This window comes from Oncorhynchus tshawytscha, linkage group LG22 (genome assembly GCF_018296145.1).
Source record: "Oncorhynchus tshawytscha isolate Ot180627B linkage group LG22, Otsh_v2.0, whole genome shotgun sequence".
Taxonomy (NCBI): domain Eukaryota; kingdom Metazoa; phylum Chordata; class Actinopteri; order Salmoniformes; family Salmonidae; genus Oncorhynchus; species Oncorhynchus tshawytscha.
In genome coordinates, this window is record NC_056450.1 from 18,318,296 (window position 1) to 18,462,474 (window position 144,179).

The 144,179-nt window shown below is 43.1% G+C and overlaps 2 protein-coding genes across 9 annotated transcripts in view; both read left to right on the forward strand.

Moving 5' to 3' along the window:
* The first annotated feature begins 15,702 nt into the window (after window positions 1-15,702).
* LOC112221988 (vitamin D3 receptor A) lies at window positions 15,703-113,395 on the forward strand. 5 transcript variants are annotated; one of them, XM_042303878.1, is made up of 12 exons: window positions 15,703-15,927; window positions 16,325-16,461; window positions 26,908-27,105; window positions 49,671-49,699; window positions 80,210-80,357; window positions 87,456-87,586; window positions 101,361-101,545; window positions 101,780-101,879; window positions 105,417-105,600; window positions 108,737-108,891; window positions 111,560-111,676; window positions 112,514-113,395. In XM_042303878.1, the coding sequence occupies exons 3-12, from the start codon at window positions 26,972-26,974 to the stop codon at window positions 112,765-112,767; spliced, it is 1,437 nt and encodes a 478-aa protein (XP_042159812.1). In that variant the 5' UTR covers window positions 15,703-15,927; window positions 16,325-16,461; window positions 26,908-26,971; the 3' UTR covers window positions 112,768-113,395. The 5 variants fall into 5 exon arrangements, with proteins under 5 accessions (XP_042159812.1, XP_024240257.1, XP_024240259.1 ...); XM_042303879.1 differs by lacking the exon at window positions 15,703-15,927 and adding an exon at window positions 15,961-16,218; XM_024384489.2 differs by lacking the exon at window positions 26,908-27,105 and having other exon boundaries at window positions 15,706-15,927; window positions 112,514-113,394.
* Window positions 113,396-143,076: 29,681 nt separating this feature from the next.
* The window catches only part of LOC112221537 (histone deacetylase 7), a 66,709-nt gene continuing 65,606 nt past the window's right edge, over window positions 143,077-144,179 (forward strand). For 2 of the 4 annotated variants that reach the window (XM_042303881.1, XM_042303884.1), the window contains exon 1: window positions 143,078-143,380. In XM_042303881.1, coding sequence (XP_042159815.1) covers window positions 143,362-143,380 — 19 coding nt within the window. In that variant the 5' untranslated portion in view covers window positions 143,078-143,361. Of the gene's footprint in view, window positions 143,381-144,179 lie in introns of all 4 variants that reach the window. The other 2 variants (XM_042303883.1, XM_042303882.1) reach the window with 2 other exon arrangements.

Consider the following 144,179-nt stretch of genomic DNA (forward strand, 5'->3'; position numbering starts at 1 on the left):
GCGTAATGCAGCAAGAGGTTAGAATAAGTGTTATGATTTATGAATAGGTCATTTATAGTGAGTATACAAAACCATGCTCTTTCCATGACATAGATTGACCAGGTGAAACCTATGATCCCTTAAAGATCTCACTTGTTAAATCCACTTCAAATCAGTGTAGATGAAGGGGAGGAAACAGATTGAAGAAGGATTTTTAAGCCTTGAAACATGGATTGTGTATGTGTGCCATTCGGAGGGTGGAGGCAAGGCAAAATATTTAAGTGCCTTTGAATGAGGTATGGTAGAAGGTGCCAGGTGCACCTGTTTGTGTCAAGAACTGCAACGTTGCTAGGTTTTTCACGCTGAACAGTTTCACGTGTGTATTAAGAATAGTCCACCACCCAAAGACCATCCAGCCAACTTGACATAACAGTGGGAAGCATTGGAGTCAACATGGGCCATCATCCCTGTGGAATGCTTTTGACACCTTGTAGAGTCCATGCCCCGATAAATTGAGGCTGTTCTGAGGGCAAAGAGGGGTGCAATTCAATATTAAGAAGGTGTTCCTAATGTTTGGTATACTCAGTGTAATTGATGATGATTGTGGTAAATTATCACTTCTATAACGAATAGAGCCTCGATTCCACTTCATTTAAAGCTTACTACATTCACTCAAGATCAAGACTGCATTCACAGGCCTGGTCAGTGGCCTTTTATTTGCTTTTCCAGCTAGACTCACAGTGGTTTTTCTGGCTTTTTAAGTAGGACAGTCTGGGATATGTGCCCCTGTGGTGATCACAGTAAAAGTAGAACAGTAATCATGGTGGACTGAAAATGGCAAAATTCCATTGTGCATCATCCTTTAAAGCTTTAATATGTCACTTTTTGGCGACCTGACCAAATTCACATAGAAATGTGAGTTATAGATCTGTCACTCTCATTAAAAGCAAGTCTCAGAAGCGGTACATCTGCCCTACTGTATGTGTGCTATTTCTATGCTTCCCGTTGTTAAGGTACGTTTTTGCATCTTTTACTTTCAGTTTTCTACACCAGTTTTCTACATACTTTTCCAACATCTGAAAAAACAATATTTTGGGTTCTGGAAAATATATTTCACAGCGGTTTAGATGGTACAATGACTTGCAACACTGTTTGTTTTGTCACAAACTGAAATTAGACAAACTATTAGAATTTTAGCAACCAGAAAATGGGGGAGCAATTTATGCATATTGCACCTCTAATACAAATTTCACTTGCCATCAAGAGCACTGGGCAAATGGGAATTTCCACCGATGGAGATGAATCCAGAGGAAATGTGACTCCAGTGGAGTCTGCATTTGGGAGAGAGGGAAGCCTTGTGTATGGAGGGGGTGTGAGCATGAGGTGTGCATGAGGTGTCTCCTGTTCCTCAGTTGCACTGTGATTACACAGCGGACACACCCCTGACCCAGGCACCAAGACACACTCCCACATACATTGATACACCCATGAAACACAAACCCACAGTGATGGCCTAGATTCAGGCCCGTGCAGGAGCATGCACATAAAGGCACAGGGAAAATATTACACATGCCACATATCCAGACAGATGTTCACATAGACATTCACACATAGCAAAATAGCGTTCATGCCAGATTCTCACACACACACACACACGTCATCTGCAAAAGTGCTTTGTGAGAATGAGAGTTCTGTTAGGTTATTTGAGAGACACACCCAGGTCACAGAAAACTGCCCGAGTAGGGCCCATGTGGCCATACAACAACACTCCTTTCCAATGAGTGAGCTACTGTTCACAATATGACTTTGAGGAAACACTTGGTTCCTTTCTGACAAAAATAAATAATAGGTCTACCACTGGTCAAAAATGTGGGTCTGGTTTCAAGGTCTGACATGTCCCAGCTCAGCTCACAGCCCCACACATGATCACTGACAGACAAAGAGGCCAGACTGTCCAGACTGTCTCCCAAGTTAAGCTCTAACTCAACAACACTGGGCTGCGTACAGAATCAGTTCCCCTATAACCTGAGAGAGAGACAGAGAGATGCTTTGATTATATATCATTCATAACTAGACACATTTTTGTATCCCAATTGTGAATGTCTCAATAGAATCATAGCTCGCTGTAGAAATTCAACAACATTCTCTACGTCCCTTTTCAGTCATCATAGACACATCATTCCAAAACTTCACAAATGCTGAATTGTTTACCTCGTCTTAGCTGGTTGACTCTGATGTCAGGACACCCACATGGCGCAGAGGCAGTTTTAACATGTGAATCTTGGTGGGGCAAACTTAACCTTTTTGCTTTTTAGATGCATGCCAGCAAAGCCACTACACAACATTTAACAACACATTAGTTGTACTATAACGGTGACAAACGGTTCCCACAAACTGTTAGGGCCTACCTAAAGATGGCCCAACAGCAGAGCTTTCTTTTCAGCACCATAGAGTGAATCCTTACCACTGCTACACCTGGTTATCAGCAGCGCCTTGTCTGGCAGTGAAACAGTTCATTCAGCCTCATTTACTGCCGTTTTAAAAACTATAGCTGATATGACTGACTTGCTTAAACAAATATGGTTACTACTGACTCCTTGTGGATTTGTTTAAGTCGATAAGAACCGCATTCTCCTTCAATTATAACGTATGCCAAAATGAGTTTTGAACCTTACACAATCAGTAAATTCCTAATGTTTATTCTTATATCATTAACACTTAGCTGTAAGTGTAAGCAAGTGCAAGCAAACAAGCTGCGACGGGGGAAGCCTTTTTGTTCAGCACTTTCAAAATGGACACAGAAATTCAGATAGGTGTTAGGTCAGATACATTTAGCAAGATGTTGAAGCCTTAACTTTGCTCTTCTTGAAGTCATCACACAGAGAGAGATGGAGGGAGGGAGAGGGAGAGGGAGGGAGAGGGAGAGGGAGAGAGAGAGAGAGAGAGAGAGGGAGAGGGAGAGAGTGAGAGACTCTGTTAGCCTACCATTTGAATAATTTTATTAGGCCTGTTTGGTCTAAAAAATAAGGAAAATACAAACATTGGGATACACTTTTATATACAATATACGCAAACAAAACAACCCTCGCAATATCAACTGGAAATGCATGGATACTGAAATACTGAACTTTTTGAGACTGTCACTGGCAAACATGGTTACAGACAGAACAACATCATTTAGAATCTCCTCCTCATCAAGAAAAGTACATGAGCTAATTATAATACACAAAGTAAGCAAAACAATGAAATCATTCCAACATTGCCTTAAATGATTAATAAGATATTAATGAGATAGACCTCTATAAGCAATAGGCCTCTAACAATTGAGAGGTACTATCTGTTGCATAAGGGAATGATGAGCAGATAACAGGCAATCCGTGACTTTGATTAAGACATTAATGAACGAGCTAAGATGGATGTAGTCAATAAAACTATTTGTTCAGTACTTTTGAAATGTACAGCGACAGAATTCAGAACATGGGTCGTTCTTACAGTATTCTCCCTGTACACCAAGTCAGAACTGTAGGATCAATAAAGGGGGAATATAAGCAGACAAAGGAAGCTCTTACAATATTAGATTATTACATTTATCTAAAACAGGCTATAGTCTACATGTGTGCCACCAAGTCAGAACAGTAGGTTAAGTTATGAGGGGGAAAGGGTGAAAGGGTTATTAGGGTGAGGCACATGGGCTACTAACAGCCTATTACACAACATACACTTAGTATTACTTTCTTAGCTACTGTATACATATCCCCCTGGCATATTATGTCATTTTTGCAGCAGGCTACAATATATTTTTGGACTTACCGTTGTTGTGCTGTGTTAATTTGAACAGGAAGGTGGCGCGGCGGTACTTGTCATCAAACTTTGTCATCAGTCTGGCATTCTCTGGATTTATGGTGCTTTCAAGACAACTGGGAACTCTGAAAAAACAAGGTTGGTGATCTAGAAAGAGGCCAGAGTTCCCAACTTCGAATTCCAAGTTGGATGAATGTTCAAAACGTATTTTCCCAGTCAGAGCTTGTTTTTCCCCAAGTTCCCAGTTGTCTTGAATTCACTGAAGTCTGAGATTTCCCAGTCCCTAGTTGTTTTGAACACAGCAGAAGTCATGATGGATTGATGGATTTTCTGGGCCCCTGGTGTTGCGTGTGAAAGTTTATCCTTTTAAGCTTGGAAAAGAGATCCTTTCAGACAGATGTTTTATATCCTTAAACCCAGACTTGGACCACACACTCTCCACCGAATAGCAGGCAGGGGAAGCAAAATAGTGATTGCTTTGCAATGCTTGCAGTTAGCCACTGATTCCTTCCAAACCTCTCATTGTTGAATTTGCGATTTCCGACATGTTGTGTAATGTTTATGTCCAATGGCCAATGAGCACCAATACGTTTTATCTATAATTTCTCTTCATATGACAAGGATTTGCCAGTAGATTGTCGACGTGATTCATGATGATTTCTTGTCTAGCTTGCTAGCTAAGATTTTGAAAGTATGACATTAACATGATCAGTCCGACAAAAGCTACCGGTGAAAAGTGTAAGAACACCTACACCTACTCATTCAAGGGTTTTTCTTTATTTTTACTATTTTCTACATTGTAGAATAATAGTGAAGACATCAAACTATGAAATAACACATATGGAATCATGTAGTTACCAAAAAAGTGTTAAACAAATCTAAATATATTTTATATTTGAGATTCTTCAAAGTAGCCACCCTTTGCCTTCATGACAGCTTTGCACACTCTTGGCATTCTCTCAACCAGCTTCACCTGGAATGCTTTTCCAACAATCTTGAAGGAGTTCCCACATATGCTGAACACTTGTTGGCTGTTTTTCCTTCACTCTGTGGTCCAACTCATCCCAAACCATCTCAATTTGGTTGAGATCGGGGGATTGTGGAGGCCAGGTCATCTGAGGCAGCACTTCATCGCTCTCCTTCTTGGTCAAATAGCCCTTACACAGCCTGGTGGTGGGTTGGGTCATTGTCATGTTGAAAACAAATGATAGTCCCACTAAGCCCAAACCAGGCAGGATGGCGTATCTCTGCAGAATGCTGTGGTAGCCATGCTGGTTAAGTGTGCCTTGAATTCTAAATAAATAATAGACAGTGTCACCAACAAAGCACACTCACACGATTTATATTATTTTATTTAGCCTTTATTTAAACTAGGCAACTCAGTTCAGAAGAAATTCTTCTTTACACTGATGGCCTACCCAAAACCTAACCCGGACGATCTTGGGCCAATTTTGTGCCGCCCTATGGGAATCCCAATCACGGCCGGTTGTGATACAGCCTGGAATCGAACCAGGGTCTGCAGTGACCCCTCTATCACTGAGATGCAGTGCCTTAGACCACTGTGCCACTTGGGAGTCCGAGTGGTGCATAACACCTCCACCTCCTCCAAGCTTTACGGTGGGAAATACACTTCATCCATTAACCCACACCGCATCTCACAAAGACACGGCGGTTGGAACCAAAAATCTCCAATTTGGACTCCAGACCAAAGGACACATTTCCACCAGTTTAATGTCCATTGCTTGGTTTTCTTGGCCCAAGCAAGTCTCTTCTTCTTATTGGTGTCCTTTAGTAGTGGTTTCTTTGCAGCAATTCGACCATGAAGGCTTGATTTACACAGTCTCCTCAGAACAGTTGATGTTGAGATGTGTCTGTTATTTGAACTCTGTGAAACATTTATTTGGGCTGCAATTTCTGAGGTTGGTAACTAGGGTTGCAAGAGGTCAGAAACTTTCTGGGAAATTTCTGGAATTATTTAGGAAATTTGGGAATTATGCATAAATTCATCAAAAAAGTTAGTTTATAACAGTGAACCTTTTTTGTTGGATACACATAAGGCAATTCTAGGTCTTGTGGCATATTTTGGTTAAACTATCCCCAATTCAATGGAATTGCAACCCTCTACATTAGAGGTCGACCGAAACGTCGATACCGATTAATCGGCCGATTTTTTAGTTTTACATTTGTAATAATGACAATTACAACAATACTGAATTAGCACTTATTTTAACTTAATATAAAACATAAATAAAATCATAAATAAAATTTAGCCTCAAATAAATAATGAAACATGTTCAATTTGGTTTAAATAATGCAAAAACAAAGTGTTGGAGAAGAAAGTAATATGTGCCATGTAAAAATGTGTGCCATGTAAAATATGTGCCATGCATTTTAATGGAAATACCAAAAGCCCAAAATAGTGAGTGTCCATTTGCCAAAACATTGAAAATATTCCATTGTCTCTGTCAGGTCCACATTAGGTTAGACATTAGACATCAATACAAAAATAAGAAATGACTATGAAATAATATAATATTTCAGTTGTGTATATTACTTCGTTTTTATTTAATGACTTAACTGATTTTCATTCTTTAAAGTCACTTCATCTCTGTTCAGGCAGTAGCAGTCTGCCAGCCAAACCTAACGCAAACTGGCCCTAACCAGACTAGGAAAGAGGGATGCTGGCCTTGTAGGCAGAGTTCCTCTGTCCAGTGTCTGTGTTCTTTTGCCCATCTTAATCTTTTCTTCTTATTGGCCAGTCTGAGATATGGCTTTTTCTTTGCAACTCTGCCAAGAAGGCCAGCTTCCCGGAGTCGCCTCTTCACTGTTGACATTGAGACGAGTTTTACGAATACTATTTAATGAAGCTGATCTTCAGTTTCTTGGCTATTTCTCACATGGAATAGTCTTCATTTCTCAGAACAAGAATAGACTGACAAGTTTCAGAAGAAAGGTCTTTGTTTCTGGACATTTTGAGCCTGTACTCGAACCCACAAATGCTGATACTCAACTAGTCTAAAGAAGGCCAGTTTTGCTTCTTTAATCAGAACAACAGTTTCCAGCTGTGCTAACATAATTGCAAAAGGGTTTTCTAATGATCAATTAGCCTTTTAAAATGATAAACTTGGATTAGCTAACACAACGTGCCATTGGAACACAGGAGTGATGGTTGCTGATAATGGGCCTCTGTACGCCTATGTAGATATTCCATAAAAAATCTGCCGTTTCTCGCTACAATAGTGATTTACAACATTAACAATGTCTACACTGTATTTCTGATCAATCTTATGTTATTTTACTGGACATTTGTTTGTGCTTTTCTTTCAAAAACAAGGACATTTCTAACTGACCCTAAACTTTTGAATGGTAGTGTATGTCTCAAGTTTTGAGGGAACGTGCAATTGGCATGCTGACTACAGAAATGTCCACCAAAACTGTTGCCAGCGAATTTAATGTTAATTTCTCTACCATAAGCCACCTCCAACTTTCTTTTAGAGAGTTTGGCAGTACGTCCAACCGGCCTCACAACCATAGACCACGTGTAATCACGCCAGCCCAGGGGCTCCACATCCGGCTTCTTTACCTGTGGGATCATCTGAGACCAGCCACCTGGAAAGCTGATGAAACTGATAAGTATTTCTGTCTGTAATAAAGCCCTTTTGTGGGGAACAAATGTATCTGATTGGCTTGGCCTGGCTCCCCAGTAGGTGGGCCTATGCCCTCCCATGGCTGCTCCACTGCCCAGTCATGTGAAATCCATAGATTAGGGCCAAATGAAAATGAATTTCAATTGATTTTTTTTCCTTATATGAACTGTAACTCAGTAAAATCGTTGAAATTGTTAGATGATGGGTTTATATTTTTGTTCAGTATAGGTTTCATAATTGCTTAATGAAAATTGAACAGACTTCGGTCAATCAGTTGTCCATGCGCTGTCAACAGGATTGCCAGGTATAGCTCAAATTTGGAGCTCAATTACCCGTGAAAACCCACCCACAAGGTTTGAAAACTAGAGAGGAGTTGCCACATTTATCAATTAAACCCTTTTTCCATAAGTTATTGAGTGAATTAAGAGGAACATCCACATCATTTATAGCATAGGCAAAGAAGCTAAATTCAGGTTTCCATCAAAATAACAATTATTGCAAGTTTAAGAATATGGTGCAAGAGAAAAGATACATCACCATTATTTTCCATTAATGGATGTCTATTTAACTTGTTTTGACTCTTATGATTAAGCAATTTTGCCTGGGGAGGTGAGGTATATGGCCAATATACCAGGGCTAAGGGCTGTTCTTAGGACATAGCCCTTAGCTGTGGCTAATAACAGCCCTAAGCCGTGGAATATTGCCCATATACAGTTGAAGTCGGAAGTTTACATACACCTTAGCCAAATACATTTAAACTCAATTTTTCACAATTCCTGACATTTAATCCTAGTAAAAATGCCCTGTCTTAGGTCAGTTAGGATCACCACTTTATTTTAAGAATTTTGAAATATCAGAATAATAGTAGAGAATTATTTATTTCAGCTTTTATTTCTTTCATCGCATTCCCAGTGGGTCAGAAGTTAACATACACTAAATTCTTATTTGGTAACATTGCCTTTAAATTGTTCAACTTGAGTCAAACGTTTTGGGTAGCCTTCCACAAGCTTCCCACAATAAGTTGGGTGAATTTTGGTCCATTCCTCCTGACAGAGCTGGCGTAACTGAATCAGGTTTGTAGGCCTCCTTGCTCGCACACGCTTTCTCAGTTCTGCCCACCAATTTTCTATAGGATTGAGGTCATGGCTTTGTGATGGCCACTCCAATACCTTGACTTTGTTGTCCATAAGCCATTTTGCCACAACTTTGGAAGTATGCTTGGGGGTATTGTCCATTTGGAAGACCCATTTGCGACCAAACTTTAACTTCCTGACTGATGTCTTGAGATGTAGCTTCAATATATCCACATATAATGCCATCTATTTTGTGAAGTGGAACAGTCCCTCCTGCAGCAAAGCACCCCCACAACATGATGCTGCCACCCCCATGCTTCACGGTTGGGATGGTGTTCTTCGGATTGCAAGCATCCCCCTTTTTCCTCCAAACATAACGATGGTCATTATGGCCAAACAGTTCTATTTTTGTTTCAAAGGCCAGAGGACATTTCTCTAAAAAGTATGATCTTTGTCCCCATGTGCATTTGCAATCCGTAGTCTGGCTTTTTTATGGCGGTTTTGGAGCAGTGGCTTCTTCCTTGCTGAGCAGCCTTTAAGGTTATGTTGATATAGGCCTCATTTTACTGTGGATATAGATACTTTTGTACCTGTTTCCTCCAGAATCTTCACAAGGTACTTTGCTATTGTTCTGGGATTGATTTGCACTTTTGCATCAAATTACGTTCAATCTCTAGGAGACAGAACGTGTCGCCTTCCTGGGCGGTTTGACGGCTGCATGGTCCCATGGTGTTTATACTTGGTACTATTGTTTGTACAGATGAACGTGGTACCTTCAGGCATTTGGAAATTGCTCCCAAGGATGAACCAGACTTGTGGAGGTCTACAATTTTCTTCCTGAGGTCTTGGCTGATTTCTTTAGATTTTCCCATGATGTCAAGCAAAGAGGCACCGAGATTGAAGGTAGGTCTTGAAATACATCCACAGGTACACCTCCAAGTGACTCAAATGATGTCAATTAGCCTATCAGAAGCTTCTAAAGCCATGACATAATTTTCTGGAATTTTCCAAGCTGTTTAAAGGCACAGTCAACTTAGTGTATGTAAACTTCTGACCCACTGGAATTGTGAAACAGTGAATTATAAGTGAAATAATCTGTCTGTAAACAATTGTTGGAAAAATTACTTGTGTCATGCACAAAGTAGATGTCCTAACTGACTTGCCAAAACTATAGTTTGTTAACCAGAAATATGTGGAGTGGTTGAAAAACAAGTTTTAATGACTCCAACCCAAGTGTATGTAAACTTCTCACTTCAACTGTACCACAAACCCCTGAGGTGCCTTACTGCGAATATAAACTGGTTACCAACTTAATTAGAATAGTAAAAAGTAATTTGTCATTCCTGTGGTACACAGTCTGATATACCATGGCTTTCAACCAAATTAGGGCACAAACAACACCGTTTATAATTGTAACTAAATCCTGTTTGCGCATGCGCACAACTATATTTAAATCTGACAGGAGAGTTTGAGTGATGAAAGTTGGACAGAGGATCTCAATCTCTGTGCAAGAAACACTTGGATGAACTTTAAAAACTGAATGTTAGTCTATTTCTGGCAATCGTGCCATTAATATGTGCCAGATGTTAAGACTACGAACAGTTATAATGGACAATTTGCAAGATTGACTTGTTATTTGAAGAGGCATATGCTACTGACTAAAATCTGGGTTTATAATTGCAATTTAACTTTGCCATGGTTTTCTGGGCTAGATGCAGACAGCCTATAACCCCTGATAGGCCAACATCTAATTTCAGGTTAGTCCACAATGAAATTGACATTAAATGTGGAGAATAATGCATTTGCAATAGAGCTGTAACCATGATCACAATTGATTACTTCCAATTTAATTAACTAAACATGGCCATTAATAATTGCATAATTATTAAATATTTTGCCAGCTCCTGGTAGGCAACACAAGTGGCACAAATTGATTTGCAATGACTCCAGTGAAATCTTCCTTTCAACATATTTATTGCATCAAATGGTAGGCTACAGTAGCCTACAATAGCATAGAAATTAATAAACTACTTCATGGCCAACTGATGCAAATGTAGCCTATCATTTTCCACATTTAATGCAATTGTGAACTTTTTCCCATAACAGAAGCACGCGAGGGTGTTCCATAACTTCCATTCTAAATTCTACATGCGCATCGCTCCAGACACTAGAACTGACCATGAGTAAAACACTAAGCTTGATACGATTATCCATTATTATTTACTTCACCTTTATTTAACCAGGTAGGCTAGTTGAGAACAAGTTCTCATTTACAACTGCGACCTGGCCAAGATAAAGCAAAGCAGTTCAACACATACAACAACACAGAGTTACACATGGAATAAAAAAACATACAATCAATAATACAGTAGTAAAATCTATATACAGCATGTGCAAATGAGGTAGGATAAGAGAGGTAAGGCAATAAATAGGCCATGGTGGCAAAGTAATTACAATATCGCAATTAAACGCTGGAATGGTAGGATGTGCAGAAGATGAATGTGCTAAGTAGAGATATTGGGGTGCAAAGGAGCAAGATAAATAAATACAGTATGGGGATGAGGTAGATTGGATGGGCTATTTAAAGATGAGCTATGTACAGGTGCAGTGATCTGTGAGCTACTCTGACAGCTGTTGCTTAAAGCTAGTGAGGGAGGTAAGAGTCTCCAGCTTCAGAGATGTTTGCAGTTTGTTCCAGTCATTGGCAGCAGAGAACTGGAAGGTGGGGCGGCCAAAGGAAGAAATGGCTTTGGGGGTAACCAGTGAGATATACCTGCTGGAGCGCGTGCTACGGGTGGGTGCTGCTATGGTGACCAGTGAGCTGAGATAAGGCGGGGCTTTATCTAGCAGAGACTTGTAGATGACTTGGAGCCAGTGGGTTTGGCGACAAGTATGAAGCGAGGGCCAGCCAACGAGATCATACAGGTCACAGTGGTGGGTAGTATATTGGGCTTTGGTGACAAAACGGATGGCACTGTGATAGACTGCATCCAATTTGTTGAGTAGAGTGTTGGAGGCTATTTTGTAAATGACATCACCAAAGTCGAGGATCGGTAGGATGGTCAGTTTTACGAGGGTATGTTTGGCAGCATGAGTGAAGGATGCTTTGTTGCGAAATAGGAAGCTGATTATAGATTTCACTTTGGATTGCAGATGTTTGATGTAAGTCTGGAAGGAGAGTTTACAGTCTAACCAGACACCTAGGTATTTGTAGTATTCCACATATTCTAAGTCAGAACCGTCCAGAGTAGTGATGCTGGATGGGCAGGCAGGTGCGGGCAGTGATCGGTTGAAGAGCATGCATTTAATTGTACTTGCATTTAAGAGCAGTTGGAGGCCACGAAAGGAGAGTTGTACGGCATTGAAGCTCATCTGGAGGTTAGTTAACACAGTCTCCAACGAAGGGCCAGATGTTTACAGAATGGTGTCGTCTGCATAGAGGTGGATCAAAAAATAACCAGCAGCGAGAGCGACATCATTGATGTATACAGAGAAGAGAGTCGGCCAGAGAATTGAACCCTGTGGCACCCCCATAGAGACTGCCAGAGGTCCGGACAACAGGCCCTCCGATTTGACATACTGAACTCTATCGGAGTAGTTGGTGAACCAAGCGAGGCAATCATTTGAGAAACCAAGGCTGTTGAGTCTGCCAATAAGAATGTTGTGATTGACAGAGTCGAAAGCCTAGGCAGGTCAATGAATACGGCTGCACAGTAATGTCTCTTATCGATGATGGTTATGATATCACTTAGAACCTTGAGCGTGGCTGAGGTGCACCCACGACCAGCTCTGAAACCAGATTGCATAGCGGAGAAGGTACGGTGGGATTCGAAATGGTCCGTAATCTGTTTGTTAACTTGGCTTTCAAAGACCTTAGAAAGGCAGGGTAGAATAAATATAGGTCTGTATATAGGTCTAGAGTGTCTCCCCCTTTGAAGAGGGGGATGACCGCGGCAGCTTTCCAATCTATGGGAATCTCAGACAATACGAAAGAGAGGTTGAACAGGCTAGTAATAGGGGTTGCAATAATTTCGGCAGATAATTTTTTAGAAAGAGAGGGTCCAGATTGTCTAGCTCGGCTGATTTGTAGGGTTCCAGATTTTGCAGCTCTTTCAGAACATCAGCTATCTGGATTTGGGTGAAGGAGAAGTGGCAGAGGTTTGGGCGAGTTACTGTGGGGAGCGCAGGGCTGTTGAGCGGGGTAGGGGTAACCAGGTGGAAAGCATGGCCAGCCGTAGAAAATTGCTTATTGAAATTCTCAATTATTGTGGATTTATCGGTGGTGACAGTGTTTCCTAGCCTTAGTGGGCAGCTGGGAGGAGGTGCTCTTATTCTCCATGGACTTTACAGTGTCCCCGAACTGTTTTGAGTTTGTACTACAGGATGCAAATTTCTGTTTGAAAAAGCTAGCCTTAGCTTTCCTAACTGCTTGTGTATATTGGTTCCTAACTACCCTAAAAAGTTGCATATCACGGGGGCTATTCGATGCTAATGCAGAACGCCACAGGATGTTTTTGTGCTGGTCAAGGGCAGACAGGTCTGGAGTGAACCAAAGGCTATATCTATTCCTAGTTCTAAATGTTTTGAATGGAGCATGCTTATTTAAGATGGTGAGGAAGGCACTTTTAAAGAATAACCAGGCATCCTCTACTGACGGGATGAGGTCAATGTCATTCCAGGATACCCCGGCCAGGTCAATTGGAAAGGCCTGTTCGCAGAAGTGTTTTAGGGAGCGTTTGACAGTGATGAGGGGTGGTAATTTGACCACAGACCCATTACGGATGCAGGCAGTGATCGCTGCGATCTTGGTTGAAAACAGCAGAGGTGCATTTGGAGGGTGAGTCAGTTAGGATGATATCTATGAGGGTGCCCGTGTTTACGGATTTGGGCTTGTACCTGGTAGGTTCATTGATAATTTGTGTGAGATTGAGGGCATCAAGCTTAGATTGTAGGAAGGCCGGGGTGTTAAGCATGTCCCAGTTTAGGTCATCTTGCAGCATGAGCTCAAAAGATAAATGGGGGGCAATCAATTCACATATGGTGTCCAGGGCACAGCTGGGGGCAGAGGGTGGTCTATAGCAAGCGGTAACGGTGAGAGACTTGTTTCTGGAAAGGTAAATTTTTAGAAGTAGAAGCTCAAATTGTTTGGGTACAGACCTGGATAGTAAGACAGAGCTCTGCAGGTTATCTTTGAAGTAAATTGCAACACCGCCCCCTTTGGCAGTTCTATCTTTGCGAAGAATGGTATAGTTAGGGATGGAAATTTCAGGGTTTTAGGTGGTTTTCCTAAGCCAGGATTCAGACACGGCTAAGACATCCGGGTTGGCAGAATGTGCTAAAGCCTTGAATAAAGCAAACTTAGGGAGTAGGCTTCTAATGTTAACATGCATGAAACCAAGGCTTTTACGGTTACAGAAGTCAACAAATGAAAGCATCTGGGGAGTAGTAGTGGAGCTAGGTACTGCAGGTCCTGGATTAACCTCTACATCACCAGAGGAACAGAGGAGAAGTAGGATAAGGGTACGTCTAAAGGCTATAAGAACTGGCCGTCTAGCACGTTCGGAACAGAGGGTAAAGGGAGCAGGTTTCTGGGCACGATAGCATAGATTCAAGGCATAATGTACAGACAAAGGTATGGTAGGAAGAGAGTAGATTGGAGGTTAACCTAGGCTTTGAGTGATGAAGAGAGAGCTATAGTCTCTCGAGACATTTAAACCAGGTGATGTCATCGCATATGTGGGAGGTGGAACAACATGGTTGGTTAAGGCATATTGAGCAGGGCTATAGGCTGGCTCTACAGTGAAATAAGACAGTAATCACTAACCAGGACAGTAATGGACAAGGCATATTGATATTAGGGAGAGGCATGCGTAGCTAAGTGATCGTATGGTTCCAGTGAGTGGTTGGGCTGGCTGGGGACACGGCGATTCAGACAGTTAGCAGGCCGGTGCTAGCAAGCTAGCAGTTAGAAGGCCGGGGCTAGCAAGCTAGCATAAGAGCCTTAGAGGCGATGGGGAAAAGTCTGTTTTTGCCTCCTTGTGCGGTGACGTCGATAGACCAGTCGTGGAATTAGTAGGGTTTCAAGTAGCAGAGGGGTCTAAGTCCAATTGGCAAAATGGGTATAGTGGTCCAAGAAACTGGCCGGTGGATCAGCTAACAGTTCAATATGCTGTAGATAACTAGCAGGCCGCGGTTAGCAGAAGTCGACATTAGAATGCATTTTACTTTAAACCACCTCTGAGCGAATTTACCTAAACAGCTCTAGTGCACCTAAAGTCCTTTTCCAATGCTTTGCCGACTTAATATCAGTTCTAGCACTTTAATATATATATTATGGAAAATGGGTGTCTCTTAACGATCAAACTAAATAGCCTACCTACAAATAGTAAAAGGTTGTCACTAACAAATGTATTTATAAAGCCCTTTTTACATTAGTAGGTCACAAAGTGCTATACTGAAAACCAGCCTAAAATCCCAAACAGCAAAGCAATGTACGGCTTGTGCTGCTCTGTCTCAGTAACTCAGCTGCCTCTCAATCAGTGCTCTCAACGGGCGCACACACCCCTCCCTCCCCAGCATTCAGTCACCTACTCACTGCCTGATAGTCAGAATCAGCAGGTCACAGAGAATGTTTTTTAAATTTATTTTTAAAGAGAAATGCCAAGGCGGCTGCAGTGCAATTTAGAAGTAGCCCAAAAACCCGCTACCAAAACACTTTCACCCGCGACACCGTTTTCAAAAAATAAAACCGCCAACATGGCAACCCTGGTCTTCAATGGGACGCGCGGTGCATTTTGGACAACATTAGCATGAATTTCGTGAACAAGAAGTACAACATCACACATATTTTCACTGTAATATCCTATCGTTTTGGAATCGTGACATTACGTACTTAAGAGGAAAATAGGCAGATGTCTCGACGTGTCTCGACACGTTCAGATGGTAGTCGAAACAAATGAGCAAGTCGGAAATGTCCGAGTTTCTTTGGTCCGCCTAGCACGTTAACGCAGCATCATACACTGCCTTTGGGAAGGTGTTGCGTGACGATAATTTAGCAACCTTGTGACGCACCATGACAGCCGGAACGCGATTGGTCGACAGTCTGCAGGGTGGAGCGTTATACGCATTGAATTAGGATAGGAATTAGAATACTAGAATAAGTTATACGTTCCTCCATTCATTGCCCAATGGGATTTCCTTCTCCTCCTTTCTCTAATATCGGGGGTTCTATTCGACCAGAAAAGTGAGCCTGTAATGCTCCTGTCCAATTAAAATAAAATACTATTCTTACACGTTAGTTATGATTGGTTGCTGGCGGTGATATGTATAGATGTGCATTTTCTGCTGAACTATGGGGCGGGACGAAGCAGAATGGTGTTTATTCAGGAATAGACTAAAGACGTGCCTCTTCGTACTGATTGATTACCGTGAGTTGTTTTGCGAATGAGTTTACCATTTGGCCTTCATAACATGCACGTTTCAAATACATTTGATAACGAGGCGCTGGCTGAGCAATGTGTTTTTGTTGCGTTTGAGACTGAAATGATTGGCTCGCGTAACGCTGTACGCTTGAACAGCGCGGCTAGCGCTCTTGCTAATGTTGACAGAATAACTGTCATTTTAGTGCGATCAATTTGGTTATGTTAAATGGTGTATTCTAGCATTGTAATAACTACGTAGCAAATATGGTTATTGATGGAATATCAGAGTAATGTTAGGTAACTTTTGTTATTATACATAAATGTTGCTTTGATTTATCGTATCCTACTCCTAGCTAGCCGATTGACGTTAGCTTTGTGTAACCCATTGTCATTTCTTTCACAGTTAAACACCAGAAAAGTTTCCATTGAACGAAGAATACGTTCACCAGATAACGTTACCAAACCTTTAGAGAATTCTTGAACTGGCTTCAAGTTTCAGTCCAGATACCCAGCAAAGTAAAGGGCGATATGCCACATCAGGTAAGACAATTGCTTTCAAGTTAGCTCGCCAGCTTGCATAAGGATAGCTAACGTTAGTTACTCAACTCGATTACTTCACAGCAGAGACTGCAAGCCAGCCACAGCTAGCTTTGAAGCTAGGACCCTTGGTAGCGCATGAAAACCCTTCTGTATGTCGTGTTTTCAGTTGTTAGCTTCGCCCACCGTTGGCTGCGTGTGAACAACTTCTTCGTGTGGCTTTCTGGCAGACTAGACGCTAATTCTTCTTCTGTGGGTTTTTTGGCAGACTACAACCCCCAAAAGTTTATTACCTCCACCAACTGGACGGGGTTAACAAACCAAGGTAAAAAGAAAACCCATATGTGATAAGGAACCTAATTTAATCCACCCAAAATAAAGCAATAAAATAAAGTCCCTTCAAATCTCTCTCACTTCTCAGGCTCTATGACTTACTTGAGGGTGGTACTGCTTGTGACAATACTCCATGCAACTCCTCGGCCGAGAAGTCTTTCAGTCCCAGGAACCGTTCCACTGCATCCACAATTTATATATATTTCCTGGACTTTCTCTCCACCTTGGCAGTGCCATTAATCATCATAGCTTTAAAGGCCACAAAGTCCACCTTCTTAACCTTGAACATATCTGGGACCTGCTGTTGGAAGGGCAGACAGTGAAGGTTTGTCTTTGGACTCTTCAGGCGCACCATTCGAAACCTCAACCATTTTAACAGCCGCTGCATATGAAATGCTCTGGACAGCCCTGACTTTGGTCACCTCTTCTCTTTTACCCTTGTTGGGCATTCCAAAGCCATGGCTTCATGGTTCCCACCAGAATTGCAACATGTCACATTCATCACTTTTAAAATGAATGATATGATCTTTTCCACAACTTGGACATCTCGGCTTCTCCCTTCTGCAAAAACTTGAAACATGTCCAAAAGCGTTACAATGATCACACTACGTTGGTATTGGAACAAGTTCTCTGACTCTCTAGTAAATATTATAATATATATTTTTTAACCTTTTATTTAACCAGGCAAGTCAGTTAAGAATAAAATCTTATTTTGAATGACGGCCTAGGAACGGTGGGTTAACTGTCTGTTCAGGGGCAGAATGACAGATTTGTACCTTGTCAGCTCAGGGGTTTGAACTTGCTACCTTCTGGTTACTAGTACAACGCTCTAACCACTAGGCTACCCTGCCACCCCATATAACCCAACTGCACTTGAGTAGGGAGAGACTCCATATAAAAAACAGAAGAACAGATACTCTTAACTTTTTCTGGATTCATCTGACAAACATGAATAATTCCAGGAATATTTTCATGTCTGCAACATCAAATTCCCACGAAACGCCAGATATTACCCATCTGAGGGGTGCCCTGTTCCGAAGAGACACACAGAACACATCAAACATCTCAAATCGGGTGAGACGCAACACACTTCTGATACTCAGATTATTCATGCCCCTTGACTTATTCCACATTTTGTTATAGCCTGACTTCAACATGGATAAAATATTTCTCACCTATCTTCATGCAATACCATATAATGACAAAGTGAAAACATTATTTAAAAAAAACATTTTTGCACATTTATTGAAAATTAAATACACCAATGTCTCATTTACATACTGTAAGTATTCACACCCTGAGTAAATTCATGGTAGAATTTTCTTTGGCAGAGATTACATCTGTCTTTCTGGGTAAGTCTAAGAGCTTTGCAGACCTGGATTGTGCAATATTTGCCCATTTATTAGTTTCAAAACTCTGGCACTCCGGAATGTTCATTGTCTTCTTGGTAAGCAACTCCAGTGTAGATTTGGCCTGGTGTTTTTAGGTTTTTGTCCTGCTGAAAGGTGAAATCATCTCTGTGTCTGGAACACAGATTAAACTGGGTTTTCCTCTAGGATTTAGCCCGCTCCATTCTGTTACTTGTATGACCTGTGAAACTCCACAGTCCTTAACTATTACAAGCATACCCATAGCATGACGCAGACACCCACCAATATGCTTGAAAATATGGAGAGTGGTAGTCGGTAATGTGTTGGATTTGCCCCAAACAGGACAACAAGTGGATTACTTTGCCATATTTCTTGCAGTATTACTTTAGTGCCTTGTTGCAAACATGATGCATGTTTTGGAATGTTTTATTCTGTACAGGCTTGCTTTTTTTCACTCGGTCTATTACATTAGTATTGTGGAGTAACTACAATGTTTTCTCCTATCACAGCTATTAAACTCTTAACTGTTTTAAAGTCAGCGTTGGCCTCATAGTGAAATCCCTAACTGTTTTCTTTCCTCTCCGGTAACTGAGTTAGGAAGGATGCCTGTATCTTTGTAGTGATAGGGCGTATTGATACACCATCCAAACTGTAATTAATAACTTCACCACACTCAAAGGGATATTCAATTTTTTTTTTTTTACCCATCTACCAATAGGTGCCCTTCTTTACAAGGCATTGAAAAACATCCCTGGGCTTTGTGGTTGAATCTGTTTGAAATTCACTGTTTGACTGAGGAGCCTTACACAACTGCATGTGTAGGGTACAGAGATGAGGCAGTCATTAAAAAAATAGTGTTAAATACTTATTGCAAACAGTGAGTCCATGCAACTTTTTTACTCCTGAACTTATCTAGGCTTGCCATAACAAAGGGTTTGAATACTTATTGACTCAACACATTTCAGCTTTACATCTTTATTTAATTTGTCAATTTCAAAAAACATAATTTCACTTTGACGTTATGGGGTATTGTGTGATTATCCTTGATGTTTCTACAACTTGATTGTAGTCCACCTGTGGTAAATTCAATTGATTGGACATGATTTGGAAAGGCACACCTGTCGAAATAAGGTTCCACACTTGACAGTCCATGTCAGAGCAAAAACCGAGCAATGAGGTTGAAGGAATTGTCCATAGAACTCCGAGGCAGGATTGTGTCGAGGCACAGATCTGGGGAAGGGTACCAAAACATTTTTGCAGCATTGAAAGTCCCCAAGAACACAGTGGCCTCCATCCTTTAATTGAATAAGTTTGGAACCTCCAAGACTCTTCCTAGAGCTGAGCCAAACTGAGTAATCAGGGAGAAGGGCCTTGGTTAGGGGGGTGACCAAGAACACGATGTTCACTCTGACCGAGCTCTAGAGTTCCTCTGTGGCGATGGAGAACATTTTCAGAACGATAACCATCACTACAGCACACCACCAATCAGGCCTTTATGATAGAGTGGCAAGATGGAAGCCACTCCACAGAAAAATGCACATGACAGTCCACTTGGAGTTGGTTAAAAGGCACCTAAAGGACTCGCAGACCAGGAGAAACAAGATTCTCTGGTCTGATGAAACCAACATTTAACTCCTTGGCCTGAATGCAAAGCATCACGTCTGGAAGAAACCAGGCACTATCCCTACGGTGAAGCATGGTGGTGGTAGCATCATGCTGTGGGGGTGTTTTTTTTTCAGCAGCAGGGATTGGGGAAGCTAGTCTGGATCGAGGAAAAGATGAATGGAGCAAAGTACAGAGGTCCTTGATGAAAACCTGCTCCAGAGCGCTCAGGACCTCAGACAGGTGAAGGTTCACCTTCCAACAGAACAACGACCCTAAGCACACAGCCAAGAACTTAGGAGTGGATTTGTCAAAATGTCCTTGAGTGGCCCAGCCAGAGCCTGGACTTGAACCTGAATGAAGATCTCTGGAGAGACCTGAAAAAAACTGAGAAACTCTCCAAATACAGGTGTGCAAAGCTTGTAGCGTCATACTCAAGGCTGTAATCGCTACCAAAGGCGCTTCAACAAAGTACTGAGTAAAGGTTCTGAATACCTATGTAAAATTTATAATATATATTTTTTTGTAATATTTTTTTTGTGCAAAAATATCTAAACTGTTTTTTTGCTTGGTCATTAAGGGGTGTTTATGTTGCTGAGGAATTTGTTTTAATACATTTTAGGATAAGGTCTGTAATGTAACAAAATGTGGAAAAAGTCGAGGGGTCTGAATACATTCCGAATGTACTGTACCTCAGCCAGCTAAGCCTTTGTAGTTAACATTTAATTGAGAAGGTTGAGGAAAGTATTTCCAGAAGCCCACGAAGCTTATCAAATCAACTGGCCACTAGTAATGGGCATTCTGTGTCTTTCTGTGAGCTGGATCATTTTGCTCCCAAACTGCTCTTTGCTAAGTTAATGCTTTGAAATTGACCCAAAATCATGAAAAAATACTCACTCTAAATTTTAAAGCCTAAAACGTTGCCTACTATTATGTCAGATCATAAAATGTGAGTTCAAATACATTTTTACCGTACCACATTATTAGATGGCATGCAAAAGAAAAAATGAAGACAATGAGTCTCTTCTCACTATTGTTCATGCGCTGAGGAATTACTATCTTGAGACAAATTATAAAAACAATCTCCTGATAATCGATGTCTGGAGCTCAAACCGCAGTAGTAAAAGTATGCATATCAGGGTGCTAAATGAAGGGGTCTTTTTACTATGTGATTTGGTTCCCGTCTTTCACCAAAAAGTTGTTATTTCGAACCACCAATCACTACTGGCTACTCACAGACAAATGTCTGCAACACACAGACCAAAAGGGGCAATATTGCTGGAAATGATTAGCCAGATATTGTGTGAGGTTTGGATTTTTAAGGCAATAGTGGCTAACCAGGGTGGGACAAGGTACATTTTTGCATTGGTTAGATGGGAGCTTACGGTGTCTGATCCTTAAGAGATTTGTTTATGACTCGTTTTGTTGGAACACATGAAAATTGCATGTACTTTCAGAATAGTTTGGTGGGCTACTCTTAGGTGGTCTGTGAGCTACTGGTAGCTCGTGATCGACCTGTTTGAGAGGCCCCTGTTCTAGTGTGTTGGGGGTCCAAATGAAACTTTGGTTCTGGTGTTATACTTTGTATTCCATGTTTTCTAGAGATTCTCAGGGACACAACACTATTTCATGAGGATGGAACTTTATTTTGTGGGGTAAAATGACTACGGTACCTGTAGTTTAAATAATTATGCATATTCCTAATTCAAGTCCTGGATTTTCACTCGCATTGGCCAATCCACGATTCATTCTGATCTATACTCCAACCCTCCGATGTCCACAGAGTAACCTGTCTTTCCTAGTATAAGGCCATTTCTATTTACAGTTCATCCCTCCATTTTAGTATGATATCTTACGAGGGTCCTGAACCTCCCTAATTTGTAGCACTTCTACCAATATTGCTCTACAAATAAATACTTTACCCAAGTCTATAAAGATATTATGCCCTAACAACCATTCCTGGACCTGACTCTAAATGCAAGCCACTGATGGACAATACCAGTAAAGATGTTCTATTGGGACTGTGGCTGAGACGGCAGATGTTCTGACTTTTTATACATTGCACTCCTTGAGAGAGGTAGTTAGCAAACCAGGCCAGAGACCTGGTTTGAGACACCAATACTCCTTAGCCGGCCCACAAGAATGGAATGGTCTACCGTATCAAAAGCTTTAGCCAAGTCAATAAAAATAGCAGCACAACATTGCAATGGTGACATCATTTAGGACCTTTTTTGAGGTTGCAGTGACACATCCATAACGTGAGCGCAAACCAGATTGCATACCTGAGAGAACTATAGACATCAAGAAAGCCAGTCAGTTGATTAGTGACTCAATTTTCTGGACAGAAACTGATAAATGTAACTAAGGCTGGGAATGTCAATACAATCAAACTTAGCAAGGGCAATGATCACAAGGCAGTCATAATGTAGCTAATAGGCTAGCATATCTATGTAGCAAGCTGAGATCACAGAGCCTAACGTTAGCTAGCAAGGTGTAAGGAGGGTGTCATGCCATTGGAGGAGTGGGTGAGTGACTGACTTTTTCCACTCAGTTTTTTCGGTGGCTACAGCTAGAGATGCCAGTTTCATTTGGTTACCAAGAACTTGAATGATTGTTACAGTTAGCATGTCTTTTGCATTAGCAAATTCACTCTGGCTATGTACTCTGGTCTGAATGTGCCAAACCACAGAACTGATGCATTTTACGACCTGCTGTGTCAGTAAACCTAGGTTAAAAAAAGTAATAGTTAAGAACGCTCTAGATAACATGTAACCAGCTCTGCTTCAGCAAGTAAAATGGCCAGAGTAAGGTGTTCTCTCATTTGTGACTGGAAGTAGCTTGCTAGCTAGCCAGTTTGTCTGGGTGCTTGGTTGGGACATGCAGAAGGACGAGGAGGCTACAATACCCCATCGTTTATTAGTGCAATTTTGACAGCCAATTAGGTGAAAAAGTTTGGTTTGTCAAATGTTCCTTTTTTCTCCCCAATTTTGTGGTATCCAATTGTTAGTAGTTACTGTCTTGTCTAATCGCTGCAACTCCCATACGGACTTGGGAGAGGCGAAGGTCGAGAGCCATGCGTCCTCCGAAACACAACCCAACCAAGCCGCACTGCGCCCGGGCCTGCCACCGGAGTCGCTAGTGTGCGATGAGACAAGGATTTCCCTGCCGGCCAAACCCTGGGCCAATTGTGCGCCGCCCCATGGGCCTCCCAGTCGTGGCCGGCTGCGACAGAGCCTGGGCTCTAACCCAGAATCTCTGGTGGCACAGCTAGCACTGCGATGCAATGCCTTAGACCACTGTGCCACTCGGGAGGCCTTGTCTAATGTTCCTTAATGAGAATTTTAGCTCATCTTGCTCTAACATTAGTTAATCTTGTTGATATGCATAACTGTGGGAGAGAGAGCCTACCGTTTCATGGTTGTTTTATCAATAGGACTGCGAAGTTCTCAAATATAAGAAGACTCCTGTGGTGACATATTTGCAGACATCCATTCAAGTATATTTTGTGACTTTTGGCGAATGCGTTCTAATGATCTAAAGTCGCACTGTTAGAACTGCCTGTAAACACAGTCCAGTTCAAAGTGAATGATGGCTGGCCCGTGTGGCAAATGGCTTGTTGGTGTAAAGGTCTACTGTAGCTCTGATTGGCCATGGCACACTGGTCTGTGTAGACTCCAGTCCTGGACAAGACTGCTGTTTTATTTACTGCAGTGCCTAATTGTCCAAATGCACGGCCGCTTTCCCACTCTATTGCGTTTGGAGAGGGACAATATATTGTGTAAATATCGGCTCGTCGTTCTGTCAGGTGGCAGCCAACTTGTCGGGTGAAGGAAGGACGGGGAAAAATGACAGCTTATAACACTGATATCGAAATTCTAACAACGACAATGTGTTCAATAGGCTTATTTGTAAAAAGTTAAGGACGGGGGGACATGACTGAATGGCGGCATAGGTTCATAAAAATGTTCATATGACACTTCTATAATTAATCCACAGATAACAAGGATTCTCCTTTTTAAATCATAGATAATCTTTCCTCATTCATCTTTCAAGTACCCACTTTGGTTTGTATGCTCTTGAAAAACGATGAGTTGATGGGAGAGGCAGGACTTGGAGCACATCTCATTGAACCAAGCGGGATGTTTTTTCTCTTGAGCTGATGGTCGTGGGGCGTCAAGTGTTCCTAGCTCATCTGAGTTATTTCCTAGTAGCTGTAAAAATACATAGTAAGCTTAAGCTACAGCAGTTCCCTGGTTTGTGTTGTACAGATTAGCTTTCTCTTGACAGCTCCTAGATGGTCAAGGCTTGTGAAATATTCCCATGTACATGCTTTGAAAACAGAACTGAAGGTGTGTCATTCGTTGTGTTCCCTCTACCACCCATTGGGGAAACAAATGGCATGCTGTACTGGCGTGCCCCTGACTCACAGCGAGTGACACGGGAGATCATTTGACAAGATGAAAAACGTTTTAAAAAACGACGAGTAGAGACCCATGCCATTTAGTTCTACATGATTACCCTTTGCCTCACTATCTCTTGCTATTTTCCTTGAAGATTGAGTTTAGGTATAAGTATTTCACTGTTGTTCAATCACTACACCCCAGTAGCCTTGCAGCCTTAGTAGTGGTACCATTTCTTTAAAGGTGCTAATGGTTTCCTCGAGTGTAATTGCAATGGAACAACATAAGTGTAGGTATAATTCAGGCATTTAAGAAAAAGCTTGGAAGTTATGGTTTTGTGATTTTAGGCCTAAGGGGCTTTGTAAGGAGTTGCCGTGTTTGTAACCGGCAGGCCACTTGGCTTGCTGTGGTGGATCTGGACACCTTGACACTGTCTGTCTCCAAGCACATTGACAGAAGCCACATGGCTGGTTAATCATGTGCTAGCATTCAATGCTGACAAAAAAAGTTGAAGTACTCCACTGAGAACAATTGAGCGTTCACTTTGTCCAGCTTGGCTTAGTGATTGAAGATATCAAGTCAACTATCTTTTTTTTTTTTCTTCTCATTTCTGCATTTATTTTCAGCAAACTTAACGGGGGAATGGAAACATCCTAAACTAGCCATGGGACTCACCCTGAACAAAGGGGGGTCCGTAATCAACAGGTCCCAGACGTGGCTCATTTGCCATGGGTTTGAGAGTTCATTTCGAGCTCTTCACAGGTGGCTCCAAGCTCTTCACACCGACATTCCTGTCTTGCAGGAAATCACGCACAGAACGAGCAGTATGGTTGGTGGCATTGTCATGCTGGAGGGTCATGTCAGGATGAGCTTGCAGGAAGGGTATCACATGAGGGAGGATGATGTCTTCCCTGTAACGCACAGCGTTGAGATTGCCTGCAATGACGACAAGCTCAGTCCAGTGATGCTGTGACACACCGCCCCAGATCATGACGGACCCTCCACCTCCAAATCGATCCCGCTCCAGAGTACAGGCCTCGGTGTAACACGCATTCCTTCCATCACCCCTGGTGAGACAACCACGACTCGTCAGTGAAGAGCACTTTTTGCCAGTCCTGTCTGGTCCAGTGACGGTGGGTTTGTGCCCATAGGCGACGTTGTTGCCTTTTGAGGACCTGCCTACAAGCCCTCAGTCCAGCCTCTCTCAGCCTATTGCGGACAGTCTGAGCACTGATGGAGGGATTGTGCGTTCCTGGTGTAACTCGGGCAGTTGTTGCCATCCTGTACCTGTCCCGCAGGTGTGATGTTCGGATGTACCGATCCTGTGCAGGTGTTACACGTGGTCTGCCACTGTGAGGACGATCAGCTGTGATGTTCGGATGTACCGATCCTGTGCAGGTGTTACACGTGGTCTGCCACTGTGAGGACGATCAGCTGTCCTTCCTGTCTCCCTGTAGCGCTGTCTTAAGCATCTCACAGTATGGACATTGCAATTTATTTCCCTAGCCACATCTGCAGTCCTCATGCCTCCTTGCAGCATGTCTAAGGCATGTTCACGCAGATGACCAGGGACCCTGGGCATCTTTCTTTTGGTGTTTTTCCAGAGTCAGTAGAAAGGCCTCTTGGTGTCCTAAGTTTTCATAACTGTGGCCTTAATTGCCTACCGTCTGTAAGCTGTTAGTGTCTTAACGACCGTTCCACAGGTGCATGTTCATTAATTGTTTATGGTTCATTGAGCAAGCATGGGAAAGTGTTTAAACCCTTTACAATGAAGATCTGTGACGTTAATTCAGAAAAATGCAAATATCTTTGAAAGACAGGGTCCTGGAAAAAGGGATGTTTTCTTTTTTTGCTGAGCTTATTAGATTTCACTCACCCGCCCTCGGCCCGGTAACGCTCCTTCCTTCCCCTCATTTTTGTAGCTAACTCAGCCTGCTCTCTTTTACCATCAGATGTGCCCAGCCTTCAATCTGTAAGTCTGCTTTTGATCTGCGGTTATGTTGTTGGTTGACCAGGCTAAAAGCTAGTTTGCTCAATAGCTAATGTTAGCTACCTGGCTCGCTGGCTTGGTAAGATCACTGCATATAGCGAACATTCTTTGGTAACTGGTTAGATGGCGTTATGTATTTCCAAAACATTGGTTTACTTTAATGCAGCTCTAGCTAGGTATTGATTGCAACTGGCTGACTCCTGCAGTGCTAACGTAACGTTAGCAGGCTGGTAGTGCTAACGTTAGAAGGCTAGATGGCCACCTTGCAAATACTTCAAATGTATTATAAGTTGGAAATGGGAGGGATTTGGTTTAATTTGAAGGTATACATTTGAAGTTATTTCAGTTTATAATATAGGGAATAGGCTGGCTTGTCGGGCCCTCCATGTTACCATCGCACTCATCGCACCCGTAAAACATTTTCTAACATGACTTAGGCTTTCTTTTGATGTGTGTAGTAATGGATGAGGTTACGTTTATGCTACCTACCCTTTTTAATATTTTTACTGCAACAACAATTTCTGGTAGTGCCACTACTGCTCATTAAGCCGTAATGGGCAGTGCTGATGTGTAAAGTGTGTCATTGGGCTCTGCAATGCAGGTGTTCACATGCGTTTCCCCTGCGCAGTGCTTTTGAAAAGCCCTCTTGGTTTAGCTCTTTCTGACCGGTTGTCATCGCTCTCAGAGGCCCAGTGCTTGGGGGCTATCCACTCCCCCTCCCTCCGCTTCCTCTCTCTCCCTTCTCTCTCCTCAGCTACTGCTGCAGCTCATGGATCGAGTGGATCAGGGAGGGACTGGGTGTAAACCGAGCCCAATGGATGGGATTGGTTGAGAGACCACAAGCCCCCCATTGTAGCCCCCTCCCCTTTTCATCTGCTGTCATGCGCCCCCTCCCACTGCCACTGCTGCACAGAAGAGCTGCAGACTCCTGTGGAGCCTACAGAACACAGGGGTAAGCCCATGGGACAGGACCAAGCACGTTTAGTGTTTCCTTCCTCTCCGGTCTCCTCTCCTCCCTCCTTTTTTGAATGGTTCTGTTTTTCATTTTGTCGTTTGTCTCAAATGGAGGTGTGCAATATGAGATAGCTTGTGAAAACATTCTCACTCTCTTATATAATTATGGCAAGTTCATTATTTACATTGTCAAAGTATATATAATAAATAAATTGTGGGACCAACAGCAATAGTAGTAGTTGAAATGGGATTACCATTAACCGCAACTACAACAACAATATTGATGAGAATAACAATGCATCAAAGCAAGTAGTAGACCAGTCTCAACATGACTGAGAAGATGCATGACATGGTATGAACATGTTCAATTTGGTTTAAATAATGCAAAAACAAAGTGTTGGAGAAGAAAGTAAAAGTGCAATATGTGCCATGTTAGAAAGCTAATGTTTAAGTTCCTTGCTCAGAACATGAGAACATATGAAAGCTGGTGGTTCCTTTTAACATGCGTCTTCAATATTCCCAGGTATGAAGTTTTAGGTTGTAGTTATTATAGGAATATTTCTCTCTATACCATTTGTATTCCATTAACCTTTGCCTATTGGGTGTTCTAATAAGTACTTTAGTATTGCCAGCCAAATCTCGGGAGTTGATAGGCTTGAAGTCATAAACAGCGCAATGCTTGAAGCATTGTGAAGAGCTGCTGGCAAACACAATAAAGTGCTGTTTGAATGGATGCTTATGAGCCTGCTGCTGCCTACCACCACTCAGTCAGACTGCTCTATCAAATCAGACTTAATTATAACATAACACAAAGAAATACGAGCCATATGTCATTAATATGGTCAATTCTGGAAACTATCATCTCGAAAACAAGACGTTTATTCTTTCAGTGAAATCCAGAACCGTTCCGTATTTTATCTAACGGGTGGCATCCATAAGTCTAAATATTGCTGTTACATTGCACAACCTTCAATGTTATGTCATAATTATGTTAAACTCTGGTACATTAGTTCGCAATGAGGTTGGCAGCCCAAACTGTTGCATATACCCATACTCTGCGTGCAATGGACGCAAGAGAAGTGACACACGTTCCCTAGTTTAATATTGCCTGCGAACATGAATTTCTTAACTAAATATACAGGTTTTAAAAAATCTACTTCTGTGTATTGATTTTAAGAAGGGCATTGATGTTTATGGTTAGGTTTTCTGCAAATGCGCTTTTGTTAAATCATCCCCCGTTTTTGTTGAAGTTGGTTCTCTTTTGTTAGGAAGAAATGGTCTTCACACTGTTCGCAACGAGCCAGGTGGCCCAAACTGCTGCATATACCCTGACTCTGTTGCACAGAATGCAAGAGAAGTGACACAATTTCCCTAGTTAAAATAAATGAATGTTAGCAGGCAATATTAACTAAATATGCAGGTTTAAAAATCTATACTTTTGTATCGATTTTAAAAGAGGCTTTGATGTTTATGGTTAGGTACAAATTGGTGTAACGACAGTGCTTTTTTTGCGAATGCGCTTGTTAAATCACCTGTTTGGCGTAGTAGGCTGTGATTAAATGATAATTTAACAGGCACCGCATTGATTATATGCAACACAGGACAAGCTAGATAAACTAGTAATATCATCAACCATGTGTAGTAAACTAGTAATAAGATTGATAATTTTTAATAAGAGATGTTTAATGCTAGCTAGCACCTTACCGTGGCTCCTTGCATAACATGTAGTCGGCCTGCGTCGCAGTCTCCTCATGGTGTGCAATGTAATTGGCCGTGATCGGTGTCCAAAAATGCTGATTACTGATTGTTATGAAAACTTGAAATCGGCCATTCCGATTAATCGGTCGACCTCTAATTTAGTCCTAGAAACGTGTCGTTTTTGGTGTGTTCTATTAGAATTTATATTTGTCATCCTGATTTCCTGACCTTTTTTGGATGATCATTTATTTATTTTTAGATTAACGGTCAGAGCCCAGGTCTGACAGAACCTCTGCAGATGATCTAGGTGCTGCTGCAACTCCTCCTTAGTGGGAGACTGTAGCACCAGGTCATCTGAATACAGCAGACACTTGATTTCAGTGTTGAGTAGGGTGAGACCAGGTGCTGACGATTCTTCTAATGTTTTTGCCAATTCATGAATGTAGTTATTAAATAGTGTTGGACTTATTGGGCAGCCATGTTTCACTCCACGTCCTTGAGAGAAGTCTGTTTGCTTGTTGCCAATTTTAACATCACATTTTTTTTTAGTGTACAATGATTTAATAACATGTTTTCCCTCCAATACCACTTTCTATTAGTTTATAAAAAAATACCTTTCTGCCAAATTGAATCAAATGCCCTCTTAATCTACAAAACACAAGTAGATTTTGACTTCGTTTTGGTTTACTTGTTTGTCAATTAGAGTGTGGAGGGCGTAAAAGAGGTCTGTTGTACGATAATGTTTTTGAATTCCAATCTGGCTCAGGATGTTGTTCGTTAAGGAAATTATGTAGTCTGCTATTTATAATACTGCAGAGAATTTTCCCCAAATTGCTCTTAATGCAAATTCCTCTAATTATTTGGGTCAAATTTCTCTCCATTTCTATAGATTGGTGTGATCAATCCTTGGTTCCAAATATCGGAAAATACCTGCAGTGAGGATAATGTTGAAGAGTTTGAGTATATCCAATTTTAATTTGTGGTCCTGTATATTTCATATTTTCATTTGAAATACCATCAGCACCACAGACCTTTTTGGGTTGGAGTGTGTATTGTCTTTCCAATAATTATTTTGTAATTGGGGTATCCACAGGATCCTGATAGTCTTTGACTGCTGATTCAGGGATTTGTAATTTTTCTTGATCTTTTTGTTCTGGGCTCTTTGTTATATTGCTGTAGAGGTTTGCAAAGTGATTTCTCCACATATCCCCATTTTAGATTTACAATTCTCCCAGATGTGGTTTGATTCTATGAATTCCTCAATTCCATTGAGGGGTGGTCTGTGCTGCGCTGGCTGTGGTGGGCATTGAGGTTGGTGGCGCTGTGGTCGTGGGTGGAGGGTCCGGGGTGTTTCGGTGATCTCGGAGGGGTGGGGAATGCTCTGCTGTTCGGGCTACGGTTTAAATAGAGGTTGACCGATTAATCGGAATGGCCCATTAACTAGGGCTGAATTCAAGTTTTCATAACAATCGGAAATCTGTATTTTTGGACCTTTTTTATTTAACTAGGCAAGGCAGTGAAGAACACATTCTTATTTTCAATGACGGCCTAGGGACGGTGGGTTAACTGCCTCGTTCAGGGGCAGAACGACAGATTTTCACCTTGTCAGCTCGGGGGATCTAATCTTGCAACCTAACAGTTAACTAGTCCAACGCACTAACCACCTGCCTCTCATTGCACTCTGAGGAGACTGCCTGTTACGCGAATGCAGTAAGCCAAGGTAAGTTGCTAGCTAGCATTAAACGTATCTTATAAAAAAAACAATCATAATCACTAGTTAACTACACATGGTTGATATTGCTAGTGTGTCCTGCGTTGCATATAATCGATGCGGTGAGTATTGTTGCTCCAATGGGTACCTAACCATGAACATCAATGCCTTTCTTAAAATCAATACACAGAAGTATATATTTTTAAACCTGGTTAGCAGGCAATATTAACCAGGTGAAATTGTCACTTCTCTTGCGTTGATTGCACTTAGTCAGTGTATATGCAACAGTTTGGGCCGCCTAATTTGCCAGAATTTCACGTAATTATTACATTGAAGGTTGTGCAATGTAATAGGAATATTTAGACTAATGGATGCCACCCCTTAGATAAAATACGGACCGGTTCCATATTTCACTGAAAGAATAAACGTCTTGTTTTCGAGATGATAGTTTCTGGATTCGACCATATTAATTACCTACGGCTTGCATTTCTGTGTGTTATGTTATAACTAAGTCTATGATTTGATAGAGCAGTCTGAGCGGTGGTAGGCAGCAGCAGGCTCGTAAGCATTCATTCAAACAGCACTTTAGTGCGTTTTGTAAGCAGCTCTTCATTGTGCGTCAAGCATTGCGCTGTTTGACTTCAAGCCTATCAACTCCCGAGATTAGGCTGGTGTAACCGATGTGAAATGGCTGGCTAGTTAGCGGGGTGCGCGCTAATAGCGTTTCAAACGTCACTCGCTCTGAGATTTGGAGTGGTTGTTCCCCTTGCTCTGCATGGGTAACGCTGCTTCGAGGGTGGCTATTGTCGTTGTGTTCCTGGTTCGAGCCCAGGTAGGAGCAAGGAGAGGGATGGAAGCTATACTGTTACACTGGCAATACTAAAATGCTTATAAGAACATCCAATAGTCAAAAGGTTAATGAAATAGTCTTATAATTCCTATAATAACTACAACTTAAAACGTCTTACCTGGGAATATTGAAGACTCATGTTAAAAGGAACCACCAGCTTTCATATGTTCTGAGCAAGGAACTTAAATGTTAGCTTTCTTACATGGCACATATTGGACTTGTACGTTCTTCTCCAACACTTTGTTTTTGCATTATTTAAACCAAATTGAACATGTTTCATTATTTATTTGAGGCTAAATTGATTGATGTATTATATTAAGTTAAAATAATTGTTCATTCAGTATTGTTGTAATTGTCATTATTATAAATAAGAATCGTCCGATTAATCGCTATCGGCTTTTTTTGGTCCTCCAATAATCGGTATCGAATAATCATAATCGGTCGACCTCTAACAGAGACAGACCGAGAGAAGCTCCTGATATATTTCATATTTTGTTTTTAGAATGAGAAACACTCGATTCAAAAAATAATTCCAGATAAGTGATGAACAACTCTTTTCAATCAGAATAGAAAAAATTAACTTTGCGCATCATGTTAAATAAACCTAGCCAGCAGACTAACAAGCTAGCCAGACAAATTGAGCTAGAACAAACCTAGCAAGGGGAGTCAATACAACAAAACTGATCGAGTATACCAAAAAGCAGCACTAACTTTAAACATAACTTCTGCTTTTTTGTGTAACGAATTGTCACTTTTTGTTGTTGGTTTTTGAACTAAATTAGAGCTAGCTAGCAACCGCAGCAGACAAACAGGTTGCCATGGCAGCAGAACAGATCAGCAGCAGTAGAATCAATCATCAAATCAAATTTATTTATATAGCCCTTCGTACATCAGCTGATATCTCAAAGTGCTGTACAGAAACCCAGCCTAAAACCCCAAACAGCAAGCAATGCAGGTGTAGAAGCACGGTGGCTAGGAAAAACTCCCTAGAAAGGCCAAAACCTAGGAAGAAACCTAGAGAGGAACCAGGTTATGTGGGGTGGCCAGTCCTCTTCTAGCTGTGCCGGGTGGAGATTATAACAGAACATGGCCAAGATGTTCAAATGTTCATAAATGACCAGCATGGTTGAATAATAATAATAAGGCAGAACAGTTGAAACTGGAGCAGCAGCACGGCCAGGTGGACTGGGGACAGCAAGTAGTCCTGAGGCATGGTCGTAGGGCTCATGTCCTCCGAGAGAATTAGAGAGGGCATACTTAAATTCACACAGGACACTGGATAGGACAGGAGAAGTACTCCAGATATAACAAACTGACCCTAGCCCCCCGACACACAAACTACTGCAGCATAAATACTGGAGGCAGAGACAGGAGGGGTCAGGAGACACTGTGGCCCCATCCGAGGATACCCCCGGACAGGGCCATGGGTAGGCAGACCATTCCATAAAAATGGAGTTCTATAGGAGAAAGCCCTGCCTCCAGCTGTTTGCTTAAAAATTCTAGGGACAATTAGGAGGCCTGCGTCTTGTGACCGTAGTGTATGTACGGCAGGACCAAATCAGAGATAGGTAGGAGCAAGCCCATGTAATGCTTTGTAGGTTAGCAGTAAAACCTTGAAATCAGCCCTTGCCTTGACAGGAAGCCAGTGTAGGGAGGCTAGCACTGGAGTTATGTGATCAAATTTTTTGGTTCTAGTCAGGATTCTAGCAGCCGTATTTAGCACTAACTGAAGTTTATTTAGTGCTTTATCCGGAAGAGCCCACAGGTACCACGTCTCCACTCCCCCTCAGTCCATTCTTCACCCTCCAGAGGCCAAAATTTAAAACAAGGAAAGCTTTAAAACAGAAACTACTAAAGGGGAGGCCAGACACTCTTTTCGCAGACCTCTACAACAACGGTGATGTTACCAGCCAAATGCATGGCGCTCCGCAATGTGCTCTCACCAGCCATCCTTAAAGAAAGAAGGAATATGTAATGGGTGGAAGCTGAAAGTCAGAGTGAACACCCTGACAGCACCATGATGACAATCAACCTCTACAAGACTGGGACTATCATTGTGCGTAAGGTAATATTAGGCTGTTTGAAACAGACTTTCAGACCATTAAGGAGAGGGCAGAGAGGGGGAAGGACACCACCAGTGACAAGCCCTAACACAAAACAAACTCCACCAGCCTCACCCCAACTATCCCCACCCAAAAAGGCACATCCTGCACCTCTCTTCCCACCATAGTGGAGGACACGCCCCAGGAGGAACGCAACCCCCTCAGTGCAGAGCAGGCTCAGGCCATCCTCACCACCGTGGCTGCCATGAGGGATGAGTTCACCAAACTGGAGGGGGAGGTGGTCCTGCTCAGGGAGGGCGTGAGTAAACGGCAACCTGAAAACCACACCTTAGAGCTCCTAACCAAGCTGCGGACAAAGCAGGACAGCAGCCTTGCAACACAGCTAAAAGAGGTTCAGCAAGAGCGAGACTGACTCAAGATAGAGCTCCAAAAAGACAGGCTGCAGGAGGGAAAGAGAACAGGCTGCAGGAGCAGCTCAATCACCACTCGATGACCAGCCTTCACACAGCAGAGCCCACCTCAACCAGCCAGACCTCCCCAGCCCTGCCTGCCGCACGCCTCCCCCACAGAACAGCCTTCCACTGACAACGGGACCAGCACAGACCGGCAAATTAGGCGGTCCAAACTGTTGCATATACACTGACTCTGCGTGCAATGAATGCAAGAGAAGTGACACAATTTCACCTGGTTAATATTGCCTGCTAACCTGGATTTATTTTAGCTAAATATGCAGGTTTAAAAATTGTATACCCCTGTGTTGATTTTAAGAAAGGAATTGATGTTTATGGCTAGGTACATATTGAAGCAACGAATACGCACCGCATCGATTATATGCAACACAGGACACGCTAGAGAACTACACATGGTTGATGATATTACTAGTTTAACTAGTGATTATGATTGATTTTTTTATAAGATCATTTTAATGCTAGCTAGCAACTTACCTTGGCTTACTGCATTCGCATAACAGGCAGGCTCCTCGTGGAGTGCAATGTAATCGGGTGGTTAGAGCGTTGGACTAGTTGACTGTAAGGGTGCAAGATTGAATCCCTGAATTGACAAGGTAAAACATCTGTCGTTCTGCCCCTGAACAAGGCAGTTAACCCACCGTTCCTAGGCCGCCATTGAAAAAAATGTGTTCTTAACTGACTTGCCTCGTTAAATAAAGGTGTAAAAAAAACAATCGGTGTCCAAAAATACTGATTTCCGATTATGAAAACTTAAAATCGGCCCTAATTAATGGGCCATTCCGATTTAATCGGTCGACCTCTAGTATCTGTCTTTCTCTCTGTATGTTTTCCTGGTGTTCTTGTCCTTGGAAACCACTGTTTGGTTCGGGAGTGTGATACGGGCAACCCTGAGGTCTTCTCTGGTCAGATTTGTTTTGAGTGTGCTTGTAGCGCACCAGCCAAAGTATGCAGTAAAACACACTGTGCCCCCTTCTCCCCCTCCTTCCCTCTCTTAGTAATAACTCTGTCAGATCAGAGTGGGAAGTAACGCAGACTATTACAGTGAATGAACGTGCTAGTTATTATTTTTGTGTTTGGTTTCCCCTTGACATGTGGGGTTCCCTGTATTACAGGTTACATTTACACGCTCCCTGCTCTGTGTTCACCTTTCATCCCAGCACATGCATATGGAAAACTTAAAAACAAATACAATGAGTGTATGCTCATATTGTGAGAACTAAGAACATCTCAGAAATGTATGCTTCTACTTTGGTGCCGCACAATAGAAACAAGGAAACATCAGCTCTGTGGGTGGATATTGTCTCTGTAGAGAAATGTCATAGTCTCATGAATCATCTCAAATGACGGCATGTTATTTAATGCTCATTTGTAGTACTCAAGTCATACTGATGCATGGTAGGCATGCACGCTATAGAAGACACCATGTGAGCAGGGAGGCAGTAAGGCCCCAGGATGGCTCTGACTGATGCCGCAGGGAAGTGAGGTATTTTAATTCCCCTTGGCCACAAAATGGAAGCCTACAATGGACCCGCGCTCATAAGTCTGTCCTGCGTGCCAGCTGGGCCTGCTCAGCTTCAGGAGATAGACTGTAGTAGTGGGTGACATGATAGCAGAACACTCCATAATAGCAGTGTCAGCCAATAGCCAACACAACTTTGTGCCTCTTTATCCTGTGCACTCAGAGTTCTACACAGGGGGTACTGCTACTACCAACTTTTTCAGTTGGTGACACCAGTACAAGATTGTAGGTTGGGAATGACCTGGCCCATGTCCCATAATGTGTATTTCATACAGAACCAGGCTAATAATGACTAATCATCTATCAAATTAGCATGCCCTTTTGTTCTTACATTGCTTTGGATAGATTTACTGTAACAGCAAAGAAAAGAGACTGTTAAAGTGCAACACTTACACTGCTCAAAAAAATAAAGGGAACCCTTAACACAATGTAACTCCAAGTCAATCACACTTCTGTGAAATCAAACTGTCCACTTAGGAAGCAACACTGATTGACAATAAATGTCACATGCTGTTGTGCAAATGGAATAGACAACAGGTGAAAATTATAGGCAATTAGCAAGACACCCCCAATAAAGGAGTGGTTCTGCAAGTGGTGACCACAGACCACTTCTCAGTTCCTATGCTTCCTGGCTGATGTTTTGGTCACTTTTGAATGCTGGCGGTGCTTTCACTCTAGTGGTAGCATGAGACGGAGTCTACAACCCACACAAGTGTCTCAGGTAGTGCAGCTCATCCAGGATGGCACATCAATGCATGCTGTGGCAAGAAGGTTTGCTGTGTCTGTCAGCGTAGTGTCCAGAGCATGGAGGTGCTACCAGGAGACAGGCCAGTACATCAAGAGACGTGGAGGAGGCCGTAGGAGGGCAACAACCCAGCAGCAGGACCGCTACCTCCGCCTTTGTGCAAGGAGGAGCAGGAGGAGCACTGCCAGAGCCCTGCAAAATGACCTCCAGCAGGCCACAAATGTGCATCAAATCAAATCAAATTTTATTTGTCACATACACATGGTTAGCAGATGTTAATGCGAGTGTAGCGAAATGCTTGTGCTTCTAGTTCTGACAATGCAGTAATAACGAACAAGTAATCTAACAATTCCAAAAAAACTACTGTCTTATACACAGTGTAAGGGGATAAAGAATATGTACATAAGGATATATGAATGAGTGATGGTACAGAGCAGCATAGGCAAGATACAGTAGATGATATCGAGTACAGTATATACATATGAGATGAGTATGTAAACCAAGTGGCATAGTTAAAGTGGCTAGTGATACATGTATTACATAAGGATGCAGTCGATGATATAGAGTACAGTATCTACGAATGCATATGAGATGAATAATGTAGGGTAAGTAACATTATATAAGGTAGCATTGTTTAAAGTGGCTAGTGATATATTTACATCATTTCCCATCAATTCCCATTATTAAAGTGGCTGGAGTAGAGTCAGTGTCATTGACAGTGTGTTGGCAGTAGCCACTCAATGTTAGTGGTGGCTGTTTAACAGTCTGATGGCCTTGAGATAGAAGCTGTTTTTCAGTCTCTCGGTCCCAGCTTTGATGCACCTGTACTGACCTCGCCTTCTGGATGACAGCGGGGTGAACAGGCAGTGGCTCGGGTGGTTGATGTCCTTGATGATCTTTATGGCCTTCCTGTAGCATCGGGTGGTGTAGGTGTCCTGGAGGGCAGGTAGTTTACCCCCGGTGATGCGTTGTGCAGACCTCACTACCCTCTGGAGAGCCTTACGGTTGAGGGCGGTGCAGTTGCCATACCAGGCGGTGATACAGCACGCCAGGATGCTCTCGATTGTGCATCTGTAGAAGTTTGTGAGTGCTTTTGGTGACAAGCCGAATTTCTTCAGCCTCCTGAGGTTGAAGAGGCGCTGCTGCGCCTTCCTCACGATGCTGTCTGTGTGAGTGGACCAATTCAGTTTGTCTGTGATGTGTATGCCGAGGAACTTAAAACTTGCTACCCTCTCCACTACTGTTCCATCGATGTGGATGGGGGGTGTTCCCTCTGCTGTTTCCTGAAGTCCACAATCATCTCCTTAGTTTTGTTGACGTTGAGTGTGAGGTTATTTTCCTGACACCACACTCCGAGGGCCCTCACCTCCTCCCTGTAGGCCGTCTCGTCGTTGTTGGTAATCAAGCCTACCACTGTTGTGTCGTCCGCAAACTTGATGATTGAGTTGGAGGCGTGCATGGCCACGCAGTCGTGGGTGAACAGGGAGTACAGGAGAGGGCTCAGAACGCACCCTTGTGGGGCCCCAGTGTTGAGGATCAGCGGGGAGGAGATGTTGTTGCCTACCCTCACCACCTGGGGGCGGCCCGTCAGGAAGTCCAGTACCCAGTTGCACAGGGCGGGGTCGAGACCCAGGGTCTCGAGCTTGATGACGAGCTTGGAGGGTACTATGGTGTTGAATGCCGAGCTGTAGTCGATGAACAGCATTCTCACATAGGTATTCCTCTTGTCCAGATGGGTTAGAGCAGTGTGCAGTGTGGTTGAGATTGCATCGTCTGTGGACCTATTTGGGCGGTAAGCAAATTGGAGTGGGTCTAGGGTGTCAGGTAGGGTGGAGGTGATATGGTCCTTGACTAGTCTCTCAAAGCACTTCATGATGACAGATGTGAGTGCTACGGGGTGGTAGTCGTTTAGCTCAGTTACCTTAGCTTTCTTGGGAACAGGAACAATGGTGGCCCTCTTGAAGCATGTGGGAACAGCAGACTGGTATAGGGATTGATTGAATATGTCCGTAAACACACCGGCCAGCTGGTCTGCGCATGCTCTAAGGGCGTGGCTGGGGATGCCGTCTGGGCCTGCAGCCTTGCGAGGCATGTGTCTGCTTAAGCGGTCAGGAACAGACTCCATGAGGTTGGTATGAGGGCCCGACGTCCATAGGTGGGGGTTGTGCTTACAGCCCAACACCGTGCAGGACGTTTGGCATTTGCCAGAGAACACCAAGATTCGCAAATTTGCCACTGGCGCCCTGTGCTCTTCACAGATGAAAGCAGGTTCACACTGAGCACATGTGACAGACGTGACAGAGTCTGGAGACGCCGTGGAGAACGTTCTGCTGCCTGCAACATCCTCCAGCATGACCGGTTTGGCGGTGGGTCAGTCATGGTGTGGGGTGGCATTTCTTTGGGGGGCCGCACAGCCCTCCATGTGCTCGCCAGAGGTAGCCTGACTGCCATTAGGTACCGAGATGAGATCCTCAGACCCATTGTGAGACCATATGCGGGTGCGGTTGGCCCTGGGTTCCTCCTAATGCAAGACAATGCCAGACCTCACGTGGCTGGAGTGTGTCAGCAGTTCCTTCAAGAGGAAGCCATTGATGCTATGGACTGGCCCGCCCGTTCCCCAGACCTGAATCCAATTGAGCACATCTGGGACATCATGTCTCGCTCCATCCACCAACGCCACGTTGCACCACAGACTGTCCAGGAGTTGGCGGATGCTTTAGTCCATGTCTGGGAGGAGATCCCTCAGGAGACCATCCGCCATCTCATCAGGAGCATGCCAGGCGTTGTAGGGAGGTCATACAGGCACATGGAGGCCACACGCACTACTGAGCCTCATTTTGACTTTAAGGACATTACATCAAAGTTGGATCAGCCTGTAGTGTGGTTTTCCACTTTAATTTTGAGTGTGACTCCAAATCCAGACCTCCATGGCTTGATAAATTTGATTTCCATTGACAATTTTTGATTTTGTTGTCAGCACATTCAACTATGTAAATAAAGTATTTAATAAGGATATTTCATTCATTCAGATGTTCTGTCATTTTTCACCGCAGATGTGGAAGTGCGACATCGGCGGATTTGGCATCCAATGCAATTAAATTAAAAAAAAATCCTATTTAGATGTTACTTAGATTTACCAGTGCGTCTGAATCTAGGGGGTTAAACCACATCAGGGGACCATTTACTGAGGTGTGAAAAATCTGAGAAATTTCAACATTTTGGTGGTGGTTGCCCTTTAATTCAGGTGCACACCTGCCAGACTGTTCTGTTTAGCTAGCTGTGTTGTAGCGCACTTGTGATGGAGTTTTCAAAAGAAATGGCCAATGAATTCGGGTGCTTTGTAGGTAACTTTTTTTTTAAATTGCCTGAGCCTAACCATTTTTGGATAGATGCAATCATTAGCAACGCTAATTGTTATGTCTCGACATTCAGATAAATTTGCCAGTGGCACACTGGGTCACGAAAGCTACTGGCCCGAATGGGGGAGGGGGTATACATGCTGTCTTGCTCATAATAACCACACAGTTTTACCGCAACACTCTTCAATTGAAATGGCGGGAAACAAACAAAAGTGCTGACATCTCTCCATAAAACTGATCAGAAATTATATCAGAAATGATTTAACCAAGATGGCGTAGCAGTCAGACGTGTCTTTGTCTTATCCCGTGTAAATAGTCGTTATTTTCCCCTGTATTTATTTTTATTTCACTTTCTATCTATGAACTAAATATACTTTCCTGCAACCCGCCCCACCCAATGTGGGATGAATCTGCTATTTTTATTCCTTATAACTGGAACCTCCAGGAGCGAGCCAGCTTACTAGCTATCAGTATTTGTTAACTACGGCTAGTGGTCTTCACATTAAGCTCGGACACCAGCCAGCTTTAGCTCGGCAATACCTGCCAGTCTGCACAGCGTGATATCACCCCAGAGCATGTTGGACTGCTTCTCTCTACCACATCACCGGATTCCTGCCTCAATTGCTGGACCAATACACCGGCTCATCTCAGCTAGTTAGCTGCAATCGAGTGGCTTCTGTTAGCTAATGCCTCTGTCCTGATGAAAGCACCAGTTAGCCTTGAGCTAGGCCCATATACCAGCTAGCTTCTTAGCCTACAATGCCTCTTTTGCCAATTGTCCCGGACCCTTTATTGTCGACACAGAGCCCCGCCGTCGTAATCGTCCGCTGTGGTTTCAACAGGCTTTTCAGTTGCGATGTCACTGAAGAACCGGCTCACTAGCTTTCTGAACGCCGTGTCTCCCGCTCGCCTAGCATAGTAGTGACTACCGAATTGCTCCCCGACTCACCCATTGCTACTCATTGGAGCCTATGATCACTCGGCTACACAGCTGATGCCTGCTGGTCTGTTCATTAACACTGTACCTCATTTGGTTTATCTGTTGGCCACAGCCTCAAACTCAGGTCCGGTATGTGCCCAACTGACCCTCTCAGCCCGTTCATCGCCATTTACCCGTTGTTTTAGCTCTCCCGACCAACACCTGTGGTTGCCTTATTGCCTATCTCTAATGTCTGTCTTGTCGACTGCTGTTTCGGTTAGTTGTTTTATTTCACTGTAGAGCCCCCAGTCCTGCTCAACATGCCTTAGATAGCTCTTTTGTCCCACCCCCCCATGCAGAGACCTCACCTGGCTTAACTGGTGCCCCCAGAGACGCAACCGCTCATCGTCACTCAATGCCTAGGTTTACTTCCACTGTACTCCTATCCAACCATACCCTAGTCTGTACATTATGCCATGAATCTTTTCTACCACACCCAGAAATCTGCTCCTTTATTCTCTGTCCCAACGCACTAGATGACCAGTTCTTATAGCCTTTAGCCATACCCTTATCCTACTAATCCTCTGTTCCTCTGGCGATGTAGAGGTTAACCCAGGCCCTGTAGCCCCCAGTCCTACACCTATTCCCCAGGCGCACTCATTTGACTTCTGTAACCATAAAAGCCATGGTTTCATGCATGTTAACATCAGAAGCCTCCTCTCTAAGTTTTTATTTTTTATTTTCTGCTTTTGCACATTCCGCCAACGCTGATGTCCTAGCCTTGTCTGAATCCTGGCTTAGAAAGGCCACCAAAAATTCTGAATTCTCCATCCCCAACTACAACATTTTCCGGGACGATAGTAACTCTACCCCCTTTGGCAGTTCTAAGACAGAGCTCTGCAGACGATCCAGGTCTGTGCCCAAACAGTTCCAGCTTCTACTTTTAAAAATCCACATTTCCGTAATAAGTAAGTCTCTCACTGTTGCCGTTTTGTTATAGACCCCCCCCATCTAGCTTCAGAGTTCGTACTGTTAGGTGACCTAAACTGGGATATGCTTAACACCCCGGCTGTCCTACAATCTAAGCTAGATGCCCTCAATCTCTCACAAATGATCAAGGAACCTACAAGGTACAACCCCAAATCTGTAAACATGGGCACCCTCATAGATATCCTGACCAACTTGCCCTATAAATACACCTCTTCTGTCTTCAACCAGGATCTCAGCGATCACTGCCTCATTGCCTGCGTCGGTAATGGTCCGTGGTCAAATGACCACCCTTCATCACTGCCAAACGCTCCCAAAAATACTTCAGCGAGCAGTCCTTTCTAATTGACCTGACCCGGCTATCCTGGAAGGATATTGACCTCACCCCGTCAGTCGAGGATGCCTGGCTATTCTTTAAAAGTGCTTTCCTCCCCATCTTAAATAAGCATCCCCCATTCAAAAAAATGTAGAACAGATTCAACCCCTGTTTGACTCCTTGACTGCCCTTGACCAGCACAAAAACATCCTGTGGCGTACTGCATTAGCATCGAATAGCCCCCGCGATATGCAACTTTTCAGGGAAGTCTGGAACCAGTATACACAGTCAAGAAAGCAAAGGCTAGCTTTATCAAACAGAAATTTGCATCCTGTAGCACAAATTCCCAAGTAAGTCCATTGAGTATTAGATCACCCCCTCCCAGCTGCCCACTGCACTGAGGCTAGGAAACGCTGTCACCACTGACTTTAAAACTGCGATAATTAAGAATTTCAAAAGCACTTTTCTACAGCCTGCCATGCTTTCCTCCTGGCTACCCCTACCAACAGCTCTGCAGCCTCCGTAGCAACCTGCTCAACCCCCCCACTTCTCCTTCACCCAAATCCAGATAGCTGATGTTCTGAAAGAGCTGCAAAATCTGGACGCCTACTTATCAGTTGGGTTAGAAAATTTGGACCCTCTCTTTAAAAAATTATCAGCTGCAATTGTTGCAACCCCTATTACTAGCCTGTTCAACCTCTTTTGTTTTGTCTGAGATCTATAAAGACTGGAAAGCTGTTGCGGTCATCCCCTTCTTCAAAGGGGGTGACACTCTAGACCCAAACTGTTACAGACCTATATCCATCCTGCCCTGCCTTTCTAAAGTCTTCGAAAGCCAAGTTAACAAACAGATCACTGACCATTTTGAATCCCACAGTACCTTCTCCGTTATGCAATCTGGTTTCCGATCTGGTCATGGGTGCACCTCAGCCACGCTCAAGGTACTAAACGATATCATAACTGCCATCGATAAAAGACAGTATTGTGCAGCTGTCTTCATCGACCTGGCCAAGGCTTTCGACTCTGTCAAACACCACATTCTTATTGGCAGACTCGACAGCCTTTGTTTCTCGAATGACTGCCTCGCCTGGTTCACCAACTACTTCTCAGAGTTCAGTGTGTCATCGTAGTGCCAGTTGTCCGGACCACTGGCAGTCTCTATGGGGGTGCCACAGAGTTCAATTCTTGTGCCGACTCGCTTCTCTGTATATATTAATGATGTCGCTCTTGACTTTAAGGGCAAAATTGTCTATAGGAAGTATCTGATTTTTCCAAGACTGAAATACCTAGTTTGCATACCCATTCCTACCTTAGCATTTACTGGTAGATATCATAAATTAGTACTTCTCATCCTACCCCTTCTGCTGTCGGTTTTCGCTCCACGCAAGAACCAGCTGCTTGAGAGCTGAGCAGGCTCTCTTCCTGACAGATTATTTATAGGTTAAATGTGTGCAGCGCACGTGTGATAAATAATTAACATAACGAATAACTTCAGTAATCCATTTTTAAAAAATGCATTATTACAAACGGGCCATTGGTGGAGATGAGGCCTGACAGACACCGACCAGGCATTCCCATGCCGTTGTTGCCTATTCAGAAAGTTGGTTGATTTTTGGTCAGTTGCTGTTTTGAATAAATCATGATAAAATAATGGAAACCAAAAATGAACGTGACCAGAAAAAATATCACTGGCACCCTTGCGACCAATTAGAAATGTGTGCCGCACTGCCAAGTCAAGCGGTTGCAAATGCGACTATTTTTGTTGAAGTATCAAACCCTGTGTGCTGCTTTTGCGTTAACAGACCATCAGTCAGACGCTTTGTTTCTGAGGGTGTCCTTTTACTGAAGGAGGGAGCAACACTAGGCCAATACCAAATAAAAGTGAGGTAATGATTTTCGGAACTGCCCCTCTCGTTCTTTTCCCCATATGGACTTGGTTGTTGTATTTCCTCCCTCAGTCGGTAACATGTGGGAGAGACTTCCTGGCTGAGGAATACAGAGTGAGATACCTCCAGCTCCACCCTGGACTGGAGGGACAATGTAGCTGTGTGTGCTTTGCCAATTATCTCCATAAGGCCTTGTTTACACTTCCGTTCGATAGAGGTGGTGTACCAGATTTTGAGATTCGATAATTCAGCTTGACTGTGAAAAAATATTTTGTACTGTGACATGTTAAGATTTTAAATATGATGGATAAATCTGATTTAATGCTTCTGTTATAATTCTCAGTGATGGGGAACTTTGGCTCAGTGGCAGGCAGCAGTGTTAGCCCCCAGGCCCTGTGGTCAGATCCACCTGTGTGTGTAGTTTGGGGCCTGGATTTGTAGAGCAGATGGCAGCTTTCCCTGCAGGTACCACCCACACTGTAGACTACTGCTGGCTCTGGCTGTGTGGGAGGTATTTTCCTGCTATACTAATCAAGTGTTGTAAGTGCAGTGAGTGGGTCTTGAATTAGTGGTGTTAATGTGCCCCCCCCCCTCCACTTTTCCTCTTCCCAGTTCTCCTATAAATCTGCATGTTGGCGTCTCGACTCGCTCGCACTTGCTGTTAGTTCCTAGAACAGGCTGTAGATTTGTGGCTTTTTTTTAATTTAACAGATGTAAGGAGCGATGGATGAGTAATTTCCTCCGTTACACTTGAGCCTGTTTTCTACGTTACACGTGAGCCTGTTTTCTGCTTTTTTGTCATTAATTGACACCATGGTTGCATGGTGGAAGGGGGATTATTTTGGGGGTAATTTTGTATTAGTGAAGCTGTGTGGCGGGAGTTTTAGGGCATGTTGAATCCCTGAGTGGCGGTGGTGTGTCTGTCCATACTGGACGTGTGGGATTGGACACGTGACTCCAGGAAAGTTTAATATCAATTGAACTCTGCACACTGAGTGGAAAGGAAAGGGGATTAACCTCGCTGAGATATGTGGGACGTCCCACCTGGCCAACATCCAGTGAAAATGCAGAGCACCAAATTAAAGCTACACTTGTTGTGAATCCAGCCAACGTGTCAGATTTCAAAAATGCTTTACGGCGAAAGCAAACAATGCTATTATCTGAGGACAGCACCTCCGTAAACAAAGAGAAAAGCATATTTCAACCCTGCAAGCCTGACACAAGGCAGAAATAAAAATATTGTTAATGCCTTACCTTTGACGAGCTTCTGTTGGCACTCCAATATGTCCCATAAACATCACAAATGGTCCTTTTTTTCGATTTAATTACGTCGCTATATATCCAAAATGACCATTTATTTGGCGCGTTTGATCCAGAAAAACACTGGTTCCATCTTGCGCAACGTGACTACAAAATATCTCAAAAGTTACCTGTAAGTATTGTCCAAACATTTCAAACTACTTTTGTAATACAACTTCAGGTATTTTTTAACGTATATAATTGAAAAAATGTAAGACTGGATACACTGTTCAATACCGGAGGAAAACAAAGTGGAGTGTGCTTTCAGGTCACGCGCATCTAACAGAGTACACTTCCCTGGAGCCTCATTCTGAACAGTGTTACTACATCATTTCTCAAAGGAAAAACCTCAACCAATTTCTAATGACTGTTGACATCCAGTGGAAGCGATGGGAACTGCAGGAAAGTCGATTAGAATGAAAATCCATTGAAGAGTGACCTCAAAAAATAAAATAAAAAAATCTGAACCGTTTGTCCTCTGGGTTTTGCCTGCCAAATAAGTTCTATTATACTCACAGACATGATTCAAACAGTTTTAGAAACTTCAGTGTTTTCCATCCAAATCTACTGATAATATGCATATCTTAGCTTCTGGGTCTGAGCAGCAGGCCCGTTTACTTTGGACATGCATTTCATCCGGATGTGAAAATACTAGCTCATCAGCATGCTTTCTGAAAAAGCTTTTTGTAAATCCAGATGCCCTGATATTTATAAGTGGGGACAAGATCAATGAGGGCACCATTCAATGTACTTATGCATACAGCAAATAATTATATTTAGAAGAGAAGATTCGTATTTTTTAGTTTGATTGAATCGTTTAGCTAAGCTGTGTGATAACAAAAGATCCTCTAGACTACCACTCCTTCAGTAAACCAGGCAGAGAGAACCGGTTTTTCTGGTTGATCGCCAACGCTGGTGGGGGTTCCTGCTCAGCCCAAGCCGTGTTACAGCTACATACTTAGCTGTCTAGATGGAGGGTGTGATCATAGTGCTCCCACAATCATTACAGTGGTGATACTTAAGGTGATGTTGGGACGGCAGGTACCCTAGTGATTAGAGCATTGGGCCAGTAACTGAAAGGTTGCTAGATCGATTCCCCGAGCTGGCAAGGTAAAAATCTGTCGTTCTGCCCCTGAACAAGGCAGTTAACCCACTGTTCCTAGTCCGTCATTGTAAATAAGAATGTGTTCTTAACTGATTTTCCTAGTAAAATAAAGGTTAAACATGTTTTGCCATCATTACTCTCAGCAACGGTATTGGCAGCAATTGATGGGATTAATTATCCCGGCCTTCACACGGTGTCTGAGTTAGGTGAAAGAATCAGGAGGCAGGAATCTGCTGTGTGTGGTGTGACCCATCCGTCCATGTTTGCGCCGTACTTATGTTTGTTGTATTTGGGTACCCAAATATGACTGTGCCTGAAGCTGCTCTTCTGTCCTCAATGTCCTTCCCAGTGTCTGTTCATTCAGATATGGAGGAAAAACCTAAACCTTCTGACTGTTCCTTGGCGTTGCATAGCTACCCGTTGGACTGACAGTGGCACTAAAAAGTATGTGAACCCTTTGGAATTACCTGAATTTCTGCATAAATTGGTCATAAAATTTGATCTGATATAGACAGTCTGCTTAAACCAATAAAACAAACAATTAAACGTTTTCATGTCTTTATTGAACACAACACATTATTTATTGAACAAAACATTGTGTAGGGTGGAAAAAGTATGACTGGTTGACCCTCCTTTTGGCAGCATTGAACTCAACCCAATGTTTTCTGTAGTTGCGGATCAGACCTGCACAACGGTCAGGAGGAATTTTGGACCGTTCGTCTTTACAAAACTGTTTCAGTTCAGCAATATTCTTAGGATGTCTGGTGTGAACCGCTAAATCGGGTTGAGGTCAGGACTCTGACTGGGCCACTCCAGAATGCTTATTTTCTTCTGCTGAACACACGAGTTCAGGGGCCATTCTGTTGTTGATTTTACTACTGTGTTTTGGGTTGTCCTGTTGCATCACCCATCTTCTGTTGAGCTTCAATTGGCGGACAAATAGCCTTACATTCTCCTGCAAAATGAATTTTAAAAAAGCCCCAAAAAATGATGCTCCCTCCCATACTTTACAGTTGGGATGAGGTTTTGATGTTGGTGTGGTGTGCATTTTTTTTCTCCACACATGGCGTGTTCCAAACAACTCAACCATAGTTCCATCTGTCCACAGAATATTTTGCCAGAAGCGCTGTGTAACATCCAGGTGCTCTTTTGAACTTCAGACGTACAGCAATGTTTTTTTTGGACAGCAGTGCCTTCTTCCGTGGTGTCCTCCCATGAACACCATTCTTGTTGAGTGTTTAATGTAACATAGACTTGTCAGCCGTGATGTTAGAATGTTCCAGAGATTTCTGTGTCTTTAGCTGACACTCTAGGAAACTTCTTAACCTCATTGAGCGTTCTGCGCTGTCCTCTTGCAGTCATCATTGCAGGACGGCCACTCCTAGGGAGCGTAGCAACAGTGCTGAACTTTCTCCATTTTATAGACAATTTGTCATTCCGTGGACTGATGAACATCAAGGCTTTTATAGATCCTTTTGTAACCCTTTCCAGCATTATGCAAGTCAACAATTCTTAATCTTAGGCCTTCTGTGATCTCTTTTGTTCAAGGCATGGTTCACATCAGGCAATGCTTCTTGTGAATAGCAAACTCCAATTTTCTGAAGAAAAAAAAAATTGTATAGGGCTAGGCAGTTTGAACCAACATCTCCAATCATGTCTCATTGATTGGACTCCAGGTTAACTGACTCGACATCAATTTAGCTTTTGGAAAAGTCATTAGCCTAGGGGTTCACATACGTTTTCCAACCACAATGTTTAAATTATGTATTCAATATGACAAGAAAAATACAATTTGTTATTAGTTTAGGCACACTGTGTTGGTCTATTGTTGTGACTAAAATGATCAGATCAAATTTTCTTGACTAATTTATGCAGAAATCCAGGTAATTCCAAAGGGTTCACATTTTCTTGCTACTGATACTGTACTGTTGGCTTCCCCTCCACACAAGATGACCAACTCACCATAGCTCACCTGAGGTTATCTAAGTAGGTCATGTTTTCCCCAATACATAGTAGTCTGAAGTGGACTGATATATGGGTCTTGTTAACCAGGGTTATGTGTTTTTCACGGAGAAAGGGAAAGATCAATCTTACTGCGTCTTATACAGTTGAAGTCGGAAGTTTACGTACAACGTAGCCAAATACATTTAAACTCAGTAAAAATGAATGTCCTAGGTCAGTTAGGATCACCACTTTTTATTTTAAGAATGTGAAATGTCAGAATAATAGTGATTTATTTCAGCTTGTATTACTTTCATCACAATCCCAGTGGGTCAGAAGTTTTCATACACTCAATTAGTATTTGGCAGCATTGCCTTTTTAAATTGTTGAACTTGGGTCAAATGTTTTTGGTAGCCTTCCACAAGCTTCCCACAATAAGTTGGGTGGATTTTGGCCCATTCCTCCTGACAGAGCTGGTGTAACTGAATCAGGTTTCTGGGCCTCCTTGCTCGCACATGTTTTTTCAGTTCTGCCCACACATATTGAGGTCAGGGCTTTGTGATGGTCACTCCAATACCTTGACTTTGTTGTCCTTAAGCCAATGCTTAAGTATGTATGCTTTGGGTCATTGTACATTTGGAAGACCCCTTTGCGACCCAAGCTTTAACTTCCTGACTGATGTCTTGATGTAGCTTCAATATATCCACATAAATTTACTCCTCATGATGCCATCTATTTTGTGAAGTGGACCAGTCCCTCCTGCAGCAAAGCACCCCCACAACATGATGCTGCCACCCCCGTGCTTCAGCTTGGGATGGTGTTCTTCAGCTTGCCTCCCCCTTTTATCCTCCAAACATAACGATGGTCATTATGGCCAAACAGTTCTATTTTTGTTTCATCAGACCAGAGGACATTTCTCCAAAAAGTATGATCTTTGTCCCCATGTGCAGTTGCAAACCGTAGTCTGGCTTTTTTATGCCGGTTTTGGAGCAGTGGCTTCTTCCTTGCTGAGCAGCCTATGTCGATATAGGACTCGTTTTACTGTGGATATAGATACTTCTGTACCGGTTTCCTCCAGCATCTTCACAAGGTCATTTGCTGCTGTTCTGGGATTGATTTGCACTTCTTGCACTAAAGTACGTTCATCTCTAGGAGACAGATCGCGTCTCCTTCCTGAGCGGTTTGACGGCTGCGTGGTCCCATAGTGTTTATACTTGCGTACTATTGTTTGTGCAGATGAACGTGGTACCTTTTTTTAGGCATTTGGAAATTGCTCCCAAGGATGAACCAGACTTGTGGAGGTCTACAACACACAGGTACACCTCCCTATTGACTCAAATTATGTAAATTAGCCTGTCAGAAGCTTCTAAGGCCATGACATTGTTTTCTGGAATTTTCCAAGCTGTTTTAAAGGCACAGTCAACTTAGTGTATGTAAACATTTGACCCACTGGAATTGTGATACAGTGAAATAATCTGTCTGTAAACAATTGTTGGAAAAATGACTTGTCATGCACAAAGTAAATGACCTAACCAACTTGCCAAAACTAGTTTGTTAACAAGAAATGTGTGGAGTGGTTGAAAAATGAGTTTTAATGACACCAACCTAAGTGTATGTAAACTTCCGACTTCTACTCTGTAATGTCAGAAATGAGCACTGAATGCTGCTGATTCCTTCCTGTCTCTTCTCTTTCAGGAAGCTTTTTAGAAGTGAAGTGATGGAATGTAAGTTCTTTGCATCTTTAGTCTGTCTCTCCATTGATAGAAGCTCTGCAGATGTATTGTTTTCAGTTACATTTTAAGCTTTTCATTCCATAAAGCAAGCTTTTCCTCTCCCTTTGCACAGTTTCACTGCATTTGTGAGATTCATCTATTTTTATTCAGTTTATCAATACATAATCAAATCTCTGCACCTCTGCATGCATTCCTCCCCATCTGAAATGGGCTCCGCAGCAATACTCCTGGAAAGAGTAACCTTGTGTCAGTGTTACCCCACCACTCCAGCTCAAAACCGCTAGTCGGGAAAATATGATTGATAGAAAAGTGATTTATGACGAAGCCAAAGTGTCAAATGCCAAGGTCTCCAGAAGACTACTGTGGACATGTAGGACCGCTCAGTTCTCTGGGTCCTCATGCTAACCCAAATGCGCCTACAGGATACAATGTAAATCTTCTATCAATGAAATAACTGCACATGACCAACTCTTTAAATTAAAAAAAAAAATGAATACACTATTTTCATTTGAGTAAGACCTACAGTGCCTTAAAAGTATTCACACCTCTTGACTTTGTTTGTTTTACAGCCTGAATTTAAAATGGATTCATGTGTTTTTGTCATTGGCCTACACACAATACCCCATAATGTAAAAGTGGAATTATGAATTATTTTATACAAATTAGTTAAAAATGAAAGGCTGGAATATCTGAAGTCAATAAGCATTCAACCCCTTTGTTATGGCCAGCCTAAATAAGTTCAGGAGTAAGAATGTGCTTTGTTATGGCCAGCCTAAATAAGTTCAGGAGTAAGAATGTGCTTTGTTATGGCCAGCCTAAATAAGTTCAGGAGTAAGAATGTGCTTTGTTATGGCCAGCCTAAATAAGTTCAGGAGTAAGAATGTGCTTTGTTATGGCCAGCCTAAATAAGTTCAGGAGTAAGAATGTGCTTTGTTATGGCCAGCCTAATAATTTCAGGAGTAAGAATGTGCTTTGTTATGGCCAGCCTAATAATTTCAGGAGTAAGAATGTGCTTTGTTATGGCAAGTACGTCACAAGATGCATGGATTTACTGTGTGCAGCAGTGTTTAACATGCTTTTTGTATGACGACCTCATCTCTGTACACCACACACAGTTATTTGTAAGGTTCTTCAGTCGAGCAGTGCATTTCAAACACCGATTCAACCACAAAAAAACTGGTTTTCCAAGGCCTCGCAAAGAAGGGTCCCTATTGGTAGAAAGAAAAGCCGACATTGAATATCTCTGAGCGTGGTGAAGTTATTACTTACACTTTGTATGGTGTGTCAACACAAAGATATTCATCCTTTCTAACCAATTTGCCAGTAAGGGATTTCACTGAGACCAATGTTGACTTTAAAACAGTTTGAGTTTAATGGCAGTGATGGGAAAACTGAGGATGGATCAACAACATTGTAGTTACTCCACAATACTAACCTAACTGACGGAGTGAAAAGAAGGAATCATGTACAGCAGGTATTCCCAAACTGGGGTAGGGGGTACGTGCGCATTCTTGGCATTTCTTTTCTTCACATTTTCAAACTGTACATTTTATATTTTACAACAGGGCTATACATTTGGGTGAGTTTTTTTTTTCTCTCGCCGGTGTAGCCTCTTTTCCCTGCCAAAAATAAAATGAAACCAAACGCAACAGATACCATTTAATAAGAAGGGGCTCGAAGAGTCTTACTGTATATGGTGAGTGGCTAGAACAGTCAAGCTCCATACTATTGTGGAGGGCTTAATTCTTCCTGCTGCTGCGGATATGGATGGGACAATGCTGGGGGAAGGCCCAAAAAAACTACACAGACAATTCCTTCATCAAACAACACTGTTTCACGATGCGTCAGTGACATGGCAGGAGATGTTTTGAAACAATTACTGCTTTGCATATAAGCCAGTGAATTATGTGTTACAGCTGGATGAGTCAACAGACGTGGCGGGCCTGGCACAGCTCCTGGTATATGTCGGTTATGTTTATGGGGGGGGCAATTAAGGGAGACATCCTCTTCTGGAAACCAGGACAACATGAGGATATTTTTCAAGTACTGGACAGCTTTGTGACATCAAATGGACTTTGGTGGTCAAGATGTGGTGGTATATGTACTGATAGCCCAAAAGCCATGACAGGGAGACACAGTGGAGTGGTAGTGTGCATTCACACTGTAGCATCCAGTGTACCCAAGACACTACAGTGAAAATGGTTAACTTTGTTAAAGCAAGGCCCCTGAACTCGTGTATTTTCTGTATTATGCAATGATATGGGCAGCGACCATGTAACGCTTCTACAACATACAGAAGTGCGCTGGTTATCAAGGGGCAAAGTATTGATACGTTGTTTTGAATTGAGAGACGAGCTTAAAGTTCTCTTTACTGACCATTTTCACTTGTCTGACCGCTTGCATGATGACGAGTTTCTCACACGACTGGCCTATCTGGGTGATGTTTTTTCTCGCCTGAATGATCTGAATCTAGGATTACAGTGACTCTCCAACTATATTTAAATCAAATGTTGTGTCACGTACACATGGTAAGCAGATGTTAATGTGAGGCTATGATTAAGAAGTTGGAGCTCTTTTCTGTCGGCATTAACAAAGACAGCACACAGGTCTTTACATCCATTGTATGATTTTTTTTTTTTTGTGTGCAAATGAACTCAAGCTTACGGATAATGCCAAATGTGATATAGCGAAGCACCTGAGAGAGCTGTGTGCGCAATTACGCAGGCACTTTCCCGAAACGGATAACACAAACAACTGGATTCGTTATCCCTTTCATGCCCTGCCTCCAGTCCACTTACCAATATCTGAACAAGAGAGCCTCATTGAAATTGCAACAAGCGGTTCTGTGAAAATTGTATTTAATCAGACGCCACTGCCAGATTTCTGGATTGGGCTGCGCTCAGAGTATCCTGCCTTGACAAATCACGCTGTTTAGACACTGATGCCCTTTGCAACCACGTACCTATATGAGAGTGGATTCTTGGCCCTCACTAGCATAACTAAATACAGGCACAGACTGTGTGGAGAAAGATTTAAGACTGAGACTCTACAATACAGAGTAATGTGCATCCTTTAAAGCACACCCTTCTCATTAACCTGTGGTTATTTAGTCATCAAAAATTGTGAATAACTCAAGTTTTATATGTAAGATGGCTAAATAAAGAGCAAAATTATTTATTATTATTTGCCCTGGTCCAATAAGAGCTCTTTGTCACTTCCCACAAGCTGGATTGTGACGACAACTCTTCTCATTCTCATGTTTAATAAATGTATTGTTTAGTGTGTGTGGAAGGCTTACAATGATCGTAAAACATTTGAGTCCACTGACCCTGGTTCTAGGGGGATTACACAACTGGAGGTTGAATGTTTTTAAGGGGTACGGGACAAAAAACGTTTGAACCACTGCTATTCAGAATCAAAATATTCCAAAACATGTATCCTGTTTGCAACACGGAACTGACGTAATAATGCAAAAAAATGTGGCAAAGCAATTAACTTTTTGTCCCGAATACCAATACAACTCATTACTGAGTACTACTCTCCATATTTTCAAGAATGGTGGTGTTTGCATCATGTTATGTGTTTAACTTGCAGTCATTAAGAAATGTAGTTTTTCAGGATGAAAAATAAAGGGTATGTGCAGGCAAAATTCTAGAGGAAAACCTTGCTAGTGGCAGGTAGCCTAGTGGTTAAGAGCATTGGGCCGGTAGTCGAAAGGTTGCTGGTTCAAATCCCCGATACAACTTGGTGAGAAATCTCTATGCCCTTGAGCAAGGCACTTAACCCTAATTGCCCCTGTAAGGTGTCTGCTCAATGACTATAATGTAAAAATGTTGTCTGCTTTCCACCAGACGCTGAGATGAATTCTCCTTAACTTAAAACAATAACTTAAAACACATGGCCACATCTAAGCTGGAGATGATTACCACAAAGACTGAGTATGTTCCTGTGAATTGCTGAGTAACAGTTTTGACTGCTTGAAAGTATATGGTGAGACTTAAATGATTGTTTTAGTAATGATCAATAACCAATTTGACAGAGCTTGAAGAATGCTGAAAAGAATAATGGGCAAATATTGTACAATCCAGGTGTACACAGCTCTTGGAGACTTAACCAGAAATACTCACAGCTGTAATCACTGTCAAAGTGATTCTAACATGTATTGACTCTGAGGTGTAAATACTTATGGAAATTAGATTTCTGTATATAATTTTCAATACATTTGCAAAAGATTCCCAAATGTTTGCACTTTGTCATTATGGGGAAAAATAATCAAATTTGGAATTCAGGCTATATCACAACAAAATGTGCAAAATGTCAAGGGGTGTATGAATACTCTCTGAAGGCACTGTAACTAGGCCCCTACATGCAATGTACAGCAGATGGTGCATATCATGCCCTACAAGTCCAATCACATTTATTTATATAGCCCTTCGTACATCAGCTGATATCTCAAAGTGCTGTACAGAAACCCAGCCTAAAACCCCAAACAGCAAGCAATGCAGGTGTAGAAGCACGGTGGCTAGGAAAAACTCCCTAGAAAGGCCAAAACCTAGGAAGAAACCTAGAGCGGAACCAGGCTATGTGGGGTGGCCAGTCCTCTTCTAGCTGTGCCGGGTGGAGATTATAACAGAACATGGCCAAGATGTTCAAATGTTCATAAATGACCAGCATGGTTGAATAATAATAATAAGGCAGAACAGTTGAAACTGGAGCAGCAGCACGGCCAGGTGGACTGGAGACAGCAAGGAGTCATCATGTCAGGTAGTCCTGGGGCATGGTCCTCTGAGAGAGAGAGAGAAAGAAAGAGAGAAGGAGAGAATTAGAGAACGCACACTTAGATTCACACAGGACACCGAATAGGACAGGAGAAGTACTCCAGATATAACAAATTGACCCTAGCCCCCCGACACATACACTACTGCAGCATAAATACTGGAGGCTGAGAGAGGAGGGGTCAGGAGACACTGTGGCCCCATCCGAGGATACCCCCGGACAGGGCCAAACAGGAAGGATATAACCCCACCCACTTTGCCAAAGCACTGCCCCCACACCACTAGAGGGATATCTTCAACCACCAACTTACCATCCTGAGACAAGGCTGAGTATAGCCCACAAAGATCTCCGCCATGGCACAACCCAAGGGGGGGCGCCAACCCAGACAAGATGACCACATCAGTGAATCAACCCACTCAGGTGACACACCCCTTCCAGGGAGAGAGCCCCAGCAAGCCAGTGACTCAGCCCCTGTAATAGGGCTAGAGGCAGAGAATCCCAGTGGAAAGAGGGGAACCGGCCAGGCAGAGACTGCAAGGGCGGTTCGTTGCTCCAGAGCCTTTCCGTTCACCTTCCCACTCCTGGGCCAGACTACACTCAATCATATGACCCACTGAAGAGATGAGTCTTCAGTAAAGACTTAAAGGTTGAGACTGAGTTTGCGTCTCTGACATGGGTAGGCAGACCATTCCATAAAAATGGAGCTCTATAGGAGAAAGCCCTGCCTCCAGCTGTTTGCTTAGAAATTCTAGGGACAATTAGGAGCCCTGCATCTTGTGACCGTAGCGTACGTGTAGGTATGTACAGCAGGACCAAATCAGAGAGATAGGTAGGAGCAAGCCCATGTAATGCTTTGTAGGTTAGCAGTAAAACCAGTTCAAGACTCAAATTGGGTACATTTTGTTATGCTTAATGAAACTCAACCAATTTAGTAATTGTTCAATTATCTACAAAGACGCAATGAAGGGGAATTCTTGAAGGGTAGGTAGCATAAACGTAACATGGATTGCATTAGAATATGCATCAAAAGTCCCAGAACAAAGTTGCACCTCATTTTTCTATTTTTCGAGTTATTACATAAAAAGATCTTTATTCCAAAGAAGTCATATCGGAAACGTTTTTTTCCAGGTGTGATATAATATGGAGGACCCGGCAAGCCAGCCTATTCCCTATAATGCAGGGATCAACTAGATTCAGCCACGGGCCAATGTTTTTGTTTTTTTGTTATTCTTGAGCGTGGTGGTCAGGGGGCCGGAACATAATTAAAAATATTTTGTAGACTGTAAGAATCCCAAAGAGATGTAATATTTGACTAAAACATTAAAATGTCAGACCTTGCTTACATTTGTCTTTTTATTATGCCTGGAAATACTTGACACAGATTTCCCAAATTGAAATCACTTGTTGCTGATTTCCTGGTGTTGAAAATGAAAATTCAACAATTGTATTTATTTTTTTGCTTAAAACCGGTCTGGGGGTCGCCCGTTGGGGAACCATGTTATAATGTAAACTCCAAAAGAAATAACTTCAAATTAAACCAAGTCGTTTGCACTCATGGTTTCAATTGAATTTGCAGCCAACTTTTAATTTATTGTTACAAATCAACTTGCGAGGTTGCTAGCCAGTTAGCCTGCTAATGTTAGCCCTACCAGACTGCTAACATGACATTAGCGCTGCATGAGTCAGCCAGTTGCTGTCAACATCTAGCTTACAGCTACAATAAAATAAACCAACATTTTGAAATATATAACACTATCTAACCAATTATCCAAGAATGTTCGCAATAAGCTGTTAGACTATATGACCAAAAGCTTGTGGAACATCTCATTCCAAAATCATGGGCATTCATTTACAGTTGGTCCCCCCTTTACTGCTACAACATTCTCCACTCTTCTGGGAAGGCTTTCCTCTAGATGTTGGAACATTGATGCGGGGGCTTACATTCAGCCACAAGACCATTTGTGAGGTTGAGCACTGATGTTGGGCAATTAGGCTTGGCTTGCAGTCTGCGTTCCGATTCATCCCAAAGGTGTTTGATGGGGTTAAGGTCAGGGCTATGTGCAGGCCAGTCAATTTTTTCCGCACCGATCTCGACAAACCATTTCTGTATGGACCTCACTTTGCGCATGGGGGCATTGTCATGCTGAAACAGGAAAGTGTCTTCCCCAAACTGTTGACACAAAGTTGGAAGAGCAGAATCATCTAGAATGTCATTGTAGGCTGTAGTGTTAAGATTTCTTGTCATTGCTCGGGCTAGGCTCCTTAGTTCCAATGACAAACATCCCCAGACCATTATACCGCCACCAAACTTTACAGTTGGCACTATGCATTGGGGCAGGTAGCGTTCTCCTGGTATCCACCAAACCCAGATTTGTCTGTCGTACTGCCAGATGGTGAAGCATGATTCATCACTCTAGAGAATGCGTTTCCACTACTCCAGAGTCCAATGGCGGCAAGCTTTACACCACTCCAGCCAACGCTTGGCATTGCACATGGTGATCTTAGGCTTGTGTGCCGCTGCTCGGCTATGGAAACCCATTTCACGAAGCTGACGTTGCTTCCAGAGGCGAGTTTGGAACTCGGTAGTGAGTGTTACAACTGAGGACAGACAGGCTTCAGCAACAACGCTTCAGCACTCAGCGTTTCAATTCTGTGAGCTTGTGTGGCCTACCACTTTGCAGCTGAACCGTTGTTGCTCCTAGACATTTCAACTTCACAATAACAGCACTTACAGTGAAATCGGGGAAGCCCTAGCAGGGCAGAAATCTTACCCCATTGAAGTTGACATTTTTTAAATGGTTAGGGTAGGGTTTAAGTGTAGGGACGTCCCAAGGTTCCCAGATAGCACTAACCCTCTGTAAATAGCGTCAAGCACTCGTCATGGAAATGGCGGTGGTGAAACGTGAATTTGGACCAGTCCCTGACAAGTGACAATCCATACACAAATGTTGCTTCAAAGTGCTATTTTGTAACCTGCTATGTTTTTTTTGTGTCTCTGAAAATATTTAAATGACAGAGCTTGAGGAATACCCTACGCAAAGATCAAATTTAACGCACCATATTTTGCGGCCTTCAATAAAGGGCTGTAGTCAACATTACCACAGAGATGAACGTTTAGCACGGCACTTGCTTTTACATTTTGGCATAGCATCCATGGTTTGCTACGACACCCCACACCCTACCATGACACTTCACGTAACTGTATATAGCCAGTGCACATTTTTGGCACTGTTGAGCTGTCAAACTTCTATCTACTCGGCACTCACCGTAGAAGCACCATCAGTTTGTTTGCAGTAGTTCACTCCTCTTTGACTGTGGTGATGTGCAGTAAGCGAACAATTCATTATTTTTGAACGACTCTCTTTACTGACTCGAGAATCCTAATTAGTTTTTTCTGAGTTACTTGTTCATTTTAGTCGTTTGTCTGACCTGCTGGCGAGCAATGCATTCCGCCAAAAGTTGTTCACAATCCAGTCCAGTTGCGGCCTCTACTAGACCCAGTAATCAACAAATGTACATTGTTTTTAAATTACACTTTTACAAGTGTCAGTCACATGACAGCTCCAATAAGCCCTTTATGGCAGAGATATGTATATAATGATGAGATGGTCATGTCTCCACCTTAACAATGGGAGTCGTTGGCGGGAAGGCAGGCGACAAGTTTATGTCCAAAATATTTGGGGTAGATTTTGGCGTGAATGAAAGCACTAGCTTCTCCTATTCCTCTCTGCTTATGGTGAATGAGAGGCTTGTAGAATCAAATCAAATCAAATTTATTTGTCACATACACATGGTTAGCAGATGTTAATGCGAGTGTAGCGAAATGCTTGTGCTTCTAGTTCCGACAATGCAGTAATAACGAACAAGTAATCTAACTAACAGTTCCAAAAAAAACTGTCTTATACACAGTGTAAGGGGATAAAGAATATGTACATAAGGATATATGAATGAGTGATGGTACAGAGCAGCATAGGCAAGATACAGTAGATGATATCGAGTACAGTATATACATATGAGATGAGTATGTAAACCAAGTGGCATAGTTAAAGTGGCTAGTGATACATGTATTACATAAGGATGCAGTCGATGATATAGAGTACAGTATCTACGTATGCATATGAGATGAATAATGTAGGGTAAGTAACGTTGTTTAAAGTGGCTAGTGATATATTTACATCATTTCCCATCAATTCCCATGATTAAAGTGGCTGGAGTAGAGTCAGTGTCATTGACAGTGTGTTGGCAGTAGCCACTCAATGTTAGTGGTGGCTGTTTAACAGTCTGATGGCCTTGAGATAGAAGCTGTTTTTCAGTCTCTCGGTCCCAGCTTTGATGCACCTGTACTGACCTCGCCTTCTGGATGACAGCGGGGTGAACAGGCAGTGGCTCGGGTGGTTGATGTCCTTGATGATCTTTATGGCCTTCCTGTAGCATCGGGTGGTGTAGGTGTCCTGGAGGGCAGGTAGTTTGCCCCCGGTGATTCGTTGTGCAGACCTCACTACCCTCTGGAGAGCCTTACGGTTGAGGGCGGTGCATTTGCCATACCAGGCGGTGATACAGCCCGCCAGGATGCTCTCGATTGTGCATCTGTAGAAGTTTGAGTGCTTTTGGTGACAAGTCGAATTTCTTCAGCCTCCTGAGGTTGAAGAGGCGCTGCTGCGCCTTCCTCACGATGCTGTCTGTGTGAGTGGACCAATTCAGTTTGTCTGTGATGTGTATGCCGAGGAACTTAAAACTTGCTACCCTCTCCACTACTGTTCCATCGATGTGGATGGGTGGGGTGTTCCCTCTGCTGTTTCCTGAAGTCCACAATCATCTCCTTAGTTTTGTTGACGTTGAGTGTGAGGTTATTTTCCTGACACCACACTCCGAGGGCCCTCACCTCCTCCCTGTAGGCCGTCTCGTCGTTGTTGGTAATCAAGCCTACCACTGTTGTGTCGTCCGCAAACTTGATGATTGAGTTGGAGGCGTGCATGGCCACGCAGTCGTGGGTGAACAGGGAGTACAGGACAGGGCTCAGAACGCACCCTTGTGGGGCCCCAGTGTTGAGGATCAGCGGGGAGGAGATGTTGTTGCCTACCCTCACCACCTGGGGGCGGCCCGTCAGGAAGTCCAGAACCCAGTTGCACAGGGCGGGGTCGAGACCCAGGGTCTCGAGCTTGATGACGAGCTTGGAGGGTACTATGGTGTTGAATGCCGAGCTGTAGTCGATGAACAGCATTCTCACATAGGTATTCCTCTTGTCCAGATGGGTTAGGGCAGTGTGCAGTGTGGTTGAGATTGCATCGTCTGTGGACCTATTTTGGCGGTAAGCAAATTGGAGTGGGTCTAGGGTGTCAGGTAGGGTGGAGGTGATATGGTCCTTGACTAGTCTCTCAAAGCACTTCATGATGACGGATGTGAGTGCTACGGGCGGTAGTCGTTTAGCTCAGTTACCTTAGCTTTCTTGGGAACAGGAACAATGGTGGCCCTCTTGAAGCATGTGGGAACAGCAGACTGGTATAGGGATTGATTGAATATGTCCGTAAACACACCGGCCAGCTGGTCTGCGCATGCTCTGAGGGCGCGGCTGGGGATGCCGTCTGGGCCTGCAGCCTTGCGAGGGTAACACGTTTAAATGTCTTACTCACTTCGGCTGCAGTGAAGGAGAGACCGCATGTTTTCGTTGCAGGCCGTGTCAGTGGCACTGTATTGTCCTCAAAGCGGGCAAAAAAGTTATTTAGTCTGCCTGGGAGCAAGACATCCTGGTCCGTGACTGGGCTGGGTTTCTTCCTGTAGTCCGTGATTGACTGTAGACCCTGCCACATGCCTCTTGTGTCTGAGCCGTTGAGTTGAGATTCTACTTTGTCTCTGTACTGGCGCTTAGCTTGTTTGATAGCCTTGCGGAGGGAATAGCTGCACTGTTTGTATTCAGTCATGTTACCAGACACCTTGCCCTGATTAAAAGCAGTGGTTCGTGCCTTCAGTTTCACACGAATGCTGCCATCAATCCAAGGTTTCTGGTTAGGGAATGTTTTAATCGTTGCTATGGGAACGACATCTTCAACGCACGTTCTAATGAACTCACACACCGAATCAGCGTATTCGTCAATGTTGTTGTCTGACGCAATACGAAACATCTCCCAGTCCACGTGATGGAAGCAGTCTTGGAGTGTGGAGTCAGCTTGGTCGGACCAGCGTTGGACAGACCTCAGCGTGGGAGCTTCTTGTTTTAGTTTCTGTCTGTAGGCAGGGAGCAACAAAATGGAGTCGTGGTCAGCTTTTCCGAAAGGGGGGCGGGGCGGGGCCTTATATGCGTCGCGGAAGTTAGAGTAACAATGATCCAGGGTCTTTCCACCCCTGGTTGCGCAATCGATATGCTGATAAAATTTAGGGAGTCTTGTTTTCAGATTAGCCTTGTTAAAATCCCCAGCTACAATGAATGCAGCCTCCGGATAAATCGTTTCCAGTTTGCAGAGAGTTAAATAAAGTTCGTTCAGAGCCATCCGATGTGTCTGCTTGGGGGGGGATATATACGGCTGTGATTATAATCGAAGAGAATTCTCTTGGTAGATAATGCGGTCTACATTTGATTGTGAGGAATTCTAAATCAGGTGAACAGAAGGATTTGAGTTCCTGTATGTTTCTGTCATCACACCATGTCACGTTAGTCATAAGGCATACGCCCCCGCCCCTCTTCTTACCAGAAAGATGTTCGTTTCTGTCGGCGCGATGCGTGGAGAAACCCGCTGGCTGCACCGCTTCGGATAGCGTCTCTCCGGTTAGCCATGTTTCCGTGAAGCAGAGAACGTTGCAGTCTCTGATGTCCCTCTGGAATGCTACCCTTGCTCGGATTTCATCAACCTTGTTGTCAAGAGACTGGACATTGGCGAGAAGAATGCTAGGGAGTGGTGCACGGTGTGCCCGGCTCCGGAGTCTGACCAGAAGACCGCTTCGTTTCCCTCTTCCCTTTTCTGAGTCGTTTTTTTGGGTCGCTGCATGTAATCCACTCCGTTACACTGGTTGTAAGGCAGAACACAGGATCCGCATCACGAAAAACATATTCTTGGTCGTACTGATGGTGAGTTGACGCTGATCTTATATTCAGTAGTTCTTCTCGGCTGTATGTAATGAAACCTAAGATGACCTGGGGTACTAGTGTAAGAAATAACACGTAAAAAAACAAAAAACTGCATAGTTTCCTAGGAACGCGAAGCGAGGCGGCCATCTTTGTCGGCGCCGGAAGTAGTCATGACTCTTTAGAGTTTTCAGTTCATTGTTCGCCGGTAAGGGGTCCTCCATGCTATGTGCATTACTTTCTCAAATTAGCGAGATTAGTCGAAAGATGTTATTTTGACTGAAGCAGTCTCAGATCAGTCAGTAAAAAGAGCCAAACTTCCCATCACTATCTGACTGGTGTAGTTGTGTTCGATGGTAGTGTCAGTCTTACTGTAGCGTGCCAAGACGAGATGTGTTTATAGCCATGTAAAGAGCGCGCTCTTCAGGAAAAATGTAATGCAATTTCTTTTAAATTCTATTAAAGACAGCGTTTTCTACATCTTTATGTAGGTTATTTTTGGTGGATTAAACGGAGACAAATACATCCATAAAAGGCTAATATCAGCATATTTTGTGTTTTATTATGTTGGTCTACTGATAAATTGGTCAGGCTAGTTGAGATGAGCAAGATGCAAGTCTGCACTCACACAGTATCTGCAACATGGGTTTGCTTCACGCTCTTCAGTGTGGTAGCCACAGGACCAAAACAGTGGAGAAGTTGAGCCTCATTCTTCAACGCTCTTAGTTGCGGAAATTGACCCGCTATGTTGTTTACTTTCTGCATCTACATCCTATCACGGAGTCTACCTTTTTGAGTGGCTGAAGTGAAGATGAATGTGTTCTTAATCATACATCTCATCAAGTTGTCTATAGGGCTATTACTGCCAGATTAAGCATATTTTATTTCAGCAGGCTCATATGTTTGTTTGGCTTGGTGCCTTTTTTGCTTAATGTGAAGTTTTGGGAGAGTGCAAAGCTCAGATCTAAATCTGTTCCCCTTTTTAAACCAAGTAAACCTCAATGTTCTTGTTGGGTCCACCCCATTAGACAAAGTTGAGGTCTTTGTGCTGTCCAGAGAATGTGACATTGGGGAGTTTTCCAAGTATGTTTATAAGAGACTCATCACCTGATTGTATCTTTTGAAGTGCTCATCCTCTGCCCCGTCTGTCTTGAGATGGTGTGCACTCCCCTACACTTTCCATAATCTGTTTTGTTTTTCTACTACTGTGCTGTAATAAAATATAAACCTTCCTTTTTAGTGAAGTCAAGTACCTACTCTTGATTTAAAGGCTTGTCGCTTAACTGTTGCAATTTCACTACCTAGCCTTCCTTTGCCAATGGCCATTTATTTAGATTAATGGAATTACATGGCAGTTTTATGAGCATACATTTGTACGGTCTTCCTATGTTATTAGCACATTTGTCGTCCTAGTCTCCTATGTTGGGGTAAAAGTGGGCCGCTCTCTTTTCTCCATACCAGTTCTGGAGTTTGCCCTGCTGACCACATGAGTATGTTAAACATTAGCTATCACCACTCACCCCTCTGGCTTCAGTATTGAACAGGTATAGACTGAGACATTACTGCAGCTGAGGGTAAAGAAGGAGAGTGGGTGAGGGTGAATAAGAAAGCCACTAAAACGAGGACGAGGGAGAGAGAAGAAGACAGGGATTTTCTCTCTGACCTTGGGGTATTTTGACTGGAGCCTGTCTGTATTTTCTAATTGAGGAAATGGATCCACAGACCCCTCTCTGAGTCGCTCAGGTCAGTGCTGCTTTATCTTACCCTGTTTGACGAAGTCTGACTGGCTTATCAAGACGATCTTTATAGTATACGGAACAAAAATATAAACATGCAACAATTTCAAAGATTTTACTGAGTTAGAGTTCATATCAATTCAAATGAATTCATTAGGCCCTAATCTAATTAATTTAATTAGACTGGGAATACACATATGCATCAGTTTGTCACAGATACCTTTACAAAAAAAAGGTAGGGCCATGGATCAGATAACCAGTTAATATCTGGTGTGACCACCATTTGCCTCATGTAGTGTGAAACATCTCCTTCGCATAGAGTTGATCAGGCTCTTGATTGTGGCCTGTGGAATGTTGTTCTACTCTTCATTGGCTGTGCGAAGTTGCTGGATATTGGCGGGAACTGGAACACCCTGTTGTACACGTCAATCCAGAGCATCCCAAACATGCTCAGTGGGTGACATGTCTGAGTATGCAGGCCATGGAAGAACAGGGACATTTTAAGCTTCCAGTAATTATGTACAGATCCTTGCGACATGTGGCCGTGCATTATCATGCTGATACATGAGGTGATGGCGGCGGATGAATGGCACGACAATGGGCCTCAGGATCTCGTCATGGTATCTCTGTGCATTCAAATTGCCATCGACAAAATGCAATTAGGTTTGTTGTCCATTGCTTATGCCTGCCCATACCATAACCCCACCTCCACAATGGGGCACTCTGTTCACAACGTTAACTTAAGCAAACCGCTCACCCACACGACGCCATACGCATGATCTGCGGTTGTGAGGCCGGTTGGACTTACTGACAAATTCTCAAACTATATTTTTTTCTAGGCGGCTTATGGTAGAGAAATGAACATTAAATTATCTGTTGGATGGATTATCTTGGCAAATGAGAAATGCTCACTGATGAGGATGCACGCACATTTGGGTGCAGAATTTGAGAGAAATAAGCTGTTTGTATGTATAGATAGTCTCTGATCTTTTTCTTTCAGCTCATGAAACATGGGACCAACACTTTACATGTTGTGTGTTTATTTTTGTTCAGTATAGTTTTAGGTTGTCTTGTGGTTTCTGCCTAACAGGGCCTATGTGAGGTGCTCTACCTTTTATTTCAGCAGATTTATTTTTACGCTTGGTCTCTTCAGCAGTTTCTTTGGGAGCTTATCTTGTTTGTGCATTGGGCTATTAAACAAGCCTGTTTTCGATTCCCAGCCAATGAATGTGTGAACACAAGCTGTCGCCCAACAAAGACCACCCGGTGAGCTATGAGCGGTGAGCGTGGTGAGTGCTCATTGACAGCTCCACTCGCTGAATGCTTAGTGAGCCCTTCTAGTGCTGGAATGTAAGTGCCTAGCTTCTTGGGTTTTAATGGGCATGTTAAATGTGACTCTTCAAGGAAAAGCCTAAATAAAATCTTAGCTTATTTTTATCATTGCCGGACTTTGCTGCTCAACATTAGCTTTAGTTCAGTTTATTTGTTCATGGACTGTGGCTGCCTGCTGGGTGTTTCATTGATGTTTGGTTCTATACTGCAGTTCCATAATTGACAGAATTCTATGGATCTTTGCTGGATCTCGACTCAGCAGATGAGTTCTCACTTGGGTTGAAGTCTGACATGAAGAGACCCCACATGACTTTCCAGTTTAGGTGGCATTGTTGTTCCCCACAGGAGGATCCCTTTACTACGACATAGGCCTACTTTTGTATTTTGGCAAATCCCTGTCAGGTGTTTTGTTTAACATACAGTGCCTAGTGAAAGTCTACACACCCCTTGCACAGTCTTCACATGTTGCAGTTTTAAATTAGGATTAATTGGGATTTTGTGGTTGTTCATTTGGATTTTTTCCTACCGTTCTACACAACCTACTCCACATTTCTTTAACATATTTTTTTTAATAGAAAAAAGACCCCCAGCAATAAAAGATTGTGTACAGTACCAGTCAAAAGTCTGGACACCTACTCATTCAAGTTGTTCCTTTATTTTTACTATTTTCTACATTGTAGAATAATAGTGAAGACATCAACACTATGAAATAACACATATGGAATCATGTAGTAACCAAAAAAAGTGTTCAACAAATGTAAAATATATTTGAGTTTCTTCAATGTAGGCATGCTTTTCCTTGACAGCTTTGCACCCTCATTCTCTCAACCAGCTTCATAAGGTAATCACCTGGAATGCATTTCAAATGTAAAAGTACATTTGTTGAATTACTTTCCTTAATGCGTTTGAGCCAATCACCTGTGTTGTGACAAGGTAGGGGTGGTATACAGAAGATTACCCCATTGGTAAAAGACCATGTCCATATTATGGCAAGAACAGCTCAAATAAGCAAAGAGAAACGACAGTCCGTCATTACTTTAAGACATGGTCAGTCAATACAGAAAGTTTCAAGAACTTTGAAAGTTTCTTCAAGTGCAGTCGCAGAAACCGTCAAGCACTATGATGAAACTGGCTCTCATGAGGACCGCCACAGGGAAGGAAGACCCAGAGTTACCTCTGATGCAGAGGATAAGTTCATTAGAGTTACCAGCCTCAGAAATTGCAGCACAAATAAATGCTCCACAGAGTTCAAGTAACAGACACATCTCAACATCAACTCTTCAGAGGAGCTTGCGTGAATCGGACTTCAGGGTTGAATTGCTGCAAAGAAACCACTACTAAAGGACACCATAAGACGAAGAGACTTGCTTGGGCTAGGAACACAAGCAATGGATATTAGACCAGTGGGAATCTGTCCTTTGGTCTGATGAGTCCAAATATGAGATATTTGGTTCCAACTACCGTGTCTTTGTGATACGCAGAGTAGGTGAACATATGATCTCTGCATGTGTGGTTCCCACCGTGAAGCAGGGAGGAGAATGTGTGATGGTGTGGGGGTGCTTTGCTGGTGACACTGTCTGTGATTTATTTAGAATTCAAGGCATTCTTAACCAGCATGGCAACCACAGCATTCTGCAGCGATACACCATCCTGCCTGTCCTTCAACCCAAATATCTCCAAGCCTTATGAGCTCTTTTCTATGCTATATAAACAAATGTGTTGAAGGACAGGTGGAAACACATGAGGTTTGCCAGACTTTTACAGGATTGCACAGGCGTTATAACAGCAAAAACAAGTAAAAAAAAAAAAAAGTCCTGTTCTAGGATGATGGTCTAGGATGTGAAGATTGGTGTACATTATTAGTCCGTATCTTGTTATACTATAGCTACCCTCCTGGCAGATGTGAATCGGAACGAATATAATTTAAATCAATAATATGAACACATTTAGTATGGGGCTATGAGAAGATAAAGGATTTCTACAGTAGAAATTGTTAATAAGTTGTCCTAGGTTCCACACTACAGTATACGTTCCTATTTAAAAATCTCTCATCCTTTTTTGGGGGGTACTAAGCTAACATACAGTATGGAATTGTTTTAAGATCGTCATATTATGGATTATTTAGGTATTTGATTTTGAATTTTAGGACCCCTTTACGTATCATTTTTCTTTTGGATTTATTTGATAAAACATTTAATTTAGCTTTTAGCCCATAGATACGCATTGAATTAAATGTTCATAAATGGCTAAAAAGACAGTCAAAAAATAAATAATAAGGAATATGTTTTTGAAGTGTCTGTCCTATATCTAGGAGATCAGGTCAGGATTTGTTATTTTTTGTTGACACATTTAACCCCTTTTTTTGTGGGGACACAAAAACCCTAACCCAATGGGTTACCCTGAGATGACTCCCGTGACACTTGTGGGGGTCGTAGAGCACAACGGAGAACACTGTTCGAGTTTTCCCTTTCCATGGTGAGGTCATATTAGTTGGTAGCTCAAACGGTTCAGACGCTACAGACCGAAGTTGGCACAGCATTAAACTCCAGACGAGTCCTGTGACACTTGTGGGGATCGTAAAGCAAAATGTAGAACACCACCGTGTGGTCATATTAGTTTGTAGACCAAACTGTTCAGCCGCTACAGAAGTTTTCGTGAGAAGACCTATGTCTCATGGTCTGACAAACACTGCTGCAGCTCGGCAACGTTCCACTGCAGATGCTGATGGCAGACATAGGCGGATGCGGTGGATTGCAAAGAACCTGATATCTGTAGTTTAAACTGACAGATTTGTATTATACTATTTAGATTGACTCATGGGTGTGTCAATGGATGTTAAAGGATTAAAATTGCTGTCACTATTTTAACTTTATAAATGTAGTTTAGGAATGTAAAGGATTTCACATTGTTCCGACACGCTCGCTGCTGATAAATATGCACTGGGTTAAACTAATGGTAGACCGACTATATCAGTAGAGCCAATATAATAACTGGCTTATGAAAACACTTCTCTCAGGATGCAATGTTTAAAAAAAAAAAAAAAAAAAATTTGTGATCTTAAAGATGTATCTATGCTCCCCCAATCTTTCTACCCCAGGTCCTCATCAAAAAAAACAGCCCGAGCTATAGGTTGGCGACACGGGTGATTTTTTTTTTTTAAAAGGAATGTCCTAGAAAAATAATTTAATTTGGTAAATTTGCAGTTGGCCTGAATGTGGTTATATGTGTATGCATATTCGCTGCAGTGTACAAAACATTAGGAGCACCTGCTCATTCCATGATAGACTGACCAGGTGACTCCCGGTGAATGCGATTATCCCTTATTGATGTCATCTGTTAAATCCACTTCAATCCGTGTAGATGAGCCCTGCGACGTGGACTGTGTGCCATTCAGAGGGTGAATGGGTAAGACAACAGATTTGAGTGCCTTGAAAGGACTGGACTGATATGTCAACCCTTAGGGGTGATTATCAGAATGGGACTAAGTGAACCTCAAATGTCGTCAGTCAAACCTGTCTAAGATGGCTGACGTATCAATCTTACTAGGATTAACAAAATGGCTTGCTGCTCTAAATTTATCACACGCTATGATAATCTGTCAGCCCAATGGGCTATACCGTTGGACATGTCTCACGCTAGTTTTGATCCTAAAGGTTAGGTGCCAGTCTGTTTTTGTTAACTGTGTTCTGTGCTTATCTGGGATATCAAGAGTTCAGTCAATAATTTCCACAGAGAGGAACTCTGACTTTTACTGTGTGCTAATCTGATTTGCATGTCTGTGTGTCGATCCTCTGACCGCTGTTCTCCTCTGATGAACTTTGAACTATGAGGGAAGGCAAACAGAGGATGGGCTGAATGCACATTTTTGAAAGCTCATTTTGGAGATGGGACAGGATGGGAGATTAGATTTTGTGGTCCCAACTGTCATCTAGTTAGTGGTAACAGATGATGCACCTTGACCCCGGTCTGAGCTACCATACTTCATCCTGTCTAGTTTTGGAGACCATGAAGACTACAGTTCTGTTTTTAGTTTGCTCTTAAATGTATGTTATCTGCTAATGTAATGTCATAAAAGCTTGATCAAAGGGAGAGATCCTAATATATGTATGTACATACAGTGGGGCAAAAAAGTATTTAGTCAGCCACCAATTGTGCAAGTTCTCCCACTTAAAAAGATGAGAGGCCTGTAATTTTCATCATAGGTACACTTCAACTATGACAGACAACATGAGAGAAAAAAATCCAGAAAATCACATTGTAGGATTTTTAATGAATTTATTTGCGAAAAGTATTTGGTCAATAACAAAAGTTTATCTCAATACTTTGTTATATAGCCTTTGTTGGCAATGACAGAGGTCAAATGTTTTCTGTAAGTCTTCACACGGTTTTCACACACTGTTGCTGGTATTTTGGCCCATTCCTCCATGCAGATCTCCTCTAGAGCAGTGATGTTTTGGGGCTGTTGCTGGGCAACACAGACTTTCAACTCCCTCCAAAGATTTTCTTTGGGGTTGAGACCTGGAGACTGGCTAGGCCACTCAGGCCCTGAAATGCTTCTTACGAAGCCACTCCTTCGTTGCCCGGGCGGTGTGTTTGGGATCATTGTCATGCTGAAAGACCCAGCCATATTTCATCTTCAATGCCCTTGCTGATGGAAGGAGGTTTTCACTCAATCTCACGATACATGGCCCCATTCATTCTTTCCTTTACACGGATCAGTCGTCCTGGTCCCTTTGCAGAAAATCAGCCCCAAAGCATGATGTTTCCACCCCCATGCTTCACAGTAGGTATGGTGTTCTTTGGATGCAACTCAGCATTCTTTGTCCTCCAAACACGACGAGTTGAGTTTTTACCAAAAAGTTATATTTTGGTTTCATCTGACCATATGACATTCTCCCAATCTTCTTCTGGATCATCCAAATGCTCTCTAGCAAACTTCAGACGGGCCTGGACATGTACTGGCTTATGCAGGGGGACACGTTTGGCACTGCAGGATTTGAGTCGCTTGCGGCGTAGTGTGTTACTGATGGTAGGCTTTGTTACTTTGGTCCCGGCTCTCTGCCGGTCATTCACTAGGTCCCCCCGTGTGGTTCTGTGATTTTTGCTTACCGTTCTTGTGATAATTTTGACCCTACGGGGTGAGATCTTGCGTGGAGCCCCAGATCGAGGGAGATTATCAGTGGTCTTGTATGTCTTCCATTTCCTAATAATTGCTCCCACAGTTGATTTCTTCAAACCAAGCTGCTTACCTATTGCAGATTCAGTCTTCCCAGCCTGTTGCAGGTCTATAATTTTGTTTCTGGTGTCCTTTGACAGCTCTTTGGTCTTGGCCATAGTGGAGTTTGGAGTGTGACTGTTTGAGGTTGTGGACAGGTGTCTTTTTATACTGATAACAAGTTCAAACAGGTGCCATTAATACAGGTAACGAGTGGAGGACAGAGGAGCCTCTTAACCTGTAGTGACGCCCAACCCGAGAACGGGATCGTTATCATCATCTGACACTAATTAGCATAACGCAACGGACATAAATCTTCCTAGAAAATCTTCCTATTCGTGAAAATCACAAGTGAAATGTATATGGAAACCAGCTTAGCATTTTGTTAATCACCCTGTCATCTCAGATTTTCAAAATATGCTTTACCATAGCATTATGCCTTGCTAGCAGCAGGCAAACTTGTCATGGAAATCAGAAAAGCAATCAAATTAAATCGTTTACCTTTGATGAACTTCGGATGTTTTCACTCACGATACTCCCAGGTAGACAGCCAAAGTTCATTTTTTTCCCAAAAGATTATTTTTGTAGGCGAAATAGCTCCGTTTGTTCTTCACGTGTGGCTGAGAAATCGCCCGGAAATTGCGGTCACCACAACGCCGAAAAATATTCCAAATTAGCTCCATAATATCGACAGAAACATGGCAAACGTTGTTTAGAATCCATCCTCAAGGTGTTTTTATAATATCTATTCGATAATATAGCCGTTGGGACAATTCGTTTTTCACTAGGACCGATTGGAATAATGGCTACCTCTGTATTTTACGTGAGAATCTCTCTCGGAGCCACCATGTGACCACTTAAGCAATGTGGCCGCCTATGGCTATTCTTCAACAGAAATGCGTAAAACTACGTCACAATGCTGTAGACACCTTGGGGAATACGTAGAAAGCGTAAGCTCGTTGATGGGGCACTTCCGGATTGGATTTTTCTCAGGCTTTCGCCTGTAACATCAGTTCTGTTATACTCACAGACAATATCTTTACAGTTTTGGAAACTTTAGTGTTTTCTATCCAAAGCTGTAAATGATATGCATATTCTAGCATCTTTTCCTGACAAAATATCCAGTTTAAAACGGGAACGTTTAAAAAAAAAAAATGAAAATACTGCCCCCTAACACCAAGAGGTTAAAGAAGAAGTTACAGGTCTGTGAGAGCCAGAAATCTTGCTTGTTTGTAGGTGACCAAATACTTATTTTCCACCAAAATTTGCAAATAAATTCATAAAAAATCCTACAATGTGATTTTCTGGATTTTTTTCCTTCTCATTTTGTCTGTCATAGTTGAAGTGTACCTATGATGATGAAAATTACAGGCCTCTTCTTTTTAAGTGGGAGAACTTTTCTAATTGGTGGCTGACTAAATACTTTTTTGCCCCACTGTACATGCATGCACTACCGTTCAAAAGGTTGGGGTCACGTAGAAATGTCCTTGTTTTTTTAAAGAAAAGCCTTTCCCCCCTTTTTCTGTCCATTTTAAAGTAAGATTAAATGGATCAGAAATACACGTTGTGTTAGCTAATCCAAGTTTATCATTTTAAAAGGCTAATTGATCATTAGAAAACCATTTTGCTGTCATGTTAACACAGCTGGAAACTGTTGTTCTGATTAAAGAAGCAATAAAACTGGCCTTGAGTAGTTGAGTATCTGGAGCATCAGCATTTGTGGGTTCGATTACAGGCTCAAAATGGCAGGAAACGAAGAAGTGTCTTCACTGTTGACTGGTGTTTTTGCAGGTACTATTTAATGAAGCTGTCAGTTGAGGACTTGTGTGGTGTCTGTTTCTCAATCTAGACACTCAAATGTAATTGTCCTCTTGCGCAGTTGTTCACCGGGGCCTCTCAATCTATTCTGGTTAGAGCCAGTTTGCGCTGTTCTTTGTGAGGGAGTAGTACACAGCATTGTACAAGATCTTCAGTTTCTTGGCAATTTCCCACATGGAATAGCATTCATTTCTCAGAACAAGAATAGACTGAGTTTCAGAAGAAAGTTATTTTGTGTTTAGCCATTTTGAGCCTAATCGAACCCACAAATGCTGATGCTCCAGTTACTCAAATCTAGTCTCACTTTTGTCAGCCTGCCAAAAACACAAACACGTCTTATTAATTTCCAGCCAATGTTGAAAACAAGGTCTAAAGTTCAGTGGCTCCAGTAGTTTGGATCTGGGGCAAGGGCTTTTTTTCAACCAGGGATAATGCAGACTTAAATTGTTTTAAATAAAATGTATGAGCAAGATGATAATACAAATTATCCAGTTTCAGATGCCCATATCCAGGGCTGCATAGGGAAGCCTGGTGATTTCATTAGTATATCTGTTTGTACAGCTGGGCATGTGTTGAACCCTGCCCACTGTGCCCATGGCTAAACAACCATGTCTCTGCTCCAGAAGTGCCCAGGATTGATGACATGGCCTGTATGCTAGGTTCTGCACAATTAATCTATTTCAGATCGAAATTGCAGTATTGTCATGTGCAACATCCATATCACGAGGCTGTGATTTTATTTGACAATCCGTTAAAGCTGCAGTATGTAACTTTTTGGGCAACCTGAACAAATGTACATAGAAATATGTGTTATAGATCTGTCACTCATTGAAAGCAAGTATAAGAAGCGTATAAGAATCTGTTCTTAGTGCGTTATTTCTATGCTTCCCGTTCTTTAGTTTTAGTTTTTGCATTTTTTACTTTGGGTTTTGTACACCATCTTCAATCAAATCAAATCAAATTTTATTTGTCACATACACATGGTTAGCAGATGTTAATGCGAATGTAGCGAAATGCTTGTGCTTCTAGTTCCGACAATGTACTAATAACCAACAAGTAATCTAACTAACAATTCCAAAACTACTGTCTTATACACACAAGTGTAAGGGGATAAAGAATATGTACATAAAGATATATAAATGAGTGATGGTACAGAGCGGCATAGGCAAGATGCAGTAGATGGTATCGAGTACAGTATATACATATGAGATGAGTATGAAAACAAAGTGGCATAGTTAAAGTGGCTAGTGATACATGTATTACATAAACATGCAGTAGATGATATAGAGTACAGTATATACGTATACATATGAGGTGAATAATGTAGGGTATGTAAACATTATATTAGGTAGCATTGTTTAAAGTGGCTAGTGATATATTTTACATTTCCCATCAATTCCCATTATTAAAGTGGCTGGAGTTGAGTCAGTGTGTTGGCAGCAGCCACTCAATGTTAGTGGTGGCTGTTTAACAGTCTGATGGCCTTGAGATAGAAGCTGTTTTTCAGTCTCTCGGTCTCAGCTTTGATGCACCTGTACTGACCTCGCCTTCTGGATGATAGCGGGGTGAACAGGCAGTGGCTCGGGTGGTTGTTGTCCTTGATGATCTTTATGGCCTTCCTGTAACATCGGGTGGTGTAGGTGTCCTGGAGGGCAGGTAGTTTGCCCCCGGTGATGCATTGTGCAGACCTCACTACCCTCTGGAGAGCCTTACGGTTGTGAGTGGAGCAGTTGCCGTACCAGGCGGTGATACAGCCCGCCAGGATGCTCTCGATTGTGCATCTGTAGAAGTTTGTGAGTGCTTTTGGTGACAAGCCGAATTTCTTCAGCCTCCTGAGGTTGAAGAGGCGCTGCTGCGCCTTCTTCACGATGCTGTCTGTGTGGGTGGACCAATTCAGTTTGTCTGTGATGTGTATGCCGAGGAACTTAAAACTTGCTACCCTCTCCACTACTGTTCTATCGATGTGGATAGGGGGGTGTTCCCTCTGCTGTTTCCTGAAGTCCACAATCATCTCCTTAGTTTTGTTGACGTTGAGTGTGAGGTTATTTTCCTGACACCACACTCCGAGGGCCCTCACCTCCTCCCTGTAGGCCGTCTCGTCGTTGTTAGTAATCAAGCCTACCACTGTTGTGTCGTCCGCAAACTTGATGATTGAGTTGGAGGCGTGCATGGCCACGCAGTCGTGGGTGAACAGGGAGTACAGGAGAGGGCTCAGAACGTGTGTGTTGAGGATCTGTGTTGAGTGTGTTGAGACCTGTGTTGAGGATCAGCGGGGTGGAGATGTTGTTGCCTACCCTCACCACCTGGGGGCGGCCCGTCAGGAAGTCCAGTACCCAGTTGCACAGGGCGGGGTCGAGACCCAGGGTCTCGAGCTTGATGACGAGTTGGAGGGTACTATGGTGTTAAATGCCGAGCTGTAGTCGATGAACAGCATTCTCACATAGGTATTCCTCTTGTCCAGATGGGTTAGGGCAGTGTGCAGTGTGGTTGAGATTGCATCGTCTGTGGACCTATTTGGGCGGTAAGCAAATTGGAGTGGGTCTAGGGTGTCAGGTAGGGTGGAGGTGATATGGTCCTTGACTAGTCTCTCAAAGCACTTCATGATGACGGCCGTGTCAGTGGCACTGTATTGTCCTCAAAAGCGGGCAAAAGAGTTATTTAGTCTGCCTGGGAGCAAGATATCCTGGTCCGTGACGGGGCTGGTTTTCTTTTTGTAATCCGTGATTGACTGTAGACCCTGCCACATACCTCTTGTGTCTGAGCCGTTGAATTGAGATTCTACTTTGTCTCTATACTGACGCTTAGCTTGTTTGATTGCCTTGCGGAGGGAATAGCTACACTGTTTGTATTTGGTCATGTTTCCGGTCACCTTGCCCTGATTAAAAGCAGTGGTTCGCGCTTTCAGTTTCACGCGAATGCTGCCATCAATCCACGGTTTCTGGTTTGGGAATGTTTTAATCGTTTCTATGGGAACGACATCTTCAACACACGTTCTAATGAACTAATGAATCAGTGGAATCTACAATATTTTGGGTTATGGGCTCGGTATTTCACAGCGGTTTAGATGGTACAGTGATTCTATACACTATACCTGCTTGTTTTGTCTCACAAACTAAAATTAAGCTAACTATTGCAATTTTAGCAACCAGGAAATGGCAGAGCAATTTCCGCATAGTGCGTCTTTTAATACATCAAAAACTATACTATGGTAACTCCTCCAATGAGATGCGCTACTAGACTCTGTTCATTCACTCTCTACATGCACAGAGGATGCTGACCAATCACAAGCGGGCGCTCACTCTGCATGGCACGCACATGCTGGCCAATCACAACTGTCCCTGCATGCTGGTGAGAGAGAAAGGGTATTGGTCGTGTTGGAAACATGAGTGCTGCTAGTGCTAACGAGAAGTCATTGGCACCAAATCGAAGGGCGCATCTTCATTGGAAATAGCAGTATTTCGGCTACAGGCCGATGTCAACCAAATGCAAGTGTTGTGCTTGATTGATTGCCAATACATTTTCAGGCTCAAGTAAAAGGGTCTGCAAAAAAAATATATTTTGCCCGCGCTACAGACTGATATACCGGTCCGCTAATACAGGACTAGTAACGGCCCAGTGCACGACTTTAGTGAAGAAAAAATTCAGGAGGTGCTGCAACACCCACAGCAACCCTACTTCCTGCTGCCGTGCAAGTCTCCATCCCAACGCTGTATAACAAAATTAAGGGAGAAGTTGAAACATGCTACTTTGAAGGAATGGACCAGACTACAATGTTTTGGACACAGGCTGCATCTTGCAATCAGTAGGCTACATAATACATGTTTTTCAGGTATTTTGATTTATTTCAATTATCATAATGATTGAGCCTACAATCATAATCTTCTTATTCCATCTACAGCCTATGGCTGCCTGAATAAATAATTAACTTAGGTTAATAGCACACTATATTTAGATTTTGTTTGTGGGCCTCCCGAGTGGCGCAGTGGTCTAAAGCACTGCATCCCAGTGCTAGCTGTGCCACTAGAGATTCTGGTTCGAGTCCAAGCTCTGTCGCAGCCGGCCGCGACCGGGAGACCCATTTGCCCAGCGCCGTCGGGATTAGGGGAGGGTTTAGCCGGCAGGGATTGTCTTGTCCCATCGCACACCAGCGACTATGGCGGGCCGGGCGCAATGCACCCTGACACGGTCGCCAGGTGTATGGTGTTCCCTCCAACACATTGGTGCGGCTGGCTTCCGTGTTAGGCGGGCATTGTGTCAAGAAGCAGTGCGGCTTGGCTGGGTTGTATTTTAACCGTGTCTGATGGTATTACTAAGTGTTTGAAAATCGACCTTTGCCTCTCCTGAGTCCGTATGGGAGTTGCAGTGATGGGACAAGACTAACTACCAGTTGGATACCATGAAATTGGGGCAAAAGTGTTTGTTAATATGTAGTAATAATATACAGCCGATAACGATGTTAGAAAATATTTGGTTCTGTGTTCAGTTAGCACAGTATGTATTAATTTGTTGATATTATTAAAGAAGTGATGTTCTCTACCCTGACACTTGTTTTAACAATGTCTGATGGAATTACTAAGTGTTTGAAACTTGCAAATTCACTATCTGGCCCCCCAAAACAATCACAATTAGATATTTTGTCTAAATCATGCAGCCCTACCGTATGCCACCGTTTTTTACCTGACGTGGCACATGTGTGCATCTCACCCTGTCTTACCCTCGCCTGCTCTTACCTCAGTAAGAATAGGATGCTGCCCACCTGCTTTTTTGTTTTTGTTGGTGCCCTTCAGCTCACTTTCGCCCCTATGATTGTTGCTTTGATAACATGCAAAACAAGGAGGCACAACATGGTGCATTGACCTGATGTTTTTTGGAGAGTGTAACTAGTGTGCTGTTTCCCAGACCAATCAGAGCAATGCATCCACGGGCTGCGCGTTAGCTGCATTAGCTAAATAAGTGGAATTTATTTGACAGTGCAGGTGATGAAGACTGGCTCCAGAGTTGTGTCTTTACACAATTTAGAGATGTAAAAAATATTTGACAAAAATATTTAGCTCAGAAAAACAAACTTACTTGGCCTACAGCAAGATGACCTTGACACAGGCAAAACGTCTCAATGGCAGAGCTATAGTAGTAACAGCCTGTTACCTGAATGGGGAGTCCGAGGATCCTGTAAGGACTTACCCCATCCTGGCAGAAACCATGCCCATTCTCATTGCGTTAAAGGTGCAGTCAATCTACACAGGACCTTCTAATAAGCCTGTTTGCATGGGCAGGAGTTTCGGCTTGGCTGGTGACATCACCAGGTGGTACTTTGGTTTATAGACTAATAACAGACATCCAAACCTCTCTGCCAATAAGAGCTAGTTTTCAGTTGTCCCCTCCCCACTCAGACCACTCCCAGACAGTCATAGCAAAATTAATCAGTCATAGATAAAAATCTATTTTTGTCCATTTTAATGGACAGCTATTATGGTAAGATAATCGTTACCAATAAATTATTTGATATTGATATAAAAATGGCTGCATTGGCCATTTAATGCAAACATAAACATTAGCCTAACGTTTTAGATAAACAATGAAACACCCCTTAACCGGGATAAACCAATTACATAAAGGAGTGTAACCTGTGTCTAAATCTGTGGAATTTTTCGCTCTCATCCAGGGTGGCACAGCATTGGGCCAGTAACCGAAAGGTTGCTGGTTTGGATCTCCGAACTGACTAGATGATCAAAAAAAATGTATGTACCCTTGAGCAAGGCACTTAACTCTACTTGCTCCAGTAAGTTAAATACGAAGCCTAAACATTTTTTAAGTAAATTATTACCAGACTCTGGCGTTTGTTCTTTACATGATACAAAGCATAATATTAGAAGGGGTTAGCGATTTTTAATCTAGCAAGCCAATGTTTGTATCAAACAATCAATCCTTTTTGTGTGGAAAGAAATGGAGGGAAATGTTCCGACTTAGTGATGGCTCACAGGCACATCATCAGTGACTTAACGCAGCTCACATGGCCCCCTCTCCTACGGCTCCCCCATCTTGAATGGTTTCTGGGTCGTTTGCTCTGTGTGAGTGCCCGGTTAGATAACGTCAACACTTTCTTCCCTTTCATTTGATGTCCTGTAGCTGTGCTGTTCTGTGGAGGCTACTGGTGGTGGGTTGATGTTTCTCAGGTCTGGAGGGACAGACAATGGGAACAACCTGCACTTTCAGTGTCGTGACTGGTGGCAAAATGAATAATTCTGATTATTAGTTGTGCCTGAGGCACTGAGGAGCAAGGTCTATTGCACAGCAACGTGACATGCAACCAGCCTTTTCATTCTCTGAGTGAGGCTCCAGGCAGGCAGTCTTTTACTGTCATATGTCTGTGTTGGAACATCAGATTTGAAATGGCAAGAACTCACAAAGACAAGAAGGTCACAGCACTTTAGTGTAGGGGGTGTGTCTGACCAGACGAGGACATGGATGCAGTCGAAGCAAGGGTGGCGGATCCTTGACCTGGGTAGATCACATGAAACTTCTGTAGCTTAATAGTGTAGCTTAATAGTGTACTTGTTCCATTGATTTACATATGCTTCCATCCAGTGAAACTTGCAGAGCATGCATTGTTGCTTCACGTGTTGATACAGCTGTCTATTTACTGGGTCTTGTTAGCATCTGCTCAATGCCTAAATGGTATTGACCGGACTGAGATTTGTGTTCAATGCACAGCATTGTTGGTGGGTGGATCATGTTTAGAAAGAAAGCGATTATCCCCATGTTCTGTAGAGTTCAAAGAGAGAATTGTTTTATGGGACAGCTGGTTCTGTCCTTGTCAAAATTACAATTAGGCCAAGCTACAAGGCAAAACCAAAATACAACAGATGTTGAAAGTGCATGCTCACTACTACACAATTAGGAATGTTAGTCCTAGTTTCCATTTAGGTCTCTGTGTTTGGGGTGTGATGGTGATCAGGAGCCCATGTTTCAGTGATTGGCACAATGATGTGAGACTTGTCTAGCGTTGGGGCAGCCTGGCCTTTTTTATTAGGCATTGATCTTTATGCAACTCTTAGCCAGTCAAGCAACAACCTGATGTTTCCTTCCAGAAATGGAGGCTCCCTTGTCTGTATACATTGTTTTCAGCTTCTTGCTAAGCGTGCGATCATCAGTATTTAATGGAAAAACAACTTGTTTTTCTGCTCTTGCCCTGTCGTGAACCATGGACAAACACACTAAATGCTCCAACCAACCAGTGCCTTTGTCAGCAGAAATGGATAACAGCTGTTCAAATATTCAAATCTTGGCTAACCCTTGTCGGTTTCTCTAGTACAATGATGAATAATGTTATGGCCTGTGGTAGTTCTGATTTTGATTTAGCTATGTCTATCAATCAACACCCCACGTTGGCATTATTGAATCTCCCCCCAATTATTATTATTATTTTTTTTATATATATATATATATATATATATATATTTTAGTGGGGGGGTGCGCTAGAGAGCGTGCTTTGCTAGAGCTCTGCTCTATATATATATATACTCATTAAGAAGGAAAGAAATTCCACAAATTAACTTTTAACAAGGCACACCTGTTAATTGAAATGCATTCCAGGTGACTTCCCCATGAACCTGGTTGAGAACTCGGGAGTGGCTTCGGGACAAGTCTCAATGTCTTTGAGTGGCACAGCCAGACCCCGATCAAACATCTCTGGAGAGTCCTGAAAATAGCTGTGCAGTAATACTCCCCATCCGATCTGACAGAGCTTGAGAGGATCTGCAGAAAAATGGGAGAAAAAATGGGAGAAACTCCCCAAATACAGGTGTGCCAAGTCATACCCCAAAAGCCTCGAGGCTGTAATCGCTTCCAAAGGTGCTTAAACAACCTAAGGGTCTGAATACTTATGTAATATTTCAGTTTTTTTGTAATATGTGTGTTTGCAAAATGTTTTTAAAAATCTGTTTTTGCTTTGTCATTATGGGGTATTGTGTGCAGATTGGTGAAGGGGGGAAAAACGATTGAATCCAATTTAGAATAAGGCTGTAACATAACAAAATGTGTGGAAAGTCAAGGTGTCTGAATACTTTCTGAATGCACTGTACATGTAGGTGAAAGGCAGTAATTGGAACATTTTCGGGCAAGTGATCATAATCATTGGGCAACCCAAAAATACTCCTGACTTGTCCAACAGGAGAACTGCCCTTCAGTACTTAATTTCAATCGCTGCAACTAGGATATAATTTATTCTGCTCTGGTCTGTCCAGACGATGCCAGAGGGTCTTTAGCTGTCAAAGGAAATGAGAGGCAGAGTGAGATTGAAAAGGCTTTAGGCGTGTTACCTCTGGTGTGCATTACTTCACTGTTGTTTTTTTCATTGACAGGGCCAGATGGTGTTTGTATTGACTCACTACATAGCCAATAACGGGCAGAATCATGGGGGTGTTCTTTTTGTCTTATGCTAATTTCTCCAACACCTGTCCCTATAAAATTAGATGCAACAAATGCAACTTGTCTGATACACGTGGGAAGGACAAAGACCTGTGCCAGACCACTGATCACCAACTACTCTCTCTCCTCTCTTGTTGCAGTGATGGAGCCCATGGCTTTGAGCACCTCAGTGGTCGGGCCGGATGAGTTCAACCGCAACATGCCGCGCATCTGTGGTGTCTGCGGCGACAAGGCCACCGGCTTCCACTTCAACGCCATGACCTGCGAGGGCTGCAAGGGCTTCTTCAGGTGGGTACTGACCAGGACGTGGCATACTAGGAATGGTGGAGCAGGAAGGGTGGTCCAGGGTTGTATTCATTAGGCACCAAACAGATGAACACGGGGAGGGACTACCTGGACTTGTCTAATAAGAAACGCAAATTGTCCATTGTTTTGGCCTAATGAACATGATGTAGTGAAGAAGCTTGTCGGGCTCCAGGGCTTATACAGTTTGAACAATTCGCACTGTTTGGACAATTATCTGAGGGATGTGGCTGGAGATATGTAACCACTCAAATTTCCATAGACCTGAGCTATCGATGCAAGTTCTGACCTTTTCATGAAATCAACATTATAGTTTTAACCATGTTTTGAGGTCGCACAGTGTTTGTTTACAATTGCATCGTTTACAAACAAAACCCCCCAAAATAGCTATACTTTGGGTTGTTATTGTGTGCTAAATTTGAATCAAGCTCATGAGGCATTTATAAGTTGTGTTTGTCAAGAATCAGTGGGTGGGGGGGGGCACTAGAGAGCGTGCTTTGCTAGAGCTCTGCTCTATTTTGAAACAAATTAGTATTTATCTTAACCTCTCACAACCTATAACTTCAAACAAATATGACAAAGGGAAAAGGCACCAAAAAAGGGGGCGCTAAACAAGATAATTTGAATGAGAGACAACAAACCAATTTCAACGTCACCAACCCACGAGGAGTTAGCTGAAGAGGCTAGCTTCCAAGAGTTCCCCACAGAGCCTACGCAAAGTGACATACTGGCTGCCATAAACTCACCAAGCAAGAAGGTGGACACAAGGTTGGCTGATATCTCAGAGTATTGGGACTTTGGCTGAAGCTGTGAAAGCAACTAAAGGAATGGTGCATGAGGTTGAGCAGACAACAGTCGATCACGAGGCCAGGCTACAGGACATAGAGAAACAGTGCGCAATGTTCAAAAATTACAACAAAACCCTGAAAGCCCGACTGGAAATGCTCGAGTCGCATTCAGGACGCCAGAACATCCGAATATGTGGGATCCAGGAGGACACTGAGAAAGGGAAACCCACTGAATTTGTCTCGGAGCTGATACAGGCATTGCTGGTGAGTGAACACTTCAAAACGGCCATCCTGATCAACCGCGCACACAGATCTCAGGCAACGATGCCAGCCAAGGGCGAGCCACCAAGGCCATTCATTGTACGGCTGCACTATCCCCAGACCAGGGATCTCATCCTCAAGCTGGCTAGTCAAAAGTTCCCCCTTAACTACAATGGATCCAGGGTGTCTTTCTACCCAGATCTTACCTTGAAGGTGAGGAACCAACGGAAAGAGTATAATGAGGTACGCAACAAATGCAGGGTGGCCAACCTCCGCTATGGATTCCTCTTCCCAGCCCGGTTTAAGGTGACAGTCGAAGGATCAACACTTACGTTTGACAACCCAAAAGAGGCCGATCTGTTCTTGACAAGCAAGCTCCCTGGCTGAGGATACAGAACGGCTGTGTCAGCCGGCTAAATGGCCAAATACAGGCCAGGAATGTGTTTGGATTTCCGGACTATGGCTTTTCGATTAGAAGATCAGAAATTGGGACTTACAGTGGGGCAAAAAAGTATTTAGTCATTTAGTCATTGGGAGAATGTCATAAGGTCAGATGAAACCAAAATATAACTTTTTGGTAAAAACTCAACTCGTCGTGTTTGGAAGACAAAGAATGACAAGTTGCATCCAAAGAACACCATACCTACTGTGAAGCATGGGGGTGGAAACATCATGCGTTGGGGCTGTTTTTCTGCAAAGGGACCAGGACAACTGATCCGTGTAAAGGAAAGAATGGGGCCATGTATCGTGAGATTTTGAGTGAAAACCTCCTTCCATCAGCATCAAACGTGGCTGGGTCTTTCAGCATGACAATGATCCCAAACATACCGCCCGGGCAATGAAGGAGTGGCTTCGTAAGAAGCATTTCAATGTCCTGGAGTGGCCTAGCCAGTCTCCAGATCTCAACCCCATAGAAAATATTTGGAGGGAGTTGAAAGTCCGTGTTGCCCAGCAACAGCCCCAAAACATCACTGCTCTAGAGGAGATCTGCATGGAGGAATGGGCCAAAATACCAGCAACAGTGTGTGAAAACCTTGTGAAGACTTACAGAAAACATTTGACCTCTGTCATTGCCAACAAAGGGTATATAACAAAGTATTGAGATAAACTTTTGTTATTGACCAAATACTTTTTGCAAATAAATTCATAAAAAATCCTACAATGTGATTTTCTGGATTTTTTTTCTTCTCATTTTGTCTGTCATAGTTGAAGTGTACCTATGATGAAAATTACAGGCCTCTCATCTTTTTAAGTGGGAGAACTTGCACAATTGGTGGCTGACTAAATACTTTTTTGCCCCACTGTATATACTACAATTTGAGATGCCTTTTCAACGTAATGTATCACGATCATAAGGCTTGATGCAGAGAAGGCGTTTGATCAGATTGAGTGGAAGTATATGATGTCGGTTCTGGAGCACTTCGGGTTTGGAAAGGAATTTATTAATTGGATAAGAGTTATTTATGCACACCCAATGGCATCCGTGGTAACCAATCAAGAAATGTCGCAGTCATTCCGCTTGTTCAAGGGGTGCCGACAGGGGTGCCGTATTTCACCTCCTCTCTTCGCTATAGCCATGGAACCCCTTGCTACTCGCATTCGGGCATGTGCCGATTATAGCTTCTGTTAAAATAAAGGACACACAGCACAAAATTTCCCTATATGCAGACGATGTTCTTTTGTTTTTGTCCAAGCCTAAAACTTCTATTCCACCCTTACTTAACTTGATAAACACATTTGGCTCCTTCTCTGGCTACAAGATAAACTGGCAAAAAAGTGAGTTGATGCCAAAATCACGGCCTGTGGATATGCAATTTCTGCAATCTACCCCGTTTAGAACAGTGATGGACAAGTTCACAAGCCTTGGCATTGTAGTGACAAGAGACCTTGATCAGTTATTGAAAAAGAATTGGGACATGAAAATATATCAGCTTAAACAAAATATAGATTTTTGGAAAACTCTGCCTCCTCTCCTTGGTAGGTCGTATAAACGCTATTAAAATGGTTGTCCTACCCAGGTTTCTTTACCTCTTCCAATGTCTACCCAATTTCACACCACAAAGCTATTTTAAGAAACTGGATTCAATAGTAACTCCATTTTTATGGGATAACAAGGCAGCCAGAATTTCAAAGAAGCATTTATGCAAGTACAAGATAGAGGGGGGCTTTGGCCTTTCTCACTTTAAACTGTATTATTGGGCTGCTAATCTGAACATTGTGTCTTTCTGGAGGGAAAGTTTACCTGCGATGAGACAGAAGGATATGCCTGCATGGCTTTTGATTGAGCAGGCCTCCTGTCAACGTTCCTCACTCCCTGCACTTGTTAATAGCCCATCATATGTGAAAAAATCCACTTATGACTCTAACCCAGTCATTTGTCATACGCTTAGGATCTGGAAACAGATTAGGTATTTTCTTAACATACCCACTGTATACATTGACAGCCCGATTTGCTTGAATCATGCTTTCCACCCTGCATTGGATGATATGGTGTTTTCACAGTGGAGGGAGAAGGGGCTCACAACAATTGGTAATCTAATCATAGATGGTCAGTTAGCTTCATTTCAACAATTACAGGGAAAGTTCAACAACACATTTTTTTCCTATACCTCCAAATCAGGAATTTCGTAAGGACACATATCCCACAGTATGGCATGAAGCCAAAAAGTCCTACATTAGATGATCCTTGTCAAACCCCATTCAAAAGGGTTGGTCTCTAGACTGTATGATGTGCTACAGGCCCACATAGAGGTATCCACAGACACCATTAAAAGGGCTTGGGAACAAGAACTTGGTTCAAAAATCTCAGATGAGGACTGGGTAGAAGCTCTCAGGAATATAAACCACAGTTCAGTGAATGCCAGACACAACCTTGTACAGTTTTAGGTGATACACAGGTTACATTACTCAAAAGTAAAACTGCATAAAATATTCCCGGACACCTCACCACTGTGTGAGAGGTGCAAGCAGGAAGAGGGGATGTTGACCCACTTATTCTGGACATGTCCTAAGTTACATGCTTACTGGGCTCTCATTTTTGATGACTTATCTAGAGCCTTTGATAGAGTTCTACCCCCAGACCCATTAATCGCTCTGTTTGGTACAGCTGATGGGAATAACCAGGAAGGGAAACCTGTCTCTCTTTGTACTCTATTAGCCAATTGGCTCATATTGCAATTTTGGAAATTGGAGACTGTACCTACCTTTTTGAAATGTGGTTACGGGATTTATGGAATGTAATACATCTGGAAAAGATTTGATACAATACCTCCAATAGAAGTCCAATGTTCTACAAAATATGGCAGCCGATACTGGATAAATGGTCTAGTCCCGCTTCATAACTGGGTTGACGATCTGCTGCTACTCTGTGCTGTACTCCACTCAATATTTATTTTTTGGCTTAACTACACTGCTTGTAATGACTATATGCTGTCTTCTTATACATGTACCACCTAATAGGATTTAGTTTTATTTTGTGTATGTGTGAGTTAAGTTTTGTTATGTCCTCTAAATGGGCCATCCCATTCAACAGGACAATGAATGTCATTGTTAGTGTTGCTGTCTTTTTTATTCGATTTTTTTAATTGGAAAATAATAAACCTATTATTTTTTTTAAAAGGATGATCAATTGAAACAGGATGTACCTGAGCTCAGCTTCATAGCAAACTGTCTGAATACATATGTAAATAAGATATTTGTAAAAACCTGCAAACATTTTAAAAAAAGATTTCGCTTTGTCATTATGGGGTATTGTGTGTAGATTGAGGAGTAAAAATATGTATCTAATACATTTTAGAATAAAGCTGTAACAAAAAGTGGGTGTATGTTAGAGGTCGACCGATTTTAATCGGAATGGCCGATTTCAAGTTTTCATAACAATCGGAAATCGGTATTTTTGGGCGCCGATTTTTCTTTCTTTAATTATTATTTTTATACCTTTTATTTAACTAGGCAAGTCAGTTAAGAACACATTCTTATTTACAATGACAGCCTAGGAACGGTGGGTTAAATGCCTCGTTCAGGGGCAGAATGACAGATTTTCACCTTGTCAGCTCGGGGGATTCAATCAATCATAATCACTAGTTATAACTACACATTGTTGATGATATTACTAGTTTATCTAGCGTGTCCTGCGGTGCATATAATCGATGCAACGCTGGGGGATGATTTAACAAAAGCGCAATTGCGAAAAAAGCACAATTGTTGGACGACTGTACCTAACCATAAACACCAATTCCTTTCTTAAAATCATTACACAGAAGTATATATATTTTTAAACCGGAATATTTAGCTAAAAGAAATCCAGGTTAGCGGGCAATATTAACCAGGTGAAATTGTGTAATTTCTCTTGCGTTCATTGCACGCAGAGTCAGGGTACATGCAACAGTTTGGGCAGCCTGGCTCATTCCGAACTAATTTGCCAGAATTTTACGTAATTATGAGAATATTGAAGGTTGTGCAATGTAACAAGAATATTTAGACTTCAGATGCCACCCATTAGATAAAATACCGAACGGTTCCGTATTTCACTGAAATAATAAACGTTTTGTTTTCGAAATGATAGTTTCCGTATTCGACCATATTAATGACCAAAGGCTCGTATTTCTGTGTGTTATGTTATAATTAAGTCTATGATCTGATAGAGCAGTCTGACTGAGCGGTTGTAGGCAGCAGCAGGCTCGTAAGCATTCATTCAAACAGCACTTTCATGCGTTTTGCCAGCAGCTCTTCGCAAGCACAGCGCTGTTTATGACTTCAAGCCTATCAGCCTAATGGCTGGTGTAACTGATGTGAAATGGCTAGCTAGCTTGCTGGGTGTGCTCTAATAGCGTTTCAAACGTCACTCGCTCTGAGACTTGGAGTGGTTATTCCCCTTGCTCTGCAAGGGCCGCGGCTTTTGTAGAGCGATGGGTAACGCTGCTTCGAGTGTGGCTGTTGTCGATGTGTTCCTGGTTTGAAAGGTCACCATGGACGATAGAGAACCTGAGACTATTATGCTGTACTGACAAAGGTATGTCAGTGTTTCAAGCAAGTGAAAGTTTAAAAAAAATTGTGTCAACTGTTAGGACAAGGAATAACCGCTAAATGAAATCCAACTGATTCCATTGCGTGAAGATGCACACAAGCACGACCTGACGATTGACTATTTTTGACTGCTGTCATATCGACACTTACAGTGCATTCGGAAAGTATTCATATCCTCTTCACTTTTTCCACATTTTGTTACGTTTCAGCCTCATTCTGAAATAGATTTTTAAAATAAGGCTGTAACAGAACAAAATGTGAAGGGGTCTGAATACTTTCCAAATAGACTGTGCTTCCAACACCTGTATATCTTACAAGTAAAGGGAAAATTGTTTGCCGTAGACAAGCTATTCCCGCTGAATTGAAAGCTGAGCTGTTCCCCTTCGATTCTTTTCGTTCCCAATTTTTTTTAAACATCAAGAAAATGTCTTAACATCTAAAAACCTATGGGGGTTGTACCTACAGAGTTCATAGTGATGGAAGTAGTTATACTGCAGGGCAGAAAGCACCCCAAATAGTTTCATCATAATACCGTCAAGACTACTTGACGCAGCTTGGGAAAATGTAACCGATGTATGTGGATTACAGAAAGTGCCGACAGGAAAGTAGAAAATGCCAGGCTGTGTCTTTCTCAGACATCATGTTCTCATTAAACAAAACTCTTAGTCAGTGGTCCTCTCATGTCTGCCATGCTTAATTTGTTAACTATTTGGGAGAAAGGGCATCAGACACCCTTTGAAACCTCTGTGTGTGTTTGGGGGGGAACAAGAGGGACTCTATGTGCCTCAGGTGGTTGCTGTATTTCTGTTTTTCTGTTCGAATGGAACACTATGTGACTGCTCATGAAATGTTTGTTTTTACTGTGAGGGGGGTAGTGTAACCCAGTTGCGTAATAATCCCGCCTGCCTTCCATTTCCTGTAAAGTAGCAATATTAACAGCACGGTTTTAATGCATCTTCCTCTTTTAATGTGCTAGTGAGCCAGCTCTGTCTCTATCTGCCCCCACCAGACGCAGCATGAAGCGTAAGGCCAGTTTCACCTGCCCCTTCAACGGCAGCTGCTCCATCACCAAGGACAACCGGCGCCACTGCCAGGCCTGCCGGCTCAAATGCTGCGTGGACATGGGTATGATGAAGGAGTGTGAGTACTCAGAGACACCTGATTTCTAACTGGTCATAAATACAGTAACTTCAGCCCTTTAAGTGCTTGGCTCATTCTGGCTGAAGACTGTTTACATCATGTGAAAGAGCAATACAGACGTACAGTACACTCTTTACTGTACAGTATGTTACTACTGTCTGTTTTACATAATCATCTTTGCCTGGACATGTTATTTTTTAATGTCTGTATTTGTGTTGCTTTCAGATGGAAAAATAGACCAGGGTTGTACTGTATGTTACGTTCTGTACCGACTAAGAAAATATGGTTGTTTCAAAAATATTCTCCAAAATTAGCTGGCTATGGTCATAGAATCCTTCGTTATAAAATGCCCTCCAGTTTACCATGCTTCAACACCAACAAGTCAGCAGGGTTATGAAAATAAACAAGCTGTGCATTTTGAGGTAACAGAGGGGCGAAGGAGGGGAGAGCGAAATGAAGACCAGTCCAACAATGCTCCGGCTGCTTCTGTGGAGCCTAGCCCGCAAACAGTCACAAGCCTAAATGAGGCCCCTGGAAAGGGATCCAGACAGCTAAAATGGCCTCTTTGTCTGCACCAGCGCTAAAGCTCCAGGCCACAGTGCTGCCTGGCACAGCATGCCCCAGTCATGTGGGTACTCACTCATGTGAAAACAATAACATGTGGCATGCCCTGAAATATTTCAGACGGGTGTGGCATGGAGTGAGACTTGCGATTGGATGAGAGTGGCGACTCGGCAACCAATCGAGCTAGGATCAGCTTGATGTGGACACAAATGCAGGCGGTTATGTAAAGTAGAACGTTGATGTTAAATGCTCTTTGAAGTTTGCCTGTTGGTCCTCTTTTTTGTTTTTGGAATGATAGTTAACGTATGTGGCTGATATAGTACTATGTTCACATGTATATATCATGTTGAATGATACACAGAGGTGTTTTGCACAGCTGTGTGTGTTAATGACGGTAATGAGAGTTGAAGGTCATAACCAGTGGGTGTTGTAACGCTTTAATTGGTCAATCCAAGGCCTCGCCCCTAGTTTGTTGCTTTTTCAAAGCATCGCTGCCTTGCTGAGGATCCAGCCACATTGTCCGCAGTTGATAGTGTGTGCCAAGACAACAGAGCAGTCCTGCCCACTCTGCCGCCTGCCAAATCAGTGAAGAGTACACAAATATCCACACTCCCTTATGCTACAGGGTTAACAGGAGGGCAGCCAGAAATAGCCCCTCTGTGCTCATTCTGCAAAGAGGTGAAATTAAATTACTACTATTGAAATTAAATTACTACAAGACAAAACGGCTCACTCAATCAAGCCTGATGGTCCTGGAAGTTTTTAAAATCAAAGTTTGCTTTCATATCATTGAAAAGAAAGCTTGAAAAGGTAGTGAAATGGGATAATGTCTTAGTGTGGGTAGTGCCTAAAGAATCCAATACTTTACCTTGTATGCAGTACAAATCACATTGTGGGAGCACCTTTGAGTATTAATTAGGCTGTTTTGAGAAGGTTTGAATCCTAAGCAACCTGCCTACACATTTTTTGATATACAATAGACTGACATAACTACTGTAGTAGGTCAAAGCTGTGTGCTGGAAAACCTTGGTAGAGCATGGGTGAAGTATGTATGGTGGTGCTTGTGCATTTCTTTTCCTTTTTGGCTTCAGATCAATGCCTACTTCTCACTTAAAACATTTCTTTGTTTCTAGTTAATAATAGCTGGGGAAGGTTATTGTGATATTGATGATATTCTGACCCAGAGTATTACAATACCAAACTACTACATTCAGTAGTGACAGTCAAGGCAAATCAAGTGGCCCTTGATTATGATCCTTTTAAAATATTTTCTATGGACTTAATCTTTTATGATTAATCTTTGAATTCCCATCGAGGATCGCTCTCCCTGCATCTCAGTCCTCCGCCATGGCGATCCAGGCACTAGACTAATTACTAAATGTGGACACATTCTGTGGTAAACAGCTCGATTTTTCTGTCCTCAGCCAGCTGTCTGTCACCTCAGTGCTGTGCCAGCAATACAGAAGGCACTGAAATACTATCTAGACAGCGCAGCAATAGCTGGCAAATTCTGGGAAATCACCATTGTTGGCTAGCTTGGGTGCTTCGGCAGTCCTTTTGACTATGCCATGCTAGATGGGCTACGGAGTGTCCCATTCTGGCTTTAGGTCAGCCCAGTCAACCAGCCAGTAACAGTAAGACTGTCTACGATGGAGTAAGGGTGATCCACCTCTAGTTCTGAACATGTCTCCATTGTGGATAATCCATTGTGGATAATCCTTAAATATGGCAATAGATTAAATCAAATGTTGGCGACAGCAGCATAGTTAAATAGGTAGCTACTAGCTAGCATACAATGCATTCGGAAAGTGTTCAGACCCCTTCACTTATTCTACATTTTCCTACGTTACAGCCTTATTCTAAAATTGGTTAAATAAAATGTTTTCCTCATCAATCTACACACAATACTGTATGGTAACAAAGCAAAAACAGGTTTTTAGACATTTTTACTAAGTTATGTAAATAAAGTAATTCAGTTTTTTATATATAAGTATTAAGACCCTTTGCCATGAGACTAGAAATTGAGCCCAGGTGCATCGTGTTTCCAATTATCATCCTTGAGATGTTTCTACAAGTTGATTGGAGTTAGAGTTCCTCTGTGGAGATGGGAGAACTTTCCATAAGGACACCCATCTCTGAAGCGATCTACCAATCAGGCCTTTATGGTGGAGTGGCCAGACAGAAGCCACTCCTCAGTAAAAGACACATGACAGCTTGCTTGGAGTTTGCCAAAAGGCGCCTAATGGACTCTTAGACCATGAGAAACAAGATTCTCTGGTCTGATGAAACCAAGACTGAACTCTTTGGCCTGAATGCCAAGTGTCACATGGAGGAAACCAGGCACCGCTCATCACCTATAGCATCCCTACGGTGAAGCATGGTGGTGGCAGAATCATGCTGTGGGTATGTTCTGTGGCAAGGACTGGGCGACTAGTCAGGATTAAGGGAAAGATGAACAGAGAAAAGTACAGAGATCATTGATGAAGCCCTGCTCCAGAACGCTCAGGACCTCCAGTCTATTTCATTGTTTATTTTTGATAAATTTGCAAAATATTATTTTATTGCTTTGTCATTATTGGGTATTGTGTGTAGATTGGTGAGGGGAATCCGTTTTTAATACATTTTGAGGCTGTAACGTAATAACATGTGGAAAAAGTGAAGGGGTCTGAATACTTTCTGAATGCACTGCATAACACGAGCCAGCTGCCTGGTTGTGGTTACGGTCAGCTCCCAAAAACTGTTTTATGAACTTCTTTTCGTTCAATTTGCTGTCCACAGTGGGAAGACTATTGGCAAATAATAGACAAAAACATCAAATACATTCTACCACAGGCACAGCTGCTGTTAACTTGATCTGTCAGCATGTGAGCATGAAACAGACAACATTTGTTTTACAGTTGCGTAATACCTTTTCTGACAAGGGTAGTCCGGAAAGCTTTTTGCATGAATAACGCAAATGCCATTTTGTGCAAATGAAGTGAGCAGAAGTTTCTAGAAAGCATCAGTCAAGACAGGAATGTCCTGCTGTGAAGATGATTCACATGTGACTCACTTAGAAAAGGCATTTAGTTACTGTGTATCTACAAGGCTAACGTGTAGCAGTTACATGACTATACCTACCACGTGCATATTGATTTTGTTCATCCACATCGTATGCCATCATGACATGCAGGTTAAAATATCAACTACACTGAACAAAAATAGAAACTCAACATGCAACCATTTCAAAGATTTAACTGAGTTTCTATAAGGAAATCAGTCAATTTAAATTAAGCCCTTATCTATGGATTTCACATGACTGGGAATACAGATATGCATCTGTTAGTCACAGATACCTTGAAAAAAAGGTAAGGGTGTGGATCAGAAAACCAGTCAGTATCAGGTGTGACCAACGTTTGCCTCCATGCAGCGCGACATATCTCCTTCACATATAGTTGATCAGGCTGTTTGTGCCCTGTGGAATGTTGGCCCACTCCTATTCAATGGCTGAGCGAAGTTGCTTGATATTGTCGGGAACTAGAACATGCTGTCGTACACATCGATCCAGAGAATCCCAAACAGGCTTAATGTAGGCCACTAAAACAGTTCTAGTTCCCGGCATGTGGTAGAGAAATTATCTTCCAACTGCGTGCTCCCTTAACTTGAGACATCTGTGGTGTTGTGTGACAACATTTTAGTGGCTTTTTATTGTCCCAAGGTGCACCTGTGTAATGATCATGCTGTTTAATCAGCTTCTTGATAAGCCACACCTGATAGCTGAGTGGATTATTTTGGCAAAGGAGAAGTACTCACTTACAGGGATGTAAACACATTTGAACACAATTTGAGAGAAAAGCTTTTTGTGGTTTTGGAATATTTCTGGGATCTTTCATTTCAGCTTATGAAACATGGGACCAGCAGTTTACATGTTGCTTTATATTGTTGTTCAGTATAGTTTTAAGATTTCTTGTGGTTTCTTCCTAATTGTTCCTATGTGGGGTGCTCTACCTTTAGATGTTTCTTTGGGAGAATATCTTGTGTTTGTGCATTGGGCTATTAATCAAGCCTGTTTTAGATTCCCAGCCAATGAATGTGTGAACACAAGCTGTTGCCCAACAAAGACCACCCGGTGAGTGCTATGAGCGGTGAGTGCTATGAGCGGTGAGCGCTGTGAAGCACGGTGAGTGCTCATTGACAGCTCCACTCGCTGAATGCTTAGTGAGCCCTTCTAGTGCTGGAATGTAAGTGCCTAGCTTCTTGGGTTTTAATGGGCATGTTAAATGTGACTCTTCAAGGAAAAGCCTAAATAAAATCTTAGCTTATTTTTATCATTGCCGGACTTTGCTGCTCAACATTAGCTTTAGTTCAGTTTATTTGTTCATGGACTGTGGCTGCCTGCTGGGTGTTTCATTGATGTTTGGTTCTATACTGCAAAATGAAAGTGAAATGCAACTTTTCAGGGAAGTTAGAAACCAATATACACAGGCAGTTAGAAAAGCCAAGGCTAGCTTTTTCAAACAGAAATTTGCTTCCTGCAACACAAACTCGAAAAAGTTCTGGGACATTGTGACGTCCATGGAGAATAAGAGCACCTCCTCCCAGCTGCCCACTGCACTGAGGATAGGAAACTGTCACCACCGATAAATCCACTATAATTGAGAATTTCAATAAGCAATTTTCTACGGCTGGCCATGCTTTCCACCTGGCTACCCCTACCCCGGTCAACAGCACTGCACCCCCCACAGTAACTCGCCCAAGCCTTCTCCATTTCTCCTTCTACCAAATCCAGTCAGCTGATGTTCTGAAAGAGCTGCAAAATCTGGACCCCCACAAATCAGCCGAGCTAGACAATCTGGATCCTTTCTTTCTAAAATGATCTGCCAAAATTGTTGCTCCCCCTATTACTAGCCTGTTCAACCACTCTTTCATGTCGTCTGAGATTCCCAAAGATTGGAAAGCAGCTGTGGTCATCCCCCTCTTCAAAGGGGGGGACACTCTTGACCCAAACTGCTATAGACCGATATCTATCCTACCCTGCCTTTCTAAGGTCTTCAAAAGCTAAGTTAACAAACAGATCACCGACCATTTCGAATCCCACCGTACCTTCTCCGCTATGCAATCTGGTTTCAGAGCTGGTCATGCGAGAACCTCAGCCACGCTCAAGGTCCTAAACGATATCTTAACCACCATCGATAAGAAACAATACTGTGCCGCCGTATTCATTGACCTGTCCAAGGCTGTTGACTCTCTTCTCTGTATACATCAATGATGTCACTCTTGCTGCTGGTGACTCTCTAATCCACCTCTACGCAGACGACACCACTCTGTATACTTCTTGGACACTGTGTTAATAACCCTCCAGACAAGCTTCAATGCCATAAAACTCTCCTTCCGTGGCCTCCAACTGCTCTTAAATACAAGTAAAACTAAATCCCTGCTCTTCAACCGATCACTGCCTGTACCTGCCCGCCCGTCCAGCATCACTACTCTGGATGGTTCTGACTTAGAATATGTGGACAACTACAAATACCTAGGTGTCTGGTTAGACTGTAAACTCTCCTTCCAGACACACATTAAGCATCTCTAATCCAAAATTAAATCTAGAATTGGCTTCCTATTTCGTAAACAAGGCATCCTTCACTCATGCTGCCAAACATACCCTCGTAAAACTGACCATCTTACCAATCCTAGACTTCGGTGATGTCATTTACAAAATAGCCTCCAACACCCTACTCAACAAATTGGATGCAGTCTATCACAGTGCCATCCATTTTGTCACCAAAGCCCCATATACTACCCACCACTGCAACCTGTACCCTCTTGTTGGCTGGCCCTCGCTTCATAATCGTTGCCAAACCCACTGGCTCCAGGTCATCGACAAGACCCTGCTAGGTAAAGCCCCGCCTTATCTACTCACTGGTCACCATAGCAGCACCCACCCGTAGCACGCGTTCCAGCAGGTATATCTCACTTGTCACCCCGAATGCCAATTTCTCCTTTGGCCGCATCTCTTCCAGTTCTCTGCTGCCATTGACTGGAATGAACTATAAAAATCACTGAAAATGGAAACACTCATCTCCCTCACAAGCTTTAAGCACCAGCTGTCAGAGCAGCTCACAGATCACTGCACCTGTACATAGCCCATCTATAAATAGCCCAAACAACAACCTCTTCCCCTACTGTATGTATTTATTTTGTTCCTTTGCACCCCAATATTTTTTACTTTGCACACTCATCTGTCAAATCTACCATTCCAGTGTTTTAATTGCTATATTGTATTTACTTCGCCACCATGGCCTATTTATTGCCTTATCTCACCTCATTTGCTCACATTGCTCACATATACTTATTTTTCTGCTGTTATATTGACTGTATGTTTGTTTTACTCGATGTGTAACTCTGTTATATGTGTCAAACTGCTTTGCTTTGTTTTGGCCAGGTAGCAGTTGTAAATAAGAATTTGCCTACCTGGTGAAATAAATGTTAAAAATGTTTAACTACGACACTACGCCAACTTTTTTTTATTTTGGGAGATCCTTTACATGTTGCGTTATATTTTTGTTCAAAATATATTAATTTGGGGGCATGTTAAGCACATGAAACATTCATGGACATTTAGCTAGCTTACTATTGCTAGCCAGTTTGTCCTGGTAGATGAACATTGGGTTGTTATTTTAACTGAAATGGATTATGGTCCTTTTTTGTTGCTGGATCCTTGTAGAATTTTGACCCATGTCTGGGCATCGAACATCAAGCTGTGCATCTAGTCATCCTATTTTGAGTTCATTTATTCCAACAGTCTAATAATGTTTTTATATATGCTATTGCAAAAAAAATATAATTTGACGATTTTAGGTAGGCACCCCATTATAAAATCCCCCCAAAATATCATTTGTTTGTTACTGTAGGCTATATGTAAAAATGAAAAACCCCTACACCTCAATTCACCATCACAAAGAAATGCATTCATATTTTTTAAGGCAGGTCTTTAGAATCATATATATATATATATATATATATATATATATTGAATTTCAAAAGAACAGAGTATCATATTTTAAGTTTTTTATTTTACTAATCTGTGCTTAATAGCCTATGGCTATACTTCCGTAAGCTCACATGTAGAACATTTTGAATAGCGGTTGTAATGCTTTACAAAAAATATATATTTTGAAAAATAGAGCCTATGCCGAATTAGATATTTTTTGCAAAAAAAAATTTAATATTTTTTTATTTCACCTTTATTTAACCAGGTAGGCTAGTTGAGAACAAGTTCTCATTTACAACTGCGACCTGGCCAAGATAAAGCATAGCAGTGTGAGCAGACAACACAGAGTTACACATGGAATAAACAATTAACAAGTCAATAACACAGTAGAAAACAAAGGGGGAGTCTATATACAATGTGTGCAAAAGGAATGAGGAGGTAGACGAATAGTTACAATTTTGCAGATTAACACTGGAGTGATAAATGATCAGATGGTCATGTACAGGTAGAGATATTGGTGTGCAAAAGAGCAGAAAAGTAAATAAATAAAAACAGTATGGGGATGAGGTAGGTGAAAATGGGTGGGCTATTTACCAATAGACTATGTACAGTTGCAGCGATCGGTTAGCTGCTCAGATAGCTGATGTTTGAAGTTGGTGAGGGAGATAAAAGTCTCCAACTTCAGCGATTTTTGAAATTCGTTCCAGTCACAGGCAGCAGAGTACTGGAACGAAAGGCGGCCAAATGAGGTGTTGGCTTTAGGGATGATCAGTGAGATACACCTGCTGGAGCGCGTGCTACGGATGGGTGTTGCCATCGTGACCAGTGAACTGAGATAAGGCGGAGCTTTACCTAGCATGGACTTGTAGATGACCTGGAGCCAGTGGGTCTGGCGACGAATATGTAGCGAGGGCCAGCCGACTAGAGCATACAAGTCGCAGTGGTGGGTGGTATAAGGTGCTTTAGTGACAAAACGGATGGCACTGTGATATACTGCATCCAGTTTGCTGAGTAGAGTGTTGGAAGCCATTTTGTAGATGACATCGCCGAAGTCGAGGATTGGTAGGATAGTCAGTTTTACTAGGGTAAGCTTGGCGGCGTGAGTGAAGGAGGCTTTGTTGCGGAATAGAAAGCAGACTCTTGATTTGATTTTTGATTGGAGATGTTTGATATGAGTCTGGAAGGAGAGTTTGCAGTCTAGCCAGACACCTAGGTACTTATAGATGTCCACATATTCAAGGTCGGAACCATCCAGGGTGGTGATGCTAGTCGGGCATGCGGGTGCAGGCAGCGATCGGTTGAAAAGCATGCATTTGGTTTTACTAGCGTTTAAGAGCAGTTGGAGGCCACGGAAGGAGTGTTGTATGGCATTGAAGCTTGTTTGGAGGTTAGATAGCACAGTGTCCAATGACGGGCCGAAAGTATATAGAATGGTGTCGTCTGCGTAGAGGTGGATCGGGGAATCGCCCGCAGCAAGAGCAACATCATTGATATACACAGAGAAAAGAGTCGGCCCGAGAATTGAACCCTGTGGCACCCCCATAGAGACTGCCAGAGGACCGGACAGCATGCCCTCCGATTTGACACACTGAACTCTGTCTGCAAAGTAATTGGTGAACCAGGCAAGGCAGTCATCCGAAAAACCGAGGCTACTGAGTCTGCCGATGAGAATATGGTGATTGACAGAGTCGAAAGCCTTGGCAAGGTCGATGAAGACGGCTGCACAGTACTGTCTTTTATCGATGGCGGTTATGATATCGTTTAGTACCTTGAGTGTGGCTGAGGTGCACCCGTGACCGGCTCGGAAGCCAGATTGCACAGCGGAGAAGGTACGGTGGGATTCGAGATGGTCAGTGACCTGTTTGTTGACTTGGCTTTCGAAGACCTTAGATAGGCAGGGCAGGATGGATATAGGTCTGTAACAGTTTGGGTCCAGGGTGTCTCCCCCTTTGAAGAGGGGGATGACTGCGGCAGCTTTACAATCCTTGGGGATCTCAGACGATATGAAAGAGAGGTTGAACAGGCTGGTAATAGGGGTTGCGACAATGGCGGCGGATAGTTTCAGAAATAGGGGTCCAGATTGTCAAGCCGGATCTTGGATAAAGGAGAACTTGGAGAGGCTTGGGCGAGGAGCTGCCGGGGGGGAGGAGCTGTTGGCCGAGGTTGGAGTAGCCAGGCGGAAGGCATGGCCAGCCGTTGAGAAATGCTTATTGAAGTTTTCGATAATCATGGATTTATCGGTGGTGACCGTGTTACCTAGCCTCAGTGCAGTGGGCAGCTGGGAGGAGGTGCTCTTGTTCTCCATGGACTTCACAGTGTCCCAGAACTTTTTGGAGTTGGAGCTACAGGATGCAAACTTCTGCCTGAAGAAGCTGGCCTTAGCTTTCCTGACTGACTGCGTGTATTGGTTCCGGACTTCCCTGAACAGTTGCATATCACGGGGACTATTCGATGCTATTGCAGTCCGCCACAGGATGTTTTTGTGCTGGTCGAGGGCAGTCAGGTCTGGGGTGAACCAAGGACTGTATCTGTTCTTAGTTCTGCATTTTTGAACGGAGCATGCTTATCTAAAATGTTGAGGAAGTTACTTTTAAAGAATGACCAGGCATCCTCAACTGACGGGATGAGGTCAATGTCCTTCCAGGATACCCGGGCCAGGTCGATTAGAAAGGCCTGCTCACAGAAGTGTTTTAGGGAGCGTTTGACAGTGATGAGGGGTGGTCGTTTGACTGCGGCTCCGTAGCGGATACAGGCAATGAGGCAGTGATCGCTGAGATCCTGGTTGAAGACAGCGGAGGTGTATTTGGAAGGCCAGTTGGTCAGGATGACGTCTATGAGGGTGCCCTTGTTTACAGAATTAGGGTTGTACCTGGTGGGTTCCTTGATGATTTGTGTGAGATTGAGGGCATCTAGCTTAGATTGTAGGACTGGCGGGGTGTTAAGCATATCCCAGTTTAGGTCACCTAACAGAACAAACTCTGAGGCTAGATGGGGGGCGATCAATTCACAAATGGTGTCCAGGGCACAGCTGGGAGCTGAGGGGGGTCGGTAGCAGGCGGCAACAGTGAGAGACTTATTTCTGGAGAGAGTAATTTTCAAAAATTAGTAGTTCGAACTGTTTGGGTATGGACCTGGAAAGTATGACATTACTTTGCAGGCTATCTCTGCAGTAGACTGCAACTCCTCCCCCTTTGGCAGATCTATCTTGACGGAAGATGTTATAGTTGGGTATGGAAATCTCTGAATTTTTGGTGGCCTTCCTGAGCCAGGATTCAGACACAGCAAGGACATCAGGGTTAGCAGAGTGTGCTAGAGCAGTGAGTAAAACAAACTTAGGGAGGAGGCTTCTGATGTTGACATGCATGAAACCAAGGCTTTTACGATCACAGAAGTCAACAAATGAGGGTGCCTGGGGACATGCAGGGCCTGGGTTTACCTCCACATCACCCGCGGAACAGAGAAGGAGTAGTATGAGGGTGCGGCTAAAGGCTATCAAAACTGGTCGCCTAGAGCGTTGGGGACAGAGAATAAGAGGAGCAGGTTTCTGGGCATGGTAGAATATATTCAGGTCATAATGCGCAGACAGGGGAATGGTGGGGTGCGGGTACAGCGGAGGTAAGCCCAGGCACTGGGTGATGATGAGAGAGGTTGTATCTCTGGACATGCTGGTTGTAATGGGTGAGGTCACCGCATGTGTGGGAGGTGGGACAAAAGGAGGTATCAGGGGTATGAAGAGTAGAACTAGGGGCTCCATTGTGAACTAAAACAATGATAACTAACCTGAGCAACAGTATACAAGGCATATTGACATTTGAGAGAGACATACAGCGAGGCATACAGTAATCACAGGTGTTGAGTTGGGAAAGCTAGCTAAAACAGTAGGTGAGACAACAGCTAATCAGCTAGCATAACAACAGCAGGTAAAATGGCGTTGACTAGGCAACGGGGCCGACAGATAAAACATAAACAAGCAGAATGGAGTACCATGATTAATGGACAGTCCAGCGTGCATCAGCTATGTAGCCAAGAGATCAGTGTCCAGGGGGCAGCGGTGGATGGGGCAGGGGAGCTGGACTAGCGAGTGTTATCCAGGTTGAAAAAAAAGTTAACAATGACTAAATAGCTTGTAGCTAGTTAGCTGGTTGGCTTCTGGAGGTTCTTGAGTGTGTTCTAAAAATTAAAAATAATAGCGATTCCGTGTCACATTGGGTGAGGCAGGTTTCCGGAAAGGTATAAACAGATTAAAAATCAAAAAGAGATAGAAAGTGAGTATGGGTCCGGTGCGTGTTTGGGACGCGGCGATTCAGACGGTTAGCAGGCCTGTGCTAACAAGCTAACAGTTCGTAGGCCCGGGCTAAACAAGCTAGCAGTTAGCAGGCCTGTGCTAACAAGCTAACAGTTCGTAGGCCCGGGCTAAACAAGGTAGCGGTTAGCGGGCCGAGTTTAGCAAGTAGGGAGATAGCGAGGGCTAGAGAGTTGGCCTTTGGGGGACGTCGCGATGGGATGAGTCTGTTTATTCCTCTTCATGCGGTGACATCGATAGACCGGTCATGGGTCCGGGTATTGTAGCCCAGGAGTATGCTACGGTGGTAGTACAGGTGCGCTGGCCGGGCTAGCTTCACGCTAAGTGGGTGGAAGCGCTAGCCAGGAGTAATCATCCGGGGTTGCGGTTTAGCTAGATAGCTAGTTGTGAAGATCCAGCTGAAAAATGTTCCGTTTGCGGTGGGAATCCGGGGATGAATCCGGGGATGAAAAATAAATAGGTCCGTTATGCTCTGGTTAGAGTCGCGTTGTTCGAGCTGGCGAGAGCTTTCCGAGCTAAAGGTTAGCTTAGCTGATGACCGATTAGCTGAAGACCGCTAGCATAGCTGGTGGTTAGCTAGCTAGCTTCAGTTGAGGGGTTCCGGTTCTGAAGTAAATATAAATACTTTAGGAAAAATAGCTGCATTGGGTGAGGCGGGTTGCAGGAGAGTATTTGGAAGCTTAGGTTTAGCAAAATGTTTTTGAAGAGATATGCGAAGAAAAAATGTAAAAAAACGAAAAATATACGATATATACAAGGGACACGAGACAGGACGACTTACTGCTACGCCATCTTGGAACACCAAGTCAAATGTATGTTTTAGAAATCGTAGAGCCTGTTCTTTCCAATATGTTATGAAATCAAAACGTCTTGCCTTCCTGAAGGATGATTTGGAAAAAGTAGCTTTTTTGGTGAGCTCCGTTCCCTTTGTCATTGACCTGCACTGCAGCCTCTTCACAACGCAATTCATAATATTATCACCCATCAGACTATAGTCAATTTCATCTGGTCTTTTAGGCCACATCTATTATTATAGGGCTATGTGTGAAGTGAGTTTTAATATAGTTTAGGTGTAGACAACTTGTGAAGGAAATACTAACAACAGTGTGTTGAATAGGCTTATTTAGGAAAAGGCAAGGACTGGTGTTTAAAATGTTAAATTCAGGACCTCAATGATGCTCTCTGACTTTAGTTACTGTAGTTATCTATCATTAATCTCTCTTCGTTCATCTTTCAAATACCCATGTGGGGTCGTAGGCTCCTGAAAACCAATGAGTAGATGGGAGAAGCGGGACTTGCAGCGCGTTTTGTGTCTAACCTAGATCCAAGTTCTGTTTTAGTGCTTGGTTATGCAGATGCTCGGTCACACCCACTGGTGTGGGTGAAATGATTGGATAACATGCGTATGTACATTTTTATTTTGTAATGCTTGCAAATGCAATGTGTCCGGTGAGGTTTGCATGTTAGCCTCTGTCTGGTACATTTGATATGATTATTTGTTTCATCTGTTGAAACTCAAATTTCCTTCTAGTTTATTTTCCATGTATTTACTGTGTGTAGTTGATAGCCTCTGTCTGGTACATTTCTATATTTCTACATTGCTTTGTGTACCATCTTGTAGTGGTTTACCACAGTATGGAAAATTGGCATTATGTTTGTTTGAGAAACAGAACAGCTCAGATGACACTTGTTGGTGCTAATGGTGGTTCTCCTTGGAAGAACATGAGCCTATACGCATTCTACTGAGTCTTGTTTCAACCCTCTCTCATAGCTTTCTTCACACAAACAGCAGCTATCAGCTAGTGATAGAAGCTCACTTAATCGACCACTGTTGTCAGGGGATCTGAGAGAGGCTCCTGTGAAAGGCAATCAGGCTAGCTGTGTTACCGGTTTCCCACCACTCTTCTCACCTGTCTCCCCTTCGCCTCCCTCTCCCCCAGTCATCCTGACAGATGAGGAGGTGCAGAGGAAGAAGGATCTGATCCAGAAGAGGAAGGAGGAGGAGGCGGCGCGGGAGGCCCTGAGACCAAGGCTGAATGACGAGCAGAGCCAGGTCATCGCATCATTGGTGGAGGCACACCACAAGACCTACGATGACTCCTACTCCGACTTCACACGCTTCAGGGTCTGTACTGATCTAAATATGCTTAGTCACTCATGTATTAACTTTTTTTGATATATATATTTTATTGCGATATGAAATCACAGCTATTGCATGACATGCATTTGAATGTTTTAACATTTTCACTTCAGGTGATTCTGCATCTGTTGTTTTGTCAATCACTCCCCATGTGCACTTTACAAGATAGACAAAAAGTATTCTTGTTTTATGTTAAATGCATGTGTTGTGTGTTTGTAGCCCCCGGTGCGAGACGGTCCAGTAACACGCAGTGCCAGTCGTGCAGCCTCCCTTCACTCGCTGTCAGATGCCTCCTCAGACTCCTTCAACCACTCACCAGGTGAGGGACACATGCTCACGCCAAGGCACACAGTATACAGGCACCACAATCGCATGTTCCATTGACATGATGAGGAGGACTACCCTTGTCGTCATTGACAAGTCTCTCCAAATGTCTTGAGTAAATAAGTATTCAACCCCTTTGTTGAGACAAGCCTAAATAAGTTCAGGAGTAAAAATGTGCTTAACAAGTCACATAATAAGTTCCATGGACTCTGTGTGCAATAATAGTGTTTTAAAACAAGCTATTCTCTGTACCCCACACGTACAATTATCTGTAAGGTCCCTCAGTCGAGAAATGAATGTCAAACACAGATTCAACCACGAAGACCAGGGAAAGAAGGGCACCTATTGGTAGAAGGGTAAAATAACAAATCAGACATTGAATATCTCTTTGAGCATGGTGAAGTTATTACTTATACTTTGGATGTATCAATACACCCAGTCACTACAAAGATACAGGTGTCCTTCCTAACTCAGTTGACGCAGTAGAAGGAAACCACTCAGGGATTTCACTATGAGGTCAGTGGTGACTTTAAAACAGAGTTTAATGGGTGTGATATGAGAAAACTGAGGGTGGATAGTTACTTCCACAATACTAACCTAAATGACAGAGTGGACAGGAAGCCTGTACAGAATACAAATATTCCAAAATTGCATTCTGTTTGCAATAAGACACTAAATGTGGCAAAGAAATTCACTTTATGTCCTGAATACAAATTGTTTAGGGCAAATCCAACACAACACATCCCTGAGTACTGTTCTTCATTTTTTTCAAGCATGGTGGTGGCTTCATGTTATGGGTATTCTTGTCATCGGCAAGGACTAAGGAGTTTTTTTAGCTCTATTCAGTTTATTTTTATCCTAAGCAAAGAAAATCCTGAAGGGAAAACCTGGTTGTCTGCTTTCCAAACACACTGGGAGACATTACCTTTCAGCAGGACAATAACCTCAAACACAATGCCAAGTCTACACTGGAGTTGCTTACCAAGATGACGTTGAATGTTCCTGAGTGGCCTAGTTACAGTTTTGACATAAATCGTCTTGAAGATCTATGCGTAGACTTTAAAATGGCTGTCTAGCAATGATCAACAACCTTCTTGAGGGAGAAGAATTTTAAAGATAATAATGTGCAAATATTGCACAATCCAGGTGTACAAAGCTCTAAGAGACTTACCCAGAAAACTCACAGCTGTAATTGCTGCCAAAGGTGATTGTACCATGTATTGACTCAGGGTGGTGAATACTTATGTAAATTAGATTTCTGTATATACACTGCTCAAAAAAATAAATGGAACACTTAAACAACACAATGTAACTCCAAGTCAATCACACTTCTGTGAAATCAAACTGTCCACTTAGGAAGCAACACTGATGACAATACATTTCACATGCTGTTGTGCAAATGGAATAGACAACAGGTGGAAATTATAGGCAATTAGCAAGACACCCCCAATAAAGGAGTGGTTCTGCAGGTGGTGACCACGGACCACTTCTCAGTTCCTATGCTTCCTGGCTGATGTTTTTGTCACTTTTGAATGCTGGCGGTGCTTTCACTCTAGTGGTAACATGAGACGGAGTCTACAACCCACACATGTGGCTCAGGTAGTGCAGCTCATCCAGGATGGTACATCAATGCGAGCTGTGGCAAGAAGGTTTGCTGTGTCTGTCAGCGTAGTGTCCAGAGCATGGAGGCGCTACCAGGAGACAGGCCAGTACATCAGGAGACATGGAGGAGGCAACAACCCAGCAGCAGGACCGCTACCTCCGCCTTTGTGCAAGGAGGAGCACTGCCAGAGCCCTGCAAAATGACCTCTAGTAGGCCACAAATGTGCATGTGTCTGCTCAAACGGTCAGAAACAGACTCCATGAGGGTGGTATGAAGGCCCTACGTCCACAGGTGGGGGTTGTGCTTACAGCCCAACGCCGTGCAGGACGTTTGGCATTTGCCAGAGAACACCAAGATTGGCAAATTTGCCACTGGCGCCCTGTGCTCTTCACAGATGAAAGCAGGTTCACACTGAGCACATGTGACAGACGTGACAGAGTCTGGGGACGCCGTGGAGAACGTTCTGCTGCCTGCAACATCCTCCAGCATGACCGGTGTGGGGTGGCATTTCTTTGGGGGGCCGCACAGCCCTCCATGTGCTCGCCAGAGGTAGCGTGACTGCCATTAGGTACCGAGATGAGATCCTCAGACCCCTTGTGAGACCATATGCTGGTGCGATTGGCCCTGGCTTCCTCCTAATGCAAGACAATGCTAGACCTCACGTGGCTGGAGTGTGTCAGCAGTTCCTGCAAGAGGAAGACATTGATGCTATGGACTGGCCCGCCCGTTCCCCAGACCTGAATCCAATTGAGCACATCTGGGACATCATGTCTCGCTCCATCCACCAACGCCACGTTGCACCACAGACTGTCCAGGATTTGGCGGATGATTTAGTCCAGGTCTGGGAGGAGATCCCTCAGGAGACCATCCGCCACCTCATCAGGAGCATGCCCCGATGTTGTAGGGAGGTCATATAGGCACGTGGAGGCCACACACACTACTGAGCCTCATTTTGACTTGTTTTAAGGACATTACATCAAAGTTGGATCAGCCTGTAGTGTGGTTTTCCACTTTAATTTTGAGTGTGACTCCAAATCCAGACCTCCATGGGTTGATAAATTTGATTTCCATTGATAATTTTTGTGTGATTTTGTTGTCAGCACATTCTACTATATAAAGAAAAAAGTATTTAATAAGAATATTTCATTCATTCAGATCTAGGATGTGTTATTTTAGTGTTCCTTTTATTTTTTTGAGCAGTGTACTTTTCATAACATTTGGTCAAATTTATATTTAAAAAAAAAATCCAGTTGTAACACAACAAAATTGGTGTCAGTCTAGGGGTATGATTACTGTTACTGCAGTACTGCAGGCCTATTTCAATCATATTGAAATACATTTTAATGTTCAATAAATTGAGTTCTGTTTTGCTACTGTCTGAATATATTTCATAATGTGCGGTAAGCATTAGAATTTTATTGGATAAACATTAGAGTAATCTACCTCAATATTTGCAGCCGTAGGTGGTAATATCTCTCTGGGAGCTGATCTATTGTAGTTAATGTGAATAATACAAATGTTAAGATGAGATTTGAATTGAGAAAGATGATCTGAGAGATGCACTGCCTTTCTTTCGATCCAATCAGTATCGACACATGCTCCAACAACGCACTTTTAATGTCCTCTTTGCGTGGTGTTTTGGGAGAAGCATGTTATATCTTCGGCTGTTGTAGGAAAGCTGCGTCGTTAAAGCACTCATAAGCCTAAGTTACATCACTTTCGGGAAACTGGGCCCTGGAAGAGTTGAATGGCCTTTTGTACCATTTCATTGTCACCCTTTTGCTTCCTTTAGCAACCATTTATTGCCACTGACATCTCTCCCTCGTTCACATTCCCCATGAACTCTAACATTTATCCTTTCTCTTTATTATTGAACACCTCTCTTTCTACCATCTCCATTAAACACCTTTATTCTCTCTCCCTGTGTAGAGTCGGTGGACACCAAGCTGATGAAATTCAGCAGTCTGTTGATGATGTACCAGGACAGTGCAGGCAGCCCGGACTCCGGTGAGGACGATGGCTCCAAGCTCTCCATGTTACCCCACCTGGCTGACCTGGTCAGTTACAGCATCCAGAAGGTCATTGGCTTCGCTAAGATGATCCCTGGCTTCAGGTGGGTGACTTTGCATATCATGTGCCTTCTGGTCTTGGGTCAGTTCTACATTTTGCCCACTAATGGTTAAAGTTAGGATTGTACGTAGTAGAAAATTCACCCCAGATCCCTACAATAGTACATTAAAGGGATTGTGTAGGACCTACACAAATGGTTGCTCCACCATCTTCTGTATCTTTAATTAGGCAATTACACAACAACATGTTGATCTGTTAGGCTCCTTCTGTCCAGTAAGCCTTTAGTAGTTATTTCTGTGGGTGGACGACTTCATTAATTGCATAGCTACAAGCTTTGTGTGTGTGTGTGTGTGTGTGTGTGTGTGTGTGTGTGTGTGTGTGTGTGTGTGTGTGTGTGTGTGTGTGTGTGTGTGTGGCATTTTATAAACACTTCGGGCCTCCGGCGAGTACTGCTCAGTGCTCTTCCTGGAATACACTGGAACAGAGTGATTGCATCACATGACGTGTTCAAAGGTTCCTGATCCATCCCCAGATGTATGCAGTCAGTGAACATGTTGTACAGAACATGCTGTGAATACATATTCACAACAAGTTGTTTCATGTATAACATGTGGTTCTAACAAAGCCGTAATGATGTCCTCGGCATGGGGAAGGGTGTGCCAGACAAATTTAACATTCATAGTCTCACTAGAGAGTTGATTTACTGCGGGTATGAATTCTCAAAATGATTAAATGCGGAAAGGCCAAAGTCAAATATGCATAGGGAAATGGTAAACTCTCATACTGTGGAAAATTGTACATTTTACTGACCTGCGTTTGAGTCATTCCTGCACCCTCTCCCCCAATAGTTGATCTCCATGAACTATCAAAGCCTATGTGCTGTGCTTACAGTACTTATTTGAACTTCGGTCTCAGAAAGCTTTCAGACAAATGGCTGAAACCTGTATTTGTGAGTAAGGGTTAGCTCACAGGTGTAAACGGATCTCTCTCACCAGACATATCAGTTGGTGTTGCATGTATTCAGGATTCCCATTCAGTTACAGGATCTGTTTAGAATGACCTGGCAGCCTGTGTTAGTGTGGCTCATGACGTCAGTCGTTGGCAGGGAGACTGCCTGTTCCCCAGCAGTCAGAGGTGCTGTTCGGGCACAGCGGATCATGATTCCCTGTAATTAGCTGTGCGTGCTGAAAGCAAAACAACTTAATAAATCGGACATACTTTATCTTATTATTTACCTTCTGCTGGCACCTGTAGCACCAAAACAACTGTAAAAGCTACCCGTTTGCTAGGGGGAAAGAAAGTTTTGTTACTACTTTTCGCACAACAACGTTTGCATATATCCCAATGCAAATGTTGTGGCTGTAGGTTTGAATGGGAAAAACTCTGCTCGCTTCTAGTGACTAGTCTTCAATCATTTAAGCTAGAGGGGACGGGGACGGGGGGGGCGGGACGGGACCCCTCACTTCTTTGCATTCACATTGCTGTGTCTAGAAAGGGACCAATGTCTTTTAAAAATTCTGTCAATGCACTGGGTCTTTACAAAGTGCAGGACAAGCTATTCCATCAGAACATGTTATCGGACAGATACATATACCTACTTGCATTTTGGAAGCTATTAGATTGCATTATTTTAAAAGTTAAGGCATAATAGTTGTAATTGGAAGATATTATTATAATGTAAATATTATTCTTAACAGAATACATAGCAGAAGAATAACTGCAGATTAAATAATGCTGTAATTGAAAAATGTAAACCCAATGTAGTCTACTACCACTTTAAGTGCTAGAATAGATTTTGTAAAAACACACATGGCTTATGATGCTAGTAGTATTCACTCAACTTACTAAAATAGCCCGCGATAATATCTCCACATCTACAAACCACCCCCAAAATAGCTCACTATAACCAAAGAAGAGGAGGCAAAGTGACAATCTGTCTATGTGAAAATACAAGGTTAAACAGTGGAACTGGGCTTTTTTTTTTTTTGAATGGAGGTTAATGGGCAACATAAAATTGAATTGCTAATTTGCTACGCAAGGTTTATTTGATCGAAATAGAATTTTAGGTTTTTGTGACTGTGCGCACGTGGCATTACGGCAACTTTGGGACAAACTACTTTATATCGGAGTTGTGCATGTTGTTCACGCGTGTATCTGCCCTCATTGGCTAGAATGTTCCCGACTAATCCTACCGTCTCCCACCTGCCTTCTGCCTTTGCAGACGTATTCCCATAGTTCAGAGCAGTCAGTCCAGTATCCTGTTGGTATATAGATAATCTTTGCCAATACTAACCAGTTGGTCTATGAAAACCATAGTACTGCTACAGTCACAACCACTTTAGTGTGACCATTTTAGGTGCATATGTGCCTAAATATTTTGGTGTTCGACCTGATATTTAAATTTTGGAGCACCAGTGTGCCGAGAAAAAGGAAGGATTCTAGCTTTATTACCTCAAATATTTTCATTGTGTGCCTAAATGTCTTGGTGTGTGCCTCCATTTTCTCACTACCACTACTCTTTCACAAACATATACTTCAAGACTAGCAAGTACACACATTTACCTCAGGTAATGTCATTTTCTAGTTTGGTGTTAACCTTGGTACGGGTGTGTGAATATGGATGGGGAGAGATGTGGGTGGAGGGGAAGAACAGCATGCCCCTGTGTGCTCATGCTCAAAGGAAAACAGTGGAATGCCGTCGTCCTGGTAACCATATAATCCATTGTACATCTTGTCCTTCCTGTTTCTCTCCTCCCCTAGAACATTCTAGAGAACAGTGCTGATTCACTCATCCTGTCAGAAGACATGTCTGTGGGTACAAAAAATGAGTATGAGATGAAAATATATATATTTTTTTTTTTCAGACAATCCTGCAATTCCAGTTTCAAGGATAAGAACTACTTTGTTTTGTTAGGAAGTAAAATACAGGCATTATCCAATGGGCTTCAAGATTCCAGCCTGGGTATGGTGTTATGCTGATTCCCCCATCTTTTGCTACCAATGGAACCCAATCTTTAAATCTGGACTGAATCGCACAATGGGAGAAACGGGTTCCTATTGCCTCATTCTTCAGCTGGTATAATAGAATCCAACAAGAGGCCCTCTGTGTGATGTGGTGATGGGTAAGGGCACCCTGTCACACTGCATGTTTGGCTCAGTACATGTTGTTGTGTTTCCAGAGGGCTGACTGCTGAAGACCAGATCGCCCTGCTCAAGTCAAGTGCCATCGAGATCATTATGCTACGCTCCAACCAGTCTTTCAACATGGAGGATATGTCCTGGAGCTGTGGTGGTAGCCCTGACTTTAAGTACTGCATCACCGACGTCACCAAGGGTGAGACAGAGGCGCACACACACATATGTATATGTAGTGCTGTGAAAAAGTATTTGTCCCCTTCCTGATTTCTTATTTTTTTGCACATTTGTCACACTTAAATGTTTCAGATCATCAAACACATTTTAATATTACACAAAGATAACCCAAGTAAACACAAAATGCAGTTTAAGTGATGATTTTATTTATTAATGGAAAAAAGCTATCTGAACCTTCATGGCCCTATGTGAAAAAGTAATTGCCCCCTAAACCTAATAACTGGTTGTGCCACCCTCAGCAACAACAACTGCAATCAAGTGTTTGCGATAACTGCTAATGAGTCTTTCACATCGCTGTGGAGGAATTTTGTCCCACTCTTCTTTGCAGAATTGTTTTAATTCAGCCACATTGGAGGGTTTTCGAGCATGAATCGCCTTTTTAAGGTCACGCCACAGCATCTCAATTGGATTCAAGTCCGGACTTTGACTAGGCCACTCCAAAACCTTCATTTTGTTTAAGCCATTCAGAGGTGGACTTGCTGTTGTGTTTCGGATCATTGTCCTGCTGCAGAACCCAAGTGCGCTTCAGCTTGAGGTCATGAACGGATGGCCGGACATTCTCCTTCAGGATTTTTTGGTAGAGAGCAGAATTCATGGTTCCATCAATCACAGCAAGTTGTCCAGGTCTTGAAGCAGCAAAGCAGCCCCAGACCATCACACTACCACCACCATATTTGACTGTTGATATGTTCTCTTTCTGAAATGCTGTTACTTTTACAGCAGATGTAACGGGACGCACACCTTCCAAAAAGTTTAACTTTTGTCTCATCAGTCCACAGAATATTTTCCGAAAGTCTTGGGGCTCATCAAGATGTTTTTTTGCCAAAAGTGAGACGAGCCTTTATGTTATTTTTGGTCAGCAGTGGTTTTCGCCTTGGAACTCTGCCATGGATGCCATTTTTGCCCCGTCTCTTTCTTATGGTTGAGTCATGAACACTGACCTTAACTGAGGCAAGTGAGGCAGAGGTTTAGATGTTGTTGTGGGTTCTTTTGTGACCTCTTGGATGAGTCGTCGCTGCGCTCTCGGGGTAATTTTGGTAGGCCGGCCACTCCTGGGAAGGTTCACCACTGTTCTAAATGTTCTCCATTTGTGGATAATGTCTCTCACCGTGGTTCGCTGGAGTCCCAAAGCTTTAGAAATGACTTTTTAACCATTTCCAGACTGACAGATGTCAATGACTTTGTTTCTCATCTGTTCACACAGGTTCTATTTAAGTGATTGATTCAACATGTCTGACAGTAATCAGGCCTGGGTGTGGCTAATGAAATGTGATTAACCACAGTAAATTCATGATTTAACAAGGGGGAATGTGATTTTCTGGATTTTTTTTCTCATTTTGTCTGTCATAGTTGAAGAGTACCTATGATGAAAATTACAGGCCTCATCTTTTTAAGTGGGAGAACTTGCACATTTGGTGTCTGACTAAATACTTTTTTGCCCTACTGTGTGTGCGCGTGTGTACACACACTCTTCACACTACATAAAGTGCATTCAGAAAGTATTCATACACCTTATTCTACTTTTTGTTAGTCAGAATTCAAATTTGATGAAATAGATTTTGTTTCTCACACATCTACACACAATGCCCAATAATGACAAAGTGAAAACGTGTTTTTAGACATATTTGCACATTTATTTGAAATAAAATACAGATATCTCTTTTAAATGTATCCTTTAAATGTATCCTTTATTTAACTAGGCAAGTTCATTTACAATGATGGCCTACTAAAAGGCCTCCTTTGGGGACGGGGGCTGGGATTATAAAATAAATACAATATTAATATAGGACAAAACACACATCACAACAAGCGAGACAACACACCACTACATAAAGAGGGACCGAAGACAACAACACAGCATGGTAGCAACATAACAACAACATGGTAGAAACACAAAATGGTAGCAACATAAAACATTATTAGGCACAGACAACAGCACAAAGGGCAAGAAGGTAGAGACAACAATACATCACACAGTACCAGTCAAGTTTGGATACCTACTTATTCAAGGGTTTTTCATTATTGTAGAAAACAAATCAAAATATATTTGAGATTCTTCAAAGTAGCCACCCTTTGCCTTGATGACAGCTCTGCAACACGCATACAGCCAAAACAACTCTGGAATGGCTTCAAAACAAGAATATGAAAGTCCTTGAGTGGCCCAGCCAGAGCCCAGACTTGAATCCCATTTGAAAATCTATGGAATGACTTGGAGATTACTGTTCACCACCGCTCCCCATTTAACTTACCGGAGCTTGAGAAAATCTGCAAGGAAGAATAGGAGAAAATCCCAAAGCTGATGAATACATACCCAAGGCGACTCAAAGCGGTAATAGCTGCCCAAGATGCTCTTACAAATGATTGACCCACGGTATGAGTAGGTCTACTTATCTAAATTTGATTCCTGCGTTCATTTTTCTGAAAACATGTTTTCACTTTGTCATTGTGGTTTTGTGTGTAGATAGTTGAAAAAATGATGAATATATTTAATTGTTTTTGTATTCAGGCTGTAACACAACAAAATGTGGAATAAGTCAAGAGGTATGAATAGTTTCTGAAGGCACTGTAGTTCAATCACTATGTCAAACCACATCAACACACACTCACCCCCTGTCTGCCGCTCCCTGTAGCGGGTCACACTCTGGACCTGTTGGAGCCGCTAGTGAAGTTCCAGGTGGGCCTGAAGAAACTCCAGCTCCATGAGGAGGAACACGTGCTGCTCATGGCCATCTGCCTGCTGTCTCCAGGTATCTACCTGACTGCTGCCATCTGTGCTTGTTTGTGTTTGTGCTTGGTTATACTGAGTGTACAAAACATTTAGTTTTCACCTGTTCAGCAGGTGCTCCTAGGATCCCTTATTGATGTCACTTGTTAAATTCACTTCAGTCAGTGTAGATGAAGAGGAGGAGACGGGTTAAAGAAGGCTTTTTGAGACAATTGAGACATGATTGTGTATGTGTGGCTTTGAAAGGGGTATTTTTATTTATTTTTATTTAACCTTTATGTAACTAGGCAAGAACTAATGATTATTTACAATGACGACCTACTCCGGGCAAACCCAGACGATGTTGGGCCAATTGTGCGCCGCCCTATGGGACTTCCAATAACGGCCGGTTGTGATACTGCCTGGAATCGAACCAGGGTCTGTGGTGATGCCACTAGCACTGAGATGCAGTGCCTTAAACCACCGTGGCACTCGGGAGCCCCAATGGTAGTAGGTGTCAGGTGCACCGGTTTGAGTGTGTCAAGAACTGCAATGCTGCTGGGTTTTTCACATTCCACAGTGTCTCGTGTGTATCAAGAATAGTCCACCACCCAAAGGACATCCAGCCAACTTGACACAACTGTTGGAAGCATTGCAGTCATCCAACATGGGCCAGCATCCCTGTGGAACGCTTTCGTCACCTTGTAGAGTCCATGGCCCGATAAATTGAGGCTGTCCTGAGTGCAAAAGGGTGTGCAACTCAATTTTAGGAAGGTGTTCCTAATGTTTTGTACACTGTATGTTTGTATGGTGTGTTTGTGTGCATTCCCATCTCTTCTTAACTCCTTTTGACAGCCTCTCCCTCCTCCCCTCAATGTAGATCGTCCAGGGGTGCAGGACCACGCTAAGATCGAGGATCTCCAATACAGTCTGTCGGAGGTGCTCCAGGCCTACATCAGGGTGAACCACCCGGGAGGACGGCTGCTCTACGCCAGAATGATCCAGAAGCTGGCCGACCTGCGCAGCCTCAACGAGGAGCACTCCAAACAGTACCGCTCGCTGTCCTTCCAGCCCGAGCACAGCATGCAGCTCACCCCGCTGGTGCTGGAGGTATTTGGGAGCGAGGTGTCCTAGCAGCCACGCCGACCCCCACCACCACACCTCTGGTTGGAAGATATGAACAGACGATCCCTCCCGTGAGGACCCCCGGGAGTTAATTTGTTGAGTTGCTGGATAGAGGGCTCAGCGATGGGGGTGATAAAAAGGTCTCTGAGGGGGAATAGCGGAATGGACCGGAAAGTCACACTGTCACAGAAAAGGTTTTGGGGGGTTAATCAGGGTATTATGGGTAAATAGAGGAGGAAGGGGCTTCGATAAGGTTGTAATTTCCCGTTCATAAGAAAAAGGGAATTTCAAACAGAATGTATTTATAACTAAACTATAAATATACAGTACCAGTCAAAAGTTTGGATACACCTATTCATTCAAGGGTTTTTCTTTATTTGTACTATTTTCTACATTGTAAAACAATAGTGAATACATCAAAACCATGAAATAACACATATGAATCATGTACTAACCAAAATAATGTTAAACAAATAAAAAATCTATTTTATTCTTTAGATTCTTCCAAGTATTTGGGTGACCCTTTGCCTTGATGACAGCTTTGCACACTCTTGGCATTCTCTCAACCAGCGTCACCTGGAATGCTTTTCCAGCAGTCTTGAAAGAGTTCCCACATATGCTGAGCACTTGTTGGCTGCTTTTCCTTCACTCTGCGGTTCAACTCATCCCTAACCATCTCAATTGGTTTGAGGTCGGGTGATTGGGGAGGCCAGGTCATCTGATCCAGCATTCATTATTCTCCTTGGTCAAATAGTCCTTACACAGCCTGGAGGTGTGTTGGGTCATTGTCCTGTTGAAAAACAAATGATAGTCCTATTAAATGCAAACCAGCTGGGATGGCGTATCGCTGCAGAATGCTGTGGTAGCCATGCAGGTTAAGTGTGTCTTGAATTCTAAATAAATTATGACAGTGTCACCAGCAAAAGACCCCCACTCTATCACACCTCCTCCTCCATGCTTCACGGTGGGAACTACACATGCGGAGATCATCCGTTCACCTACTCTGCGTCTCACAAAGACACGGCGGGTTGGAACCCAAAATCTCAAATGTGGACTCATCAGATCAAAGGACAGATTTCCGTTGTATGTCCATTGCTCATGTTTCTTGGCCCAAGCAAGTCTCTTCTTCTTTTATAGGTGTCCTATAGTAGTGGTTTCTTTGCAGAAATTCGACCATGAAGGCCTGATTCACACAGTCTCCTCTGAACAGTTGATGTTGAGATGTGTCTTACTTGAACTCATTTATTTGGGATGCAAACGTAAGGTACAGTTAACTCTTATGAACTTCTCCTCTGCAGCAGAAGGAAACTCTGTCTTCCTTTCCTGTGGCGGTTCTCATGAGAGACAGTTTCATCATAGCGCTTGATGGTTTTGAAAGTTTTTAATGTTTTGGATTGACTGACCTTCATGTCTTAAAGTAATGATGGACTATTGTTTCTCTTTGTTATTTGAGCTTTTCTTGCCATAATATGGATTTAGCCCTATTTGGTCAAATACCATCTTCTGTACCACCCCTACCTTGTCACAACACAGCTGATTGGCTCAAACGCATTAAGAAGGAAAGGAATTTCACAAATGTACTTTTAACAAGGCACACCTGTTAATTGAAATGCATTTCAGGTGACTACCTCATGAAACTGGTTGAAAGAATGCCAAGAGTGTGCAAAGCTGTCAAGGCAAAGGTTGGCCACTTTGAAGAATCTCAAATACAATTGTTTTATTTTTTTTATACACTTTTTTGGTTACTACATGACTCCATATGTGTTATTTCATGGTTTTGATGCCTTCACTATTATTCAACAATGTAGAAAATAGTAAAACAAAAACATTTGAATGAGTAGGTGTGTTCAAACCTTGACAGTACCTTGACTGGTACTGCGTATACATACATGCAAGCTAATATCTATATTTAAGGTTGTTTCTACTAAAACAAATGGATGAGTAGTCCTCTGTATATATGTAGGCCCCAATTTGTGTGCATATGAATGTGTGTATGTATTGACATAGGGTGTTTCAATTGCACGCACACACAAATACACCCCGAGTAGAGTGCAAGGGACCTTTTTTTATTTTTGTCTCTGTATGAGAATATTGAATGACCACAAAAGGGTGTTGAGTACATGCTCTGACAAAGTGTTTCGTAGTGGGACTGACATCTGTTTAAGGCTCCATTAATGTATTGTGGAAAGTGTCGGCTACACACAGGATATATGTGGATCATTTGGTAACCATTTGGTTTTGTTGCCCCCTTTCAAACTTCAAAATATACACATTTAGCATTTAAAACCTCTTTCCTTCATAAGAGTAAAGAGAAACATGTTTTATTATTATTGGTTAACTAGCTAAAATAAGATAGCTAAACTAACCTGGTAAGGTGACAAACTGCCCTGCCTCAGGGAGAAGTTAGCCTGATATTGTTAATTGTACAATATACATTTTGAGTAGTACGTACGCAAGCTTACAATCAAGAGGGGGAGTCATCGCTGGCCAAACCTGTTTGTAATGATGTAATAATTACTGTAGTAACTACTAAAACCTTTTAATCAAATCTGCAGATGCTCTTCATGCCTGATCAAATTCTATTCATGGTACAATACAATTACAATGTCACCCCCACCAGTTTCTGTTTGAGAGCCATGTTATGGCCTTAGTGGGTTGAAGGTTCAGCACATCACGAGTGTGTTTCCGCTCACGCTGTCTGCAGGTCTTGGTCACCCTCTTGTGGTCGTTGTCTGTAAATACCACTTGTTATTTCTGTACATAATAAGGAAAGAAATAGGCAAATACTAAGATAATTCAATTGTTGGGAAGAATGCTCTGGTGATATATGCAAATATGAGATGCGCTATTTTCTTATGTTCCTCTTTTGAGGTCTTGATGAGCTTTGACAGCTATATATATATACTTTTTTGGGGGTGTGCAAACTCATTGGTTTTATTCGATTTAAGATTGTGTTTCCTGACATCAGCGTTCATGCCGCTGCACCAAACTCTTTTCACATACTGAGGAGACATTCTGACTCAACCTGCTGCTCTGTGAAGCTGCTCTGTAAAGCTACCATACCGTTAGAACCAGGAAAAAGACAACACAATCTTGTTCATGCTCTTTACTACTAACACTGCCTCAACTCAAACAGACAAGGATAAAGGCCAATCAGTCGCCGTCGTGGCGGACATGCCTCTCTCTCCAACACGCCGGCCAGCCTGGCAGAACTCTTCATAGCTTTAATGCGACGGCATCCATTCAGGACCAACTCAACAGCTGTAGTGCATCAAGAGCTGATGGGACTGAGATTGTGAGCAGCGGCTTTGGATATGTCACACCGATGGAAGGTGTGACGTCTCTTACCTGGGAACTGATTAACACTGAACTGATCCAGTGGTGAGAGTTTGGGGAGGTGGGCTCAGGTGTGAATAAAGGAGTGACTGTATAGAAGTGTATAGAAAGTAAGAATCACAGAAGTGCAGTGTACAGAGCTCCTGAGCCAAAGTCTGATATTTTCTCCCATTGCAGCAGATGTCCAGACCCCACTGTGTGTAGACCAGGTGTTGTGGAGAAAGCATACTCTTTTGTTGTTGCATTCTATCACATATACATAAATCCATTTAAAGGAATGCAGGAAAGATCGGGTCAGGGGTTCTGATGGGAGGAACTCCTCCAAGAGCTCTCTCTGCCTGCTGCCAAGCTGGCTCAGAAAGACCGCCCCAAAAACTGCACCCCTCTCCCAATGCAGGTCAGCAACTCCACCTCAGTAGCCTTACAAAACCCTGTTAAACATTTAACAGATACCTCAATGAAACTGAACACTTTCATAATAGAATAGAAGGGAACCAAACATGTGACACACACACCATGACGTTTCTTCAGCAACTTATGCAGTGTTCTGTTTTTTTATCAAGCAAAAAGTTGCCAGGTTCCTTTGAAGAAAAACTGCCTCGAGGGCTGTGTTGCAGGCCATGTATAGGGATCCATTGTCTGTTTTTCTAATCGCAGCGCGATAATCATGTGTAAAAGAGGCAGGCGATATAAACAACGGTCCTCAATGTAAACAAAGAGTCAGTGAATCTAAATCCATGGTTCCCGCTGCCACTGTCAAAAGTCCAGTCCTAATCAATATTTTTGAGGAATAAGCGAGGCCGAGGAATGACTCGGTAATAATATGTATATCATGTAGTCACCATGGCTGAGTTCAGGCAGGGCTTCTGTGATCAGTACCTTTTTAGGTTTACTATGACGTCACCTGGATTGGCTAAAATAATACATGAAGGTAATACATTTTCTTCTTTCAATGTATTGTTTAGATCAGTCGATTATTGCAGACAGGTTCCTGATGAGGCACTGATCACAACGGCCCTGCCTATATTTTGGCCTGTATGGTTGCTGCTGCTGTTGGTGGCTTTGTTGTATTGCTCTGGTGATGTGGGAAACAAGCTGACTCCTTAATCCTTGTTAGTTCATTGTATAGAGCCCTGTTTTAACCAAAACAAACTACCTCTCCCATTGCACATGTATTTTTGGCATGATTGTGTTTCATCTTTTCTTATTTTAATACTAATTCATTGTATTTATTCATTTTACTTCTCAAATGCTGGATGATTTATCTCAACACACCTCAAAAATAAGCCTACAGATCAAGAGGAAACGGTTGTTACTCCACGTCTGTCTGTCTGTTGGGGGGGGCTGAAACGGCTCATCTTTGTATTAAGTGTTCAACCCATTTATGCTAACTGGGATTGAACAGCTTGTGAACCGGGGTATTTTAACATCACTTCCACGCTAGAGGCCTCAGTTAGCGTCAGTTAGCGAACTGCAGAGTGTGTGTATGATGTCGTAGTGTTAAGATTGATGGATTTTCTTATGAACCGCTTATCATGTTTATATCCTGTCTTGATGATTTCCATGTCTGCTTTGCAGCCAGCTGCTCAGTCACCGGCTCGGTCTGCCCCCAGCTCTGTGTTCTACTGCCCCTTTTAGCTCATGGTTCTGCAATCCAGGGCTTTTTTGTATCACGTGGATGTAAAGGACACAGCCCCATGGTAGCACAGTGCTTTACCAACTAAGCATACCGTTTTAAACGGGTTTCTGTAAAGGATTCAATGAAAACGTGTGTGTGTCAGTTTTTTTGTGGTGATGGTTGATGAGTCTGGGCAGTTATCTACCTACGTTCTTGAGAAGCGTGGAAGTTTTTCTTTATGAGCGAGAGAGATGAGGAAAGATTGAGTAATACAGCACTGTTTTGGAATCTTTTTGTTTTTGCTCTGATTGTCCTCTGCTACCTCTTTTTAATATGCGCTTGCTCACATGCACACGCACGCATACAGTACTACAAACACATACAGTACTAAAACGCATACAGTACGCACGCATACAGTACTACAAACACATACAGTACTACAAACACATACAGTACTACAAACACATACAGTACTACAAACACATACAGTACTAAAACGCATGCAGTACTACAAACACATACAGTACTAAAACACATACAGTACTACAAACACATACAGTACTACAAACACATACAGTACTACAAACACATACAGTACTAAAACGCATATAGTACGCACGCATACAGTACTACAAACACATACAGTACTACAAACGCATACAGTACTACAAACGCATACAGTACTACAAACGCATACAGTACTACAAACGCATACAGTACTACAAACACACACAGTACTACAAACGCATACAGTACTACAAACACATACAGTACTACAAACACATACAGTACTACAATGCATACAGTACTACAAACACATACAGTACTACAAACGCATACAGTACTACAAACGCATACAGTACTACAAACACACACAGTACTACAAACGCATACAATACTACAACGCATACAGTACGCACGCATACAGTACTACAAACACATACAGTACTACAATGCATACAGTACTACAAACATACAGTACTACAAACGCATACAGTACTACAACGCATACAGTACGCACGCATACAGTACTACAACCACATACAGTACTAAAACGAATACAGTACGCACGCATACAGTACTACAAACACATACAGTACTACAAACACATACAGTACTACAAACACATACAGTACTACAAACGCATACAGTACTACAAACGCATACAGTACTACAAACGCATACAGTACCACAAACGCATACAGTACCTCAAACGCATACAGTACCTCAAACGCATACAGTACCTCAAACGCATACAGTACCACAAACACATACAGTACCTCAAACGCATACAGTACCTCAAACGCATACAGTACTACAAACACATACAGTACTACAAACGCATACAGTACTACAAACGCATACAGTACCACAAACACATACAGTAGCTCAAACGCATACAGTACTACAAACGCATACAGTACCTCAAACGCATACAGTACCTCAAACGCATACAGTACTTCAAACGCATACAGTACCTCAAACGCATACAGTACCTCAAACGCATACAGTACTACAAACGCATACAGTACCACAAACGCATACAGTACTACAAACGCATACAGTACTACAGTATGTGCACAGACTCAATATGCACTTCTATTTCACCAGCAGTTTTTGCCAATGATGCACTTGTTTGTCTCCTCTGCTCTGGCTTTTGTCTGAAATCTATTACTGATGATCACTATAGCAAATCACCAGTCGTTTAACATTGAATGCACATTATAGCTCAGTTACCTTGGTGTGCCTAGAAACCAGAGCCTTATTTTGGGACAATAAATATCAGGGGTTTATTAACAAAACACATTTTCTTATTTAAGACCATGTTCAAATGGCTTTTCACAACTCAGTTTTATTTTATTATCAATCTTTATGGGTTAGGAGAACATGCCATCAGCTCACCCCTACCGGGAAGCACATTTTAAATGAGGGTCCACCAGATGCAAATATGCTTCACATCTTTAAAGCTGAGGTGACGCTTTAGTTTCAGGGGTGGGGATGTACAGAAGGCCAACATAACACGTCTATATACACTGTCTCACCTGACAGGTTTTAGTCCATTCATGTCGACTGCATTGCTCTGTGGAGAGGATTTGGTTGAGTATATTTGTGTGAAATATAACAGATGGACTTTTTTTTTTACTCTTATTATATTCAGGGCCGTGCTATGCTAATGTAGTTGTTATTAGGTTAGTTATTATATTCAGGGCCGTGCTATGCTAATGTAGTTGTTATTAGGTTAGTTATTATATTCAGGGCCGTGCTATGCTAATGTAGTTGTTATTAGGTTAGTTATTATATTCAGGGCCGTGCTATGCTAATGTAGTTGTTATTAGGTTAGTTATTATATTCAGGGCCGTGCTATGCTAATGTAGTTGTTATTAGGTTAGTTATTATATTCAGGGCCGTGCTATGCTAATGTAGTTGTTATTAGGTTAGTTATTATATTCAGGGCCGTGCTATGCTAATGTAGTTATTATTAGGTTAGTTATTATATTCAGGGCCGTGCTATGCTAATGTAGTTGTTATTAGGTTAGTTATTATATTCAGGGCCGTGCTATGCTAATGTAGTTATTATTAGGTTAGTTATTATATTCAGGGCCGTGCTATGCTAATGTAGTTATTATTAGGTTAGTTATTATATTCAGGGCCGTGCTATGCTAATGTAGTTGTTATTAGGGCCTATGTTTTCTCCTGCCTAACGGATGTAGCCTAGCGATTAAGAGTGTTGGGCAAGTAACTGAAAGGTCACTGGTTCGAATCCCAGAGCTGACTAGGTGAAACATCTGTCTGTGCCCTTGAGCAAGGCACTTAACCCTAATTTCTCCTGTAAGTCGCTCTAGATAAGAGCATCTGCTAAATGACTACAATGTGCATGTCGGGAAGTATTACTGGAATGGAAGGAGGTGTGAGCTGTTATGAACCTGGACTGCTTTATTCCTGTTGGAGGACAGTACATAGTTGTTAGCAAGGAGTGTGTGTCTGAGTTTTCTGTATGTTGGTTTTTAATCCCCACTGCTCTCCTTGATACATTTTCTTAGGTCAATATTATTGTATTTAGTTGATGATGAAGCATCAGTTGATCTTGTGACTGGTCCAAAAACATAACATACACTGGTGTACTTTGTTGGACATTTTTGTTGACGACTTCTGGTGGCCAGACCATTTCTCATTTAGTAATCAATCATTGTAATTAATATCAAAGTCCCAAGATAAGTCATTTTTTATACATGCACACCATGTCATTCTCATGACTCAATGCTTCACACGGTCTTTCAACGATCTTGGTGTTTGTTAATGATATCAATGCTCTAGTTGATAGTAAAACCATTGTCTTTGTTCAATCGCCGGCTGTTTTTGTGTTTCTCTTATTCTTCTGAAGTTGATCCATTGTACATTGATTTATGTGCATTGTATGTAGTATATAATGTTTTGAAAAATCACAAATAAACCTCTGTACATATTGATGCAAAAATCCATGTCTTCATATATTCTCAAAAGGAAACCATACTAGATTTGCTACCCTCAAGATGGGCCTGTAAAAGTCATGAACATGGAAATGATTTGTATACATGCAAACAGCTCTTGCTGTTAGTTTATAAGTTGTGTACTGTCCCAACAGATCCACAGATGACACAATTTCTCTCACTCCACACTGCCCTTTCCCACTTGGACAAAAGGAACACCTATGTGAGAATGCTGTAAATTGATGACAGCTCAGCGTTCAACACCATGGTACCCTTGAAGCTCATCACTAAACTACTGACCCTGTGACTGAACACCTCCCTCTGCAACTGGATCCTGAACTTCCTGACGGGCCGCTCCAAGTTGGGGAGGGTAGGCAACACCATTAAGTGTGCCGACGACACAGCGGTGGTAGGCTTGATCACTGATGACATTGAGACAGCCTAGTGAGGTCAGAGACCTGGCAGTGTGGTGCCAGGACAAAACCCTCTCCCTCAATGTCAGCAAGACAAAGGAGTTGATCGTGGGCTACTGGAAAAGGAGGGCCGAGCACACCCTCATTCACATCAATAGTGCTGTAGTGGAGCGAGTCAAGAGTTCACGTTCCTCTGTGTCCACGTCACTAAGGATTGATCATGGTCCAAATACACCAACACAGTCGTGAAGAGGGCACAATGCTTCTTTCCCCTCAGGAGGCTGAAAAGATTTGTCATGGGCCTTCGGTTCCTCAAAAGGTTCTACAGCTGCACCATCGAGAGCAACTTGATTGGCTGCATCACCGCTTGGTATGGCAACTGCTTGGCATCCGACCGCAAGGCGCTACAGAGGGTATTGCGTACAGCCCCGTACATCACTGGGGCTGAGCTCCCTGCCATCCAGGATCTCTATAACAAGTGATGTCAGAGGAAGGCCCCTAAAAAATGTCAGACTCCAGCCATCCAAGTCATAGACTCGTATCATAGACTCATACGCTGCTGCTGCTACGGTCTTATCTATCCTGTTAGTGGTTTGCCTTGTCACTTTACCCCTACCTATATGTACATTACATGGCTACCTCATACCCATGCGCATTGACTCGGTACTGGTACTCCCTTTATATATATGCCATGGTTTTGTACTGTACATTTAGTTCTCGTGTCACTATTTTTTTCAATTTTATCTTATGTTTAACTTTGCGTTGTTGGAAAAGGACCCGTAAGTAAACATTTCACATTTCGTCAAATACCTGCTATCTACGAAGCATGTGACCAATACAATTTGATTTATGCCTTCCTCACATAAATAATTGCCGCAGTAGAGGGAGCTAGTCCCCTGCTCAGTCAACTTCCCTTTATTAAACTGTCCTGCCTCCCCACTCATGGGACTAATGTGAATCGTCCATATATGAATTGGTTATAGTGATCAGCAAGAGACTGAGTGGGGTACATAAATGAGGATTTTGTTAGCTAGTTCAAGCGTAGTTTGGTGTTGGTTATCATATGACTTGGCTTGTGAATGTTTAACGTGAGAGACTGTTTTCTGTAAGTGCAATTAAGTCTGTTTTCTTATTCTCTTCATACTTTACACTTAAATTGGGACCCATTATAGCTGAGCAGATGCTCTGACGGAGGAGGAGAGCGGCTGTGTGGTAAATCTCTGAAGTCATCCAAACATCACGAGGCCAAGCTCCTCTCTCTGGCATGTGACCCACTAGAATGCATTCCATGTACTGGAGTCTACACATTCTGGAAGAGACAGACATACAGTTGGAAGGGAGATAAACCCCCAGAACGGTCTCTTCTTCTGAGGTATGACAGAATTTGTTTCTAGCCCTCGACTTGGGTTCCCTGAAAGTGTCGGATTTAAGTTGAAGTTGTAGATGCAGTGAGTTTTAGTGTTGTGTTGATTGCTAATTATCTCGGTGTGCCTCAATATTTTTTTAAGCAACATGCAGGAATGTGATTTAGCAAAAGTCTCCTAGTCAAGTTAATGATTCAGCCCCCTTCTGAGAATATTAGTCATATTAGTCATGTTCCTTCCTGGAATAACGCTAAGTATAACAGCATAAATATGTCCAGCATACCTTCACTGGGCAAGGCTACAATGTGAAAGTAATTTTGCAGTAACAGCCAAAATACACTATATATACGAAAGTATGTGGACACCCCTTCAAATGAGTGGATTCAGCCATTTGAGCCACACTCGTTGCTGACCGGTGGATAAAATTGAGCACACAGCCATGCAATCTCCGTAGACAAACATTGAAAGTAGAATAGCCCATACTGAAAAGCTCCGTGACTTTCAACTTGGCACCATCATAGGATGCCACCTTTTCCAACAAGTCTGTTAGTCAAATTTCTGACCTGCTAGAGCTTACCCCAGTCAACTGTAAGTGCTATTATTGTGAAGTGGGAGCGTCTAGGAGCAACAACTCCTCAGCCGCGAAGTGGTAGACCATACAAACTCACAGAACGGAACCGCCGAGTGCTGAAGATGCAGCGCGTACAAATCGTTTGTCCTCAGTTGCAAGACTACCGAGTTCCAAACTGGCTCTGGCTTCACCATCTGGCAGTCCGACGGATGAATCTGGGTTTGGCGGAAGCCAGGAGAACGCTACCTGCCCCGATGCATAGTGCCAACTGTAAAGTTTGGTGAAGGTGGAATAATAGTCTGGGGCTGTTTTTCATGGATTTAGTTCCAGTGAAGGGAGATCTTAACTCTACAGCGTAGAATGACATTCTCTTGACGATTCTGTGCTTCCAACTTTGGCAACAGTTTCAGCATGACAATGCCCCCGTGCACAAAGCGAAGTCCATACAGAAATGGTTTGTCGATCGGTGTGGAAGAACTTGACTGGCCTGCACAGAGCCCTGACCTCAAACTCATCGAACGCTTTTGGGATGAATTAGAGCGGCGACTGCGAGCCAGGCCTATTCGCCCAACATCAGTGCCGACCTCACTAATGTGGCTCTTGTGGCTGAATGGAAGCAAGTCCCCGCAGTAATGTTGCAACAACTAGTGGAAAGCCTTCCCAGAAGAGTGGAGGCTGTTGTAGCAGTAAAGGGGGGACCAACTCCATATTAATGCCCATGACTTTGGAATGACATGTTCGATGAGCACATGTCCACATACTTTTGGTCATGTAGTGTGCTTCTGAGGAGAATGGGGCCTAAAGGGGTTAAAGGCTGTGGCTCCCCCTCCTGATCGCTCCTCTTGGTGTGGCCCAGATGGGCTAGTTTTAGTTTCAGATAACTTGGCCGGTCTGAGCAGAGATGAGGAAGGAGGGAAGTTCTCCTTGGCCCTGAGCTGTGGAGAGGTTCGGGAGAGGGGGGTGCTGGGGGGTTTGGTTCAGCTGAGAGGGGAGGTCGTGACAGTTTGGGCTAGACTGTTATGAGAGAATGAGGAGGTTAACAGAGAAAAAGGCCTGTGGTAACAGTGCTGACGCACGAGGGAAACATTAAGGGAGGGCAAATGGAATCCCTTGCAGGAGTCTCTAATCCCAGTGTTGACGGGGTCATGCAGCCGCTGGCGACAGCATGAATGTACATTGCAACCCGCTGAAGGGGGAGAGAAACTAGCACTCTGATTGACGTAGTTAAGTAATTCATAGGTAACTGATAGTTATCAGCTAAGTGCCGGCCTCTACCCAAACAAAGTGTTCCGTGGACCAGGGAAAGGGATAGAATCTAGCTCTTTTTAAAGGTCTGATAACTATCAATGTCTTATGAATGATTTACCTCTCCATATGTGCTAGTGACCCTCGACCCAGAAGAGCGTTCCATGGAGGGTTTATTAAGCTGCCGCTCCAGGAAGTATGATAGGTGGCCAAGCAACAGGAGCTAAGGAGACAGACTCGGCAGTGGAAAGCAATGGAACTTTGATTTCCTACCCCACAGCACAGCAGCCCCCCGTCTGCCTTTCCCCTCTGTAGCTTGGGATGGCAGGACGCTGTTTGGTGGAAGAGTCTCCGAGAAATCGTTCCTTTAGAGGGAAATGCTATCAGTCACACTATCGACTGTGCTCAACACTTCCTTGCTTTACTATTGTGTGTGTGGGATCCATCACATATGGGTAGATCAATTTAAATTCAATCACTTTTTGACAGCATCCCTTTTGACACGAATGGAACCTTCTTCAATACTTCTTTGGCCTTTTTAAAAGTGATCAGAAAGTGACTTTTTGGACCTGAAGGCCAAAACAAACAGTACCAGTCAAGTTTGGACACACCTACTCATTCAAGGTATTTTCTTTATTTTTTACTATTTTCTACATTGTAGAATAATAGTGAAGACATCAAAACTATGAAATAGCACATATGGAATCATGTAGTAACCAAAAAAGTGTTAAACAAAGATTCTTCAAATAGCCACCCTTTGCCTTGATGACGGCTTTGCACACTCTTGGCATTCTCGGCATTCTTGGCATTCCCTCAATCAGCTTCACCTGGAATGCTTTTCCAACAGTCTTGATGGAGTTCCCACATATGCTGAGCACTTGTTGGCTGTTTTTCCTTCACTCTTCGGTTCAACTCATCCCAAACCATCTCAATTGGATTGAGGTCAGGTGATCGTCAGGTGATCATCTGATGCAGCACTCCATCAGCATTCTAGGTGAAGCTGGTTGAGAGAATGCAAAGAGTGTGCAAAGCTGTCATCATGCAAAGGGGTGGCTACTTTGAAGAATCTCACATTTCAAATATATTCTGATTTGTTTAACACTATTTTGGTTACTACATGATTCCATGTGTTATTTCATAGTTTTGATGTCTTCACTATTATTCTACAATGTAGATGAATAGTAAAAATAAAGAAAAACCCTTGAATGAGTAGGTGTGTCCAAACATTTGATGGTACTGTACAAAATAAGGTTTTCAAAGTTGAGCCATTTTGTATACCCCACCATACCATGAGACATCCATGTCTTCCTCACTGGAAAAGATAAACAGTTGAGATTGATAGCATTTAAAAGCTTACAAACAGGGTTGTCAAAGTATTTTATAATTTCTTGTGTGTGTGTGTGTGTGTGTGTGTGTGTGTGTGTGTGTGTGTGTGTGTATATATACACAAAACAAATAGTTTTTAACCTTTTAAAGTCACATCAAATAATGTGTAAACTCAATGTTTTACTTATTCACATACTGTATGTTGTATTTTAGACATCATCTAAGGTGTTTGTGCTCTGCCCGCCATCGGTTGAGACACAACATGCTCTTGAATACAGGGTGGGTGTCATGTTTTGGCGGATAAATGTACTAAAGTGGGAATAACATTTGAAATGGTTCCACGAAGGTGGTTGGGGGTCCACACATCCGAGAATGTTGACTTGAATAGGAATATCAGTTTTAATTGACACTATCAATCCTCCCTAGTAAACCTATTGAAATCATAGAAATATAGATAATACAATAGACATGACCATTTAAGTTGACATTCAACGATGTGTGGACTGGTGGTCATCTTTGTGGTAGTAATTAGAAGTAAAAATGTCAATCCAATGTCATTTTCAATGTGGTACGAGCTAAATTGCAGTGGTCTCAAGATATCGGTCCGTTCTATGAATTATATTTCTATGATTGAAATGACACACCCTGTATTCAAAAGCATGTTGTGTCCCGACCAATGAGGGGGACAACACAAAACCTCAGATGTGAAATTGGGTTTAAGCTACAACATATGCGAATGTGAAAAAATCTGAGTGTCCTTGTTTTTAGATAATCCCCCCAAAAAAACACTTTAAACTTTTAAATGATCTCGTACTCAACCGTTTATCTTTTCCAAATGATAAAGACATGGGTGTGTTATGGTGGAGTACGCAAAATGAGTCAACTTCATCACCTGAATGTTTTCGGACCACTTCTTCCATGGACAAACATGGGATGTTTTGTGCTGTCAGAGTGAGTCAATTCAAATGGATTTCCCCAGATCTTATTCTTTTATGTTGTGCTCATGTTTTTGCTTGCTCTTTACAGCATTTGTGTTTGTATTGTGGAACTGATCCGTCTGTATATAGTGTTTAAGTGTGCTGGTTTATGTTGTATGTTTGTGACTGTCTGCCAGTATGTTGGTGGCTGGTATTTATAACCCTGCTGTCAGGGCCTGGCTACAGTCAGACCGTGGGAATGTGGTAAAGGATTTCTGTGGTATTTTTAATGTTTGTTATTAAATATCCCCACACGGGACCATGACCAAACTCTCTGCCCCCTTCTATCTGTCCTCCTTTGCCGCCTCCTCCCCTACACATTTTTGCGTCCCGGAGAGAAAAAGCACCCTGGATCCGATAACAGCATGGCTCACATTACCGTGGAGATCCAGGAAGAGCAGCAGACAACTGTTGCTTCAGCTGGAGAAGCGAAGCGGTCATTGTTACTGCCAAGAGGCAGACTGACTGTACTGTATACCGACCCCACCCTAAACACAAGCTACAACATAGCTGCTATATCACTGGCTTGCAGTGGGGCGGAAATATTTCTGAAAATGAACGCCCAAAAGACACCCTCTGTCTGTGTTTGTGATACCATAGTTTGTTATTTCAGAGATGTTTCCCAGATTACCTAGTGGCATTCTCAGTTCGATATGGAGCGACAGGTGATACTGTGTCCGTTAGCCAAAGCTGAGAAAACATAATTTCACACATCAGCGGATTAGCAAGTGAGAGAAAACCCTCCTCTGACTCTTTCTGATGGTCACAGCCAGCATATAGATTTTGTCTTTTTTAAAAAAATATAAAAAAATTTAGGGCTGTCACACGATAAAGATGTTAATTGCAGGATTTGCTGTGATTTAATCACAAATTCTGAATTTGCTCAAATTAAACTGCATTTTAATATTTTTTTCCGTACATTAAACGTTACAAGAATATTGATGTAATTTTGTCTGAAGTAAATGGTTAGCACAATTTGGTGAATTGAGAAAGCACACAAACTTCAATGTCAACTTGGTTTTACATTGTTGTCTTTGGCTGTATAGATGATTTATTTGAATGCCTTCAGACAATGCGATTAATCACGACACAAAAGGTGTGCACTACAATTCCAATACGTTGACTCTAGTTATTTAAGTCTGACTGCCCTACGTTTCTTGCATGTGTATATTAGTATGACTTCTCTTTCTATCGTTTGCATCACACGTTTTATGATTTATGATTTTCATATGGTGGAACTTGTTACTTGGCTTTTGAGTTTTTGGATTTCATTCTATTATAGATTTCGTTCTGGGTGATCGATGCTTTTGCAGTATTCATCCATCCTCGCATGTTTACAAACTAAATTACAACCATCTCATCCTTTTCTCTGCTGACACTCAATTCCAGGAAGTAATTTACTTCATCATCCACTAACTTTAAAAAAATGTTCTTTCCATCGTTTCCCGTGACTGGCCCTCAACTACCAATTTGTTTAGGAAGCACAATCACAGAGACAGAAGAAAAGCTTTTCCACACAAGATGCCAAATGTATCCTTGTGGTTTTCTGTGTGTTTATGTTAATTTCTAGAGGGACAACATATCTGTGGAAAACCAAAAGCTCAGGGCTGGTGCTTTCCCTCTAGGGAGTGTAATGGTGGTAAAAATAGGAAATCTGTTTTTGGGACTGGAATTGCGATTGAAGTGTGTATCCCAGGGGTTTATTCATATTGCATGATGGGGAATCAATCATTCTCCTCTCACTCCACATAAGAAAAGCACACAACAATTTCCCCCTCTCTTAAGAAAATAGGACCTGACACATTGTAATTGCCCATTTGATATACCGTGTAACTGTCACATACTGTATATAACTTCAATATGGAAGTTGTGGCTCTTTTTCTCAGTTCCACACTTGCACTGCTCTCCATACCTCCAGCTGAACACATGTTGATGGCTGTAACTGTAGGAAGTGTGTGTGGGTGGAGGAGAATTCTGGCATTGGAAAATCCTCCTCTGCACTGACTTTTGGTTTGAACTATGTTAAACACAATCTGCTACATAGATCCACATGTTACTACTGCATGAAAATGATTCATTTTAGCTCCTACTGCCTCTCATAAAATAAATCCTCTACCACCGTACTGCCGGGAGTCGTCTTTTCATTCATTCACTTCATTCATTCAGTCTTCCATGGCCAATGCAACTAGGGACACAGCGGCACAACAAATACCAATTTACCCTGGCCTGGATAACTGGAAGTCTGGGACTGGCCTACTGTACCACGTGAACCTGAGTTAACAAAGGTGAATTCTATAGGAATCAGAGGCCCATTCTACTACAAGGTATTCCTAATTACAATGTCTGTAGTCAGTCTCTCGGTCACCCTGTCCACTCTCTGTTGAGGTCCAGATTGCAGACATGGCCCAGCCTCTACAGCCCATCACCATCACTGCAGCAGCCTGAGGGAGTGGAGAGAGATGGCTGTCACCGCTGGACCGGTGACTGGATGTTCTGTTGAAGTCGCTCTACTGCTCCTGGATGGGAGGAAGACCTGGCTGTGGATGAAAGGTTTGTATTGGCTCAGTGTAACATGTAAAGGCTTGTCTCTGTTAGTGACAGTAGTTCCCTCGATGACTTTTCATCTTCCTCAAAGATAGTTTTCGGCAGCAGTCCGTTGTCCGTCAGGGTGTGGTCGGTCGGTCCTCTGCAGGGCCAGATAGTGTAACTGTGACTAATAGAAAACGGAATCATCCAGTGTGCACAAACAGAGATGTGCCTGTATGTCACCAGTGCTGGGAATGGCCCAGATGATTAGCTACAGGAAGAAATAATTGCCAAATTTGCCACTCCATGTCATATAGAAAGGGTTTGTATGTGTGTGTTTTTGTTCTGCATGTCCTTATTTTCTCCAGTTTTAGGGGGGGGTGCTGCTGCTAGTACTGAAGAGGAGGGTGCTACAGTATGGAGTCCTGCAGTCATGACTGCAACCAGGCAGCAGGCTGCCACAGAGTCAGGGCTGTGCTGTGTGTCTTAGAGGAAATGACTTCACGAGGCGCTGGGGCCTCCACACTGCCCCAGGGTTGGTCTCCTCGGGCGCCGGCCACCTCCCTCAGCCAGCCTAAGTGTGTTGTTTATTTTAGTTTGCCTGTGAGAGTTAAAAATGGAATGTTTCAGCAACATAAAACGTTTCCTGTTTTGACGACTCCCCCTCGGAAAGCATTCCCTCTGCAAGAAAGTTTCCTCAAAAGGGAGCGGTGATAGTCTGCGAGAAACAGTATGCACGAGTACTGTGTATTTTTGTTCTTAAAATGCCCATATCTTTGCGTGTGACAGGGTAGATTAGATTGCTTCATCAGCAGTGTCTCTATGCAGTTGCAGAATTCCTCCGACTCCAGAGAACCCGCTATAATTCATTTTCTCAGAATGTGAGAGTGTGAGAGAAGGAAGAAATACAGAATGCTAGAGAGGCACAGATCGAGAAGATAGTGGGAGTGAAGAGATGAGCGTTACAGCATGCATTAGAGTGACGAGAAGAGGATGGGGGTCTATGTTGACAATGTGTTGGCTTCCGGCTGTGTGCAGGTGCATTCTACCAGAACTCTAAGCCCCACCACCCCCTGCCGTCCGCCTCCGCTCACCTGACCACACACCACAAAGATCCTTAGATATGCATCCACCGCTCAATCTGAAGGTTGTTACGTTATGATGCTCCTACTCTCTGTTTCTTTGTAATAGAGTTGTCATAATGCTGCACACATGCAACTGCTCTTTGAAATTGTGTTCATGCTGGTGGGGGTGGTGGGAAGAGAAAGGTATTAGGGTAAATGAGACCGAGGGAAGATCTCCATTGCATACTACTCACATCCTCTCTCCTCATCTCCTTCTCAAAACCCATTGGATGAGAAAGCCAGAGGTCCCGCTCCTCTGAACTTCTCCTCCAATGGGTTTTGAGAAGGAGATGATGCAAGAGGACGCAAGGAGTATGCAATGGAGATCTTCCCAGTATGTAAGGCCTCATTCTACAGGCGTAATGTGCTACCTTTGTCACTCAAGGGACAGAAGCACAATATTGTCAGTGATGACTCATGGATGCAACCCCCCACTCCAAGTTTCCCCCAGTGTAACACTGTAACTCACCTCTCCAACACCATCACCTCTACCACCACTCATTCCTCAGCTCTGACCCCTCCACACCCTTTTTCCACTCTGTGATGAGTTGTTCCTCACCCCACTCAGCATATCTGTCTGCAATATAATATAATATAATTTTGGGGGATTGGACAGAGGTTGTTATATATGCTTAATTTGTTGAGGGTACTGTACATTATCTTTTGTGTGTGTTCATATGGCATTTACCAACTGTGCTAATCTGCCAAATCTCTTAAATATCCATGTTTGCTTGATGTTTTGATCATTATTTTGAAAAATCAATGTTTACTTAGCTGAGGCCCTGAAATGGCTGTGTCTCTGACAGACAGGCCACAGCTGACTGGAACAGCAAATCTCCCATCAACCCCCAAACCCACGCACACACACGTACACTCACAAATGTCTTACTGTGTCTAAAGCACATTTGTCTCCAAACCAAAAGCATATTCTGATGCCTTCCTAAAACCCTTCCTTTTTCCTCCTCTATGTTTAGTCACGGCTCGACCGGATGATGAGGAGAACACTTCCCAATCAGCCACCACATTCCCTGAGACAACTGGCCTTACTGGCCCCTGTTGGCCCCTGTAAAACCCATCCTCTGGTTCCTGGCTGCCATGTTCCTTCCTCTATGATCCCCCGTTTTCCCCACATTCCCTGAGACAACTGGCCTTACTGGCCCCTGTTGGCCCCTGTAAAACCCATCCTCTGGTTCCTGGCTGCCATGTTCCTTCCTCTATGATCCCCCGTTTTCCCCACATTCCCTGAGACAACTGGCCTTACTGGCCCCTGTTGGCCCCTGTAAAACCCATCCTCTGGTTCCTGGCTGCCATGTTCCTTCCTCTATGATCCCCCGTTTTCCCCACATTCCCTGAGACAACTGGCCTTACTGGCCCCTGTTGGCCCCTGTAAAACCCATCCTCTGGTTCCTGGCTGCCATGTTCCTTCCTCTATGATCCCCCGTTTTCCCCACATTCCCTGAGACAACTGGCCTTACTGGCCCCTGTTGGCCCCTGTAAAACCCATCCTCTGGTTCCTGGCTGCCATGTTCCTTCCTCTATGATCCCCCGTTTTCCCCACATTCCCTGAGACAACTGGCCTTACTGGCCCTTGTTGGCTCCTGTAAAACCCTGTGATCCCACATTATCCCACATTCCCTCTCTCCATGGGAATTTCAGTCACAGGGAAAAGGGAATTTCTCCCTGACCAGAAGTAGCCTACAGCAATGTCTACTGGGATAAAATAATGAAAGCTAATGTGCACAGACCTAAGCAGGTGATCACAATCAAGGTGAATTAATAGCGTGTTGATAGATCAACATTAGGAGGACAGTAGGACCAGAGAAGAGAATGGTGTGTTTCTGCTCCCCAGAGTGTGGTGCCCCCCACCCCAACACATCCCCGGGGGCACACTGCCTGCCCTCCTGTACCCGTAAAGAACCCGATGTCACAGGAACGCCAAAAATATAATTGACATCAAGCACCTTAGCCACGGCCTATTCACCCCGCTATCATCCAGAAGGAGAGGTCAGGTGCATCAAAGCTGCGACCGAGAGACTGAAAAACAGCTGCTATCTCAAGGCCATCAGACTGCTAAATAGCCATCACTAGCCAGCCTCCACCCAGTACCCTGCCCTGAACTTAGTCCCTATCACTAGCCAGCAACCACCCGGTTACTCAACCCTGCACCTTAGAGAATGCTGCCCTATGTACATAGACATTGAACACTGGTCACTTTAATAATGTTTACATACTGTTTTACTCATTTCATATGTATATACTGTATTCTATATCCTATTCAACTATTGCTGTATGTATATATACTATTCTATCCTATGTATTCTAGATATACTACATATTCTATCCCCATACTGTACATAATGTCTATACTTCCCATCACACATACTGTATATGCTCCAGACTCTGACATTGCTCGTCCTAATATTTATACGTGTCTTAATTCTTTTACTTTCAGGTTTGTGTGTATTGTTGTGAATTGCTAGATATTACTGCACGGTTGGATCTAGAAACACAAGCAATTCACTACACCCAGCAATATCTGCTTAATGTGTATGTGTCCAATAAAATGTGATTTGTACTGTGTGTGTGTGTGTGTATGCTATATGTGTAGACAACCATACGCTCTAGTTGAGCTCGACCCTGTAGGGGAGAGAAAAACATGACCTTTGTGGCGCACTACTCCCTGAGAGGCCAGAGTCAGTACTTAACCCTTGGGACCGACCAGTCAACATGGAGTCATTCATCACATAACGCCAGACCCAAACACTCCTCCTCCAGGTCTGTCTGAGAGCTCACTTCCCCCACAGCCCCTAGTCCCAACCCCTTCATATACATTATGTGCGCCAATCAAATATATTCATAGCTTCTTACATAATAATTCTGACCTTCATCAAGTGGTTATTCTAGTCTGCTCATCCACAATTGGTCTCTTATTTATTACTGGAAACCAAGGTAACCTCGCTCATAAGACAACCTATCTGTCATTGATACAGGGACGAATGTTGAGAAACCAGAGAATTGCGCACATTCACAATCTAAAAGTAGGTCAAGATGAAGTGTTTCTTAAGTCTTTTCCATAAACCTGCTGATGTAATGGTGACCTACAAAAGCAGATGGGGTTGGGGGCCCTCTGCGGTGGCCTGGCTGCTCCAGCCCAAGCGCCTGGTGGCTCTACAGGAGGAAAGGAGCACCGGCCCTTTAAGATCGCCTTCTCAACACAGCTTTATGTTTTATTAACGTTTTTCTTCTGCTTGAGTTCCAGTTCCTCCTGCTTCGTGAAACAAAGCCATAATAGAATAAAATGTGTATCCAATTGTTATTTTTTCCAACAGCAGGCAGATGTGTTCCATTTGATGTAACAGAGTAGCTCTGCTCTAAGTGAGCAGCAGCATTGTTACATTACTAAGTTGAGGGTAATGTTTGCTCTTACATCACGACTAGGACTATCCGGCGTTGTCCACCATGACCTCTCAACTCGACTTTCTACACTCTCAGGACCAGACCAGGTCGATCAGATCTGTGGTCAACCATGGTTTGACCATGTGATCCAGTTTATGACATCAGAGGGGACATTATATACCAGATTTTAACCCAAGAATCAGTCCTGTGGAGATGTTAAACATCCTCTTGTGTGGCTCATCTATTATGGCCTCTCATACAAGGTGCAGAACCATCCAAGCATGCTGTTAAACCCACCACTATGTCCTTGAGCTAAGAGCTCTGTCTGCTACAATCATTGGATATGGCCTCAAAGAGAGAGATTTGAACCCAGGCCCAGGCGAGCATCTGCAGCCTGGGCAAAAGGCAGGGGTGGATGGAGAGAGGGAGGTGAATTGGACATGGAGGAGAGCTTGCATTCTTGCTCTGTTCTGGTTGCATGTGAAGCTGAAAGCTACATAGCATTACTGTGGGTCTGCGTGCTGTGGTGAGTTAGGCCTGTTTCCCAACAGAACCACATACAAAGCCGGACCAGACCAGACCACACAGATACCAGGACCCAGCTGGGGCTCTCAGCCCTCCTCTCACAGAACTTCACTCTCACTCCACTGCTCTATCTCTGACTCGCTTTCTCCCCCCCCTCTCTTCTCCCTTACATACCGGGCTCTGTGTCTCTCCCCCTCTCTTCTGCTCTATCCCTGCTTCCTCTCTTTCTTGCTCTCTCTCTCCTCTGTCTCCATGTACTTATCTGCCTCCTCTCTCCTCTGTCTCCATGTACTTATCTGCCTCCTCTCTCTCTCTCTCTCTCTCTTCTCTGTTTCCATGTACTTCTCTGCCTCTCGCTCTCTCTCTCTCGCTCTCTCTCTCTCTCCTCTGGCTCCATATACTTATCTGCCTCCTCTCTCTCTCCTCTGGCTCCATATACTTATCTGCCTCCTCTCTCTCTCCTCTGGCTCCATGTACTTATCTGCCTCCTCTCTCTCTCCTCTGGCTCCATGTACTTATCTGCCTCCTCTCTCTCTCCTCTGGCTCCATATACTTATCTGCCTCCTCTCTCTCTCCTCTGGCTCCATGTACTTATCTGCCTCCTCTCTCTCTCCTCTGGCTCCATGTACTTATCTGCCTCCTCTCTCTCTCCTCTGGCTCCATACACTTATCTGCCTCCTCTCTCTCTCCTCTGGCTCCATACACTTATCTGCCTCCTCTCTCTCTCCTCTGGCTCCATGTACTTATCTGCCTCCTCTCTCTCTCCTCTGGCTCCATGTACTTATCTGCCTCCTCTCTCTCTCCTCTGGCTCCATATACTTATCTGCCTCCTCTCTCTCTCCTCTGGCTCCATACACTTATCTGCCTCCTCTCTCGCTCCTCTGGCTCCATGTACTTATCTGCCTCCTCTCTCTCTCCTCTGGCTCCATGTACTTATCTGCCTCCTCTCTCTCTCCTCTCTGTCTCCGTGTACTTCTCTGCTTCCTCTCTGTCTCCATGTACTTCTCTGCCTCCTCTCTGTCTCCATGTACTTCTCTGCCTCCTCTGTCTCCATGTACTTCTCTGTCTCTGTGTACTTCTGTCTCCTCTCTCTCCTCTCTGTCTCTGTGTACTTCTCTGCTTCCTCTCTGTCTCCATGTACTTCTCTGCCTCCTCTCTCTCTCCTCTCTGTCTCCGTGTACTTCTCTGCTTCCTCTCTGTCTCCATGTACTTCTCTGCCTCCTCTCTGTCTCCATGTACTTCTCTGCCTCCTCTGTCTCCATGTACTTCTCTGCCTCCATGTACTTCTCTGCCTCCTCTGTCTCCATGTACTCTGTCTCTCTGTCTCCATGTACTTCTCCTCTGTCTCCTCCTCTCCCCTCTCCTCTCTGTCTCCATGTACTTCTCTGTCTCCTCTCTGTCTCCATGTACTTCTCTGCCTCCTCTGTCTCCATGTACTTCTCTGCCTCCTCTCCCTCTCCTCTCTGTCTCCATGTACTTCTCTGTCTCCTCTCTGTCTCCATGTACTTCTCTGTCTCCTCTCTGTCTCCATGTACTTCTCTGTCTCCTCTCTGCCTCCTCTCTCTCTCCTCTCTGTCTCCGTGTACTTCTCTGCCTCCTCTCTGTCTCCATGTACTTCTCTGCCTCCTCTCTGTCTCCATGTACTTCTCTGCCTCCTCTCTGTCTCCATGTACTTCTCTGCTTCCTCTCTGTCTCCTCTCTGTCTCCTCTGTTTATTACTCCCACTGGACTGTTACTTCTGTCATTCTGTATCCTCCTTCCCCACTTCTATACCGTATTAATATAAACCGCTTTCAATGTTTTTCTTTCTCCAGTCTTTGTATCTAAATGTTAAGGATTCTTTGTCTGTATGTGGAAGAGGAAGCAAAATATTATACTAAAATTAAATAGGAGTCCGAGGCTGAATGCAGAGCGATCCAAAAACAATCTAAGTATTGTTAACAATGGGGTAGATTTATTTGACTGGTTGTTAGGGTTGTGTACAGGCCAATATTAAACATGATGGAAGCCTTATTGAAGCAGGAGAAAGGGCGGTTGAGTTGGTTCCAGCCCAGAGAATGAATTCCTCCTTCCCAAAGGGGAATCATCGCATGTTGAATTGTTTTAATTATGCATTTTAGGAGCAGATCATAACAGAGCTCAGTGCAGGATACAGCGAATGCAGAATAAGACATCAGTGTGCTTCGTCCCCACTAGCCACTGTCATACAGATGTAGTTTTATAAATCTGTGAAGCTAATAGACAATAACATCTACAGCAACAATCCAACAGTAGATCCAGTTAAGCATCATTCCATTGCCATGGGTTCCACTGCAGACTTCTCAATCTGATCTGTACCCATCCTGTCAGGGCTGGATTACCAAACGGGCACGTGCCCCGGGGGTCGGGGGCACCCCTAATAGCACATGAACAGCTTTAAAACGATTACATTTTCTCTCATCCTCATGGCAAAATGTGACGAATAGCATAAGATGAGCTAGGAAACATCAGGTTGGCATTTTATTGTCATGAATGTTACCCTGGAGGTAGCTTTGCAGACTAGTCACTAGCTGGCACGGCCACGAAGTCATCAAATCTGACAGAGATTGTTTTCAAGGGAAAGACTGTCTTGCTAAATAAAGGAAAACAGAGGTAGGTCCTCCAGCACCCGAAATGCGTCCGGGCCTGATCCTCTAGTGGCTTTCCCCAGTACACTAATATAACTATGACCTGTGACATGCTCTGCATCCAGTTAGAAAGTATTCATACCCCTTGGCCTATTCCACATTTAGTTGTGTTACAGCCTGAATTCAACATGGATTCAGTTGATCTCACCCATCTACATACAATACCCCATAATGACAAAGTGAAAACCTGTTTTTAGATTATTTGTTGTTGAAAATATCTCATTTACACCAGTATTCACACCCAATTCCCTTTAATCATCCTTGAAATGTCACAACAACTTTATTGGCGTCCACCTGTGGCCAATTCAATTGTTTGAATGTGATTTAGAAAGAACCACACCTGTCGATATAAGGTCCTGTAACAGGTCCCTAGTGAACAGGTCAATAGTGCACCTCAGAGCAGAAACTATGCTATAAGTGCAAAAACTATAAGTCCAAGGAACTGTCCGTAGATCTCTGAGATACAATTGTGATGAGGCATATATCTGGGTAAGAGTATAAAACAATTCTTAGAGTGTTGAATGTTTCCAAGAGCACAGTGGTCTCAATCATTGGGAAATTGAAAAAAATATGGAACTACCCAGACTCTGCCTAGAGCTGGCAGTCCAACCAAACTGAGAAACCAGGCATGAAAGACCTTGGTTAGGGAGGTGACCAAGAACCCAATGACCACTCTGACAGAACTACGGAGTTATTTGGCTGAGATGGGAGAATCTGCCAACAACCTGTAACAACACTTTACCAATCTGGGCTTTATGGGAGAGCGGCCAGACGGAAGACACTCCTGAGGAAAAGACACATGACAGCACACCTGGAGTTTGCAAAAAGCCATGTGAAAGACTCTGAAAGCATTTTCATTTTATTTATTTGAATTTAACCTTTTTTTAAACTAGGAAAGTAAGTTAAAAACAAATTCTTATTTACAATGACGGCCTACCGAGGCCAAACTCTAACCCGGATGACGCTGGGCCAATAGTGCAACGCCCTATGGGACCCTCAATCACAGCCAGTTGTGATACAACCTGCAATCAGAACCAGGATCTGTAGTGAAGCCTCTAGCACTGAGATGCAGTGCCTTAGATCGCTGTGCCACTTGGGAGCATAAGGCAAACGATTCTGTGGTTTGAGGAGACAAATATTTTACTCTTTGGCCTGAATGCAAAGCGCTATGCCTGGAGAAAACCAGGCACAGCCCATCACCCATCTAACACCATCCCTACCATGGAGCATGGTGGTTGCAGCATCACGCTATGGGGATGGTTTTCAGCAGCAGGGACTGGGAGACTGGTAAGAATGGAGGGAACAATGAATGGAGCCAAATACAGGCAAATCCTTGATGAGAACCTGGTTCAGAGTACAAATGACCTCAGACTGGGGTGAAGATTTACGTTCCAACAGGATAATAACCCAAAGCATACAGCCAAAGCAACACTGAAATGGCTTCTAAACAAGAATGTGAAAGTCCTTGAGTGACCCTGCCAAAGCCCAGACTTGAATCGCATTAAAAATCTGTGGAAAGACTTGAAGATTGCTGTTCATCTCTGCTCCCCATCTAACTTAAAAGAGCTTGAGAAAATCCCCAAATCCAGATGTACATAGCTGATACGGATATACCTAAGACGACTCAACGCTGTAATCGCCACCAAAGGTGCTTCTACAAAGTATCGACTCAGGGATGTGAATACTTATGTAAATGAGATATTGCTGTAATTCATTTTCAAACAATTCGCAAAAGAAATTAGGACAACACTCATTATGGGGTATTTAGTGTAAATTGATGAGAAAAAACAATATTTAATCCACATTTAGTTGTGTTGAATTCAAAATGGATTTAGTCAAAGGGTATGACTACTTTCTGAAGGCACTGTACATTCCACACCATGTACTCTAACAGCAAGAACAGATAGATCTGTCATGAAATCTGGATTCAGAAAATTATATTTTGTAATTACATCCCAACACTCAGATTCAGAGACGGATTTAGGAATTTTGCAAATACTGTACATTCTCCATCAACCACATGGCTGCATGGTTTCATTTTATGGTAGTAAAAATGTCACAAAAACAGAGACACTGTGTAAGAAGAACATGCATGAAATATACATTTATTCCACATCTCTTTCAAAGCTCTGTACATTGTTAGCAGGGCTACAGGGAGGCTAGTTATAGGCACTCACCTCCTCTCCTGACAGTTGGATAGCAGCGTTGGATTTTAGGCTTAGCAGAGGGGTTGGTAACCAAAACAGAGGAGGGGAGAGGACACAGAACAATCACTGCATACATCACACACCCACATCTGGAGGTGTGCGCGTGTGTGTGTGTGTGTGTGTGTGTGTGTGTGTGTGTGTGTGTGTGTGTGTGTGTGTGTGTGTGTGTGTGTGTGTGTGTGTGTGTGTGTGTGTGTGTGTGTGTGTGTGTGTGTGTGTGCATGTGCGTGTGCGTGCGTGTGTGTGTGCGCGCGTGTGTGTGCGTGCGCGTGTGTGCGTGCGTGTGCGTGTGTGTGTGCGCGCGTGTGCGTGCGCGCGTGCATGTGCGCGTGTGTGCGTGTGCGTGCGTGTGTGTGTGTGTGTGTTACATACTCACCCTTCTGGTGGGACCTTGCCCATGTGTTTAGTCATTTACAGAAACATTCACTGTGTATTCATGCCACCCTGCTCTGCCGACAGTGACACACAGCCTTGTTTTATTATGGATTCATACATAATGAAAAGCCTTCAGAATTAACATGCAGCCAATTTCTCAACTCATATTACAGTTATGAATGTGAAGGGCTCGGACTATTGTTATTGATGTAACTACTCTCTAGTTTGACCCACAAGACCGCAGGCCAATTAGTCAATCTGACCAAGTCATCAGTTTACCAACAATTAGCCAATCATCCATCTACTATCTGCTCTCCACAGTGTGAGGCAGGCAGCTCCACAAGGGGCCGGTTCATCCATGTCCTCCTGGTTCACCTTTTCCCCTAGAGAGGAAATTGAATTAGCATTTTGAAATCCATCCCCTTGTGTGTGCAATCAGACTGGGGACAGAATACTGTCTGTTGTGGCCCAGCAGCTGAGGCTAAACAGGGAGTACTGGGGACGCTTTTCTTATCACAAGGTATGATTACAGGGTGTGTGTGTGTGTGTGTGTGTGTGTGTGTGTGTGTGTGTGTGGGAAAGTCACGGCCTGCCCGCTCATTAGGCAGGACGAGGCAGCCACCTATGGCGGCAGATTGACAAGGGCATCATTTTCTGAGATAAACTGTCCAAGACCCTCCAACAACAACACATGAAACTTCACTTAATTCTGCCCAAAAACAATGACATTTTCTCTCAACCAGTGGCATATGGGCCTTTTAGGTAAGTGTTGATGCCGCCATGTGATAAGCCGTGACCACTTTGCCTCTTCAGGCTGCTGTTGGAGAGATATTGTTGGACAATATGGAATGGACAATTCCAACTCTTGTCCAGGAGTTTCACCCCATTGTCATTATCAGTGGTTTCAAGTTTGTATCCATCAATTTTGACAAGCTGATCATAGCAAAAAATAAAATACTTCTGCATTTCCCGCTGTGTAAACAAATTGCAAATAGGCTCACGAAAACTCCTGATTAAAGTTGGGTAGATGATATTCAGAGCTTAAATAGCCAAATTGATGAGTCACGGGAATCAGGACTAATAAAGACAATGCAACGGCCTGTTTTACAAACGGTGGGCCTACCACATGGATGAGCCTACCACATGGATGGGCCAACCACATGGATGAGCCTACCACATGGATGAGCCTACCACATGGATGGGCCAACCACATGGATGAGCCTACCACATGGATGAGCCTACCACATGGATGAGCCTACCACATGGATGGGCCAACCACATGGATGAGCCTACCACATGGATGGGACTACCACATGGATGAGCCTACCACATGGATGGGCCTACCACATGGATGGGCCTACCACATGGATGGGCCTACCACATGGATGAGCCTACCACATGGATGAGCCTACCACATGGATGGGCCAACCACATGGATGAGCCTACCACATGGATGAGCCTACCACATGGATGAGCCTACCACATGGATGGGCCAACCACATGGATGAGCCTACCACATGGATGGGACTACCACATGGATGAGCCTACCACATGGATGGGCCTACCACATGGATGGGCCTACCACATGGATGGGCCTACCACATGGATGAGCCTACCACATGGATGAGCCTACCACATGGATGAGCCTACCACATGGATGAGCCTACCACATGGATGAGCCTACCACATGGATGGGCCTACCACACGGATGGGCCTACGAAATGGATGAGCCTACCACATGGATGGGCCTACCACATGGATGAGCCTACCACATGGATGGGCCTACCACATGGATGGGCCTACCACATGGATGGGCCTACCACATGGATGAGCCTACCACATGGATGGGCCTACCACATGGATGGGCCTACCACATGGATGAGCCTACCACATGGATGAGCCTACCACATGGATGGGCCTACCACATGGATGGGCCTACCACATGGATGGGCCTACCACATGGATGAGCCTACCACATGGATGGGCCTACCACATGGATGAGCCTACCACATGGATGAGCCTACCACATGGATGAGCCTACCACATGGATGGGCCTACCACATGGATGGGTCTACCACATGGATGGGGCTACCACATGGATGGGCCTACCTCATGGATGGGCCTACCACATGGAGGGGCCTACCACATGGATGGGCCTACCACATGGATGGGCATTCATAAGATTCCATTGCAGACATGGTAGGCTACACCCCAGTAAGCACAAGACCGTCTTTTGGACATATTTTTGTTGGCCCTGTCCGGACTTTGTTTTTTTGGTGTTTACAAATGGTAGGCTTACCACATAGATGGGCATTCATAAAATGATACTTCAGGAAACACTGTAGGCTACTCCTCAGTAAGCACGAACCGACACCGATGCATTTTGGACATCTTTTTTTGATGCAGTTCCGGACAGACCTTGATTTCCACATCCACGGACATTGGTTTTTGGTCCGGACCAAATATGAACCGATAATAGATGTCTATGTTTGGTTCAGATTTTGTTCGGTCTGGATCAGCCTTGATATGGCACAAACATCGAGGTCTATAAATGGCTTATTTTCAACTTTCATTCAGAACCAAAAATGAGCCTGATCTCAACATCCAAAAATACATGCAAATATGCCTTTTCAACATCCTGAAAAAATATGTATTTTAAACATACGGAAAATACCTTTTCACCTCTTATTCAGAACCTAAATGCAATGTCTGGAAAATATGTATTTTAGATATATTTTCAATGTCATTTTACTTACTGGGACTATTCTAGTTTTTGCTGGGGGCAGTTTTTGGTCGTCTATGGCGTCTATGGCGGCAGAACAGCAAGGACCCTGAGGAAAGCTTGCAGTGAAACTAGGACTTTGATATGGGCTCAAACAGCAGGGCTAAACATCTCTTATCTTTATCATTGTTGTTTTGTATATCATTGTTTGCAGTCGAGGCACAGCGCATCATTTGTTTTCCATGTGGATGTCATTGTTTTTGCGCTTTAAAATGATTTTTGCAATGTTTTTTTTCCCTCCTGATAGTGTTTCCTGCCATTGTCTTTAGTAGTCTGCCTCCGGCCTCCAAGCTGTGCCTGTCCCTCCTACCTTAACCCCCCTCTCCCCAGCTCCTCTCTCTCACACACACACACACACCACTGCACACACACATTCTAATCCTCTTTTTTTTCCTCCACTCGCCGCTTCAGCTTCTGAGGCAACTCTGACATAAGTTACCCAAAAGTCAGTGATAGGGGGGACCAACTGTGAACTGGTTATGCGTACATGTGACTGTGTGTGTTAGAGAGAGAGAGGGAGTCCACCAGTCAGCTCAGAGTGGTTAATCTGTTTCTCCCTCCCTCTATGCCTTTTGTTGCGGCCCCTCACTTTTCCCCTGCTAGCCTGGATAGAGGGAGCTGACACTGTGCCTGCCTGCTCTGGACTGGATATGGCGTAGAGACACCCTGACACTACCCTGACTGGATGTTCACCCTACGAGCTGGTAAGACCCTGCTTCAGCGCTACTCTAACTTTACAGCAGTTACGCTTTCATTAAGTGTGTTTTTATGTCTGTTATAGTATGGAAGGAGAATGTGTCTATGTGGAAATGCAACCATGTCTTTTGTGTGTGAGCTGGCTTAATCACTGGTGGATTAAGTTTATGTTCAATGTCAATTTTGTTTCAAAGTCAACGCTTCAGAGATTAACATCGTACCCAGTCAAAGTGCTCTCTCACTCTTTTTCTCGCCCTTTCCCCAGTTCCTCTCCCTCTTTTCTCTTCTCCCCCGGCTCATTCTGCAGCCCCCGGCTTATTCTGCAGCCCCCGGCTCATTCTGCAGCCCCCGGCTCATGTTTCCAGCTTCCTCCTGTTGTTTTCTGCACAGGTTTTCTCCTCCTCTCCGAGCGTGCTCCCACGCTCTCTCAAAGAAAGGAAGGAAAACAGTGATAACCATTTGCGGAGCAGCAAGATGGAGCTGCTTTAGTTTGCCCTGTGTCTTTTAATAGTGTGGAACATTTAAGTGTGGCTTTTTTTCTTGCTTGTTTTGTTGTTTTTGGACCAAAGTTTTATTTTTTGGGCGGAGGGGTGAGAAAATTGGAAACAGACCCACCCACACTGGCAGTGAGTTAGCCCGCATTTGTGATGTGTTGACTTTCAGAGGACAGACAAATTGTCAGAGAGGACTTTGCTAAAGGCAGAGGGAATACGTTTGTCTTATTCTGTTGTTGTCACTAAATCCCCATAGTTTACATGTGCATAGGAACCGGAGAGGAGAGGACAGGAGAGGAGAGGACAGGAGAGG

Bases quoted from the DNA above. Each gene is read 5' to 3' on its own strand.
- LOC112221988 (XM_042303878.1), top strand. From the start codon at position 26,972: ATGGGATTGGTTGAGAGACCACAAGCCCCCCATTGTAGCCCCCTCCCC. The intron at 101,880-105,416 runs GTGAGGGACACA...CTCCCTGTGTAG, and splicing joins CTCCTTCAACCACTCACCAG to AGTCGGTGGACACCAAGCTG. The intron at 105,601-108,736 runs GTGGGTGACTTT...TTGTGTTTCCAG, and splicing joins AAGATGATCCCTGGCTTCAG to AGGGCTGACTGCTGAAGACC.